Source organism: Ixodes scapularis, unplaced genomic scaffold (genome assembly GCF_016920785.2).
Source record: "Ixodes scapularis isolate PalLabHiFi unplaced genomic scaffold, ASM1692078v2 PGA_scaffold2__306_contigs__length_199485367, whole genome shotgun sequence".
Taxonomy (NCBI): domain Eukaryota; kingdom Metazoa; phylum Arthropoda; class Arachnida; order Ixodida; family Ixodidae; genus Ixodes; species Ixodes scapularis.
Window position 1 is genome coordinate 25,333,978 of NW_024609857.1, and position 144,179 is coordinate 25,478,156.

At 45.2% G+C, this 144,179-nt stretch overlaps 5 protein-coding genes across 7 annotated transcripts; 3 read left to right on the top strand and 2 right to left on the bottom strand.

The window, feature by feature from the left end:
- Nucleotides 1-3,738: 3,738 nt before the first annotated feature.
- Nucleotides 3,739-15,759, top strand: LOC120839071 (putative uncharacterized protein DDB_G0271606). Its single transcript, XM_042291328.1, has 7 exons — nt 3,739-3,796; nt 3,877-3,902; nt 10,768-11,579; nt 12,140-12,155; nt 12,211-12,708; nt 12,922-13,774; nt 13,994-15,759. The coding sequence occupies exons 1-7, from the start codon at nt 3,739-3,741 to the stop codon at nt 15,757-15,759; spliced, it is 4,029 nt and encodes a 1,342-aa protein (XP_042147262.1).
- Nucleotides 15,760-16,226: 467 nt separating this feature from the next.
- LOC8026310 (palmitoyltransferase ZDHHC14) lies at nt 16,227-43,496 on the bottom strand. Of its 2 annotated transcripts, none has more exons than XM_029985916.3 (10): nt 42,814-43,496; nt 41,630-41,790; nt 39,557-39,715; nt 37,827-37,964; nt 36,423-36,474; nt 36,137-36,239; nt 35,333-35,442; nt 29,854-29,944; nt 29,029-29,191; nt 16,227-18,714 (listed from the first exon to the last, which is right to left on the bottom strand). In XM_029985916.3, the coding sequence occupies exons 1-10, from the start codon at nt 43,059-43,061 to the stop codon at nt 18,554-18,556; spliced, it is 1,386 nt and encodes a 461-aa protein (XP_029841776.1). In that variant the 5' UTR covers nt 43,062-43,496; the 3' UTR covers nt 16,227-18,553. The 2 variants fall into 2 exon arrangements, with proteins under 2 accessions (XP_029841776.1, XP_042147714.1); XM_042291780.1 differs by lacking the exon at nt 16,227-18,714 and adding an exon at nt 23,913-23,990 and having other exon boundaries at nt 42,814-43,468.
- A 321-nt stretch (nt 43,497-43,817) lies between these two features.
- On the top strand, nt 43,818-49,299 carry LOC8026309 (transmembrane protein 242). Its single transcript, XM_029985915.2, has 4 exons — nt 43,818-44,002; nt 44,106-44,206; nt 48,210-48,347; nt 49,154-49,299. Exons 1-4 carry the CDS (start codon nt 43,924-43,926, stop codon nt 49,286-49,288), a joined length of 453 nt encoding a protein of 150 aa, XP_029841775.2. The 5' UTR covers nt 43,818-43,923; the 3' UTR covers nt 49,289-49,299.
- Nucleotides 49,300-50,373: 1,074 nt separating this feature from the next.
- Nucleotides 50,374-102,829, bottom strand: LOC115325231 (X-linked retinitis pigmentosa GTPase regulator). Of its 2 annotated transcripts, XM_029985914.3 has the most exons (18): nt 102,584-102,829; nt 99,623-99,748; nt 98,772-98,864; nt 93,980-94,042; nt 91,057-91,215; nt 85,243-85,392; nt 79,861-80,022; nt 79,076-79,234; nt 77,635-77,762; nt 75,756-75,884; nt 71,459-71,513; nt 68,794-68,945; nt 68,624-68,704; nt 66,972-67,052; nt 65,733-65,925; nt 61,395-61,460; nt 56,308-56,354; nt 50,374-53,650 (listed from the first exon to the last, which is right to left on the bottom strand). In XM_029985914.3, exons 1-18 carry the CDS (start codon nt 102,612-102,614, stop codon nt 53,627-53,629), a joined length of 1,899 nt encoding a protein of 632 aa, XP_029841774.2. In that variant the 5' UTR covers nt 102,615-102,829; the 3' UTR covers nt 50,374-53,626. The 2 variants fall into 2 exon arrangements, with proteins under 2 accessions (XP_029841774.2, XP_040065202.1); XM_040209268.3 differs by lacking the exon at nt 50,374-53,650 and having other exon boundaries at nt 56,281-56,354.
- A 146-nt stretch (nt 102,830-102,975) lies between these two features.
- Nucleotides 102,976-106,449, top strand: LOC115326052 (protein jagunal). The gene is made up of 2 exons (XM_029986778.3): nt 102,976-103,158; nt 104,506-106,449. The coding sequence occupies exons 1-2, from the start codon at nt 103,070-103,072 to the stop codon at nt 104,996-104,998; spliced, it is 582 nt and encodes a 193-aa protein (XP_029842638.2). The 5' UTR covers nt 102,976-103,069; the 3' UTR covers nt 104,999-106,449.
- The last annotated feature ends 37,730 nt before the right edge of the window (nt 106,450-144,179 follow it).

Here is a 144,179-nt window from a genome sequence, read left to right on the forward strand (position 1 = left end):
TGATTTTTGAAAGTGATAAAAACGTTAAATGCTTTCGCATACGTGGCGGAATCCCTTTCATGGGGCCCATTTCATTTGGATCGCGTCAGGCATGTGTACCGAATCACAATTGAACGCGTGCAAAAGCAGCTGTGGTGCACCCGCAGCCTCGCGCTTGTTGTTCTGACATTTCTGACTCGCTCACTGCGGACATCCAGGCATCTGACAGCCTGACACCTGCCGCTTTTTCTGTCTTTCACGATGCGTTCCAAGCGGCACACAACGGAAAATGCACATCAAGGTGTTCTTGAACACGTGTCGCCGTCTGTATATTATATTAAGCAACTGCAATTTGCCGTAACTGAATGGGAAAGTTTGACGTCTTATAACATTCTTAACGTGTAATATATCAATATGGAAGTTCTGGACAATTTAGTATCGAATGATGCTTTATAATCTAATGTCTCGTTATTTTGATTAGTTGACGTGACTTCGTTTTTATAGCGCCAAGAAATAATGCCATTTTAAACTTTATTTTTTATATTAAAATTTACATTATCGGTACAGTTCGTTGTTTGCTTCTTATTTTTATTACATCCAACCGAACGCTCACGTCAAATATCGTGGCCGATGAGACGTTATAACTCGAGAAATAATTTGTTCAATATTAGAGAGTGTGGTCTATTAAAAGCTAAATAATTAATTAACAACTAAAAACAAATTGTAATATCGAGACATTAAAGTATTGTAGAAAAAGAGCTCTTTAATTTGACATTAACTTTTTAATGCTAAGATACATAGAAAGAAAGTTATAAGCTGCAAAAAAGCACCAAAACGTCATGCACGGTGGAGTTGCACCTAGTGTTTTGTCCGCGTATATGCAGCCTCAATGACGTCACCGTGTCCCGTGACGTCATCGCAGAGGCGCCTTTAATGCACCGTATCGATACGTATCTCGTGATGTCACTTGACACCATGACGCTACGTGACACGACCTGACGTCACGTGGTCACATGACACCAAGTTTCACCATAAAGTGACGTCGTTACATGACGTTACAGTGTCGCGCGACATTGTGAAAGCTTTATATACACAAAAATCTCGCAATGTGCCCTTCAGCGACTTCCTTCCTGTACCTGCGAAAGGAGCAGGGCAAAGAGGCTCGATAAATGCCATGCATTTACAACGCCTTTGGGAAACGCCGAAGAGCTAGCCAATTTATATAGCTGCTTTGCGCATCAACTTAGAATGATTTCGATAATCGTGATTCTGAAGGCAAAATGAAGACGGCTGAATTTCAAGGTGCGAAAGTATGCAGGCGACTTGGTTAAGGAACATCGTAAAGTCTAAACCTCGAGACAAGATTTTATCTCCACTCGTCTCGGGGCTTAGATCATGACGGCTGAATTTGTTTTGTTCAAACACAGATCCAATGGCTGCCTATATCAAAATGGCTCGCTATTCTTAGGGGATCTTTCTTTAACGGCCTCTTTTGTGGCCAGGACACAGTAAGTCTAAGATCAGACATATACACCAATGGGCTATTTACAAACAGGCGGACTCTTTCCCGTGTGGACACTGTACGTTAGCAGGAACTAAATACTCTGTTTAACCATAAGTGCCGGTGAATCCGAAGGTACAAGCACGATCATGTCGTCTTAAGCGCCGTTCACACACTTGCAACAAGAGTACGACCGAGAGAGACCAGGGGGGCTGTCGCACGTTTTGGACTCCCAGGAGACTAGGGAAAAGGAAGCAACGTAGTTGCGAATGAACGTATCTTAGCAGCACCACGCAACGCGTCATCAGCGACTCCACCAATAAACATCCAAAGAACGTTGTTGACGTCACTTCCTTCTTCCTCGTCTCCTGGTAGTCCAAAACGTGCGACATAGCCCCCCCCCCCCCCCCCCCCCCCCCTCCCGACCGGTTTTTAAGCCTCTTGCGACGTCTTATAGGACTAGCTGCGCTGCAACGCATAGGGTTTTAAGACGTCGCAAGAGGCTTAAAAACTGGTCTGGTCTCTCTCGGTCGTACTCGGTTGCAAGACTGTGAACGGGCACGAGCGGGAGCTAGCCCGAGCTCCTGGCTTCGAGACACGCATTTTTAGTACGAGCACTCGTCCTGCGGAGGAACGCTTCAAAGCAACAAGCTCGAGCTCGAGCGCGTGCCTATAGCGTACCTTTTTGAAGCGCTGCACCCGCCCTTGTAGCCTCTTGGCTCGGCTCTACCGCATGGGATGTTTCTTCACACGCTTGTGTCACTCCAGGCCAGCCACAACAACAATGCGACGCGCGGGCTGACGCCCATATCTCGCCGGGACAGATATCCGGAGTGTCAAATGACTCGAGAGAGGGCCTGGACTGAGGACCCCAGCTCATATTCTTTGGGCCTAATACACTTTGATCTCTCTCTCTCTCTCGTCACTCGCGCCAACGCGAGGCGACGCGGGCGTAGCGCGCGAATAACGTCCCGTCTGGCCGGGCCTTTATAGTGAAAAAAGTGCTGTATACGGTGACAAACTGCGGGAGACGAGGAGACGAGAGCACGGTGGTGACGTCAGACTGCCGATCTCTGATTGGAAGTACAGTGTGTGTAGGCGCAAAGGCTACCTGCCTTTGTCCTCTACCCATCTCCCCTCCAATCAGAGCCAACAAGAGCGTCGTCTCCTTCTCGCACAGTCTCCGGCGTACGAATGCCGGACTGCGCAAGGAGTAGGCGCTCTGATTGGAGGGGAGATAGTGGGTATAGACAATGTCCTTCCGATCAGAGCTCGACGCTCTGACGTCATCACTCACTCTCCTCCAGTGTCTCCAACGTCTCGACCACGATCACGTGGTTTATGGGCCGCGCTTGCATAGCGAGCTGCAAAGAGGTTACGAACGCGGCGATCGTCTGCAAGCAGTCTCCACCCGCGTTGTTCTTCGCTACGCAACGACGCGGCGCATGCGCAATTGAGACCAATGTGCGCAAGAGGCGTCCGCCATTAAAGGGATACTGGAACGAAATCCTAGCTCCTGTTTTATTGCCTAAATGTTGACCACGTTCAGGCCACACCACGGAGACAGCAATTTTTTTTGTTTTTTGCTCGAAAAGACATGAAAACATTATTTAAAGAGGAATAAACCGAATCCCGTTACGTAAATCTGAACTTAAAAGTAGTGCCGCTCTGCGGAAATACGGCGGCAAGCTTTGACCGCGCGAGCTCTCTCGAACCGCATTTCCCTTCTCTCCCGGCGTACTAAACTCCTGCGGAGGGTGGGGAGGGGCAACTAAAACTGCAAGATTGTAGTAACGCGTCGACGACTCCAAGTGGAGGAGCTCATAACCACGCCAGCCCCCAAAACAGCTTTGCCCGTGCTGGGCCAATTGACGTCACGTCTTTTCCATAATGCATCGCCCTCTCCGATGGCTGATCTTCGAGCACTCGCTGGAATCGGTCTTTTGTAACGAAAAATACAGCTACCCGTTCAAAATGCAAGCGTGCGATTTTCATTGGCAGAAAGAGTTGATCACGTTTAACTTTTTTCTGAACGTGATAGGTATACCTTAAATTTCGATTCAGTATCCCTTTAAATTGCAAGCGCTCTCAATGAGATTTAAATCTAAGCTCTCTAGAGCGCAGTGCCGCCAGCAGCGCCGCCGTCGCGGCATGACGTCACCGACAGCCTTTGATTACGCACGTTTAGTTATGCAAATACAGAACTCCTTAGCTTGCTTTAAAAATTATAAATAAAATATGTTTTTTTCTTTCAGATAATGAGACATGTAACCATCACCATATCACTTGGCATACTATTGCTGGTCTGCTGCCAAGGTAAGCGCTTTTCCACGAATATTAACGAAGTGAGAGAGTACTGTACGTAATGTAAACTCTAACTTTGTACTTGATTACAGGAACATCGGCACAGAACGCCTTTCAGGTACGTTTATCTTGTTGAATATTCCTCAAAAAAGCCTACCCAGAAAAAACACAGCGAACAAGTTTGCGCAATTTCAATGAAGTAACCGAAATTCTAAACGCGCGTGCACGTGCACGAGACACCACGAGCCTTCTCATGTGCTACCGCGAGCTTCCTGTGAACAAAAGACGGCTACATATAAGAGGTATTCACTGGACGCCATATTTGAGGGCGATGTTTAGAGCGCATGCTCAGAACGAGCTCACATCAATAGCCTGCTAAGACCGGCAATCTTGATGGTGCTAAATGCACGCTCCAAAAGGACTGCGGAAGCTCGCCGTCAGCACGCGCTCAGCAGCAGCGCACACGGATATGGCCGCCAGTGAATACTCCCTATAGGAAGTATTCACTGGCGGCCATAGCTGTGTGCGCGAGTGCTGAGCGCGTGCTGATGAATAGCTTCCAGTAGAGTGCCTCTATGTTCTTCTGTTTAGGGTGATGCCATCGTTTGTAGTACCCGATGCCGACAGCACGCGCTCACAGCGAAAATACAAAGAAATCGCAGGAAACAAAATGTCGCCATAGCAAAGTCAGCGCCACGAGCGCGTGCAGGGACACGCTCTTTCACGCGCTTGAGAACAAAAAATAAAAATAAGCGTTAGAAACAAAATGGCCAGATGTTATCACCCCAAGCAAAGCGTACATGAAGGCACCCTAGCTTCCAGGGTTCTATTGCAACGTGCATTCCACACCGTCAAAATGGCCGGTCTTAGCAGCCTATTAATGGGGGCTCGTTCTGAGCATGCGCTCTAAAGAGCACCCACAAATATGGCGTCCAGTGAATACTCCTTATGGATGCGCTGAACTACGAAAGCTTGGTGAGATCGTACATAGCTCTCAATCACATGAAATTTTCGGCACTGCTTCTGCGTCTACGTGCATTACAAACGAAAAAAAAAAAAAAAAATCCGCGGGTAGGATGCGATGTTTTACGGATTCCGCGACATCTCCCAAAATATGCTGCACAAACGGTCGAGGAACGCCAATTTCCATAGGCAATTTGTATGGTTTTGCTGTATGGTAAAAGGGGGTTTTAGTACATCATTCAGATACGTCATCCGATAACAACAGCGTTTTAGTATATCCTTCCGATACCTCCGATACCAGCGATAACAATAGAGAGTTTTAGTAGATCGTTCCGATACCTCCGATAGCCCCGATAACGATACTATGCATGCGCAAGGGAGGCGGTGGCGGAGTATCGGGATATCGTTATGGGAGTCATGGGAACGATCTACTAAAACTCTCTATTACCCGATAACGATATAGGATAAAATATCGTAAACGTGCAGGCGAGCTCGTGAGTATTAACCATCTTGGATTAACCTGAGACTGGAATAGAGAAGAAACATCAAAACGTAAAGTCTAATTTTGATGTTTCTTTTCTACCCAAATCTCAGGTTAATCCAACATGGTTAAACGATAGGATGCACTCGCAAAGGCTGCGACAGGATATCGGGTATCGCTATCGGAGTCATCGGAACGATCTACAAAAAAGCCCGATATTAGGGCGTTTTCGTAGACCACGTTTCCCCCTCCGCTAAGCCCTCCGCAACGAAGCATCCGCTACTGCGCCGGCGCGCCGATGGCCTTGAGTGTAGAGTTCCGGCTAGCGCAGCTGGTTGCAGAGAGCGTTGCGGGGCAGCGGAAACGATCTACGAAAACTCCCTAACGATACGACGCATGCGCAAAGGCGTCGGCAGAGTATCGGGTATCGCCATCGGAGTTCTAGGAACGACCTACTGTAACTCCCCACTCCCCACTGAGGCGGAAACTCACAAACGGTCTTACAGACGGTATTCACAATGACATAATATGGCCCCTTTGCTCCATTCCCCACTAAACTGACATTGCGGTGGAAGCTGCATACTTGTTCGACCGGGCATACGTCTGTCTTTCTCGCCACGTGGTCACGCCCTCGAGCGGGGTCAGGTGATGAAGGGAAGGCGGTTCATTGGTCCGGCGAGTGCGTGGCTTCCACTTCACTATCAGCTTGGGTGTGAAGAGATTATTCTGCACGCTGTGAGTGAAGTAATTCATCGCCTGTTAAGAGCCAAGGTAATCGAATGGTACCAGGAACGTGTTGAAAACTTCTCCAGCCAAACACGAGCACAATTACAACATTCACAGCGGCCAGTGAATCTAAAATGGATTTTTTTTTTTTAATTCTGAGGCTGACACAAAGCGCTTTTTTTTATTGACTTATTTTTGTTTTCCCTCATCCTTCAAGACCCCCCTAGGGAGGGCATAAAAGAAGGTAAAAACAGTCGTGTTATTTAAAAAAATGACAAAAAAAAAAGTATAATGGGCAGATAGAATGGAAAAACGAATAAGATTACTGTTAAAACACTTGTTGACTATGAAGCAGCGGTGAGACGGTTTGGCTCAGCTTCTCTCTGAAGTGATTTGGGTTAGATTATGAAACAATGCTGTGGGGGAAGGTTATTCCAATCTTAGCTGCGCGCGGAAAAAATGAAGCGGACGATGTCACTGTTTTAGTTTTTGGGCGCACTACATTAAATTTGTGACTTGTACGATGACGTTATATACGGTGAATTTGGTCGGAGATGATAATAAAATTTGTGAAGCAGTGACTGTCTAAAAGCACTTTCGTCGTGGTGATAGATCATTTATCACTTTGGCAAATACCCATGTCACACGTGCTCCTGGGTCATGACCCTTGTGCGCGCAGGAACACGAATATACAGTGCCAAATGTGCTACTGGGTTATGAGTTATGACTTTCATGCGCACAAGAACATGATCGAGTTGATAAGCCGATTGAAAAGTAGGCCGGACAGGTAGAATCTCGCTTTGTTTTGCTTTGTGCGTACGTATCAGTGGTCGTTTTGGAGCATTCTTGAAGCAACCAAAATTCAATTTTTGAGCTGAAAAAACAAACTTTTAGAGCCCAAGCATAAACTTCATGATCATGTCTTGGCCCACAATGGCTTATTCAAGTAAAAGACCATGCTTTCTTCGCTTCCCCACTCCTGTGCGACTGTAAAGTCATGGCGTGCCTGCCACGGCCCACGAGCCATGGAGGGCAGCGTGCTCTCGAATGGTGCACTTCGAGCAACGGCAGCAAGAAACGGAGCGGGCAAAAACATAAGTCTAGATTAGCAGCCCCGCTAAATGCGTTTCACTTTGTAAATATGTAAATAGTTTGATACGGGTACGTGGACGTCTCTACATCTCGTAATCTGGTGACCCGGATGAACGGATTAGCATCTATTTAGCATGCGTAGCAGACAATTTGATTCCCTAAAACGCTAACCTAGCTGCTTAATTGTGATTGAAAGCACCGCACACAGCAAGGAGACTGTTGTGACAAGTCATTAGTTTTGCATAAGAATACTCACTGCGGTATTCACTTGAGGCAAACCGTATTCTGATTGATAAGGGACACTGCATGAACATATGTGAATAGTTAGTTTACACATAAAATAAAACATGAACCATGTATAATTCTAATGCGAGTCACTAAAATAATTTTCTTACACGATGTTCTCATTTAATTGCACCCATTGATATTTTTTACATGGTTAATGATGATGCGCAATTAGCATGTGGGCGATAAACGTGCCACTTAAAATAAACCTGTCATGTCGTATTACACCTGAGACTGCGGTGGAAGAAATCGGAAGAACTTTCAGTAGAAGGAACAGACACAGAGAACGTCTCAAGAGACGTTCTCTGTGTCTGTTCCTTCTACTGAAAGTTCTTCCGATTTCTTCCACCGCAGTCTCAGGTGTAATACGACATGATTAGCTACCACCAGCTCGCCTGCACTCTCACCGTCTTTTCACTTAAAATAAATCTGGCTGAACATGTTGGGGCTATTCCCAAGATTCCGTTCACTCACCGGCACCGCGCTATAGGTAATTTGGCTTTAATTTAATATTTTTTATTGTGCAATAAGTAAGTTAACAACCTACGTGGAAAAAAAAAAAAAAAGAAAGGTTGTCGATGCACGGAATTAGTCAGAATATCGCAGGTTAAAAGCAAAGTGGAAGCTCTTCCCACTTCTTTCCACTTTAGCAGAGAGAACGCTGGAGGGAAGGTCGCCTCCTCTCCAGCGTTCAGTGTTTCGCTGACATGTTTTGGGGATATAGACCCTTTTAGGAAATTCGCGTGCTGATTGGTAGGTCTGAATAAAATACAGCGCAGTAGCAGAACGAACGACAGCGCGGAACATCCAACTGAGGATGATGACGCTTATTCATACGCTCTAAAAAAAGCCCGTGCATCCGCTTTCCCGCACAACACTCGGAGAGCCATCACGGCAACTTACGAAGGCAGCTCGGCGAATGACGATGGCGAAACATATGTTTAGACCAAAAAAAGCACTCTTGAGTTGTGACCAGTGGCGTACCAACTTGTTTTTGAGTGGGGGGGCAAACCAGGCACCCTGCTACCCCCCCCCCCCCCCCCCCCCCCCGCCCCTCGGGGCCGGCGGACACTGAACTTTGTTTCTATTAGGCAGGTAGTTTCTATCTACCAACGTTTTTCTAAGCACTGAGGTGAAGACAAGCTTTTACACACTACATAGTAATGGTGCATCAGGCACGTGGCCAGGATTTTGTTCCGGGGGGGGGGGGGCGGCGGCCATGGCAAAATGCTGTATGATGGGGAGGGAGAGAGGAGGCCCCATCAAAATGGAAAATTTCGGCGGGGGGGGGGGGGGGGGGGGGGGCGAAGGGCAGGCCCCATGCCCCCCCCCCCCCCCCCCCCCTTCCCCCCGCCACCCCCTGGATACGTGCTTGGCGCCGATCATATCCCGTTTACCCGTACAGCGCAGCGGGGGCAAAAAGCGTGAACTGGGCGTACACGTCTCGAAGCTGCGATCTCGTGCTTAATAGTGAATGGAGTACAGGAGCGATCAAACATATGTGTGTGCTCTGTTTGGTTCTTTTAATATGGCAAGAAATGTGTCCCTGAGTACGGGACCGACGAAAAAAAACAGCCTTACCACTTTTCCTAGTTACTGTTACATTTTTCTCAGAAAGGACCTCCGCTATTTCAGGGGGGGCAAAACACATACCTTGCCCCCCCCCCCCCCCCCCCCCCCCCCACTCTGAGAAGTGGGGGGGCAAGCGCCCCCCTTGCCCCCCCGGTTGATACGCCCATGGTTGTGACATTAAGCAATGCAAGCGTGACGTTTTGCATTGCTTAATGTCACAACTCAGACTGCGTTGTTTGGTCTAAACATATGTTTCGGCATCGTCATTCGCTGAGCTGCCTTTGCCGTGATTGGCTCTCAGAGTGTTGTGCCGGAAAGCGGACGCACGAACTTTTTTTAGAGTGTGGCACGTCACAACTTCGATGATATGTGTGAAGCTGAACAGCAACACCGCCGAATTTCTGACTTTACAGTTATTTTAGTTCATGAAAGCAGACTAATTCCTACTGGAACTGACAGAGTGAGCTCTTGGCCAATCGTTGATACTCTTCGGCGGCACACTTCGTCGTTAAAAATCATGCCCTTTTCCCACACGCACACACACAAAAAAAAGCACTTTTCTGCACACTGGCACACAAAAAAAAGCGATAAAAAAAACATTGCACTAGCAAGTTTTAGAGCGCAGCTCTGGTGCCTGTTTCCGGGTTGAGCGGCGTCGGCGTCAGCGTAACCGCGCGCGTTGCACTGTGGGAAGTCACAGTTTCCCCGCTAAATTTAGCGGGGAAACTGTTGTGGCCACGCGACGTCAATTTCTCCGCTAAATTTAGCGGGGAAACTGAACCCGCGAAATTTAAAGTGTGAACTTAATTTAGCGGAAAAATTTTCCTTCTAAATTTAGCGGGAAAATTTTTCCCTAAATTTAGCGGGGACATTTTTGCTAAATTTAGAGAAAATTTCCCGCTAAATGGGAGGCCAGGAGGAGAGGGGAGGAGGGGGGGGTATGGAGGGAGAGGAGAGGCATACTCTCCCCTCCTCCTTCTCAAGAGCTGCGTTCTAATTTCGCATTACAGATAATCGTAAACGTCCTACATTTTTAATTTAATTTTTATTAACTTATCTACTGACACCGAAGAAAGGAGGTGGGGAAATGCTTTTGGCTGCCGCGACAAGGTCGAGCAGCCAGTTTAAAGGGATCTCTAGAGAGGCGTACTACCACCACTGATTCAGAAGCTTCTTGGTCGCGAGGATAACAGGCGAATATTTCTTTCAGTCGCGCATTCGGAAAGCTTGACGACGTAATTGTCAAACTCCAAACCACCCGCCTGACGACAGTCGAGAGAGGCTACGTGGGCGCTTGTTCCAGCTCAGAGTTGAGGGGATGAACGATGCCCATATTTCTCGAGTTTATTTGCTAACTGCCTTTGCTTAGAAAGAGAATTACTAATGCAAGTTTATTCGGTTATTAACGCTAGGAAGTGATTTTGAGTGGTACTTAGCGAACATAGAAAAATCGTTTCATGGGCTGCTATGCGATGCTGCGGCACGCAACGTTCGCACTGTTGGATGTTCTGCCCTATTTCAGTGTTTTCAGGACTAAGAGAAGCAATGACATAAATCTCCCCTTCTCTCCACAACCTTCATTTATTTTGTCTCCTGTCCTAAAACCTTTTACAGGCGGAATAGTAATTTTAGAATTTGGTGTGCATATCGCGTGCTTTCTCGTCAGCTTATGGCATTCTCGCTCTCAACGTAAACCATAGCAAATGCTGTATGAGCGAGCTTCTAACTTTAGGGTGTGCCACGGCTGTACGCAAAAACGTGCAGCAGGAACACCTACAAAGCTATCCGCTCGTGTTTGTAGTTTCTTACATTTGCATTTGGCAGTAGTCTGCATGTGAATCATAATACCATCGTGTCAATCCAGGTGCATGGCGAGGAAGTTCCTCTGGGTCTGGCAGTGAGCAATGAGCACCGCCAGAGAGGCCAGGCCATCAGTGCTCACCAGCAAAGCCTCTGGAATCCTTGGGATCATCAGCCCAATGCCAGACCAACCTTTAGCTTTCCTGTCTACCATGGAAATGGATATGCCCAGGGAAATACCTTTGTAGCTTCTGTAAAACCTCAGGTACCACCACATGGAGCTACTAGGGTTCACCAGGCTGGACAGCAACCTCAGCAACTTCGGAGTGAACTCCAGCCACCACAACAATCAATACATGACCAGCAATCACAGCAGCAAGAGCAACTGCAGCAGCCACATGTGCAGACTCCATTGCAAACAAAGCAGCTACAGGAACTGCAGCAGCCACAGCAGGTGCCACAGTCAGAAAGAGCACAGCAACCCCAGCAAAAGCCGCAGCCACAGCAAGTGCAGCAGCTACATAGAGCAGGGCCACCCCAGAAAAAGCAGCGGCCAGAAGTGCACCAACTGTTGCAACTTCAGAATCTTCAACAGAACCAAATAAACCATACTAGGCAGGAACAGAAACTGGAGAACAAGACTGCACAATCTCAACTCCAACAGCATGCACAATTGAATACAAACACAGTGCCATTTACTTGGATGCGGAGTACTTATCCTGGAGGATCTGTTCAGTTTCCAGTGCATAATCAGCAGATCCTACACATGAACATTGCTCAGCAGCATATTAATCAAGGTCAGGCTTGGAGAACAGGAGCACTGAACCTCCAGCCATACCAAACAAGTCACACTCAACAAAGGCAACAAGAGAATGAGTTACAAACAGCCCGGATGCACCAACAAAACACAAACCAGGTTCGCGAGCAGAATCAGAAGAAAAACCAAATAGAGCAGCCACAGCAGGTTCAACAACAGGCACAACTCAACACAAATACACCTCCATTTACTTTCATGCAGAAAACATATCCTGGAGGGTCTGTTCAGTTCCCAGTTCACAATCGGCAAGTTTTGCACATGAATGTTGCTCAGCAACATATCAATCAAGGTCAAACCTGGAAGACAGAAGCCCTGAAGATGCAACCACATGTGCAACTGCAGCAGCCACAACCACCCCATGTATTGAAGCAGCAGCAGCAACAGCACAAGGAGCTGGATATGCTGCATCGAGAGCAACGGCCACAGCAAATACAGCAAGACCAACCAATCAAGACAGATAAAGTGCAACAAACAAAGTTAAACACAAACACAGGTCCATTCTCTGTAATAGAGAAAACATATCCTGGAGGATCTGTTCAGTTCCCAGTTCACAATCAGCAACTCTTGCACATGAACATTGCTCAGCAACATATCAATCAAGGACAGGGATGGAGGACAGAAGCCTTGAAGTTTCAGTCACATGTGCAATTGCAGCAGCAGCATGGGGAGCTGAATCTTCTGCACCGACAGAAACAGCAGCAGCAGCAAAGAGAGCAGCAGCAGCAGCAAAGACAGCAGCAGCAGCAAAGACAACAGCAGCAGCAAAGACAGCAGCAACAGCAAGAGCAGAACAAAACAAACAATGCACAGCAAAAACAGCAATCCCAACAAAACAAGACAGATAAAGTGCAGCAACTTGAGTTAAACACAAACACAGGTCAATTCTCAGTGGCAGAGAAAACCTATCCTGGAGGAACTGTGCAGTTCCCAGTTCACAATCAGCAAGTTCTGCACATAAACGCCGCCCAGCAGCATATCAACCGAGGTCAGGCCTGGAGAGCAGGGGCATTGAATTTTCAGCTACACTTGCAACCACTGCAGCAACAGCAGCAGCAACTGCAGCAGCAGCAACAGCAGCAGAAACAGCAGCAGCATCAGCAACAACAGCAGCAGCGACAGCAAAAGCAGAATCAAACAAACAATTACACACATCAAAAACAGCAACACCAGCAAAACAAGACAGATAAAGTGCAGCAACTAGAGTTAAACACAAATCCATTCTTTGTAGTGGAGAAAACATACCCTGGAGGAACTGTGCAGTTTCCAGTTCACAATCAGCAAGTTCTGCACATAAATGCCGCCCAGCAGCATATCAACCGAGGTCAGGCCTGGAGAGCAGGGGCATTGAATTTACAGCCACACTTGCAACCACTACAGCAACCACTGCAGCAACCACTGCAGCAACAGCAGCAGCAACAGCAGCAGAAACAGCAGCAGCAACAGCAGCAACAGCAAGAGCAGAATCAAACAAACAATTACACACATCAAAAACGGCAATACCAGCAAAACAAGACAGATAAAGTGCAGCAACTAGAGTTAAACACAAATTCATTCTCTGTGGTGGAGAAAACCTACCCTGGAGGAACTGTGCAGTTCCCAGTTCACAATCAGCAAGTTATGCGCATAAATGCCGCCCAGCAGCATATCAACCGAGGTCAGACCTGGAGAGCAGGGGCATTGAACTTTCAGCCACATTTGCAACCACTGCAGCAACAGCAGCAGAAACAGCAGCAGCAACAGCAACAGCAGAACCAAACAAACAATCATACAAATCAAAAACAGCAATACCAGCAAAACGAGACGGATAAAGCGCAACAACTAGAGTTAAACACAAATCCATTCTCTGTAGTGGAGAAAACCTACCCTGGAGGAACTGTGCAGTTCCCAGTTCACAATCAGCAAGTTCTGCACATAAATGCCGCCCAGCAGCATATCAACCGAGGTCAGGCCTGGAGAGCAGGGGCATTGAATTTCCAGCCACACTTGCAACCACTGCAGCAACAGCAGCAGCAACAGCAGCAGAAACAGCAGCAGCAACAGCAACAGCAGCAGCGACAGCAGAATCAAACAAACAATCATACACATCAAAAACAGCAATACCAGCAAAACAAGACGGATAAAGTGCAGCAACTAGAGGTAAACACAAATCCATTCTCTGTAGTGGAGAAAACATACCCTGGAGGAACTGTGCAGTTCCCAGTTCACAACCAGCAAGTTCAACACATAAACGCTGCCCAGCAGCATATCAACCAAGGTCAGGCCTGGAGAGCAAGGGCATTGAACTTTCAGCCACATTTGCAACCCCTGCAGCACCCGCTGTTGCACCAGAGACAACAGCAGCAACAGCAGCAGCAACAACAGCAGCAGCAACAACAGCAGCAGCAGCAACAGCAGCATCAACAAAAAGCAGCCTATCTTCCATGGATGCGAGGACAGTATGTAGGAGGTAGCTCACCCTTTCCCTTCTGGCAAGGTCAGCAAGTTCACGCACCACAGGTCATTCATGTGGCTGGACTCCAGAGAGTGCAACTCAATCAGAATCCAGTACCAGCAACTTTTGAAGAACGCTTAAACCAGACGCGACAGACACAAGCACGGCTCCAGGCTCTGCAACGGCAACACGAGCAACAGGAACACAAACGTCTCCTTCAACATATAGAACAGCAACGACAAGCAGCGCAGCTTGAGCGTGAACAGCAACAACAGCAGCAGCAGCAACAACTGAAAAAAGTCATGCAACAACGTGAACTAGAGTTGCAACTAGCACGTGAAGAGCAACAACGGGAGCTAAAACGGCAACAGGAGCAGCTACGTCAGCGTCAGCGTGAACTGCAGGAACAACTGCATCGGCAACAGGAACGTCAGCGGAAACTTCAAGAGCAGGAACGTGCCAGGCAGCAAGAACTTCTACAGAAACAACACGAAAAGCAGCAGCAACTTTTACAACAGCAACGTGAAAAACAGCAGCAACTTCTACAGCAACAACGCAACTACCAACGGCAGCTGCAGGAACAGCGACGACAACAGCTACGTCAACGCCAAGAGCAGCAAAGACAACAACTGGAACAGCAGCGCCGGCAGCAACAAAGAATTAATGCACCTTGGATGAGGAATGCCCAGCCCGGGGCTCTAGTATTTGTGCCAACGAACTTCCAGCACCACATTCCTCAAATAGCTATCCTACACAATCTGGCTCCATGGAACATCCAGCAACAGCAACAACAGGCACAACAGTATCACGCCGGTGCCACCGAGAGGAACGTAGTCAGTAGTGCGTCTGCAAATAAGACAGTTCCAAGAAGTAATGCAACTGTTTCGGTCAATGTGACTCAACTGACAGACGGCCAGGTTCATGGCAACATACCGAAAAGGCAAGGAACCACGATAAAAAAAGGTCTTTTTGAAACTGTGCAGGAGACACTGTCCCACATTCGTGGGGTTGCAAGCGACCTCCAGAACAAAAACAAACCCAATAATGTCAGTGTGCTACAGGACAATTCCAAAGGTAGTGCAGCCGTTCACCACATGATCACTGTTCAAGAAAACAAGACAAATTTTGCCAAAACCTCAGTGGCCCAGCAGCCAGCTTTTCCTCTGGCTCAGCCTCAGTCAATCTTCCGTCCCTCACTCCAGCAACCTCAGCGAATCCAGATCCACGTGCCTCCCCATGCACAGGGGTACATACCTTTGATAGTGGGTAACCCATATGCAAACAGGGTGCCTTACTTCGGTGGCTTCCCGTTTGGAAGGACCAACACCGTTCCTACAATTGTTCCCGACATAGCCATTGGAACAGGCAACAGCGGCCACGTCTCTTCACGGACCCAGATCTTCCAGAACGGTATGCCAGCCAGCAGAGTGAATGCCAACCAGGACTTCACCCTTATCACCAGGGTGCAGAAGTTTGATGGTGACCTCTTGAGTATCAACTACACCCTAAATCGTGATGCCACTCAGATCGAGAACCCCAAGTCCAGTGGCGGCCCTGGAGTGTCTCTGTCAGACAAGGCTGCAGATGCTATCAAGAAAGCTGTTCGAAGGTTCCGACCCAAGATTGAAGTCAATTCCGGCAAAAGCAAGGACATTGTGGTAAACACCCAGATATACCAGTACGGAAGACCGGTATCTAGTGCAGGCGTAGACAGTACCAGGGAGTTTGTCGTCATAACCAGAGTCCACAACCTGCAGGGAAGACCTTTGAACATCAGGTACACATTCCTGCCCCTCACAAGCAACTGATCCCCAAGAGCAGCACAAAGCAAAAGTGTGCTACTATATGTATATTATATTAACATGCAATAATGCTTCATTTCCTTGTCACATTTCCAGAAAAATAAACTGTTTCACAATAGTTCTGTGCAACTGGACCTTTCGGAGGCAAACACCACAGTTGAAAGCGCACAAACTGAGTAATATGAAATGACCGCAAAGTGTCAAAAACTAGCAGCTATCGTGCTCAGCAGGTTGTAAGCTCTAGTTTTAGTATCTTCTTGGAGAAAACAACAAACAACACTGAAGAGGGCTCAGGCATGCTAGATGTAAATAAAATCAAGATATTCCCTGCAACCTGCAAATTATTTCACCTAGCATATCATATATACTATGGAAATAACTTTTTTTACACTTTGCAGAAAACATTAGCTTACAGAATCTATAGTAGCTGATTGTCAGAAGGGAAATATTCAGATTGAAAATGACAACAAAGATATAATAAAATTATTTATTGTGATATTCATATGCAAAAAGCATAATGTTTTAAAATCCAATGTACACATTCCACAAAAATATCTACACAGCATGTTTATGTACAGTCTTAGGTATATATATGTACACAAAATACAGACACAGCAAAGCATTTGTTTCCTTTCTTCTGAAACTGTAGAATTCACCTAAGCATGACACACTTGTACTTTGATGCAGCTATACAAAACTTGCCTATTCTATTGAAAAGACAGGAGACATGCAACAGAAGACATAGAACTATTGCCTTGTACAAGTGTGACAATGTAACATAAGATATACATCACTATTGCCTCACACCGGACTGCCGAGTTGATACCCAAAACATGAACTTTGGAGCTTGATTTTGAGGCAATTTTCTTTCCACTGGAAGAAAAACAATTGTGGCAGACCCAGTTCAATAAATGCAATCACAATGTTCGTTGTTATTATGTACAATTAATAACACTGCATGAACTTGCATTTCGGCAGACAGTTAAAACCATGTTTCAAACCAAGTACAGTAAACTAAATATCACAAATTTATGTTGTTGTACTATGCCTTTCCTGAATCATAGCTAAAGTCTTAGGTAAACATCAATACAAATTTTGACTGAAAATGAATGGTAATGTCGAAAATAAGAATTTGGCAGTCAAACACACACACAAAAAAAGTTCATCAGGACTCTTCCAGTAGTATAAATAATACAAAAGCACCACTGGTTACGATAAAGAAAAGAAATGAAGTGACGGCAGAACACACTTGTCACATCACAACAGAAACAAGTTGAAGCACCAGAACAGCATTCAAGGAACAATAGTATCAGGCAATCTAAAGCATCACTAGCCATTCAAAAATTTAACCAATATGTTACTTTTGATCAATAGCAAGCTTGTTAGGAACTGAGACGACCTATAAGCAAGTTAAACACTGCGAGTTACTCCTGAGAACGCCAAATGAATAACTCTGCATAAAACTGTGCAGGTGGGTGCTCTTGATTAATGGAAGAGCAAGAACCCCCAACAAATTTTAAATAAAATCGAAAAAAAAGAAGATGTCCACTTAGTTGAAGGAGAGCTTGCAGCAGCCTGCAATGCTTAGCAGATCTCACAAGAGTTATTTACTGCCTCACCCGTTTCCATGTTCAACTGCCACAACCTTCATGCTTTCAAAAAACAAACACGCAATACCAAAAGAACAAACACAGATGGGCCTAAAGTAGAGTGTTTACACCAAAATTACCCACTAAGCCACCAGGCTTGGGTTAGGATACCTGCACGACCAAACAAAGCTGGACTGAGCTTCAAAATATGCTAAGCCATGCTTTAGCGCCTTTACAACCAAAGTAGCAGCTTACATCAAGAAATGGTCCAAGTTTTTTTTTTTTTTTTTGTCTTAAAACCTATTGTACACTGTTCCAACGAGTGGACAAGGAACAGCCTGACTAGGACATACAGCCATTCCCTCCTCTACCAAAAGAGTTTGAAGAAAAGTAAAATTCATTTCTAAACACACAATTACTCCCTTACAAAAAAAAGAAAAAAAAAAAGGTCAATCACTTCCTTCAGTTTTGAATCAGATCCCTCAGTACAACGACTGGAAGTAGCATAACAAAAACCAAAGACACGCATTCCTCTATAAGAAGTGCCCAAGGCTAGATCAACGCCATGCCCAATTTCTCTCCAACACCTATACAATGTCGACGCAGGACCCCCAAAAAAAGAGGTCCTCGTCACTCAAATCACACCCTGCATCAACGAGCCGCCCGTGCAACAATTCAAAACGGCCAGGATTGCGTCAAAAACATGCTGTGCATTCAAATGTGCGCTTCCATTACGCAAGTGGCCGAGCCTTGAACAACCGACGCGGTGCAACAACAACTGCAACCCTAGCGACAAAAAATGAAAACACGGGCAGCTTCAGTTGCCTACAAGCATTGCTAGATGCCGTTTAACCCTACAATACCGCAGCGGATGTCACGAGGCACCGGAGAAGTATGCAGAGACATTGGAGAAGTATGCGGCAACGCGCGCTGCACGTAGTCACACGACACATTCACGGCTGATGACGTCAACTCGCTCGCAGCATCCTCTGCGGTCCATCGTAAGGTGAAACGGAGTACAGAGGTCCGGATTTGCACGCCAGCCACGTAACAGATACCCAACCTCCCCGGCTTTGAGCGGTGACGCGACGACGCGCTGCAAGAGTAGTGCCACAACGAATCGCATGGGCACTGAATGTTGCACCAAGCGTGGGGCAGAGTGATGCCACGAGGAGAACCTCTTCCGGGACGACGGGGGATGGCCTCCGCTGTCACACCGAACTCTGCTTGAGGAGGGAGAGCTGACTACCAGCGTCTACGCCGAACTCGTGGTCGATGCCGTCCGGGAGTAGACCCTTGGTGATCGAGCTCGGCTCGGAAGGATGGCGAGACTGCGGCGGAACCACCGCCACCGGGATGTTGTTGCCTCGGCCTGCATTGTGCGCGAGACCCGGTTAGATCAAGACCGCTCCCCCCTCACGCGCTTCTCGACGACTCTCCCCTTGCGTAAACTGTGAAACTGAGTGTACGACCAGGATATGCCCAAGTCTTTTACGTTTGTGATTGAAATACACACTGACAGAACTTTGGTCTAATAGGCCGATCTCACCAGCTAGTTTGACTACGCAACCGCTGCCGACATGCATCGTGGGAGCTGTAGTCTTTCTGCACGCGCGACAACCCTGCTGGAGGTCTGCGCGAGCAGAGCACGAGGCGACATGAGCTGTCTCATGAACCGGCGTCTGCCTCCTACGAACTACAGTTATGGCGGCGTCACGCATGCGTGGAACGCTTGGTGAGATCGGGCTATTGTACGTGTGGTGCCCAATAGGGGTGATGAATATGTCGCCTCTCTCTTTTGGATTATGAACGTTAAGCATGGTTTACACTAGTTTTACTGTGCTGCATTTTGTGACCAAACAATTTCTATAAGGTCCCGGAAAAAAAAGGCAGCACATACAGCTCCCCAGAAAAACAAACAAACCATAAAAAAAAGTAAAATTTGAAGATAGAAGAGACTTTTCTTGACTTTTTCAGAATGTGCTCTTCAAATGTGAAAGGTGCAGACAAATCCCTATATGTTTCGTGAACAGTTTACGCAGTGACCCTTTGGTGAAAGAAAGCTGTAAAAGAATGGGCAGAGGGGCAACTTGCTCAAAACTTGTAAAGTTTTTCAATTCTTGACTAATGGATCAAAAGAAAAAGGATTCAAGGTACACCTAAGCACTTCTTATGAGTTGTGAATGCAAAAGCATGAATTTCATCCTTGCGCGCGTCCACGTGAAGTTGCCAAAGCCTCGCTGACATCGGCCGTGCCGCCGCTCTGTCAGTGGCACGGAATCGGCTGCAGGAATCGGCTGGCATGCTCGGGTGGCTGTGCCGCTGCCCGAGCTTGCTAGCCGATTCTTTTTGTTGGTGCGTGGGCACGCACCGCCATGGGGTGGCGCCGATTGAAAGTGACGTGCAGCGACCTCCTTCGGCTTCATTTAGTTACCGTTTTGCGTGGCTTTTTGGGCGGCTTCAAAGCTGGGATGCCTCAGATCGCAACTTCACGAATTTATCTGCCGTTTGGCGCGGCTGATGACGTCAACTCGCTCCATAGGACCAGTTAATGCTTTCGCATTAAAAGCAACATTTCTAGTGGCATTGACACAGTGGTAAATCCTACACTAGTAGTGCGGTCTGTGCAGGCAAGATATACGCCAGGGGGACATAACATAGGGGGCTAATAGTTGCAATAGGTCGGTTAATTAAGTAAAACTTATCTTTTTAATTAGTAAAAATAAACATGTTTACAATTAGCAACTTTGCGAACGTGATCGAAAACCACTTTTTCAGTAAACTTTAGAAAGACTGAGCGTGTCGAAAGCGCTGTAGCACACTGAAGTTATGAATTTTGCAACAGACACAAGGCTCGCAGTGCAAAGATGCGGATCATGAGAGACGTAAAAACTGCACGGGAGTGTTTTCACTCCACTAGCCTCGCGCTGGTTGCATGAATGGAAACTTTAGTGCACCACTGTACTTCCTATACGCTCCAGGTTCTTCTAAATTTTACTGATTCATTTGTTTTCGATGACACTCAGCAAGCTTCTGATTGCAACTATATCTTTATCTTCACTAATTCAATAAGAAATTAACAAATATTATATACCAAATTCATTGTCATAATTAACCCCCATGTCATGTTACCCAGGTCATATATAACTCACCTACTCAGACCGCATTAGTGTAGAAACTAATTTCTGAAAGACTGAAGATATGAAAAAAACAACTTTGCCTCACTGTAGAGTGGCAAGCACCTTGATTAACCATCTGAATATTGCTCCTCAGAAAGACAATAGGCAGATTAGCACTTGCATTCACTTTGTACTAAGAGGTTCTTTAATGCCATCCTAGGCTTACTTTTCACGAAAACAATTAATGACTTGTGCAAGTGTAGCAGCAAGTAGGGATTCTGCAAAGTCTTCACTTCGAACCAGTGGCACAGATTACGGCTGACAGGCATTCCTTTATGTTGCAAATGAAAGTGTGATTGTAGCAGTTTTTGTTGACATGCAGAAGCGTCAAGACGCTTCTGCATGTCTCAGGGGAGGCGTGGCATAAAGTTACTCAGGTAAGCGTATGTTCCAGCTTAGGCTTATTTTACCGCAGATATATTTTGATAATACTTTCACATAATCACATGCAATCCCACAATTGTGTTTTTGTAGATTTATACTAATGCTGAAAGGAGCAGATAATCTCATTGTTGTCTCAAAAATGTTGATAGTCTGCCCATTTTTTCATGGAATCCATTTTTCTCAGTGTTAGTGACTCGAGAAATTCTTTCAAATCAGATCCTCACAAAAATTAAGTGGTTTACAGTATGTCATTTTTATGGTACAGAAATCAACATTTACGCTCCAATATTGCATTTAATTCCACATAGAAGGAATGGATAGTGGCTTTCTACATGATACCAACAAAATACATAACTTACGTAATTGATTTAAAGCAGTTGTGCTGAAACTCTTATTGCGACATAGCACCAAGGGTTTGGTAATATCAATACTACAGTGACACACTGATGACAAGGCACAGCAAACAAGCAACAGCCATCGGATGAGCACCAGAAAAGTGAAACGTTCACAGATAGCATACACATAATATTTTTTTAATTAAAAATATATATTATGAAGCAATAGAAACATTAGTATATTATTCACTTGCAATGCAGTTTTGTTGTAGTTAGAGACATGATAAGCATGGTAGTACTGCAAATGCAAACCGAAATTTAAAAACCTCTGGATTTTCACCTACTGACTCTACATGTTACACTAGCTCTAGTAAACAGGGCATTCAATTGATGGCTGTTTTTGTAGCCTCAGATATAATTGGATTCTTGGTTTGATGTATGTAACACTCTCAAAAAAAAAAAATAACAGCCACATCAGATCCGAAGTCGAAGGCAGAGTAGAAAATATAGCACTGGGAATAGAACCCTTTCACAAACTCCATCAAATTTTCATAAACTCTTGCAAAATTGTTCTAAATGGACATTTCTTCTAGGCCCCCTGAAATTTCCAAACTGTTCCAATTTCAATGGTCACTCCGAGAAAAATGCAGGTTTGAGGGAAAAAAAAAAGACAAACAAATGTTGGAAGTCCTGACTGCACAATTTGAAAACACATTTAAGGGATTTTAAGGGGGGACATAGGCCTAAATTTTAAATTTTTTTAAAAAAAATTAATTTTTCAATTTTAAGGTTTTCAGTTTTATAAACTTATTATACACCCTTACACCAAATTTGATAACCATACGCCAAATAGTTACGTTGATATAAAATATTTTAAACACATTGTGAGGCAGTAACAAAGTAAAGGAGTTCAATGTTCGAATGCATTTTTCTCAGTTCCACTTTTTGCTGCAAACTTCATACGAAGGAATCTTTTGTTTGAAGGTAAAAGTATTTGGATACCACAATCAAGATGTTTCTGAACTGAAATTTACTCAGGAATCGGGCTATCTACTTTATTTTGTTTTAAGTTGAAGTCCTCAGCGATAAAAAACTAAGTTTTCAAAAATTGACATGGGGCAGATATGCATCTCATATTTTGAGGTAATAACTCTTCCTGAAATATTTACATTTAAGCTATTAAAACTAGATAGCCCGAGGTCCCATATCCCCCACTTTATATTCAAGCAGTCAAAGTGATGCTTATTAGCTTTATTTGAATATCATAGATTTCTTAATGAAAAGTGACACATCATCTTATGCAGGTATGTAAATTTGTCCTAGGGAGCCGAAAGTTTGCACAGTACACCTACATCTGAAGCTAAATCTCTCCTGAAAATTTCATTTTGATCACTTGAGTAGTTCAAAAGTTTGACCTCTAGCCAGTGTCCCTCCTTAAATTCTAGCTTGGCTAAACCCTACTGCTCTTTGTTATTGGCCCATTTGATTGGGTTTCCTTGTGTACACCCTATGCCCAAACATTTTTGCAGGACATACAGCACTGGTAAAACTGTGTTTCATAAGATATGCAGTCTTACTCGTAAAAACAAAGTGGGTTGTTCTTAAAAGAAAAAAAAATGTTCACTTTCGAAATGTGGAATGGTTACTAAGCTTTTCCATGCGTGGTATTCAGTATAATGTCACTCATTTTGCTAGTAGACAGAGAGCCAATACAAAAGTCAAACTAATAACAAACTTAATTTTTTTACAAGAGTGCAAGTTCTGCTTTTAAGACATAAGGTTCTTCCCTTAGAAGGCCTTACTGTATGAAAGACAAAATTTTGAAATAGGAAAGAAGGAAATTTACTTTTTTGTCAAGATTACTGCATACATCAGCATTCCATGAGGCATACATAATGTTAGAGTCTGTTGCCAACTTTTTTTCTCACAGTTTAGTCACACATTCTAAAGCATTAGCAAAAGCACACACACACACACACATTTAGAAATCCATACATGTGTGGCAATAACTGACATTATGTTATATCTTGAACCTCCATAGCAACCAAATTTCACATACAGAAAAAAAGCAAAAGCAGTTGTGAATGTTGAATGCACATTACTTAAAACCGAGAAAGTGAAAAAAAAAAAAAACAGCAAACGAAACCTTCTCTTTTCATCCCCAACCATTTTTTTTCCTTTCCTTGAAAGGGGGAGGGGGAAGGGTGGGGGGAGGAGTCTTTACATCTTCGAGCCAAATCACCAAAGTTGTGTTTAACGATTCTTTACCATTGATTTTTGGTATGTATCAGTTTGCCCCAATCACTGTGGTTCTGATTTTGTGAAAGTGCCATTCATACCCATTATATGCTTTTACCTGTCAATACATTGCCTAAAAATACCCAATACAAAATACACACAGGACTAAAAATACATAAAAGCATCATGGCCTACTAACACTCTGCAGACTCAAGATATAGCTGCACTACAACTCTACAAAGCAGCAGCCAACTTCAAAAACAAACCGGACAATCAGGTGCAACACAGAGCAACGAGCGTCTGAAGATCTTGACGCAGGGATTGGCCACTAAAACAGCTCAAGCAAACAGAAACAAGAAAAGAAGACAAGCAAGAGGAAAAAGAGGGGTTAGCAGAGCAGGCAACGGCAAACTTGAGTCAGATGACTATACTCACGTGTTTTGGCCGGCCTGGAGGAAAAGTTAGGTAAATCGCAAAAAGGAGAAGGAGGAGGAGAAGGAGGAAACATCAACCTGAAAACCACGATTCCGTCACCACCAAACACTTCATAATGGCAGAAGAAAAAAAAAAATTAACATCAGTTTTTCTAAGGAAGGGACAGGCTGAGGGAATAGACAGGAATGTCTAAAAAAAAAGTATGGCAACAACCCACAACAAAGATCACCAATGCAAAAACTCGAAACAAAAATAAACATATTTGATCGTTGCGAAAGACGGGAACCTTTCTTTACAGGCTCGATGCAAACAGTCTAGAGGTGCACATGCACAAAGATGACATGGGAAGTTACTGGAAAAGAGCATGCTGGTCGTAACAACACAGACAGACAAAACATCCATACTATTTTGCCGTTCTTTTCGTGTAGCATGTGAATGCTTGGATAATTCCACCTCTGAAAGCTCTCCCGCATTGTTTCATTACCAACGGCCTCCGTTGAAACTATCTATGACCAGTAATGGACGGTGGCACACAAACGTAAACCTGTTGAAGCGTTGAGTACAGATTTCGCACAAAATGAAACACAATGGGAAGTTCCTTTTAGGGTGGTTGTAGGTTTCCTACTGTAATACTAAAACCAAAGCAGGCATTGCATGAAAAGCAACCTCTGCAATATCCTCTTTTAACCTACTTCCAAATTACAGAATTGCAAAGAAACTGGACAGGCATCCTCTAGTTTTTATTTGTTAAAATGAGATAATTCTGTCTAAATGAGATGAACTGTGATTAACCCTTTGAAATTCTATGTACACAAATGCGCAGATCTAGAACCCTCACTCTTTTGCGGAAATATATTGCACTGAGTCATTTTAACAATTTCTGCAGAATTCTATAATCCATATCTGGCAACCAAACTTTGTGAAGAAAATTAAATTCCACCATAAATGGTGAGCGGCACTTGAAAGGGTTAAATGTGATCCTCAGTGCTCTTGGAATGCATAATGTCCAAGTCATTCTTATCAATTAATTTTTTTATCAAGAGTCATTTTTCTCCCCATTGAAGGTTAATGGCAGCAATGCGACCAAAAGGCCTGCTCAATATTGTTCCAGACATCTTTTTGCAAGTGCACCTCGATTGCCTGGAACTCATCTATAGAAAGTGTCAATGAAAGAGCTTAGCATAAAGCATATTTCATAAATCGAAATTGGCGGAGGGTCATTTCACTCTCGCACAAAGGCGCGTCCCCCAATTATATTCATAATGCTAAAAAAATACAGGAAATATTACTGCTGAACTTCAGCGTAAAATGAAATACCAAAGAGCGTCGAACGGGGAAGGCTAGACCTACATTTTCGACAGTTGTTCGTACTCTCACAAAAATTTTTAAGACGTATGTTGCTAGATTAGAAAAAACGAAACGAAAGTGTTCTGTATGCAATAAATTTGTTCAAGAAAGCAAACTTTGTTTTCCATAAAACTCATAAGATCTTAGCACAAGAAATCTTCACCCAAAAATATGTGCATTTGTGTGAAACTGCACATGGTCCTATGCCCAGCAGCTTATCTATGAGACCTATGTGTGCACCAGAACTGAGTAGTTAAGGTTTCCATTTTCTTTTCTTGTCTGTGTTCCATTCCACTTCTACAATGACCTCAAATGAACCCATAGCATTTTTAGACAAATTAATAAAATAAAGCAGCATTACCACTTTGTGGCATGTAAAACAGCACTGAGACAGAAATGTTCAAACAAACTGGTTTTTACCATAGTGAAAAGAACCTTGAAATAAGAAACGAAAAAAGGGGACAACCCCTTTTTTCGTTCCTTGTTTCGAGGTTTTTTTTCACCATGATCATTCACCAGATCACCCGTGCAGTAACGCTCATTTCAGTATGCTTTTTATTTCACTAACCCATAAGACCTCAACCGATTGGTCAAACAACAAAAACAAGAAACAAATACCTAGCCATAAAAAAAATTTAAAAATTGTGTTGTTTTATTGCAGCTGCGAGACTAAAACGCAGTATAAAATTGGACGTAGACAGTAAATGCAAACTCCAGAGGTGGCGGTCTCATTACATTTTCGCACTAACAGTGATGTGATTGGCCTAAGGCGTTTTGGAGCACCATTAGGAGCAGCCAAAACTATGTTTTGGAGCAGCGAAAGCGGCCTTTGGAGCAGTTAAAACAGTGTTTTGGAGCAGTAAAATGTTGCTTTTGGAGCAGCCAGAACAGTGTTTCGGAGCAGCAAAAGTAGCTTTGGAGCCAATATTCTTAGAAAAATAGAAATATTTGTTTTAAATGCTGGACAAATAAAGGGCTCTTTGCTCGCCGCGTTAAATAATTTATGGTAAAGTTAGACCACCTGGGAGTCTTTCAACATGTAACTAAAATGCCAATGACATGACATTTTGGTATGCTTCAGTTACCCTAAATCTTACATATATGTGTAACTGCTATAGATAAATACGAACAAAACTGCACATATTAAATTTATTTTAAAATGACCAGCATAGTAGTAAATACCAAAGCATAAAGTTGACTAGTTGTATAATGTAATAAATTGAAGCAGTCTCCCGACTGATAAAACACGTAACTACTGCAGTACAATGTGAAACTGTACACAAGAAAAAGGTGCAGTACGACTAGAGGGTGCTTTTTCTCTTGCGTTTCAAAACTTTCTCCAAGGCTGCTGAAGCCTCGCTTTGCCTTCGGCAAGTAATGAATGTCCACTTTCAATGTCTCCAAAGAGACATTGAGACATCCTACAAGTGTACAATGCTGTAGGCGTTGCCGAGCAATTCCGAAAAACCGCTTGCCACCGTTTTACTGGTTCCCGACGTGCCAGAGTTTCGTCAGAAGCAAGTAAACATAAGGCAATAATGTTCACATGCACATGAGGGAAACTTCGGTAGCTTGCAGTTGCACGTGTTTTGTCTTGCGAGCGGAGACGGCTGTTCTATCGAAACCGAATCCGTGCCACCCCACTCCGTGGCCCCCAAAATTGGTTCCCGAAATTGTATGCAAAATGTAATTGTCCAGCATACGACAAAAAACTGTCCAACGGCACGTGCCTGCCAGGCCAGCAGGCGAGGTATAAGCTAAACACACAAAAAAAAGAACCTGAGCGCATCGATGCAAGACATTACGAGTCAGGGTCAAAAAGTTCCTGGACCGCTTTGTGCAACGACTGAACTCGAGACAAACAAGTGTGCTGTGCGGGTTCAGCGTGCAGACATTGCTTTCTTTGCTTCAGCTCACTTCTCTTCCCAACCTTTCTTTCACGGCAAACTTTTCACATACCGGGGTCCCTCTCAAAAGAAAGCTCACCGAGAGAAACTTAGGTAATCAATACTTCGACACAGCAGTCTGAGTTAAAGAGGGATTTTTGTAGTATCTTATGATTTAAACAAGAACAGGAATGCTGATGACCTTGCGGCGGTCCTTACATTTCAGTTTAGAAAGTGACATATCTGCAGCGATGCGGGGCCGGCAACACCTAACGTCATGCAACCATGGTGACTGGTAGGACCAAATATAGTTTTCCCATGGCCGTTGCTTTCAAGAGCAAGTGCTGCAACTGCCGCCATGCAAAACCGTGGTTTCGTTTCACAACATGACGGCATGGCTAATACCTGGCTCTCGCCGCGCAAAAACGTGGTTTCGTTTCACAACATGACGGCATGGCCGGTACCTGGCCATGGGCGTACGTATCAACCAAGGGGGGCAAGGGGGGCGCTTGCCCCCCCAGCTCTCAAAAGAGAACTGGCGGGGGCAAGCCCCCCCCCCCCCCCCCCCTTGTTTGCGGAGGACGCAGAGAGAGTGCGCTTTGAAAATAGCACATTTTCGTGATCAGATGCATCATCGGCGCACACGTGTGGCCGCCAGCACGTCAAAAATAATTTATTTCGGAGTAAATACTTTACTTACAGGAATAAAACTTTTGGTCAGCATTCTTTATCAGTTCTAAAAGCTGGTCAACCTATTTCCCAAAAACGTGACTTAAAAAAAAAAAAAAAAAATTGCGATTTTTAGGCTGTGCCTTTCCTTAAAGCTTTTTATAAGTCCGCTTAGACGTAATAAAGGCAAGTTCTTTAACCTGCTGATTTTTCGGACTGTTCTATTATTCGGACGTTTATTCGGTCCCTGAAAAGTCCGAAAAATAGCTCGGTGACTGGACTTTATAAAGTAAAATCATTTGAGACATGCGGTGACCTTTAATTCGCATTACATGTCATGTTTTAATCACTTTCATTCCAAGCGTGACGTCACGTTTCATGACAGCACTTTAGGGTTGCTTGAAATTCCCGCGCAAGGTCATGTGGATGTGACGTCATGACCCTATTGACCAATCAGGATTTTCCCGTCATGCCACCGACACCGGCTTTTCTGCGACACAAGCTCCTCAATGCTATCGCATTAAAATATGTTGTTCAAGAGGTACCATAGCACACAGCAAAGATCTTATAGCCAACATTTGAAGCATCAAACAAAATCCTTCCAACCAACGAAAGCCTGAATAGAAGTAACTCCTATTTTGATGCCAATGTGCCGTTGACCTTGACAGTGAAAGCACATTTGAGCTAGCACGTGCGGACAAAGGAAATCGCTGTAAACTAAATATTTCCGGAAGTAAATAACGCATCAAAAGTTTGGTTTTTGGAAAATTGGATCTCCTGACATACACTATCCAGGTAGCTAAAAAAAAACATGTATTTTTAGTTTGCAATGTCCCATTAGGGTTTTTCAAACTCCTCTATCTCGAAAACCTATAGCCACCTAAAAAATAGCAAAAATGACCAAACAATCCTCGTGGATTGTGTAACAAGAGCTATAAAACTTGACAAATATGTTTTCCCAGATTCAAAATATCAGAATACACATGTCAGCACAAAAGCTGGCACTGCCTAGTGCAGGGCCATGGAGCAATGTACAGCTTCAACTAAGCTTCCACAGTCGCTAAACAAAAGGACTTCTCACAGATAGAGAAGGTCAAGAAGAGTAAAGTGCTCCACGAACTGCTGCTAGTACTGTGGGGTAGCCCCGCCCTAAGGTAACGGTCACACACACGCACCAAAAACGAGTGATGAAAGCAAGGTGAAAAGCACCCACCGTGAGACCCTGAATTTTGGTAGAGGGGGTCCCGTGGGTAGGAACCGTTGGCAGCTTGCGGCAATGTTGCCCGCCCCATGTGAATTGGGGCACTGTAACCCCCGTGGGCCACCTTGAGGTCTAGGGGCGGGACCCCACTGGTGTTGTTCACCTGGATCCCATTCTGGAAGCGTACCGGCGAGAAATCGTCACAAGCCCAGACTTCGTTTATGTGGCATCTCCACCCATGCACACTGCGCTACGCTGACAGCATGAGCTATTGGTGCTTTTTCATTTCATTGGTGCTTTTTCACAACTGGTTTCGAAGGGGTATTGGTGGGCACTAAATTTTCATGACTCAGGATAGTATGACCCCTTTCTGCCATACTAGTAGTTTTAATGATAGCCCTCTTTGCGCGCACAGTGTCGCGCTATGTACACATTGCCTTCATTTTTTCGACAGCATTCAAAGTGAGCCATAAGGCCAGTGTGTCGGTAAATTAAGTAAAACACAACAATAAAAGGCATGAGAATAAACATATGCCAAAGCCATACTGTAAGGAGTTTTAGCTGCCTCAGAAACAGTAAGGCATTTGAACAAGTGTAAAGACTCATCCAAAAAACTTTGTTCTAAAAGAATTGAATCCATAATATGTACTACTGGAAAGCAACATGGTGAACTGTGGAATAAGAATGCAAAACAAAGCTAACAGCACAATGACGGACATCAAAATTTGTTTTATGAAAACCCAAAACCGACGTGCCTATATTTCAGCCGAGTTTTGGGTCTTAACAGAATTAATGTCATAGAAAGAAAATTTTAATGCACTCCTAGGTTTCACATACCCTTGAGAGGTGAAATGCTTTGACTGTTCCATAGCTTTCCCTAAGTGCGGCGCCACTGTCGGGAATTACTACGCCCCTCCTGTCGATCAGGCTGCACAAAAAGAGAAGAGGCATCTTCACTACACGTTTTCAAAACATAGCCCTTAGCAGTCCTATACACACTGTCAAGAAGTAGCTACACTTTCTCTGGGACAAAAAGTATTTTGTTAGATTATTTGATTACTTGATACCGAAGAGAAATGACCGATTACTATGAAAGTGATCATTAATCATATTACCTTAGCGAGTTACCCGACTCGTCACGACAGCTTATAGATGTGCGAATGTACTGCATGAAATTCAACAGCAACAACTGGAAGAAACTGTTATTAAATTATTTTTATTATCATGAAACTTGATGCCTTAAAACTTATACAAAAAAAAAGAAGAAAAAAAAATTTGTTGAAGAGTATAGATCTTTCCAGAAAGAGCGCTATGGCCGCCGACATTTTGCAATTCTCGCGACACCTGCCAGCCAGAAATTTTTTGCCAGCCTCTTGGGCTATGGAAACCCGCTTAGTGCAACCCTCCACCTGCGTCGTGCATTCCCGAGTCTGCCGGCCTTTCTTGAAAGCTTTTGCTTTAATCGGGCTGCTTTCTTTGTGTAATCCTCCACTGCGAGAACCAGGGCTCGTAGCCCGACTGCCTCCTAATCAAGCGTTTCTGCTCGGCCTTTGTGCGGAACAAATAAAGAGAGGAACGTCAAACGCCCCACGACGCAGGTCATTCTACGTTCTTCGGGGATTACCTCCGCTGACATAATCCTCGGGGAGCCTTCTAGGCCTTCGCCAAAAATAGCTGATCGGGCTGGGGTGGGGGACAGAACAGACGCATCCATTCCTTTGCTCAGGTGCTGAGCGAATCTCGACCTCTCCTCAGAATGTGATCCGAAACAAGTTCAGATTTCGTCCGATCATCGTGAAGTGACTGCCGTCAACCCTGAAGATCGGATATGCTGCATTATTTGAGGTCTGTCTCAAATAAACCCCGTTTAGACGACGTGGCACCACATCATATGTGTGATACGTTGTTTGAATGCTGGCACTTGTTGAATCTCGTGTGAAACTACCAAAAGTGTGCAGAGTTCAGCGATTCCGCCTTTGCAAGATGTGATTTAGACCCAAGAGAGTGCGTGTAGCACCTCTTGCGACAGAGTGGAAGGTGGAACAGTGATTGCTCACTTGCAAACGAGCTACATGGAGCAAGATGAGGCGCGGGCAATTGCAGACCGAGTTGAGGAAGGCAGCGAAACGCTGACGACAACGGCGGCCACCGAGCACAAGTTTTCACTAACTTCCAAGCATGACGACGTGTCCGTCACTCCAGAGAATGCCTCTCAGTATGTAGTCACAGATGTGGACACAATTAGCAGCATGCTTGCGACTGCGTCCATCTGTAGCAAATGCAGGGAAGCCGGCCTAACTACAAAAAAGGCCAACTGAACACGGCCTGGCTGTGAAGTTTATTGTTAGCTGCACTGCATGTGGAGAAAGCAATGCTTTCTGGTCCTCACTCTGGCTGGAAAGTTCAAAAGCGTTTGATGCCAACATTCGAGCCATGCAAGCAATCAAGGGAATTGGCAAAGGCCAAACTGTACCAAATGACTTCTTCGCCACACTGAACGTTTCACACAGGGGGCTGCATCAAAAAACCCATCAAGAGCACCTCAAGAAGTATTTTCTGCAGGCAGCAAAGGCCATGTTGGCAACCATCTGTGCAGAAGCTGCTGTCATCATGAAGGATGTGTACAAGGAGCTTGATCCTACCTTCACCAGGAACATTACTGTTGTTTATGATGGGTTGTGGAAGAAGCGAGGGCACTCTTCTTGTATTGGTGTGGGAACTGTTATAGAGTACTACACAGGTCTCATACTTGACTCTGCCATGCTTTCAAACTTCTGTCTTGGGTGCGATACTGGCCCCGAGCCTGGTGACCCTACGTACCAAGATTGGAAGGAGGAACACAAGTGTCAACAGAACACCACCGTGAAGTTCGGAAGAATGGAGGTAGAAGCCTCCATTCTACCAGAATGGAGGCTTCCCTTCCGGAGGTGTCTCAGTCTCTACGAGCTGAGATACATGACGATTGTCTCGGATGGAGATTGCAGAATGCACCAGGCTCTCTGCCAGGTCAACATGTATGGGTTGTTTCCAATCACCAAAGAGGAATGTGTGAACCATGTTGCTAAGCGCATGGGTTCAGCACTTCGGGGGCTTGTTGAAAAGAACAAAACTCAACAACCGGTGGGTGGAAAAGGACATCTCACACAAGACCTGATCAAGTTCCTGACTAACTATTATTCTTGGGCCTTGAAAAGCAATGCAAGCAGAGTGGAAGACATGCAGCAAGCAATAATGGCGACCTTCCACCATATCACATCAACCGACGAGGACCCTCAGCATTACCTTTGCCCTTCTGGCAAAGACTCTTGGTGTACACACCGCAAGGCTGAAGCTGAAGGAAAAGCACCTTCACCGCACAAGTGCAAGCTCCCTCCACATGTGACCACAGCTATGTTCCCTGTTTACAGCAGACTGTTTTATCCTGAACTGCTGCAAAGGTGCACTGGAGCCAAGACCCAAATCTCGGCAGAATCTCTCCATTCAGTAATCTGGTCACTCCTCAAAAAAGAAGAGCATGCATCGCTGTTCACAGTGGAAACTGGAGTTGCAGACGCTCTTTGCCACTTCAACACTGGTTGTGCAAGAAGTGCACAGGAACTGTCTGAAGAGCTGGACCTCAGGCGAGGTAAATAGACTATGCAAAGGGCCCAAGAGAAAGACACACACAGGCTGAAGGATGCACAAAAAAGAAAGATAGCTGCATACAGGTACCAGGAAGAATGCAGCCAGAGCAGACGCTCGAGACTATTGCCCAGGGGGCTTCTGAAGTGGAAGTGAGAAATGAGGGGCTTGATCTTCAAATTTTGTTTTCTCAAAATGCACTTTTCCACAATTTGGTGTTTGTCATCTTGAACACTGCACGTCCAATTTTATTGTTTTCCGGAAATAATTTCTAGGTCCTTTCTTTTGATGCAAAGCTATCATGATTTTATGGTGAATTCTCATTTCTTTTTTTTGACAGAAAATTATATGATTTTCATTTTCAACGGCAAAATTTAAGCAGAAACTAACTTTTTTAAATATGTTTTATTGTGCCTAAATAACTTCTACTAGTGTCTCCTTCTGCAAATATGACTCCTGAACAATCGCAATAAATTTTAGAGCAATATTACACTATTTGATTCTAAACTGTAGACATTCGTCTTCTTTGTCACTTTTCTCAAAACGCGTTTTTTCGCTACCTGGTTCGCCTGTGCATGGGATATCTCGTAAAGTATTAATTTGATTTTAGTTCTGTTTACTGTGACTTGTTCCCAAATAAAATGTGCAGGGGTGAAACTATTAGATCATTAGTTTACGACCTCTAGCTTTTACCATAGTTGTACAAACTTTTGCTGAAATTCGAGAGCACAGTGCTAACATTTTTTCATGACAAAAAGTTTTTTCTATGCACCTGAAAAATGTGCCAATAGTTTCACCCCCTGGAGTCATGTCTTGGGTAGGTAGACACCAATTCTCATAATGACGCAGAATGTTATTAGATTTGTGGAACCTGCACAAACCACCAATATGCATATTAACATATTTGACAAACTAATCATCACAAAAGCTCCAAACTTTCTATAGTTTACCTTCTTAACAAAGCAGAGAAGTGCTTTAAATTTCATTAGCCTAGCTTTAGTACTTTTGAAGTTAGCCTAGAAACCCAAGTGCCCCCTTAAGCCATCCTGTGGTGTCAAATGTTTTGGACAGGTGCTTTCAACAGTTAAGCGCTTCGTCGACTGACACGACCGAGTGTTCGGCGCTTATATAATCTGCATAAAATGAAACAAACATTCCAATTGCATTTGTTCTGTGTGCGGGCTCACAGAAAGTAGCTTATATTTGCCTTGGTGTTATTCCCAGACGAGATAATGCTTTCTCATTGCACACAACACAACACACACAAAAAAAAACTCGGCAATTTAGCTGCCAGCAGTGTCTGGAATTGCAGCAGCGCAGGCTGTCACAGCCCATTCATGAGAAAACCCATGGCCCAGCAAAACTCAGCTACACCGACATACACTCTCAAAACCAGAGATACGTGCTGTAAATCGCCTCATTTGACACTGCTGCCGGAGAGGTGCAGATCTCACCTTGGAAAAGAAAAGGGCTATGTGCATGGCCTCAAAGAAACTGCAGGGACCCATTTGCACGGTGCGCATAGAAGACAAGAAGGACAAGCGTGTGCGGCGGAGACCAGCCAAGGAGCTCGAGACAGATGGAACGATCGACGGGACATAATAAGCTCTCTGTGGTCGCAGCTACCGTTCATGGATTCCGCTCATCTAATGTAAATATTGTAGATAGAGTATTAAAGAGTTAAGTACTCCGTACCTACAAAACCAATAACTAATGTTCGTTTTATTGCAAAAAGTTATCAAATCTCAAATTACTGCATGGGCGTTAGGCGAAAAAATTTGGGGCAATAAGATAATCGTAAAATCCCGTAAGGGCGCCCTCTCCCTCAAGAAATCACCCATCTCATTTTTCGGCCTAAATATTCAGAACATAAATATTTCTGCACATTGCTCAACCCCATCCTGTCAGACACCCATGTGATGTCTGAATCGCGTCAACTGCAGTATTTACAGTATTGGTACGTGTGACGAGCGAGTTCACAGCGGGCTCCCACATTTTTGTCTGTGATCTGAGAGCGCAATATTGGTTTCCGCGACATGCAACTCTGTAGAGAGTTCCAGCGTTTCCTTTGTCTGCGATCTGCGCGCGTGACGTCGGTTCCCGTGGCATAAAAGTTTGTAGCCGGTTTCTGCGTGTTTATCGCACCGTGGAACACGAATCTGCTGCATCTGCATTCTGCGGTGTCCTTTCCTGAGACACAGGAGTTTGTAGAAATTCCCGCGTGTTTATCGTGTTGTGAACTCTGAATTTGCCATGTCTGCAATTTGCGGTATCAGTTCCCGTATCGCGTGATTTGTAGCGGGTGCCCGTGTTTATCGATAATTTTTTATGAAGTTTTGCTGTCTCATCCCTAAAGATAGCCCACCTCGTGCTTTTCACCGTTTATCTCCTCATTTTAAGTGAAAACCCTTACGGGATTTTACGGCACTCAAATATGTAATTGATTTCCTAGAAGTCCAATTACTTATAACGCGCCGCAAAAGTTTGACCCTCAGATACTATTCTCACCCTCGTAACGTACCTGCAAGGCTAACTCTAGCTACAAATCAATTGGTAAGTTTGTAGCGATGTGAAAAAACTGCCTCAACTTCGTTTGTATTGCACAAACTAAAAAAAATGCTACTCCCCCCTCACCCCCCCCCCCCCCCCCCCACAAAAAAAAAAAAGGCAAGTCGGGAGGCATTAAACAACTCACCTTGGCGGTGTGGGACTGCAAAGAACAGAAGCACAGTTGCTCAGAAAAGAACCTTTGCTATACGGGTTGTAGATGTCCTGACCCCTCCGTGAGGAAAAGGAGCCCTTGATCTGGAAGGAAGGTGAGCACACACAAGCTCCTTAATACAAAAGGCCAGTTATACGAAAAACATTACAAGGATTTCTGATAGAAGAAACAAATGCGCTGTGCATAACAACTCTCTTCCACTGAAACAAAGTCAACTTTTCGTAGCAAATAAATAATTACCCTGTTTTGCTCTAATTAATTGTGGTAGCTATCATCTTCATTTGGTTTTTATAATTTCAATATGACTACATTGTCAACCCAAATAGAATAACATTTACATAAGCACTAAAACAAATATTTACAGAAGATAATTTCCCACTTTTTCCTAGCCCCATCAACACACAATTCCCATAAGACACTCATTGACTGGAACAACCCGTCATCCACCACTACACTCAACGTCCCATCGCCACACCATTCCCATGAGATACCCATTGACTGGAACAACCCGCCATCCATTACTATACTCAATGAGGACTCGAATAGAATTAAAATTCAACTCCGAGACGTTTTCTGCTATCGGTATTCATCCCAGTATTCCTGTCCAAGTTTTTTAGTTGTCCCGAGAGTTACCATTTCAAAGTCGACCTCCATTGCCCTCACACATTTTGTTTTTGGTTAGGAATGTTATTTTGTAAGGTTGATTATATGAAAGCAACTCGAACGGGTGGATAACACTTGGCAACAAACACGTGGCTCCCAAGAATTCACACTCACATCTTCGTTGGTCGTTTGGTTTGAGGTGGTGAGGTATGTGTGGAAGCCAGCCAGGCCCATGATGGACCAGACCGAAAAGAAACACACCACCAGCTCCACAACAGTGAGGAAGAAACACGAGTCAAGGTCAGGCACCGCAAGCAGAAATGAAAATAAACGCAGCTCGGTGGCTCATTAGCTCCCTTCGGGTGGGTGCAGGCATTCGTGGCAGGATGTTATGAGAAAGTCTAGTGGGGGCGAGAGAAAGTGCTGTGTGCCAAGGAAAAACAAACAGCGAAAAGGATATCTTGCGGGAGACTCCTTCACGGCTTCTAAGTATGAGTCGTGATCCCTGGCAACTGAAAAAAAATTAAAAAAACACAAAATCTATAAAAGCTTCACCCTGCAAAGTTTGAATTAACAACTGTTTAAAGAGAAGTTTGCAAGTTGAAGACTGCCCCTGAAAATTGCATAACAAGTTCAAATACAGTGACACCCCCTACAACTCGGAGATCTTCTTCAAGTTAAAAATATTTAAGCGTGTACTGCAAGTCGGGAAGGTTTCACTATAATCCCCAAGGATGTCTACAGACAGACATGAATTCACCGAAGTCAAGGTGACAGGACAAGCACTGAAATGCCCACAGGCAGAACTTCTGGTTCACCATGCAGATTTTGGTCAAGGAGAGAATGAGAGCGTTCTTGGCTGCTGATTGGATGTGGTACCACAGTCTGCATATAATCAACCAATGAAAATGTTTTGACCCATTCACGAGTTCAGCAAAGAGCATCGGCTGTTTCGTCGCACAACACTTTTACAATATTTAAAGGGGCACTAAAGACGTTTCTGAGATTGTCCGTTCTTGGTGATAACTCATTCTATGTGATCTTAGCATCCCAGAAATCAAAACATTATACTCGTGCGACGTACATTTCCCTACTAAAATGTGATAAAAGTCTGTGCCACGGCCGTTTCCGAGTGGAAAAATCTGGAGCACAAAGTTCAACGGAGCCGCCGGCGGCATGACGACGGGCACGCGTCAGCCAATCGCAAACAGAGGCGCCGGCAGCGGAGGCACCGCCAGCGCCTCGGCTGGATTCTGTGCTCCAGATTTTCGCACTCAGAAAGGGGTGTGGCACAAACTTTTATCACGTTTTTAGTAGGGAAATAGACACCCCACAAGCATAACTTTTAGGTTTCTAGGATGCTTGGAGCCCGTAAGATAAGTTATCACCAAGAACAGACAATCTCAGAAATGTCTTTAGTGCACCTTTACGATAATAACATAATTTTAATTCTTGGGCCGGCCTGATTGAAACAACGAACACAGAATGAACATCCCCTCCGTGGCTATCTGTCTCAATGTGTTTGCATTTTGCATACCTTCAGGAACAGCAAAGGACAGTTAGTGTACACATGATTGTGTGAAAATACGAGTTGACCAACATCTGCAAGCTTTTTTGGCCACAGATCAATAACTAACTGACCCCACCCCCCCCTCCTTTCATTTTTTCCCCAGACTTGTCACAAGGTAAAGACAGGGTATCTTTTGGGGCATTATAGTATAGAAAGAAGAAAGCCAATTTTTCTGGTATCCTGTATTCGAGTTTCGCAGAAGACTAGAACTAACATTTTTGTCACTTTCCTTTGAATGCTAGGGCTTGAAACAGCTGAAGGAAAGCCGGTAGCTAGATTCCTGCGAGCACTTACCAAACACGATGTGGGTGATGACGCACGCAAACACAAAGACGCACAGGAAGGCAAGCGAGATGATGAAGATGTAAAAGTACCGGTAGTTTCTCTTCCCTACACAATTCCCCACCCAAGGGCAATGGTGGTCAAACCTCTCTGTAAAACAAAACGAAAATTCAGGTGTGATGATAGCTTTGACCATTGCGTGATGTCTTCCTAGCCCTAAACATCATCCCACATATATTTCTTTAGAATTTACATAAAAATTAATGCACACTGATGCTGGCAGCCTCAGGACCATACTCGTTATAGACAGGTGTAACGTTCAGAGAGAATAGACCGCCACTAGCTAATATAAAAAATACAACAGTAGAAGAAACATTAATTGCACTGTATGAGGAGTAATAGTCACTTTATTAAACTCTGTGTTCAAAGCATCCAGAATGGCACTACTATGAATGGTTCAGGCTAGCGGTTGACAGATAGGAACATTGTATCTCACGATAAGGGTGGGAAAAAAAAACAAGACAAATGCAACACTGTCCCCGTACTATGCTGCTACATTCTCAGGTTGTTGCCACAACCTGAACATGCTAAAATTTGCTCCTAAGGTTTGGAAGCCAGACACAAGCTCTCAGAATCTTCAGATAAGCGACCCCAGGGGTCCGATTTTGGTCAAGGTGAGAACGAGAGCGTTTTTGGCTGCTGATTGGACGTGGCACCGCAGTTATCAGCCAATGAAAATGTCTTGACCCACTCTAAGTTTAAAATCAGGCAATATTTTGGCAAGACCATCTCACCAAACTTCAAATAGTGAGAGAGGTCTCGTGGCCACTGAAGTGCTTGTCCTTAGTATTCCTTAATACACCAGTCAATGTCAGCTTGTGTAAAGCAGTGGAACAACTTTAGATTTGTGATTAAAGTGTGAGTTGTCAATTACTTCTCACGCGAAATAGCATACAATCACAATTTCAGCCTACGACCGATTTCAATTCGCTGCGGCACCCGGTTCATAGCAAACAGTCAACTTTTTTCCGGTCTGTTAGCAGACGGCATAAGGTGTTTCTTTTTCTATCGTCTCCGAATAAAACTTTGTAGCAGATGAACTGCGCTTTTCGCTCTGAGGCATGCAGTTCAGAGAAGCTAGTTTTAGCGAACGCCGTTTTACCGACCCCCGTTTATCGAATGCCTTTATAGAGAACCCAGTTTAGAGAAAATGGCGATGAGCCTCCTTTTAGCGAATTCGGCCGCCGCGAAGCGGCGTGTACGGGTAAATCAGGTGAGTTAACATGTTTGTAATCAACCGCCGCAGACTGCCGCCACGAAGCGGCGGGAGCGCAGCGGGAGGCATGGCTTAACACACGCACCAGTGATACACGCGAGAAGTAGGAAAGCCTTTTTTTAGAAGGCGTCCCCTTTTTGATAAACGGTGTTCTCTGAACTGAGGCTCTGCTTTCTCTAAACCGTGCTTCGATGAAATGTCATTCGATGAACCGTAGAAAACCCCTTTTCGCTCGCGTTAGCAGACGAGCCGTCTACGAACGCTTGCTTTGCTCACCCCACAAGAGGCAAAATAGATCTCGCCCTTGCATTGACCAAAATTGTACACCTTAAGTGTAAATAAAGACTCTAATACCAACAAGTTTCAGGAGAGTGGATGCACGCACAATGCACAACTCAACTGGTGAGACGACTGTCTCAGCCCATAGCCACTGTGCAAATAAGTGCCACAGAGGAGGACCACTCACCAACACAATTGTCACACAAGCTACAATGGGAGGCCCTTGGGGGCCGAAATATCTTGCAGGTGAAGCAGTACTTCAACTTTATAGTCTGCCCGCTCACCACCACCTCTTTGGTGCGCGGTGGCGGCCGAAACGTCGGGGAACTTGACCCGTTTGGCACCTCTGAAAGAAAGAAAAGAAAGTATTTGGCAGTCCTGAATAGTGCAGAAAACTGTTAATTGGTTATCCCAGGTTTAAGTGGTATGCATTATAAGCAACCGATTCCAAACCCCTTTTGAATAATTCCTTTTATCATGCGTAACATAAAAAAGCAAGGCAGTGGCATCACTAGGGTCAACGAAACCCGGGGCAATAGCCCGCTGTAAACCCCCCCTCCCTTTTCGGTGCCCATGCAAACCCTGAGCGCTGCACCCAAGGTGGTCCGTCCCACCCTGCCCCCCCTTTAGTGATGCCACTGGGGCAAGGGAAGTTCTGCACAAGCTAGAAAACTCAGCAAAGTTCATAGCCAGGAGCATCATATTTATTAAAAATGTGCATAAAAAATGAGGCAATGAGCCATATTAGTCACGCAACCTTGAAAATGAGAAAAGAAAGAGTACTTAAGAAAAAAAGTAATTAAAGCATTTTTGGCATTACCCAATCTAGTCAACTACATTTAATAGAACACTATCTTAAGCGACAAGATTCTTCTTTTCTTTTGGGGGGGGAGCAGATGACACTCGGTTATTTACAAACAAGTTGTTAAAGTTTATGCATTTAAAAGTTTAATAAAAACTTACTTGAAACCTCCCCCTCCCCTTTTTTTATAGAAATTTGAAATTACGTTGAGCAATGAAAGCTCGCTTAAAATAAAATATCTGTCGCGTACAGACATCTGGCCTAGTTTGAACAAGGTGTGTAGACTAGCCGTCTACATACCTTGTTTTGGGTAAACACTGATACAGACATGTGGCCTAGTTTGAACAAGGTGTGTAGACGAGCTGTCTACACACCTTGTTTTGGGTAAACACTGAGCTTTGTGAGACAAGTTCGACAAGGCCATAACTCAGTCCCCTCACCAATAAAAGTGTCAGTTGCTAATAGAAAGCATGCATTAAAGTGATATAACTGCCTCATATTCATTAAATTGTTAGAAAAGTCAATAAGAAATCTGCCAGAATTGAGTGCCCTACACAAACTAACTTACCAATGCATATATGCTTCCTTTTGACCACCCTTGTCTATCTCACTATACAAATGTACCAATATGCCTACTTTGTTTCTGACATTTCAATGAAAGTTTGGGGGTTATGTGTCAAAGCAACCGAGGTTCACTGGCCTGGTAGGGTTCAAACTCACAATCATTTCATACCAAAACAAAGAGCATCACGTGTCTTACATCAGACTTTGTTCTTTCTACTATGCACTGATATCTACACTCTACAGCAATGATTTTCTCATGTTCTCAGTGACATAACTTTTACAGAAGCATAAACTTCAAATTTTTATTGAAAGTAACTCTCACCCTCTGTCTTGTATGCTCAAATTCTGCAAGATATGAAATAATCTGTTCCCACTTTCACGATTTTAAAACAAGCTTCTGGAAAGCCACCGAATTGGCCGAAGCTTAAACTGTAGTTCATGCATTCTCCGAAGTTGCCCATTGGTTGCTATTACTCCGAATAATTATCCTGTACCAGATGTTCGGAAACTGCTGGTGGTACAAGCACCATAATGAAAATACCACAATCAAAAACATCAATTAGTGCAGTACCTAGAAATATATACTTAATGCCCCAGAGGGTTGCAGTGAAAGATATGCGGAGCGCAAGTTCGTCTGCTTCTTGCACAGGGGTTACGATGATGTCAGAATGCCGAGCTCTCATTGGCTGATTGAAAAAAATACTGGGCAGACATCAAGGCACCTAGTGTTGAGGTCAACCCACTATCTTTTCAATCAAAGCCAATGAGAGCTCGGTGTCGTTCTGACGTCACCACAACTCCTGCGCAAGAAGCAGACGACTTGCTCTCTGCATAAAACCATCTCAACTTTTATTTCTGGCAGCGGGAAAATCATCAAGCGTTCTCGAGCCTTACCTATTTGCTTTTCAATGTCTGCTGCTTCTTCCAAGCTGGCCCTAGGAATGACTCCAGGATCACTGAAGCTAGTCCTAAACAGTGCCGACATCACAAACAAGAAGAGAAATGCTGCGACGGCTGGGATGGCAGGGCTGATCTCTCGGGATAAGTACGGACAACTGAAAACCACAGGAGGGAGACAATATACTCAATGCAGCATCTCGGTGTATTTGGATCCCTGTGTACTGCATTAAACACGACACCACTAATGACACTAAAAGCAGACCTCACTGTACTGAGATCTCTGTCAATGATATTACTATACTGTACTTAGCCTTTGATACGAGTATGCGTCTAACTAAAATATATAAAAAAAAAACAAAAAACATTGCTAAAAAGTTTTACGTAATTCTGCTATGCCGACAAGATTGTTGGAGGGAACGACATCGTTTGAACTCAGACGGGGCAATGAAAAGACCGGGCAACACCGAGCTTAGGTTACAACTTTGTCAGCATCCTCTGAAATCTGGCTGCGACGCGTTAGAATTACAAAATTCTAGCATTTAGGTCGATTTATGCGCCATTTTAGGACAAGATGAAAGCAAAAAACCCAACGCGATCTCCAGGAAACTCAAAAACAGGTCAGTATCGGTCACGTTTTCTCTAGGCCCGTTTTGTATTTGTGCCGTCGATTTTCAGCTTTCGCCAAGACAGCCATAGCGACAAACAACTAACCAAGAACGTAAAGAGGTAAAAAGACACAAGCAGGCGGTTTAATAAGGGCAACATTCTTCACAGATCACAGGACAGTGTCAAAGGGCTGTGTGCGAAACGCTAGTTTAATTCAATTTCAACTTGGATCCTCACTAGACGGAGACCTCGGCGACTAAGCGATAGGCGCAGCGCTCTGCGTCGATTAGCCGACGAAAAAAGCATCATTCATGAGATCACAAGGGGAGCCTTAATAGCAATGACCTCGACACAATCGGGCCGGCTCAACCCACTCGCAAGAGAACAGCAGGCTCGAAAGGGGGCAGATCATATGACAGCCTGTGACGTTTAGCCGGAGGGTCCATCGGTTTAGAACAGACGGACGGCATCGCTTTCATCTTTTGAATTCCACGCAAGGTCGCGTCAATTAAGCGGCGCGAGAAAAAGAAAAGCTGCGACCGATCTAAGAAAAGAACGAAGTAGGTACTCACTCGCAAACGAAAAATAGCGTGCATGTCCCCACGATGAGAACCACGGTGACGAAAAACACCCCAGTCTGTCGAGCCATCATAAGCCTGCCGTCGCAGTAGAACTTGTTTCTTCCTGGGAAGACCTGCCACTTTTTGACCACTTGCGGCATGTTGTCGCCGTAGTCCTCCGACTCCACCAAGCACACTGGCGTCGTCGCGTTGGACGGCAAATTCGTGCAGACCTTGGAGTAGGCAGCTTCGCCTAGCATGGGTCGGAACGGGCTGGAACGCGTGCCCCAGGACTGCCGCCGCCCGAGCCCCGGTCGTGTAGAACTACGGAGTACGTCGGGAACGCCAGACGCCGTTCATGACGTCGGTGTAGCGGCAACGGGCAGGGGCAAGGCTTAGGCGGATCCGCAATCTCGACGTCGAAAGCACCGGCGATTTGCTCATCATACGCGATACGCCAAACGCAGAGAACGCCGCAGATAGCGGTGGATCATCTAATGGTCGGAGCAATAGGGCCACTACCCGTTCGCGCGGAAGAAAACGGCGAGAGGGGGGTTCATGTCGGGAGGGTGCGACGAACTGATAAATACCCCGACGACGACTTCACGACTTCACGGTGTTTTCGCTGGACCTCCGTCCCGTGTTTGTTTTACTGCACTTTTCCTTTTTTCTCTTGCCGCCGTGCACTATACTGCACGGTTAGGCCGGTGCAAACAGAAGGGTAAAAATAGGTCGAAAGACTTGAGTGAGGGCGCTTCAAAGTTAACGTGTTTAAAACGTATTTGCGTGCTAACGTTTTTTTATTAAGATAATAAACAAACTTTATTAAAGCAATACACAGTTAAAATTAACCTACAAGGTTTTTTGTGGGTAAGCTTAACCGTTTTTGTCTAGTTCATTGCATGGTTTATTGAGAATATTTAACACAACGGGGAACGGGCAGACCTACAGTAGCGCCAAAACGTTTCATAGTGAGCGTTTTAGGAATATCAAGAAACAAACAGTCCTTAGGAAATCATAACAAATGCGTGACCTTCGCTTCGCGCGTGGACTCGTGCGGTACTTCGATGAAAAACAGGCGGTCCTTCTAATGAGCGCTTATTCGCGCGCGTTAATTCAGCAATGACCGAAGATCAAGTGTCGCTGGCTCCTGACAGCCAGCATGACTCCAAAAGCACGACCGACGGCAGGAAATATGCAGGTTAGGCTGTGATATCTGTCGGTGATCTCGTGTAGAAGTAAGGGAAGAAAACCGCATGAGATAGACGCCATCGTCTTAATTGTTGCGATTCAACTCTTTTCAGAGGGAGCATTCTTAGCGGGCGTTGCTGGATCCGCGGCCCTCTTTGGTTTCGGCATGACGATTGCCATGGCCAAAAAACGGGACCCGGAAATGTTTACGCAGGTAGGAGTCAAAATATACGTCTGTAACTGGGTCTGGACTTTCATCAAACGCCGTTTCATCGAACGCCATTTCATCGAACACCGCCTACTTGGGCAGTAGAAATTCTGCGTCATGGAAATATTTTTCTTTTTAGTACCAGGAGGATAGCAGTGTTTTAATATTTATTATAATTTGTAAACCTATAGGTGACATTCACTTGACGTCACTCGCTAGGTTCGCTGCCATCGCCCACCACGGTCGCCATCTTCGAGGTCTCTTGCTATCGCGAATGCCATCTGGCCGGACCTTTTGAGCGTGGTTTAGCAGTATTTTACAACTTTAGAGGGTCTTTTTGATCGAAACTAGGGGTTATTTTTATACTTTGGTGCTTTTGAAGCGCCGTGGGAGTATTTTTTGTGTGTTTTAGTTCGTTTTTGTCGCTATCGGGCTCGTTCACCGCGGCCGCGTTGCTCCCTCGGCTCCATGAAGCGCTCCGTGTCGCCCGCCGTGCCGACGGCGGTAGCTCTTGCAAGAACTAATTTTTCTACTTTGGTGCTTTTGTAGCACGGTATGATTACTCTTTGTTTTGTTATGCTGGTTTCTTTATTGTTTTTCTCTAGCGGATTTTTTGTACTACGGCCGTGTAACCGTGTTGCTCCATCGCCGCTGTGTCGTACATACGTCGTGCCTTCGGTGTTCATTCTTGTGCAGAAACATACCGTGCGGCTCACAGAGTGCGCAGCTTATGAAAAATGCGGCGCATTTTTCATTAGCCCAAGCGATTTAAAAACCACGTGTAAGAGATTTGGCGAGCGGGAAGACAAGCGACGGCGACCCGCTTCGCTGCCGCTCGGTCACTCGCGCGACGAGGCAAACCGCATGAAAGCGACGGGAGCACACGACCAAGGCGATGAGCGCTAAGTTTTCTAGAAATCCCAAAACCGAGCTACGCGACGAGTGACAATGAAGGGTGAACCGCATGTAAGCGATTTAGCGAGCGATGGCGACAGTGACGGGAGTCGGCGACGAGCGACGGAGATTTCTCGCGGTCGGTCGCCCGGTTTTTGGATTTCTAGAAAGGGTCGCTTATCGCCTTGGTCGCTTGCTCCCGTCGCTTTCATGCGGTTTGCCACGTCGCGCGAGTGACCGAGCGACAGCGAAGCGAGTCGTCGTCGCTTGTCTCGTCGCTGTCGCTCGTCTCGTCCCGTCGCGCCAAATTGCTTACATGCGGTTCAGCCTTTACACATAGTACTAGGCGGCAACAAGGAAAACGGCCCGCCCCCGAGACAAACTTTTATTCTCTCTTCTGTTCAACGAAGTTTCAACGATATGAAATTAGCACACACTAGCATCGGACGACCGCGTAGCGTAGCCAAGCCAGTCAAACCGAGACCTCGAAGATGGCGGATCGACGGTGGCGCTCCCTGGCAAAATCGAACCTGCAGGCTCAGTGAATACCACCTATACATATATAAAAGGAAGAAACCTTTTTTTGTCACCGTCTATTCTTTCTTTTACTAAATGATGACTAGCGGTGGTTAATGTGGCCAATCTCTCAGAAATAAAGGATATATACATACATACATACAATAAGAAACGGGAACACTGACAACACTTTTTAAAGCAATGCTGAGCGCACGTCCGTTCAATGGCGTATATATCTTCGCCCTTGAATAGACCTGCTTCAGGACGAAGCCGTCCTTGAAGCAATGATCTGTCTCCATGTGCCATGATACATGAAAGGGGGGGGGGGGGGGGACATGTCTCCCCTCTTTGTTACTTTATTGCAACCGACAGAACCATGAACCTACCGGATATTTGACAAGCAGTATATATACTAAATGTCTAAGATCCGATAGGTCCACGGTTCTGTCGGTTACAATAAATTAACGAAGAGGGGAGACGAGTCGTTTTTAAGAACATATATGTGCTTAAAAAGAAAGCTATTCTCCTAGGATAAAATGAAAACGAAAGTAAATTGTCATATACAAAATAAAAAAAGGTGCTGCGAAGAATAGCTGTTTCCTCTGAAGAAAGTGCCTTTCACGCGTCAATAAATAAAGGGATGAAGTGGGAAAAAGTGTGACCGAGAACAGCCGCCAACCTCGCTAGAAGAGAGTAGGTTGCGTACCCACTCAAGTTTTGATATGATGATTCAGCAGCCAACGTTTAGGTGGACAAAAAATTGACCGGGGTGGTAATTCTATTTCTGGTAAATTTGGAGCGGCGTCTGAACTATTTCGAAAGCGGTAGTAAATTACTCCAAAAATTAGTAAAGCTAAATTCAATGAAATGGTGTCAAGTGATTCGGTGAAACGGCGTTCAATGAATCGGCGTTCAATGAAATGTCCACTTATTCGATGAAACGTCCGGTACCTGTCTATAACAAAAAAAACTGCGACTATTTTTTGTTAATCAAATAGTTCCTAAGTCACAATAAAACCTTAGTAACTGTAGATCAAGTGGATTTTGGAGTGGCTTGACTTAGTTGAATCATACCGTGGTCCGACGCGATAGTTTAGTGCACTTCAACGGAGTTTACGTTGCCTTTAGTGTCATCTGTGTGGTGTGCCACACGGCTTCGGGAAGAAGCCGTGTGGCACACCCTGCTTTAGGCGAGTTTTACGAACTCGCCTCACTCAATTGAGTGCATGTCCTCAGTAGCAATATTTCAACAGCGAAACATGCCAACACCGAAACTAAAAACATGGCGTAGATATTATTCTACAAATGATTAGAAATTCGTGACAGAACAAAAAGGAATGTCATTGCAAAAAAAAGAAAAATATAGTTTACTGACCTGTACCAAGATCCGCAATGAATCGATAAAAGACTTCGACAAAGTCAGTCATTCCAATGCTATCTTGGTTAGCAAAGGAGGGTAGAGCCTGTATTTGTTTCAGCAGGTAGCTGTGGGAGACAACATGATAATCATGATCTAAAAAAGAAGTGTCAAGGCCTCCTCATAGACATCGGTGACAGGAAGCCACAACCGTCAAGGTTAGATCTTCTTGATCTTGGCTTGAGATGATTGATGAGAATCATCCAATTGGCATAAAGATTGTTCATTAATGTAACATTGTTTTGTAACTTGCAAACACAATAAATTAGAGGCACGAAAACTAGAAGACGGTGTTGTGTACGTCCTTTTTTGTTTCCGTGTGTCTTGTTTCTCATGTTGCCTAGTACCCACCAGCTCACGTGCACCCTCAATCTTCTTTTGCAATTCATATTCATTGAATAGACAAAATATTGCCGAGAATTTATTCCTTTACTTTAATATTTTACATGTTAATCATACCTTACCCATCATTTTTGTCATCATTGGTGAGTGACAGAAATGTTTCTTGTGTGGCACCGAAACACTTGAAGCGACATTCGGCAAGCTGAAGTGCGCTATATTAGCCCGTTTGACAGGGGTATCATTTATTGGTCAAAATATGTTTTGGATTCGGCCTGTCACCGACTGTAGTGGCACTTATGGGCAGCGAAGTTGCGTTCAAATTAGTACTTTTCAGATATCCCATGTGTCTAAAAACATACTTTTATCAATTTTGAAAAATATTACTATTTTTAACTTGATCATATTTCAGTTCAAGTAAGCACAGCTGTAAGCAGTGGTGTTGGAACAGGGGCAGGGGGCAGGGGGGAGATTGCCCCCCCAGGCAGTTCAGAAGTTGAATGGAAACAATACGGGAAAGGGGGTGCAAAATCGCGGTTGCCCCCCAATCTCCTAAATAGTTCCGATGCCCCTGGCTGTAAGGTTAACTTTTACAACATTTGACCATACTCATTTCATCCTTCTTCTTTGTAAGCCAAGATCATTTCATATCATTTCATCCTTCGTCAGCCAAGATCATAAGCCAAGAGTGCAAGCTTGCACCATTTGTTCCAAACCGTCGTAGCAGGGCAGGCTGCAAAGTTAGCCTGTGCCTGTAGCTTCCCTTTCAGTTGAGGAACATGGTATGTGGTGTATAGAAATGTGTGTGCAGTGTGCAAACCATTCCTTCGACTACTTTTTCAGGGCTTGTTAAGCTCCAAGCAGATACCGGAGAGCGGATCAAGCCTAGCACTACGAGCGTTGGGCCGGGGCACGCTATATTCCGTTGCGGGATTCTCACTGTTCTGCCTGGTCGTGTGGAAAGCCATGGGCGTAAAAAATGTAACTTGGCCATTTCTTCTCTCTTGCTAAAAACAATCTTCCTCTTTTGAAAGAACTGGTGCCCCCCATCAGACAGAGACTTGATTCAAAGATTTCTTGGAAGACTCGACGAAAGAGTGTGCCCATAGAAAGGGGAGGGGAGGAGCTTCTTTGTATTAACTTGGGGACAAAAGATAAACTAAAATGAGCGCAAAAGGGACCTTTCAGGAGCTCAATCTAAGTCACCGTGGCCCAGTTGTGCCAACACTACCGAAGGTCAGCGACAGTTTAAGAGCAGGCGAAGCTCCTCGCACTTCTTTCCACTTCAGCAGAGCGGATGCTGAGACGGAGGCGACCTCCTTTCCAGCATTCGCTTTGCTAAAGTGGGAAGAGGTGACAGGGAGTTTCCCTGAACTCTTAACCTGTCGTTGACTATAGAATAATCACGGGCCGTGGTCTAGCATTTCGACATTATCACTGCCGGATTGAACGCAGACACGGATGGGACTCATGTCCAGTCATTGCAAGAAAGAATGCTCGGTGTCAGGCCCAGTCGTCAAGTTGGTGCCATTAGAGTGTGCCAGCGTTACGAGGAGGTAAAGGAGGCTGTTTGCAGGCCTAGTTTATTCTAGGTGGTGTTGGTTGAGCCGTCGTCACTTGGAGGAACATTCGCGCTTGCTTGTGCCGTGCCTATGCAGCTTCATACCAAAGAACTCACGAACCAGGAATTTGGGAAAGGGCGGATTCCCGCCCCATTTTGTAGTATGCTTGCAGTGAGACTTTTACTCAATACCAAGTAATACCCCGAAACTTACTTTTGTTTTCAGCTTGAAGAGTTTCGGTACAAGGTCGGTTCGGCATTACCTCGGATACCCAAAAACGAACCACAGGGACGAACAGAGTTTGCTTCTCTTAGAGAATTGCTGAATTATCTTATAGACGAAAGCAATAAAAAGAAATGAGCTCACAGGCATCTCCAGACCTCTGTCTTCCGTAATCCTAGGCCTGGGACTGTTCTGGTAATACAGTTGTGTTGTTAATATGAACACCTCCGTTCTCCCCAAAAATCTTTCATAATGCGAGTTGTCCATATTGAGACAGAAACGCATATTCCGACCCAGTTCGTCCCCGAAAATATTGTCTACATAGCGGAGCGTCCATACTGATCAGATATGACTGTAATGGTAAGAGACAAAATAGTAAATACTGACTCACCTTTTCAAATCCTTCTTTCTAAGCTTAAAACCACAACCGACACGTTACAGAAAATGTAGGACATGGCCAGCTTTTGCCTCATTCTATTGACTCTTTGTAGATGTCATTGATTGCTTAGTCGTTTGGTGCATGCATTGTTTCAGTGTTGTACGATTGTTACCATGCTCATTGGGAAAATATACAGGACGTTTCAACAACGGCTTAATACTTAACAGAAGACAAAAAACGGCACTTGAGCTAGAGAAATGTCTTTAATAAGTTATCCTTTTTGTAGAGATTAAAGCAACAATCCCATTGGGGTAACATTATTCACCATGGTGAATGCTGGGTAGAGTGTAAAGAGATAATTAGTGAAATAATGACCTAAACTCAGCTGATCATCCTTTGAAATATTTGCCTCGGCTGGCACATTTGTTGCCTTCCATAAAAATGTGCCATGGATGTAAGAACTCTAATGACTAAATTATGCTCTGCGCAGTTCTCTGGCAAAGTTAGGCTGTCCACGATACCGAAACAAAGAGGGAAAAAGTGCTGCGAGCTCGAGGCAACATCGGAGTGTGGTGCCTTTTCGACGACCATATGACCGATCGGCTCGTGATCTGGTCATGTGGTCGTAGATGTGACAACTGTTCTTGGTCATCGGTGAAAAACCCCGCAATTAGGGAGGATCCAACCATTTTTGCAGTCACAATATTCATATTGGATTTGCATTGTCCTTGTAAACTAGGAAAGCACTCATAGTTGTATTGGGTCTACATAAATGGTCTAAACCTCCCTTTTCAATCACTACTATCTAGATATTCCTTGCTCGAGACACATACTTCAGAGAGCATACCTTTGTAAAATATTTATTCCATACATAACTCGCAACATTAAATGGTGTATACCATAGGCAGCCAGTATAGCATTTTAAAATTTCCAACCAAATTTGTGCATACAACAGACACACCACTTTGGCTCTTCCGCACGGAAAGGCCGGTCGTTGAACATTCAGATCTCGCAAGCTCGACACCGAGAGTGCAAAAGGTCCTAGAACTTGAAGACGCCGAAAAAAGCGCACCGCACAAACATACGGCAAAAAGTTTGAGCCACGCTTGCTTCTTTACAAGTGAGTGCGGTCGACACACTTCCACTGACGCTTTAGAGAAGAGGCACCAATGATAGGCACGGCATTCTAAGGCAGCAGGCGCATGTTTACCATACAGATCCGGCGATAGCTCTAGTGGCAATAAAAAAACCTGTCTTTGTGGCTTTTAGCTTTTTTTTTTTTTCTTTGCATTGCTTTTAAATATGTACTAGGTGGCAAAATCGCAGCACCAAAGGCCACTGTTACGAAAAAGTTGAAACCTTCAACAACAACCAAAAAGAAAAACAATGTGAACACCAACAGTGTTGTCTTGGAAACAATGAAGCACGTCACTTTGTGAAAGAACACTTGTAAAATACTCCATGTCACAGAATGTGCAGACACACACACACACACTGCAATTGAACGACATTTTTTTTTTGTGTTGAAGTCGGCTACACAATGGTTCTATGCACCCAGAGTGAAACCGATGATGCGCAATTCTACGCAGACATAGAACTAGATGTTTTAGCTGACTATTAGAAACTGTGAACATGCAGCAGAGAGGCAGTGCTAAAGCTTTGCATCAATGCATGCCCTAAACATCCAGCAGCTGCTGTCGAAGCAAGTGTGCCAAACAATAATATTGGCTGGGCTTTCAAATTGGAGCGGCTCACTCTGAGTGAAACAAAGACCTGAAAATAAAATTAGGGCTCAACTTTGATAGTCAGCTGCAACAGAAAATGTATCCGGATGCTTCTTGAGCCCTTATGTCAATAATTGTAAAATACCAAAATAAGAAACAAACAAAAAATGTCAAGTTTGATTTTAGGCATGTGTCAAAGTCTCAGCGACATCATTTGAAGCTTTAAGTGGCGGTCTTGTGGCTGTCCATTTAATAGGACAAGGAAGGTATTGCTTATCTTGTCATATCTGCCACTTAATTCTTATAAACTTCTTCACATTATTTTTGTCTTGCCAGGGCATCATTTGGCAATTTGATCTTTTTTTAGCTTCTGTTTCAGCCAACAAGCTTACAGTTGCTGCATCAAAAATCACACACAGCCTTCTTGGCATGCTTTTCCCAATAAAAACATAACAAGCAAAGTAATAATTAGTTGCAGCTGCCCCTTAAGTATGAGATTTGTTCAGATCTAAAGAAACCACTACCGCATTTGGGCTCCTGCAGGCAGCAAATAGAGAAAATCTGGGGCAGCGGAAGTCTTCGGCTGTTTGGTCCTTCACCAGTTGACATGAGATGAGGTCTTCAAATTATGTCCGTGTACAAAAATAGTACTGATGGTACAAATATAGGTGAAAGCAGTCCACAAGAGAAGCTTGCGCATTAGCAATCTACGGTAGCTCGGAAAACTCGTCCTACAAAGTGCAACGTCGAACTTGGCTGCTACTAATGTCTTGCTGGCAGTTTTCACCGCTGCAACCCGTCGAACCTAAAGACTGTCAATTGTCAAAGCATGTATGTAGGTCAGCATGAAGAAGACTTGGCGTCGGAGTGTACGGCTGGCTTGCAAATGCAGAGACTAGGCAATGCTCACTTGTCAAAGAGGAAGAAACGACGTACAAACTGGGCCTGTCGTTTACGTCACCCGCGCTTCCTTTCTCCTAGAAGTTACACAAGCGAAATCGAGTGCGTTTCACAACTGCATTGGCTCGCTTTGCAAACAAAGGCTCGGCTCGCAAAGTAGTCCAACGTGCAATCACGCTTTGCACGAAGGTAAGATTATTCATCAGAACGTCGTAACCAATGTTTGTTAAAAAAAAAATAACAAAGGTAGCTACTTGCAAACTATGCTCACATTCATCTCAAGAACCGTAGTAAAAAAAAAAAGTCTGGCTCTTTGCGAATTGTCGCGAATTACCCCTCGCTTGTTGAATTAAGATATATGGTGTAGCTACAGTCGCAGTTCAAAGCATTCCGTCAGGGCCCTTGTGATGACACAACCAAGCACATTCATAGCAGACTGCGCAGGGTGCACGTCGGTTAAGACCGGGGTTTACGAACCGGGATGCAGGCAGCAATGGAAATAACCAAAATTACTGACTCGTCAAAGGCAATCTCGAAAAATCCTGCGAAACTTGGCCTTTTGCTGCTTCAACAAAGAAACAATCTACTCTAAGAGTTGTCTGTCGCACGCCTGGGGTCGGTTGTACTGTCGTGTTCGTCTCCATATGCCTAGCAAAACATTTTTTGAAAACTTGGTCAGTGAAGAACATTCGCCAGAGATTCGACGACGTCAAACGGAAGTTTTGGATGTTCCAGCTAGATTTAGGAACAGGGTTACAAGCAACTAAAAACAAGAACAAGCTATTAAAAAAAAAATATTGGTATAGAGGTTATCTGTGCCAACAATAGCAACACATTACTTATGTACAACTAAAACCTTTTTGGGAGGGGGGGGGGGGAGGGAGAAAAAGTGTGCATTAGCCAGTATACCAATACCTGCAAAAATAACCGGTATCATATAAAAAAAAGCAAAAAACATGAAAGGTAGAAGTACGATTTTTGAGTATCATAAATAAATGCTAGGGTGCTAAGGCTCGTTAACACATTCATATCTAGCTGCAATAATAATAATGAAACAGACTAAAAACAACAAAAAAAGCATTTTGAGGTAAACTTGGACCTTATACATATATGTATATATATATATACTTTAGAGGCAGATAAAATAGACATTTAACAAACAGTCAACAAATCTCTCAACAGAACTGCCTAAACTGAAGTGAGGGGACGGGACTGTGTCGAAGCTGCCAATAACGAAGCGCAAACGCGCGCAGAGACACTCGAAACGATGTGACGGAACATCAAGCACTAGGTGATGAAATCGACGTTCCGTGCCATGGCCCGTAGCTGCCAAGAACAAAAGCCGGGTTTCCAGGAACAGGCGTCGGGCTGACAAGGCCGAAAAGCAATTTGCAGCAAAAACTCTTGGGAAGCCGACGAAAAAAACAAACCGCAGAAGTGCCTAGGTCTTGGAGGCGTTTCCATCGAACATGGTCACATGATTACGCAGGTCGACGACTGAAATGGGAATAGAGCAAATCCGCCATTACTTAAGGGTAGGCTCGAAAGGCAAGTCGACAAAGTTCGCCCAAAATGATGTATCGATCACTCTACCCCTACGTCTTCTTTCCCGCAAACTTCACTTATAGCAAGTAGGCAGAACTTCGTTAATGAACGTTTCCTCGGCTGCCACGTTTGTGAACGCTGGTCCCGTTGAACTCTTGTACTGATGTGTCGATCAAACTCCTGTTCGTTTTGTTTGATTTCCCAGTTCTGAAGTTCCAAAAATTGCCTCCTGCTCGGGTAAGCATGACTGGCTTGAAAGGGATCTTTCTACCTCTTTTTTTCAACAGGCGTAAGCGTACGCATCTGTTTTGCTTGGTCCCCCTGAATCTGCTTAGTTCCGTTTCAGCTTAGTTGAAAGTTTGTAATCATGGACGGCAAGCATCCGTCAAGCTTCACTGCGCTGCACCGATGGGTGTGTTGAGCTTTAACGCTTTGTACCGGCCTGCTAGGAGCAGCGCCTAATGGTGGGGGGGGGGGGAGCGACTGGGCGAGCTTGATGGGCTTGGAAACGTAGCTCACTCTTAAAGGTCAACATTCTTTTGTTAAAATGATAACCCCCTAATTTCAGAGTCCATGTGAAATAAATTGCTGCATGTGTGTTGCTTTCTGTAGCATCTATTGGCTCCTAAAAATCCTTGCAGAATATACTATACCATCATACCACAGTTTCTTGAAAATATCAAAGAGGCTCTGCTATACAGTGCAATCCACTTACAGTTGAATCTCGTCAATTTAAACTCTCTTAATTCAAACTTGCGGATAATTTAAACTACCGTATTTACTTAAGTAATAGCCGCACTATTTATGAATAAGGCCCTTGTGTCTATTTTCTCACAGAACATATACAGCCAATCATTGCGTTGCGCATAAATAACATAGCAACCAGATCGAGAACCCGATTCTCCATACAAATGCAATCTTCACAGATGGTATCTTCGCACGAAGACATTATGTGTCCTATAAACAGCCAAAATCATGCTGTCGATTGTGGTGATTGGCAATCTGCGAGCTCCGCGGAAAAGCAAACCCTCAGGTTTTCTTCATAAACAGTGCAGCTATTACTCGAGTAAATACGGTAAGATGCAGGTCCCATTCTATGGGACGAAACTCCCGGTAATTCAAACTTTGCTTTATTCAAACAAATTTTCGATCTCCCTCAAGTTCGAATTAACGAGATTCGACTGTATAACAACAATGAGAAAATCTGAAAATGTCATCATCACCCAGTTATCGTTGTATCTGGACTGGAAACTGATTGTTTCTAGTCTCGAATCTCTATAAACTGATCACTACAAGCGGTATATTGTTATATGTGGTATCGTTATAAGGAGATTGCACTGTAATAAGCCAATCATCACGGCCAACGGAATAAGCCTGGCAGATCATGAGTCTAAGTAAATATTTGTTCCCGAAAATGCGACCTGCAACAGCTTCCAAGGAAGTGAAAGGCCAGGCTGTGAATAATTGGGGGTTGTGTGGATATTTATACAGCGTGTAGTTAGTCAGCCATTTCAAAGTTGTGACGAGTCGCTCGCTGTAGATGAGCAATTTAGCCAGTGCAGTACAACCGCTAGCCTGGAGTCTCTTAATGTGCACCACATAGTAGTGATACACGACCGCACGCCGGTACGATGCTCATCCAGATCGAAACAGGCAGGGGTGGGGATTGAACCCAGGATCCCCGGGGTGTGCAGCGCGAGCTTTCACTCCACATAGTCGGAGCTGGTGTGTGCTAGCCCACTTGGCCACTGATACCCCACCAGGCTGTGACAAGATGGCATGTTCATGTGAGAATGTTGTTGAGGCCAGGCACGTATCCCGAGGGGAGGTGAGGGGGAGTGCCACGGGGCCCAGGCGCCTCCCGTAATCTTCCATTTTGCTGGGGCCTCCTCTCCCCGCTCCCCCTCCTACAGCATTGTCACGGGCGGGCCCCTCCCTGAATCAAAATCCTGGCTACGTGCCTGATTGAGGCACTGTATTTTGCTTGACTGTTGTTCCATAAACTGCGACGAGTGGCTGTGCCCATGAACTATGAAAACACAGATTCAGAGGCCTTGTTTTTTAAATGGTTCAGAAACTGATTGAGCCGATACAATAATACAATAGACATCAATGAAAAATGTTATGCCCAACTCTTTTCCCGCTTGATCGAGTTTAATGGAAGGTACTACTACCATAGCCTCCCTTACACTCACAAAGCCTGGCAGTTCAACGACGGAGCCATAGAGTGCCCGGTCACAGATTTGGAACGCGAGGATCTGCTAGCAAAGAGCATTTCTTGGGGAACCTGGAGGTCAGCGCACAGCTTTTGCAGCGGCGAGGATCCGGAACATGGTTTTTAAACGCGACAAAAAAAGGAGTGGTAGCGCCAGGAATGCGAGGAGCACGAGCAGACATTTTATCGCTCGTGAGAAGTGTGTATAGGCGTCTCACCGCAGCGGGGCGCCTGTTACATGCCTCTTCTCTCGTCCGTTGTTTGCCGCTCTACCTTTTCATTTTCGGCTGCCGCGTCTCATGGCTATCTGCCAGGCCTTGTTAGTATAGAGGAGGCTATGGTACTACACATACTGTCCGTCCCCTCTTTACACAAAGTGGAAGCGAGCAAATACCTTGGAGTCTTTCTTGGCATCATCTGTTTCGTCTTCTTTTGCGTCACCTATGAGAGCAGAAAACCGAAACTGTTACAGCACATACTACCAAGATGCATCTGCCAGAGAGCTCACATTACTTTAAGCATGCTGATATACACTTGAAAGTAAACATTTGAAAGAAATCTCTCTGGTTGGGAAAACAGTAAATAAAGAAGACTGAAAAATGCTGCTCCTCGATAGCCATCACCACAGTCACCCCTGAAAAAGAGCTGAGCAAGCCTCAAAACAAAGGGGAGTGATTCCACGTCAGTTCATGCAATGATGGTCCGGGTCATAACTTAGATCTTTTTGTTAAAAATATATTTGAAAGCCATGCTCTTGGGAGGAACATTGAGCCACATATGAACGCCGTAACCTATTTTTTTCTCTAAGATATAAAAGCTTTCACGTCATCATAACTTTTTTAATACATTTTACAAAATATATACAACACATACGCAAAAACTTAGAAATATTATTAAAATATTTCTATGCAAACAAAAAAAAAATCAAACATGGCATAAAAACGTGTTTTAGAGACATTCACAATTTTTTTATTTTTGCAAATAAACAATTTTTCAAAATACTTCACAAAACATATAAAAATGTGTATCCTTAAATATTCTTTACGACTAGGTATATAAAAATCATATGCCCACCCTTAATTGTCTTTTTGTTATTAATGTGGAAATGCTGCTGATTTTTCCAAATGTGTCAAGATTGGGCGTCAATGTTTAAAAAACTCTATCTTTTATTTTTTTTAAAACTCCCCTTAGCACTTTGCTGTGACTTGAACTAGCTTGTGATGGCAAAACATTGAGTAACATATGGCCTCCGAACGAGAAAAGCTACGACAAACCTTCACTCGGAGCGGACCAACGTCTTCGTCATAGCGGCTTTGCCGCACAGCACCAAACATTTCGAGCGTTAGTTATGGCGTGTATTTTATATTTTTCAAAATATATTTTTCAAAAGGGGTGAGTGAGTATAACTGATGCGAAAAGGGACTTTGAGCTGGAATACCATTAAATAGCTTACAATTCACAAAAACAAAACATCCCCACTATGCAAATTCGCTAACTATGCATACATAAGCTTAAAACTCACAGTTGCGCAATCGGCCATGAATATATCCGGCTTTTCCAACCGCACTCAACAAAGTGCGGTAGGAAAAGCTACTGGCTCCACGAACAGTGAACGAACCTGACCTTTTATGCCAGCATTGCTAGAAATACGTCAAGAATGAGACTGCTCCTGCTCACAACGTGAGTACATCAAACTCTTCTTTCCAGGACTCTGATGAAATTCTGGCTGAAGTGAGTCAAGACTTGTGTGCTGCTAGTCCGCAGGTAACCCCATTGAAACCACGTAAAACCATTAAAAAAAAAAAAAGCCGCGAAGCATATTTGAAGAAAAAACAAGCTCAAGTGAGTTCTTCGATTAGAAGAAAGCTGTCAAGCGTTTATGACATGAAAACCGGCGAAGACAGTTGTGAGCACTGCACGGAGTGGTTTGACGTGTTCCACGAACGCCGAAGGCATGCACTTCCCACTAGGAATGCAAGCGATTGTACACGCTTCTGCCACCAAGCATATCGAAGAAAGAAATATTGTGTCTGGTGCCGGAAGGGACTGCCTTCATGACTGCCCAAACAATAAAACTGAAGCGTAAATGTGGTGTATCGGCAACCCCTGATCCCTACATGGGAGAAAAAGGCGAATGCCGAAGACATGAGGGTTGCACTTGAGTACTACACACGCGACAATCTCGCATGCACTGTTCAAAGCCCCAACAAAAAGGACGTCACCAAAGCCATGATCAACGACAACAAGACCAAAATTTTTGGTGCTGTGCGGCAAAGCCGCTATGACGAAGACGTCTTGGCTCGCTCCGAGTGAAGGTTTGTCGTAGTTTTTTCCGTTTGGAGGTCACATGTTACTCAATGTTCTGCCATCACAAGTTAGTTCAAGTCACTGCAAAGTGCCAAGGGGAGTTTAAAAAAAAATAAAAGATTGAGTTTTTTAGATACTGACGCCCAATCTTGCCATATTTTGAGAAATTAGCTGCATTTCTGTGTTAATAACAAGATTTATATATTCGTAATTAATATTTAAAGAAGCATATTTTGATATGTTTTGTGAAGTATTATGAAAGATGGTTTATTTGCAAAAAAAAATTGTGAATATGTCTCTAGAATGCGTTTTTATGTCATGTTTGATAATTTTGTTTGCATAAAAATATTTTATTGATATTTCTAATTTTTTGTGTATGTGTTGTATATCTTCCGCAAAATGTATTAAAAAAAATATGGTGCTGTGAAAGCTTCGATGAGAAAATGATGACTGTGCAAAGTAGCATCGTGAAAACTTCTCAATTTCCACGCCTCGAGCTTCTCTATTTTATATCTCAGCGAAAAAAAATGTTACGGCGTTCATATATGGCTCAATGTTCCTCCCACAAACATGGCTTTCATACATAATTTTAACAAAAATATCAAAAATATGACCCGGACCACCATTGCACAAGCTGATGTGGAATCACCCATGGTCCTTATATTTATAGGATTTGGCCAGTTGTCCTTTTTTTGTTAATATACACCCTATAAACAGTACAGTGATGTCTCATTGATATGGGCCCTGCTAACATGGATACCCTGCTATACATATTAGTGCTGTGCAAATATTCAAAATTTCAAACAGTAGTTTAGATTAATGCACTATTCTATATTTGCTTCGAGAAGATCTGAAATATTCATATTTTTCCAAGTGTTGATTGTGGAGGGCTAGCCCATTGAGCGCACTTCTTACCGAGCACCGGTGCACTGCAGACAAGCAACACCCACAGAAGCAAGCTCTGCAGGTGTTGCTTCTCCGCAATGCACTGGTGCTCGGTATGAAGCCCACTCAACGGGGACCCTGCAATCAACACTATGAAAACTATGAATACTGCAATAGACCCTTTTGCTAGATTACCCAAGCATCAAAAAGAAGGCTGGTAACGATGGTACACATGCTGCATGCATTCGCCTTATCTGTATAATAATGTGAAGTAAACAACCAAATTAAGATGATGAATGTGCGTGCAAAGTGCCGTTTGTTTCGGAGTTTTACTCTAAAACAGTTACTGCTGCAGAAGGCAGTACGTGCAATGCGTGTAACTACACTTGCACACTCACCTTGAGCTCGCTAATTTAGCAAAAAAATCTATAGCATGCTTGAGAGAAAAGCACGCTTTAAAAGCGGGATGGTGCACGTGCGCGCCTGGTGTATTTGAAAAGAAACAGAAACTGTATATTAATATCCCCATAGCAGTAAAATTTTTAGAATTAAACTCTGGCTGTTATTTGTTAGGCAGAAATGCCTAACAATCTGCATTCATCATTTGTGATTTTTTTTTTTTTTTTTTCAATTTTGAAATGAAAGGAATGTTTGCACATAGCAAGATTTGCAAATTTACTAAATTGGGTATACCTGGGTATCTCTATAGAATCAATTTTATGTCAAATCTGTCGTTTACTCGCCATCAGCCAAGGCATCACTTTCTAAGGTCACAGTCCATTAGTATACAGTATTTACTCGCATAATGAACGCACCCCCCACAACGAGTACCAATATTTAGACCTTTCTTTTTCCCTCGCCTTATGAATGCACCTCAATTTTTCGACTCCGCGAGTCTCAAATTGCATCCAACTTAGCTAGCCACCAGGCCCACCAAGCAAATTTTCTTTTGCTGGCAAGCGGTCAGGCCAAGTCAAGCCAAGCCGCTCTCGTATAGGCTGCAAGTGCGTACAGTAAAACCTCGTTATAACAAAATGGGATATAACAAACTAATGGATATAATAAAGTAATCATAATTCCCCTTGCTTGCTAATAGTGGGAAGAAATTGACATTGGCTATAACAAACTAATGGTTATAACGAAATAATTACGACCGCTCCTTCAACTTTGTTTTAACAAGGTTTTACTGTAGTTGCAGAAGTGATCAACCATGAAACCGAGCGGCGCGCACACTTGACGAAGCTTAGGTCGAAGAATTGCTCAGCCCCGGACATTCTTTGCCTAACTGATGCTTTCATGGCAACAAACACGCCATCGTCTGTGGTCCGCTTTCCGACAGTGAAATTGTGAAAGTGGTTAGACCAAAGAATGGTCGCGTTGCTCTCCGTGCTGAGTGAGCTTCGTAGGGAGTTTTTCCTACGGCAAAGGGCACGCAAAAAGCTCCCTAAAAAGGTTCGCAATTTATAAAGTATAGTTATTGTGGCGTGCCCCCGACCAACCGTGGGTGCGCCTCCATCAGTGGAGACGTGCCACAGTAACTTGCCGTGTCATATTGGCACCTAATATGACATTTGTATAAAGAGTGTAAATGCAAAATTTTACCCTGGATAATGAATGCATCCCCAAAAAGATGTGTCAATTTAAAAAAAAAAAAGTGTGTAGTATGCAAGTAAATATGGTAGTTCGATTAAAATTAGCTTTTAAATGAACAAGTGGAAGATTGGGAGCCTTCACGAGGTTCACTGGGTTTACGTTTAAGGAGGGTGCAACAGCAGTGAAAGGCTTGGAGAAACTATTCAATATTCAATTTGAATATATTCGGCCAAAACCACTATTTGCTTTAAATTCGCTTCAAACTCAAAATCCACTATTTGCACATGACTAAACATATAGTCAACATTTTTTGGGGATGAACTGCCTCATTTTGCCTCATTATCCTGGACAACTCGCATAATGGACAATGTTTTTGGAGAACGCATATGTCCATACTAATGAGACATCACTGTGCTATTCAGAGCAAGTCAAACAAATATATCAAAACCATGCTTTTAACGAAAAATAACTTCAAAACAAGCTTATTTGGTATGTCATGGGCCGACACTTCTGCTTTTGAGTGAAGTTTTCTGTTTCACGACTCTCCAAGTCTCACTTGATTGCCTTGCCAACCCCCCCAAAGATCTTGCAGCAGACACACATTTTCTTGCCCCTCGGCCAGAGTGGGGAAAAGGATAGGCAAAAGGTTTTAATGCTAAAAATAATTTTACAGCTTGGTACTGGTTGAAGGCTTACCTTTTGCACCGTCTTTCTCTTGTTCACCATCTTTTTTCTTCTTTCCAAATCGCTTGGTGGGGGTGCCTAGGGAAGGAACAAAGTAAAGTGAATGACAAGCCACAAAATGAACCTATAGCTGGTGACAGGTCAAGAACGAAGTGGAAGCTCCTTCCATCTCTTACCACTTCAGCAGAGTGAACACGTTCATTCTGCTAAAGTGGAAAGAGGAAGGGAAGAGCTTTCACTTCGTTCTTCGCCTGTCACTGACTGTAAGATTAGACATTGCCAGCGACAGAAAGAAAGCAAAATTTGGGGAATTTCCACAAGAATAGATTATTTCAAAACTTTGTCCACCAAAAGTTTGGAACATGCTCAGACTGGAGGAGCCGAGCAGTTAATGCTGGCATTTGGTAAACTGAGTGGAACATGTTGGTTCCTTGATAACTGTTGTTGTATAATTCTAGAAAGAAAGATATTATCTTGCAGTAGAATCTCTTAGGACAAGAATACTCAAATGTTTCGATCTGGAGGAGCTTCTTATTCACAATGGGGGACCCTTTTCAGGCTTGGCATAGATGCAACAAAGCAGTGCAGAAGTCTACACAGCTTGTAAACAACACTGATACTCGTACTAGGAAATGTTTGGCTTGTAGACACCAACAGCCACGACGACAACGAAAACAAAGTGCATGCCAGAGAGAGAGGGAGAAAGAGAGAGAGGGAGACAGAGTTGTCTCGTTAGCGTTCACGTCTTGTGCCGTGTTGCTGTTTGTGTTCTGCCCAATCTCGTTTGGTTCAAGTTCTGCAAATGTTGCCTCAATTGTGCGTCTCCTAAATTCCCTTGCCTCCTCACCCTCTACGCTTCTCTCTATGTGGTCAATGATTGATGGAACCCTTCTGTTTTTCTCCCTTGTAAACTGATGTGCTCCCAGAACCTTTTTACTGCATTCCTTTTTGATTTACCTTCATCATCCACTGCACTCCATCTCTACCAATCTTGGCCTAGAGTAGAGCAAATGCCTCTTTTTCTTTCCTAGAATGTACAGTAGACTCTCATTAATTCAAACTCCAGGAAGTCACAGATTTTAGTTTGAATTACCAGAAGTTTGAATTATCAGAAATTCATATAAATATGATACTAGACAACATTATGATTTGTTACATGGATAGCTATGCATACAAAGCAGATTTTTGCCAGTTTCCTCTACATAGGCCTAATTATAAGCAAGAACAGGCATAACACATTGGTGAAAGAACTGTGATGTTAAGTTTATTCATCCAACAAAAAAGTTGTCGATTGCGGACTGTTTAGTCAGTACACGAGATCTCAAAACAAATTTTCAATACCAGCCAACGCAAGTAGCTCTTTACGGGACTCTTCCTTTGCAGACAGAAACTTCCGGAGCTGAGCGATGTGCTCAAAGACCTTTGCGGCTGTGACAGTTGGTAGTGGGTCATCCCTTTCTTCATCATCATCTTCACTCTTACTGCTGCACTGTGCTGGCATTACTTCCTTATGCCCACTAATGAGTCATCACGACAAACACACACATCGTCGTCAAGACTAGCATATTCCGCCAGCTCGGTGTTCACATTATGTGTTTCAAGGCCAGAAAGCATGATGCCAGTGAGCTGTTCCTCATCCTCGATGTCGTCTTGGTCATCATTGCTAGTCTTGAAGCACATAATGTTAATGCCGTTTTCCGCTAATGTGTGCCTGCTTGAGCCCCGTTGAGTGCGCTTCTTTCCGAGCACCGGTGCACTGCGGAGAAGCAACACTCGCGAAAACAAGCTCCGCGGGTATTGCTTCTCTGCGGTGCACCGGTGCTCGGAAAGAAGCGCACTCAACGGGGCCGCGAGAACAAAAAAGTATGAATTAAGCGAAAACGCCGTTCGAATTAAGCGGCTTATAAATAAATACATTAAAAACATAGCGGGACAACCAAAATTTTCAGATCTGTCTGAATTAACTGGAAGTACGAAATATCCGAGTTTGAATTATCGCGAGCCTACTGTATTCCATTTCGATGCCACCTCAACGGTGTTCCCTTGAGGCCTCTTTGTTGCCTTGCTATGGCCACCATAACTTCACTGTCTGACCAGCTTTATGGTGTGTGTTTTCTTCTTCTTCCTCTTTGAGTTTGAACTTCTCTAACTTTGTTTTAAAAGTGTTTTCTAAATCGTCATATGTCCATTCTCTCTCCAGTTGTCTGGATGCTATAGTCTCAATTCATTCTGATACTTCCTGTAGTTGGGCCTCATGTAGGGTCAATATACTTACTCGGTTAAGAATTTGTGTGTCTGGTTCTGCTGTACCAAACTTTATTTTAAGTCGCTTATGATCCCTTCCTAAGCTCTTCGTGCCTTCCTCATCTATTCCCATGCGTCCTACTCTGTTACAGTTGTACCTTGATATAATGGAACTGTTTTTTGAGCAAAAAATTTTGTTAAATCGCAAATTTCGTTGGCCCGAGGTTTTTGTTTTTTAGCATTGCAATTGGCCTTCCAGGCTCCTCCCAAAACCCTCCAATTGCCTCACATCTTGCATCTACAAATCAGATTCCATTACAAAATGTGGCGGTAATAGAAGAATTCTGTTCATCGAACCTCATTTTGCACGGTTATGGGAGCAGTGACTAGCACCGCAGGAGATCGTGCAGTCGGGAAAGCAACCACTAGCACTTATGGTGGCCATAATGCTGTCTTTCAACTTCATAATCGTCAAAAGCAAATTCTGCAAAATTTCATACTTCTCGGTAATAGTCTTTCTTTTCGCCGCGACAGAACTTTCCTTTTCCGGGGCGTACCACTCACTGTTCCAAGAAGAACACAACTACTTCCAGCACAACACTCGAGGCACAAAACAATTTTTGTTGCAGATGTGCAAGAGCTCTAGTTCATTCCGCGTAGGTGCATGTAATGGCGGACTTCTTTTTTCCATGAGAGGCAGAGGCTACGAGGCTACTCATCATCAACACCACCACCATTGGTCTGTACTTTTATTTTGTGAAAAACATAATGAGTGCTCATTTTTATGCTTAGTTTTCGACAATAAAATTTGTTTCTGTTAAATTTTTTTTCTTTATTTTTCGCGTAGGCCGTTGATGTGTATGTGCGATTTTCAAAGACTTCGTTAAATCTAAACTGCGGCATAAAAGTACTTCGCTACATTGAGAAATAAGCACTTCATCAAGATTGCAGAATTCTTGTAGCATCCTCCCTGTAAAATCTGAATATCCATCGAAGTCTACTGAGTGTGCATTCATGCCTCCCAAGATAATTATTTCCCGATGAGGGTCAATTTCCCCAATATCTTTTGAAATGCACGTCAAGTGCTGTGCATTTTCCTTTCTTGAATCAGTTCCTGTTTTCAGATATACAAATCCTATGAGCGTGTCTAAACCTCCGACATTACCTTTTAACCCCATCTGTGCTTTGCAGCCTTCCCTCACCCTTTTCCAGCCCTGCCCTTTCACTACACCCCCAATCCGCCTCCTTTCCATTTCCCTTCACATCGATTGCATCCCACCCAAAAATAACCTGCCAAGTAGGGTGGTTCCTCAATATTTGCATTTGAAACCTCAGCTACTGGCAGGCTCTGCCGGCTCCTAAAAAAAGCCATTGTATGCCCCACCCGCATTCCTGTCACTTCCCCATAGCGGATGCCATCTCAGTTGAACGGGGAGATCGGACACTTGTGGTAGTATACCTCCCTGTTCACATTCATGACCTCAAATCCGTTCTTAGAGCTCAGTCTGTTCATGGTTCTGTCAGCCTCCTGAACTGTTAGGCTTTGCGGACAGCGTGGATGAACCTCGATATCTCGACTTGGGCTCGTGATAATTGCTAGCTCGAGAAGCATTCGGGTAGTGACCCGTGTCCAATCGCTGCAATGACGACAACAGCCGAGCCATAACAATGTCTGGAACTCAGCGTGTGTCCTGCGCTTTGCCCACCCCAGCGCATGGCTATGATCAACACTGGTGGCATATAATCGGCTCCAGATCACGTGGCCGCTTGTTCTGGCTGCTAGTTGAGGGGGTAAACGCTGCTCGTTTTTCTTTGATTTTTTTCTGGGACTTCTATTGCATGGGGTGAAAAACGAACGCGTGTTTCATAGGTCATTAACGTTAGGGATCCGTTTTAAGCGGTATTTGCGCAAGGTACAAATATTGTTGCATCGCTCCTTTAAATTAAGCAGCCTTTTAACAGCTTGACGAAAAAAAATCAACAATGCGAGATTTCATAAACAAATAAGAAAGAAATAAAAAATAAATGCGTCAATCAAATAAACAATGTGCAATTAGGATGCAACATCCTCTAAGTCATTGCTGACTTGCGGCAGAGAGGTCCCACCTTTCTCCTTTTCCTTCTTGGCGGCCTTCTCGAGCTCCTTGCGGTGCTTGGGCGAGTCCTTGTATGCCGGCAGCCACCTGACCTTTTCGTGCCTCTCGTCCGCCTCGCTGTCTGTCTTGTGGTCGGACGTCGTGACGGTGGCCACGGCGGCGGTTACTATTTTCTTCGGTGTCTCCGAAACGGAGGCCTTCAGCTAAGGAAAGGGAGAACCCCCGAAAGCCTGCATTACTTCTGCCAAACTCAGGAAAACATTTTCACTACATCAGTATGCAACGTCATTAGTAATATACAGTACCTAAAATGCCAGTGTACTTCAACTTCGCTTCATTATTATATCCATATCTGTAATGTATCTGTCTTTGCTATACAGCTTCCACTCTACTGAGGCAACGTCCACTTACAGAGCCAGAGAGTTGACAACTTAAGACATTAGCTCGACAGAGATAAACAAAAGACGGCAGGAAACAATGCAAGGTCGGCTCTGATGTAGTGACACTTGTTACGTCGGTCGTAATTTGTAGCGAATGGATCTATATTTTAAAACAGTAAGCCTCGTAAAGATATGAAAACTTCGACGTGAATGCGTTGTAGAAGTGGACGGTCGGATAACGCTGTATTCTGAGAAAACTACCTTTGATGGTACTCAGCGAGGGATGCTTTCTGCACACATTCCTCAGTACAATAGTCCGAAACAAGGTACCATACTGAAATTAGCTCGATAAATTTATAACTCATTTGCAGGCATCCTTTCATTATTATAAATTGTCATAAATCTTATCATAAATATCTTATCGTAAATTGTGCATGGCGATGCAAAGGTTGCTTATTAAGAAATGATGGACTACAAGAATGCGAGTGCCGCTTTGAACATTCATGGAGTGAATGTTCAATTTCTATATCAAGCTCATTGCAAATCATCTTGTCCCCCAACATTCATATAAAGGCTTTGTCCACCCCCCATTTAACACAAAGACAGAAGGTGAAGGATTTTCAGCAACACTGAAGAGCATTGCAGGTTGGTATTTACACATACCTTGCCTTGACTGAGTGACGCATAAACAGGGCATGCTAACCATGTTTAGATTCTGCATCGGGTCAGAAAATTCTTGTATTCTAAAAAGGCACATAACAGCTGCGAAGCAAATTTTAAATTTCCATACAGCTACTGATTTCTGCATGTCATTACAGTCACAGGTGGCTACATAATTGATTTGACAATACATTTAAAAATATTCTTACTACAGCAGGCTCTTCTTTAGGTCCATTGAGCTTTCCCTTGTCGCCATTTTGAAGCGCCTTATGAGCCGGCTTGGGGGCCTCCTAAAATGTGACAAATTATTTGGAAAAAAAAAAAAATTGAAATGTACTTGTTCACAGAATTGAAAAAAAAAAAGCACATTTTAGAAAAAGCATGTTGGTAATAGCTAATTTGAAAGCAGATATACACAGGGAGGGACAGGACGACACATGCCGATTGGCATATTCCTGTGAACAGCTCCCTGTACCTCAATTCGCCTCCACACACAAAAAATAAAAATAAAAAAGGTTTTTAAGAATAAACTTTTGTTATAACATTTGTCTTCTTAAAATGTCACCCAGAACATCACATTTTTGCATTAGAGTAGAACCTCGATAATTCAATCTTGGTTTATTCGGAACCTCGGATAATTCGCAGAATTTCCACGGTCCCGTGGCTTCTCATAAAAATATGACCGGATAATCTGAGTGCTCCGAGTGTGCCTCCCCGGTTAATTCGCCAATTTGGTCTTCCAAGTTCCATTTTTAGTTGCTAGGTGGCGCCAGTTGGCATCCAGATTCGGCAGCAAAAACAAAGGCGGTGCGCGTCCTCGCTGATCCGTTTCCTGATCCATGCACTTAGTAGTAGTCCCTTTGTTTTCTTGAGCTTTTCGCCAGCTATGGTGTCAGTGATCGGTATTCTTGGCGCTGCGCCGCTGTGGAGCTGTGGTTACTAAACAGCGTGTAAGCGATTTTGCGAGCGACGAGACGAGCAATGGCGACATCGGCGAGAGTCAGCGACAAGCGACGGAGATTTCTCACTGTCGCCCGTCGCGTTGCTCGTCGCCTTGGTCGCTTGCTCCCGTCGCTTTCATGCAGTTTGCCTCGTAGCGCGATTGACCGAGCAACAGCGAAGCGAGTCGTCGTCATTTGTCTCGTTGCTCGTGAAATCGCTTACATGCGACCGGCCGTGGAGTAGGAGGATACCGCCAATGCTAGTGCCGGTATTTTCCCCGAGATTGACGATGAGTGAGAGGAGCTTTGCTCCCGCATTAAGGGCAGTGACGGTGAGTCGGTTGGCGTAAGTTTCACCGACTACTTAAACAGGAAAGAGAATGAGTAAACCTGCTACGCAGACCTTGAGAGCGAAATCACTGAGTGTGATGGCAGAGATTGATGACAATGATGAGTCGCCTCGGGCCCCCGCTCTAGGTGAAGTTATACAGTCGCTCAATGTCGTCCGCAGTTTTGTGGAATGTAACGCCGGTGATTCTGAGATGTCGCGCCTAGTTAGCCTTCTTGAAAATGCGACGGGCGGTGCCGCTTATTACAGAATGCGGCAGTCCCATATCGCCGACTACTTCAGGGGATGTTCTCTCATTTCGATTACTCGTTCTGAATAACATGTTTCCTTCAAGATTCAAGGGTTCGCACACAATTTTTAGTCTTTTTTTTTTCATTTTTGGATAATTCGCAAATCCGCTTAATTGGCAAATTTTACGCAGTCCGACCGACTTCGAATTACCGAGGTTCTACTGTTTTTCTCAGGTATTTACTCTTCCTCATTTCAGAAGTATTAAAGAGGCACCACAAAATGTTAAAAGCTTCAACACGCGCTACCACTTGCGGGAACAGCTACCTTACGACCAACTTACCCCTTTTAAAGCCAGGGGCCTCTCTTCGTGTTCCAACGCCGACAGTATTTCCTTCGATCCAATGTGGTTTATGATCTGGGTCTGCAAACACGAATCCAAGGCACACGCTGCACGTAAACCGCCAGAAATCTTGAGCAAAATCACGGTCGTAAAGTGAAGCCACCGCAAACCTTGTTCAGCACAGACATCTCGGAAGTGTCGTCGTCGCTGACGTCGCTGTCGACGTGGCGGATGGTGGTGTCGGCCTCGACCTCCAGGAGCAGAGGCCTTCTCTTAGGCTGCCTGCCGGTTTCTCCGAGCACCCTCGCAGTCACTCGTGCGTCTGAAAATGTTGTGGGGGATCAGACGGCGTGTGCGGTTAACATCTCAATACCCAACTTCATGCGCTTCCTCGGCGTTATCACGCTTCGCTGCCAGGAAAGGGTGAGGAGGCTTTAACTAAATCCACTAATCTTCAGAGTTCCTTTGCTTTCTCTATTCCAGTTCTGCTCTTCTTTTTTCAGCACTGGGAAAACTATGGCGGCTTTTTCAATCCTTGCAAAAAAAAACGTTTTGATAATTGGAGTAAAGAATTCTCTTAAAATTATGGGGAGTGAGGTTTTTCACACTTTGTGCCACAAGGGGATGGAGTATGAGACGTGGGTGTCGACCTCGTAGTTTGGTCGGATCCTTCAAGAACTCATTGCTTTCGGTCTTCCCAGCAAAAACAAATGTATGATGGCAAAATGTCACTCATACAGTACTCCCTCGTCATAACGGAGCCAACGGGATGGCAAAAAAATTTGATAGAATCGGTAATTCGATAAAAGCAAGAGAGCCAAGAAAAACAACGACGGCAGTCTTGAAGCTGGACGGGAACACTGCAGAACACTTTAATCGTATATTTAATCAAATGAACTTTGGTTACAAACAACTCTCGGCAGCTTTACTCAGGGGTAAAAAAATAAATAAGGAGAGTTTGCCAATAATTATCCAGGTGTCAATTCTTTTTGAGCTGATTTAGGCATTGCGAGAGCACTGTCAACGTTGCTGCACCCCACTTTGTTTCGAAGCAGGCGAAGGATGTTTCACGCCTCTGCATTTGTCGGTGTTTCCCGAGGTGCCTCCTCGACGTCGCTTCGTGTTTACCTTGGCTCCACACAAGGTCTACGATTGTGGTATCCATGGCAGGACCAACAATGGGAATGCCCGCGTTGACAAGCACGAACGAATCGAAGTTGTCCTCAGTTGCTTTGCCAAAGTGTTTGCACACGCTCCCATAGAGATTGTAGTCTCCTAAAATCGTGTGCTAACTCGGCAAGCATGCGCGTGCGCGCGAGAAAGTTCGATGTGCGCAAAGCGGTCGGCAATCTTTTGTCTTCGGATCAAGGGAATGCTTTCATATGCACGAGAAACTCTTCATGGACCCGTCCAGTATGTCTTGCGTGTTCTTGAAAATGGCGGACAGTGTCGAGCCGGCCACTTTTCTCAACCTCCTAGATCTAAGCGATTTTCGGTAAACGCTCCCATACGACACAAATGTGTGCCGCAGGCATGCCCGCGTGCCCACGTGGGTGTGCGCATGAGGGGCTTTTGAACGAACGATTTCTTCTGGGCTCCTTCGCTTCCTTGACCTGATACCGACACGAGTCGGGCCGCGTTGAAAGTCAAGCCGCGTCGGCAGCAAGCACTCCAAGTAGTGTCGGAACATGGATACTGCTCCCTGGTCGCGTCAGTGCCAAGACCTGTCAGTAGATCAGCATTGGAAGCGGTGTTCTGTGCACTGAAATTATAAAGTGCAAGGGACAGACAGGGACATGAACTAGACAGGACAGCGCTATACTCACAACTGGCATTTCAATAGAAAACTAAGGAAGAGAAGAAGTAATAGAGGTTATACGGAAGACAAAAAGGACGAAAATAAAAGAAAGAAATTCAAAAAACAGGAGAATCATATCAAATGTAGAGATAAATACAAATGTAGAGATCGATTAAAAAAAAAACCTGTTATCATTTTTAGGATTTTTCTGTTTAATTTCTTTTATTTTCGTCCCTTTTTGTTTTCCATATAACCTCAATTACTTCTTTCTTCTCTTCCTTAGTTTTCTATAAAAAAACAACACCAGTTGTGGGTATAACACTGCCCTGTTTACTTCATGTCCGTGTCTGTCCCTTGCGCTTTATAACTTCAGTGTGTTGAACCAACTAGCCCACCTTAATACTTTAAGGCTCTGAGCACTCTCGCCTCTATCATCCATTTGCCATTTTCCCAGTTTGCCTAGGTGGAGGAGGCGGAGGGAACTCAAGGGTCTCTGTGCACCTCCATGCAGGCTTGCACGCTTTTGTCACATCGACCTTCGTAATAAGCGTGGTCGGCCGCCGATGCACTCGGAATAATCCAGTTCAAAATGCAGGCATTTTGGTCGGGACCATGTTGAAGTTTGATAAAAGGGATAATTCGAAAAAAGCAATTTCGTTATAATGAGGGACTACTGTGTATTCAAAGAAAATCCTGCATGTCGTGTATTTAAACATTTTTGTCTTTCAATGTAAAATATCTTCTTGGGCTCATGTCTTGCATTTCCAGTGACACATGAAAGGAGAACTACACAACGCACATTCACCCTTTGACCCCAAGTACTAACCGTGACCTTTGACCCTAAGATAGGTAATTGACAAATCCTAACGAAACTATGATCCGTGTCCACATGGCAGGAGCAGAACAAAACAGATTTTATGTACTATGGAAGTCTGTTGGTACGACCAAACTGCATTTCTTTTTAAGACTTGACATCGAAAAGCTGCGAAATACATTCTCCCAAATTAATTTAAGGGACAGTTGTGTATTGACGTTACCTTCTTCACAGCCATCGACGTCGTCGTGGTCATCGTTTTCTATCATCGTGGTTTGCTGGAAGCAAGAAGAGAGACAGAGGTTACTATCACACGCGACAGAAGTCACAAATAAGCGAGGCAGAGCAAAAAAATAACTGCTTCAGGTTGAGTGCCACAGTGGGAATAGACACGCACATGGAGCCAGCCCTCTGGTTGCATTAGCAGACTCCCAAAAACACAAAGCTCGGACTACACGCAGATTTCAGCTATAAACGTTCTCGCAGCCATCAATTGAGAGACCAATATCACATTGACAACATTTTATCTCTCCAAGCAAAGACAAAAGAAATATGCATACAACATTCTGGTATCATTGTCATGTACCGTTTACCCAAACAAGCTCTCCTTCTGCCCAAAGTATCCGGGGCATAAACATTTTGTTTGGCTTGGTCAAACTGAATGCAGTGATAGAAGCAGCATTGAACCTTTTGTGGCAAGTGTTGTAGCAGGCAAATGATTGGTTTGGAGCAGCCATTGATGTTTTTGAAGCAGACACCAACATCTTATCAAATTACTTGAAAATGAAAATGTGATTGCATCTCTAAATGAGTTCATATCTGACAATGATCGAGGGTTCCCCTTTGATACTGAAGCATATGATTTATTATCTTTTGTAGTAAGATTAGATTCGACAGAAAAAATAACACAGAACCATCTTTATAGAAATAAGGCTCAGGTCAAAGTAAGTTCCATTTACAGTGGTTTAAAATAAAGAAAGGTCGAAAGAGGAACCATAGCACAACACTTCAGTTGAAATAAAGCCTCCCTCCCCCACCCTCTTTTACACTCAATAGTTAATTTAGCTTGTAAATATAATTTCTGTAAGAAGCCAGCGAAAATAAACATATCTGCTTAAACCTGTATCATTAAACATACATCGCTCAAGGTTTATAAACACCTAGCCCAAGATTCTAATTTTATAAACTGCAAAACCAACCACCCCCAAGTAATATGAACACCTACATTTGTGCTTTAAAAGTGAACTGCGCTTTAGCGGCGTTCGAACCAGAGTTGAGTCAAAGTTCATGGTCTTTCCGATTGACTGCTGCATGGGAACTATTTTGACTAACATACTTATTCAAATATAAACCTGGATTTCTTTACAGTGGAGTTGCTAAGGGGGGACACTACCCAGAAAAGAAAAAAAAACAATTCTGCAAAAAAGTTGGTTTTGAAAAATGCCCTATTTACATCCACCAACATCTAGAGAGTATTCCCAGAAAGTTTTATTTGGATACAGTGCATAGTTATTTTTTTTTTATAAACTACTTTCAGTTCACCAATGTTACAGAAAAAGTAAAGGTTTGAGCACTTTTAATGAGTTTTTCTCCAATACACTTTTTGGCATAAATCCCAGCTTAATAAAATTATTGTTTCAGTATGAAACTATCGAGACTTAATATTTGCGGTTTATATACTGAAATTTCATGGAACCGGTTACTATGAACTTATATTTTGCATTTTCATGTTCCTTTATGAAAAATTGTAATTTGCAATACTCGGTAAATGTTTAAAAAAAAATTTTTTTTCATGCTTTTTTAACCTGACACTGCATATTTCCTGAAATTTCTTGTCATAGTAACCAGCAACAGGCATTCCAGTATGCATTCCACCAGAAATATATATGGTTATCAACACCATTTCTTAACACCAGATTTATTGAGCAGCTTCCATTCAAAGCTATGCTTTACTTCGTTCTGAAGGTATGAAATTGGTTCACAGTGCTGAAGCTTTACATGCCCTTCTTCTATATGGCTACAAACACCACCTGAAAATACCAGACCGATTGAGTGAGCAATTCAAAAGCTGATGTTCCCAGGTAGTGTCCCCCCTTAAGGGCTAGTTTCCCCAGGATCGTGTCCACCAGCAAATAAATGTAGACAAAACACTCTGGACAGCTACCGCCATCTATAAGCGATGGCGGCAACCAGACAACCGGCATGCCGGTTGTCTGTTTGCCGCTGTTGCTCATAGGTGGCGGCACTTTTTCCAGCCTTTCAACTCAGCAACCGGCCATTACTTCATTCCCACCATAGTACCTGGTCTTCCTTCTTCACCACAATAAAAAAAGCTAAAAGTCTTTTTGTTTTTTAGGGGCGAAGCTCCTGAGGGTCTAGCCTTGTCCATCTGTCCGGCGTCCGTGCTCACATCGATTGCACGGCCTCCTGGATCGGCCCATTTAAAAAAAAAAACAAGAATGTATGCCCGCACGGGGGTTCGAACTCAGGACTGCTTGCTTACGAGGTAGACGTCTTAACCACTACGCTACACTCCAATGTTGCATGTAGCCGCTCAACGTTTATACAGGAGAGGGCGCTGCGGTCAAATGCGTATATAATCGTGTGAAACTTTGCATGCATTGGCTCAACGTTTATAGATGAGAGGGTGCAGCGGTCAAATGCTCAACTGCATATATGACCACGATCCATACCACACATTCTCGTTCTGACATGGATCGTTGACTAAAGCGGTGGAGATGCATTCCCACGGCTTCTAATGGATCCAAGCTGATGCGCTAGAAGAACCACTGGCTCTGCATTTCACCGACCATAAAGCAGTAGTAATGTGGTCGAAACGCAACCTGGAACTCAGCACTGCCTATGAGCAATAAAAAAAAAATCAGCACCATCAGCACTATGAACAATAAAATCAGTATCATCAGCAACACCAGAGCTTCGCCCCAATCAACATCATTCACCACGTAGAGATGCGGCCTCTTTTTTTCTTTTTATGGCACAGTTTTTAAGGATTAGTGGTCAATCTACAGTCAAGACCGCAGAAGGTCGACATGCATTAATACTGAGCACAATCTGAGCCAATCACGCTAACCCATGCGTCCTCTCATGTCAGCCGCTGCTCCTAGCACTCCGGTGCAAAGCGGTGAAGCTTGACATACAAGCGCTGGTGTGATGCCGTGAAGGTTGATGTGAGCGGCGCAAGTACCACGGTACACTGTAACCACAGCATGGAGTCATGTGGCAGACATTATAATGAAGTGATATTATCAGGAGTAAAAGACTATGGTCCTGTCTTATCACAGTAGCCGTCATTCCACTAATTTTGCACAGTTTCCTCGAGATTCTTAGCTCCTGGCACCACCAACATCGTCTGAAAATTTGGACAACCAATCAAACCGAGTCAAAGCGTGACATTATGGCATCTGTTATCTAGGTATCTGTACGTGCTCTTTCATCGGTTAAACGAACAAACAGCAGCGTATACACCTAGACTTGTGCTTTCAGTATGTGCGTTTGTGGTATAGTAGGTGTTTGAGCCTTTTTCAGTGCTCCGACCTAAGATGAAACAAACTATGTGGTAGGTAGAAATGCTGTCAAATACACATTTGTACCATTTTCGTTTCCTCCTATTTCTGTGCACATTAGGACTGACCAATAATAAAATATTGTTTATGCTTTTTTTAGGCCCACCTTGACGCAGGTATGGCACAATTCTTGGCAAGAATGGCGCTTGGGCGCAAGTGGTGCAGCACTTCCATTCCTATCGTGCCACATTTGGTGCTTCGTATGCATGTGCAAATAGTGGATTTCGAGTTCAAAGCGAATAGTGGTTTTGGTCGAATATTTTTAAATTAAATATATATTGTCTAAGCCATTCACTACTGCACTGTGCTTACACGAAAACCCAGCTGAACTCGTGAAGGTCGTTCCCAAGCTTACGCTCGTCCATCTCTAAGCTAAGCTATTCCAATATATTTATTGACTGTGGCCTTATAAATTCTAATGTCTACATTAACATAGCAAGTAAACAACGTATTTGACATAATATTAAAGCCTCGAAAGATGTCCGGCTTTACCTAGTCGAGGAGATATGTAACTACTCTCGCTATATAAGCAAACATCGCTTCTTCGGTCACGAATGATTAATGCCGGTTGTCGGGGCACCCCTGCCTAAAATATACTCATACATAATAACCATCTGACTTTGCAAGCATGCTCTTCTGCGACATTTGTACTTTTCGAAGCGTTAATTGTGGCTAGTTAGCTTCGTTTGGTGTGCTTCTCACCGAGCACCAATACACTACGGACAAGCAACACCTGCGAAGTGAGCTCCGCGGTTGTCGCTTCTTAGCAGTGCACGGGTGCTCGGCAAGAAGCACGCTCGACGGGGCTGACCTGCCGTGATCGACACTGCGAAAAGCCATGAATATTGCAATTCGTCTCAAAGCGAATATTGAATAGCGTATTATTTGAAACTACTTAGTTATTTGTAAAATAAAGAAGAGAAGAAAATAGTGCACCTTTCGTTGACGAGGCTTGAGACGGGCGGGTGCTCCGTCGCCAGCTGCACCCGTGCCGTGTGGCACGCCAGCATCGTGACCAGCGCCCGGGACGACCAGCACCAGTGTGTGGCAGCCTCCACACGCAACCTAGAGAGAAGCATGGGACGAATCCGGGGCAAAAACCGTCAGAATCCAGACTCGTGCATTCAGAATCCCATGACAATGCTCCATATCCCCCTCATGAAAACGAGGAACAATGAAAGAGAGGATGATAATTAGAAAGAAGCAGTGACGGTCCATTACCGTAAGCACCATAAAAAAAAAAAGAAACATCTCCACGTGGTGAATGATGTTGATTGGGGCAAAGCTCTGGCGGTGCTTGTCTGCGTAGACGCTGAGCCGCAGCATGCCGAGCCTTTCGTTCGTTTCCATCCATGTCATGCTGCGGTCAAATGCTCAAATACGTATATAACCACGTTCCATACCACACATTCTCTTTCTGACATGGATGAAAACAAACGAAAGGCTCGGCATGCTGCGGCTCAGCGTCTACGCAGACAAGCACCACCAGAGCTTCGAACCAATCAACATCCTTCACCACGTGGAGATGCGGTTGTTTTTTTTTCCCTACATGAGCACGGGAGCACGTGCTCGTGAGCACGAGCACCCGACGCTGGACATCGGACGGACATACGGACATGGCTAGCCCCTAAGGAGCTTCGCCCCTAAAACGCTTGGGACTTTAATATCCCATTTATCATGAATACCGGTCTACATAACTTCGAAAACATATGTAAAAAAGTTGCGTGAAGCGAGTGTGAAACGGCAAATGAAGAAAAAAAAAAAAAAACCCCAAAAACATATTTGACCATATTCTCTTCAAAATGGGAAGAAACAGAGTGGAAAATAATGAAGAAATTGATCCAAAAGATTCTTTTCCTGCGTTTCAATTCCTTGCGCTATGCACCAGGGTGGAGAATAAAAATAAGAAAGATTTAAATCGTGATTTAAACTATGACTTAATTAGTGATTTAAATTACACCAGCAATGATTTAAACAAACCTTTCCTCAAAAATATCTTCTAAAACATTTTTCTACTTACAGTTTGTCTCACATTTCGTGCTCTCTATGTGCATTTGGTTTGTATCAATCAAATAATTACGAAGCCACAAAAACTGCAGCAGGCTCAACATGAGCACAGAAGCAATGCTCTTCTGACCAAAACAGAATGTTGAGCTTTCTCTGTACCTTCCACTATGTTCGTCAGTTGCGTGGAATTTTATTACGAGCAAATTATAATGCAAAAGAAAGGAACATAAATGAGTAATTCCATGATGCAAGCAAATGAAAACACAAAGAATGCTATTAAAGCTTTTTTTACTACCTAAAATAAATCGAGCTGCCTTTGTTCTGGTATGGCTGGATTTTCAGTAAAAAATATGAATTAAAGTGTAGTCTACATGTACTTTCTTTCTTTCATCACCATTGTTTTTAGTAATCTGATAGATTGGTCAATCGATCTGATATGCTTAAACATACATCTAGTTATAAATAATCATTTCTTAGCGACAGCAATTTAGATCAAATTAACCCGATTTAAATAAAATAAGTCAAATTTATCTAATAAAAAAAAAACTCAGGATCTTTATTTTACCCAGTTATGCACTACTTTTTTTTTGTTTCCAAGATGCATTATCTAACTAGTACAAGCTCGAAACTTATTATCTGAACATCCTGCATTACCTCAGTTTGCTTGTCCATTCTTCTGGCAGTACCAAAAATCAACAACGGGACACAGAAATGTTGTGACACAATACTTTGTAGATGTATTCTAACAACATTTACATGGAAAGATGGCAACTTCAGGGAAACCACAAAGCAGAGTTTTTTATGGTACCTGCTGGACTTGGTAAGGGAGGAGGTCCTCAACCAAGGTGGGCTTGAACTTGTTCGTAGGGGAGTCCTCCGTGGGATGGGCCAATTTGCCGTGGCGGGAATCGCCGCAAGTCAGGAGCTGCCTCTTCTCTACGGGAAAGGTATAAGATTAATCTCAGAGGTCGTTTGGGGTCAGTACCTTTCCCATCTGCAGAACGCTATCACGACTCCGCTTCTTCGTCAAATCTGTTGCTCTTGCAGCGCCATAACAACCCCACATCGTCAGATACACGCCTAATCTCTTGAATGCTCCTTTGAATGAAGGGGGGACATTACCCAAAAAAATTAATTTCAGCAAAACAAGTCGATTTTAAAAATGCCATATTTACATCTACCAACATCTATACACTAGTCCCAGAAATTTTCATTTACTTACACCACATAGTTATTTTTTTAAAAATTATTTTTGATCCACCGATGTTAAAGAAAGGTAGAGGTTCTAGCATTCTGAATGCATTTTTCTCTGTTCCCCCTTCTGTCATAAATTTTTCTTTACGAAAACTATCGTTCGGTAATCAGAAAAAAGGAAACGCTCACACATTGTTTTTCCTAACTGGAATTTAATGGGTAATTCAACTGCGGCATTGCATTTTTTTTTATTTTGTTGATATCTTTTATAAAAGATGTTAGGATTTTGTTGACGAAATAGAAGGCAAAAAATGTATTTGATTTTCAGCTCAATGTTAGCATAAAATAAATTACTTTTTGGAAATTTTGTTTTCACAACTGCACTTTCCGGGCATCCTGCCGCATATCTAGTGAAGAAAAATGTTTGGTGTTAAATTAGTTTTGTAATGACAGTTTTCGTAAACAATGCCAGTGTGTTCTTGATAAAAACCACTATATCTTTCTTTCACAATTGATGTACACAGTTGAAACTTTGCTCTGCATACTGCCTCACAACTGCCAGTATATACTGTAAATATCATTTATAAAGTTCAAAGGTTGACCCAACCCGTGGCTGCCAGAGCTTACATCGACTGGCTGGCTGCACAGCGCGCGACATCAAAACATTCGTCAGCTGTGTCCACCTCCGCTGGTGTGCCACCACTGGGATTGCCGCGTACCAAAGCATTACAAACACCCTTGTGCTGCATGGGCCTGTGCAATATAATGCATGTTTTGTTGTACAATATTATTATTACCACTATTATTATTATTATTACGCACTAAAGCCATGGTACACACACCAGTCGGCGATGTGTTCCAGGGACCCCTGCTCCACCAGCACTTTTTTTTCCTTGCACCCGACGATTCCCCTTTTCCTGATGGCGAGACATTCATAAAAGAGCGACAGTCTCACCGTGCGTTGTAAGACACAATAAAACAGTGTGGGTAGTCAGTGCACGGAGAGATGACACCGACAACTATGGATCTGAATCCGTCGATGACCAGCAACTTGCCGGAGAGGAAGGCAGTGTGGCTCTCCCCGCAGACCACCCTGGCAATCTTGATCCCTTCGGGAAACGGGATGGGCTGTGGCTTGCTGCTCTGCGTCGTCTTGTTACCCAGGCCGAGCTGCCCGTTGCGGCCATCACCAAAGGCGTACACCTTGCCTTCGGCTGAAAAATGGACCACGGCGAAGAGACGCAGCTGCTTCAAACCGCGAGAGGAAAAGCAAAGCAAAAACAAATTACACAAGCTTGATCATGCTGACAAAGACTGGGGAGCACAGAATGTGTTGGGCACAAACCACACACTTCCGAGGGATGTGACGTGGTAAACTTTGCGCTCCCAGAAAGCTGCACTCTGCACAGCTGTTCCCCACACACTTGCTCTTTCTGCAGTTGCTCTCCGAGCAGCCGTGCCGCTTAACTCGGTTGGTACGCTATCCAGCTAAGAATCACTTAGTCAGAAGTTCAATCCCTGTTGGGGTGTCCTTATGTTTGTTTTAAACAAGCCCTATGGGCATATTTAAAACTTAACTGTTCTGAGACAAAAACAAGAAGACTAAGACAAAGTAAAAAGAAGACGATAAAGAAGGCGATAGAAAACTGCTGTCAGTCTCGTTAATTATTTGAAACCTCAATATTTTATATAAGAGTTTAAACTTTGTGCAACACCTGAACAGAATGGATGACCGTCGCAGATGAACGTAACGATTATGTTATGAAATTTGGCTGATAAAATACATTGCCCATTAAAAGGAAATTTAAGAAGCAGACTGGAAAACTTTCCAATCGCTCACCAGTCAGGGCCATAGTGTGCGTTCCCCCACACGAGACGGACACAATTTTCCCCGGGATGGTGGAGACTTCGGTGGGCTTGTTGTAGCGCTTGCAGCACAGGGTTTTGGGCAGGCCTAACTTTCCTCCATCCCTCTCTCCAAACGTGTACAGGATGCCGTCCACTGCGGGGGAAAGGGGCAAAATCGAGCACACAAAAGGCTGAAAGGAGTTGACATTGGTACCTGTCGGTTTGTGTGGAAGAGTCAAATCCATAGGTGCAAAGTAGTTAATTTTATCGGACCGTCTATCTAGCAAACCGTGTATATCGGTCTCAAAACACTACGAGTTGCAATTTTCCACGAAGACATACAACCATATATTTCAAACAACAGTAGACTCTCATTAATTCAAACTCCAGGAAGTCACAGATTTTAGTTCGAATTACCAGAAGTTTGAATTATTAGAAATTCATCTAAATATGATACTAGACAACATTATGATTTGTTACACAGATAGCTACACATACAAAGCATATTTTTGCCAGTTTCCTCTACAAAGGCCTAATTATAAGCAAGTACAGGCATAACACATTGGTGAAAGAACTGTGACGTTAAGTTTATTCATCCGGCAAAAAATGTTGTCGATTCTGGACTGTTTAGTCAGTACACGAGATCTCAAGACACAATTTTCAATACCAGCCAACGCAAGTAGCTCTTTGCGGGACTCTTCCTTTGCAGACAGAAACTTCCGGAGCTGAGCGATGTGCTCAAAGACCTTTGCGGCTGTGACAGTTGGTAGTGGGTCATCCCTTTCTTCATCATCATCTTCACTCTCACTGCTGCACTGTGCTGGCACTACTTCCTTATGCCCTCTAATGAGTCATCACGACAAACACACACATCGCCGTCAAGACTAGCATATTCCGCCAGCTCGGCGTTCACATTATGTGCTTCAAGGCCAGAAAGCATGATGCCAGTGAGCTGTTCCTCATCCTCGATGTCGTCTTGGTCATCATTGCTAGTCTTGAAGCACATAATGTTAATGCCGTTTTCCGCTAATGTGTGCCTGCTTGAGCCGCGTTGAGTGCGCTTCTTTCCAAGCACCGGTGCACTGCGGAGAAGCAACACTTGCGAAAACAAGCTCCATGGGTATTGCTTCTCTGCGGTGCACCGGTGCTCGGAAAGAAGCGCACTCAACGGGGCCGCAAGAACAAAAAATGTATGAATTGAACGAAAACGCCGTTCGAATTAAGCGGCTTATACATACATTAAACATAGTGGGACAACCAAAATTTTCAGATCTGTTTAAATTAAACGGAAGTACGAAATATCCGAGTTTGAATTATCGCGAGCCTACTGTATAGTCCACGCTCGGTGTATAGCAGGGGCAAATTTGGGGTCAAAAATAAAACTTTTGCTTAGATAGTCCTCTTCTGGAGCATAGTCTGCATGCCCTGCATAGTCCACACGTGGTGCTCAGCAAGGTGGTTATTTGGGCCACGGTTCATGGTCTCAACAGGTACAGAAGCGCCGAAAAACAACAAGGACGAAGACGAGGTAAGACAAACACAGGGGGGCTGAGGGCCATTCAAGCTGCTTGGACAGCTTTTTTCCTCAGCCCTCACCATGCTCACACACGGTAAATAAAGCTATTATGATTATTATTATTAAGGTGCTTAGTCAACACGAAAATAGTCTCATACACGGCACAGCTTGACAAATGTCCGCTTTCTTAGTTTATAAGGAAGCTAGTATTCACAACTTTCACGACCTATGGGGGCCCGCTGATGCCTATCAAAATGGCTGTCATCTGGATGATCGTTGTAAAAGACAGTACGAGGAGGGGTCTGCGACGCATAAGTAATTCTAGTTTTGCTTTATACGAGCAGTAGTAGAACCTTACTTAAATTTTCTATGTCAGGAAGGTCTAGGCAAGCACCTTTAATGTGAAGCCAATCATTCAGGAGATAAAAAGCGCGACTCTCACACCGCGGTACCACCATCACTGAAAGTTGCGAAATATACATACATCATCATTAACATACCCTTTCATTTATTTATTTATACATACCCTCAATGCCTCGGGGGCGTTATAGAGGGGAGTGGGTCAGTACAAGTGGTTTTGAAGGGCTAGTCGGAATTGCTTGGAGTCGGGTATGGTGACTATGGCGTCCGGGAGGTCATTCCAGTCCACAACTGCTTCAGGGATGAGGGAATGCTGGTGTGCTTCACTTGATGACTTGGGACGGGCGATCTTGCATGAATGGTCTAATCTTGATGGACCATTCAAGGGCGGGTTCAGGTGGGCGGGTTCAGAAGAGACATTTTCAAGAAAGGTGTGTAGAAGACTTTATGAAGAAGAGAAAGGCGGGAAATTCGACGGCGGGAGGAAAGTAGAGGAAGGTTAAGACGAGACTTCATTGATGACACACTTGAGGTACGAGAATAGTCATTAAAAATAAAGCGAGCAGCACGGTTCTGAACGGATTCAATGGAGTCTGTTAAATTTTTCTGATGAGGATGCCAGATGGAGGACGCATATTCTAATTTAGGCCTAACAATAGTGGTGTACAAAATACGTTTTAGGTTTTCAGGTGAGGATCTAAAGTTTCGGCGAATGTAGCCTAGAGAGCGGTTTGCTGAGGATATAATTGTTTTAATATGAGTATGCCATGATAGATTAGGTGTGAGATTCAAGCCTAAGTATTTGTATTGGTTAGTATAATCAATGGGGACAGAGTTCAAAAGAAGTACAGGATAGGTGATTGACAATGAACGAGAAAAGCACATGCATTGACATTTGTTAGGATTTAAGGACATGCGCCATGTGTTACACCATTCAGAAATTTTATAAATGTCGCCTTGAAGCGTTACAGTATCATCTGTAGAGGTTATCTTACGATAGATTACACAATCATCGGCAAAAAGCCGCACAGTGGAAGAGATGTTGAGAGGAAGATCATTAATATATATTAGGAAGAGTAATGGGCCGAGTACTGTCCCCTGGGAGATACCAGAAGAAACAGAGCACAGGGAGGATTTGGTGTGGTTAGCATAAACAAACTGACGACGTTGAAGAAGGAATGATTCGATCCATTTTAGTATGTTAGGGTCAATTTTTAGCATAGAAAGTTTCAGCAGAAGGAGGTTATGTGGCACTTTGTCAAAGGCTTTGGCGAAATCCAGAAATACAGCACTAGTGGGGTGGCCGGAGTCAAGGTTTAGGTGAAGGTCATTAGTAAGAAATAGGAGCTGCGTTTCACAAGAAAAGTTGCGGCGGAAACCGTGCTGCGCGTTGCTAAAAAAGGAGTTGTTTTCGAGGAAATCAAACAGATGCGTGAAAATGATATGCTCCATGATCTTAGATGGGATGCAAGTAAGAGATATAGGCCTGTAGTTGAGGGGAGAAGACTTACTGCCGCTTTTGTGGACCGGAATGACCTTGCCGATTTTCCAGTCCCCAGGCACCACCCCCGACTCCAAAGACTGCTGAAATATCTTGGTTAGAAATAAACTACAAGACAGGCTAGTGTTACGTAATATTTTAGTGTTTATATTGTCAACCCCAGAGGACGACGAGACCTTTAATGAGTTAATAATTTGAGATACACCATTAAATTCTACAAAAACAGGGTCCATTGGAAAATAATCAGCAGGAACGTGACCAGGTAAAAAGTCGGTAGAAATAGGTGTAAACACATTGCAAAAAACATCATTAAACATAGCTGCACACTGATCATCTGGCACAACTTCACCCGAGCCGTTAAAAATCTTTGGTAAAGTGTGGCCTTTTGAGTTAACAATACTCCAGAAACGACGAGGGTTGTTAAGTAATATTGAAGGGAGCGTCTGCTGAGAGTACACGCTTTTGCACTCTTGCAGTTTCATTTTGTAGTTATGTTCACAATTTTTATATTTGGACCATGACTCAGGAGTATCATCACGCTTAGCAGCACGGAAAAGCCTTTTCTTTTTGTTACAGAGAGACCTAAGCTGTCGATTGAACCATGGTTTCGCCGAGGAAGGCCTGAGGTATTTGAATGGGATATGAATGTTAACAAGTTCATCTAACTTGTTTTTAAATAAGTTCCAATTCTCGTTAACATCTCGAGAATCAAAATTATTTAAGAAAAAAGAGAAATAGTCACACAACGCTCGGTTTATTTCTTCGTAATTCCCTTTGTCGTATAGCAATATTTTCTTTCCTGAACGAACAATTTTTGCAGTTTCAACTTTTATGTAAGAATGAATTGATTTGTGGTCACTGATGCCGTCCAAGAATACCAAAGGCGTTGGAAATAATTCAGGGTGAGAAGTAAGAACAAGATCTAAAATGTTTGAACAGGAATGAGAGACTCGCGTAGGAAGGGAAACTGAGAAAGATTGAAATCTAAAACGACTTCAATAAAATGTTGACAAACACTGGAGTTTTTAGAGCAGACAGGAGTTGGGTCGTTCCAATTAATGCACGGAAAGTTAAAATTGCCAAATAAAAGTATGGGATAGGTTGGATATTCTTTTGAAAGTAATGACAATTCATCGTGAAGAAGGCTTGAGAACGAGTGTGACGCGTCAGGAGGACGGTAAAAAACACCAACCAAGACAGACCTAAAACTGCATTGTAAGCAGACCCAAACTATTTCAAGCTGTGAATGATTAGAAACAACTCTGCTAGGTATCTTTTTATCTACGGCTATAAGAACGCCACCACCGCGTCGTTGCTGTCGATCGAGACGATAGATAATGAAATTAGGGTGATCAGGCAGTACTTCACTATCAGTGAAGTACTGCCTCATTGGCAAAATGCGTCACGTCTCATCATAATGACAATCTCGAAAAACAAAATTCCTGTATAGTCCCCACTGCCTAAAATTTCAGCTTTCAAACATGGCTAGTCTGCAAACTATAGTTCGGAAAATACGGTAACTATACTCGGCGTCAACTATTTGGAGCCACATTGTCAAGGCTAGTGTGGTTTCAAAAGCATTGGACTGCTACGAGAGCATGTCTTTGTCTCTCGTGTCCTTCGCAGGCGCTCTCGCACTAAGGAGAACCCAAATAACACCAGGTGCTCGTGTAAGTAGCTTGGACAGCGATGCAGCACTGCAAAAGTCATGCTAGTCTCGACAAAATATAGTACAAAATAGTCGGCGTCTTTGAACTCCCAAACTTTACATCAAGTACTCAAATGATGGATTTGATGGGAAGTGTAAAGAAGTCACACGCTGACCTAACATTTAAGAACTCGTTACATTCATTCTGCACAAACTTAAAAACCGTGAGCTCACAGAGGATGCTAAAATTTGCGCAGCAAGCAGGACTGTTCTCAACCACTGATGCATACCACGATTGACAATCAGTGGTGGTGTGCTAAAGAGACACCCGTCAATGTGAGAGACCCACCAGAGACTATTGCGGTGTGGTAGTACCCGGCCGAAACACTCATGATCCTGATGTCGACCTTGAGCTCCAGCGGCTCGGGGACGCTCGGCCTTGTTCCGAGGCCCAGCTGACCCTCCTTGCCACAGCCCCAGACGAAGGCGACTCCCTTGTCTGGAATGCACAGGCCATGGACACAAGCACACACTTACTAGACAGGAAACAAAGAGACAAGTTTTTTTTCATCTCTTTATCTCACTCTGTACGGTATAGGGGGTATTCACTGGATGTCATATTTCAGGGAGATGTTTAAAACGCACGCTCAGAACGAGCTCGCACTGCTAGGCTGCTAAGACCGGTAATCTTGATGGTGCGGAATGCACGTTGCAAAAGAACTGTGGAAGCTCGCCGTCAGTATGTGCTCAGCGGTCGCACACACAGCTATGGCTACCAGTGAATACTCCCTATACATGAAAAAAGGATGGCGCAGCTTGGTTCGACTGCCACAAGACCCTGTGAAAGAATCGTCTCAAAAGAGTGGCAGCCAATGTTTTGCTACAGAACTTAGCTTTATATCACAGTTAAGCCTCAGCCCTGAAGAAGCAGTGTCTTAGGCCATGCTCCAAAATTTACCCGATCTAATTCTAGAGTAAAAGTTCTGTACCTTGGTGTTCAAAAACCTACCTGCGTCCAGCGTTGCTCTATTGTCTTGTCACGTGACATGATTTGCTGGAGTAACTCAAATTAAGGCTTTAAGATCTTTTCTTTTTTTTAAGGTTTGTTTACTCGTGCTTTACAGCACAAAATCCAGCCTTTTCGTGTGGAACGCTTGGCAATCAAAGTTTTTTTATGGGGTCATTTTTTAGAGAAAATGAAGCAAGTTTTGGGGTGCATTAATTTCTTATGACTGGATTAGACTGTCTGAGCTTCAACAGATTCCTGTCAAACCACCTGAAAATTTAAAAAAATAAAATAGTTTTGCCCACAAAAATGCAGCTACCTTAATCATGTAAAGAAATGTCCTAATCTGGATGTCTAATCGCAAAACTATTGCACTACAACAAAAAACTTGAACAGAATGTTTGATACCTAAAACACAAAAGCACCACAAAGAATAACCCCTAGGTCATAAATCGTGCCAAAGCATTTAAAAAAAGGAACACCAGAAGAGAAAAGCCTTCAGAAGGAAAAAGCCGTAGTTATAAGTAGGGTTCCACTCAGTCATTGGCACGTTACCAGTAAAAAGTAACAGTGTTACAGTTACAGCAGTGGTGACCAAGCTGCGGCTCTTCGCGTGTTATAGTGCGGCTCGCGGCTCTTTCCCCCTAACCCCCCCCCCCACACACACACATACTTTCCCGCCTCCCCCACGGTCACACGAGCACTTCCCCAAGAGGGGAAATGGAACGCGTTTTAAATCGAAAGACAGGTTGCGGTTTGTTAGTTTTGTGCTACAGCTATCTTACGTGCAGTTTGACTGCTTTTGACTCGGATAGATTGGAAGTAGCTCGAGTTCTGGACAAAAGTTTGACCCCCCCCCCCCCCCCCCCCCCCTTGCGGCTCTTGGAAGTTTCGAGGTTTTGTTTGCGGCTCTCAGGCCGGGTGAACCAGGCTACCCCTGAGTTACAGTTACCTAGGGGGAAAAAGTAACTCTGATACAGTTACAGTTACAAAAAGTAATGTGTAACAGTTACAGTTACTGCAAAAACAGTAACGCCGTTACTTTCTCACAAACAGTACAAAAAATTAGACTCAAGGAATCACAAACCAAAACAATATTATTTTATTTGTTACACTAAAGTGAGAAGGAAGCTAAACTGAGAAATTACAAAAATTTAAATCCGGACTGGTGAAGGCGAGCGGGTTGAACATGAATACATAAAATTGAAAGAAAATATACGGAGGACAAGCACAGGACAACCACCACTTTCAAAGAAAGTGGTTGTGCTGTGCTTGTCCTCCGTGTTTTTTCTTTCAATTTTATGTAAACCCGGAGGGTGTTTCTTTTTTGCGTCAATCGCCGTTTCAGCATTTGGATGTGCATAATTTATTTGCAATAATTGTTATAACTTAGAATCAACCGTTTTTCAAAATTGTTATCGGCCCGCGTCAGTGTACGTTTTGGTTTAGTTTTCACTCCGAAAGGAGTGAGGACACGGATGGTCACAAAATTACCTTATACTCGGAAGCAGGCCTAAACATAGCAGGTCAAACAGCTTCAGAATAAAGGGGGAAAGGAGACAATTAGCTTCTGGTGCTTTATGAGTGTATGATGACCACTGCGGTGTCTATGTTCCAGACACAGCCCAGATGGAACACTCGGAGACATCGCACGACCATTGACACCCGCAGATGGTCTTCACGAGAGAAGAGTAAGCCAAAGTTGGTGAAAGAGACATTGTTTGCCGCCCCTACCACCGCGGGTGCCGCTTCCTTTATCTACCGGTTTCGTGCTGACTCGTCCGTCGTCCATTCTCTGTCGTGGGCTAAACCAGGCAATTTTTAGTTTGCTTAATGCGTGGCCACACTTCTTAATATTTTCTTTGTCAGCGAGGAGTTTGGAGAAAAATATTTCAAGATGGCAATTTCTCCACGTTATATTCTTGCGCGGCAGTGGGTTCAAATTTATATAGTAAAAAAAAAAGTAACTGTAACGGCGTGAAGAGCTACAGTTACCTAATAAAAAAGTAACAGCGCTACAGTTACAAGTTACCAGTATTAAAGAGTAACGCGTTATAGGTAAAAGTTACCGGAAAAAGTAACTAGTAACCGGTAACACGTTACTAGTAACTAGTTACTGCCCAAGACTGGTCCCACTTTATTATATCAGTGATCTGATAAGCGGACAAGCGCTGGTCCTCGCATCACGTGACATCATAATGAGGGGGCTGTATAAAAGACACGCCCGCTTTGGTTGTACATTGCATCAGTGACCATGTGCACTCATGCTCTGGCATTGCAACAATAAAGATGGCACAGCACCGTAACTGTGGCTTCCCTGGAAGCAGATGTTTTTGGGTTAAATTTTTCTGTGAATTTGGGGGTACCTTTGCGAGTATAGATTTACCATGGATTCAGTATTTTGCGGTGTCAATTTCCAATGCTGGACAAAACATTGACATTTATTGGAGCTAAGGTTTATGAAAACTTGACACGGGTGTAGGATTCCCCAACTTCAAAGGAACATGTGCACGACCTGAATTCTTACAAATTTCCCTGGTTCCGACAAGAAAAGGGAACAAGTTAAAGGGGTTAGGACACAAAAATAAGACAGGTAGGCTATTGAAATGGAATGCTCATAGGCTTGAAATGGAATGCTCATAGTACACACACCAAGTTCCACGATTGTTAGAGCTTTAGTAACCGCAATAATCAATACACTAATGTCTATAATTTTCGTCTGGCGACCAGGCAATGCATAAACCACGTGATAATGATTCGTAGCCGAATGCCCTCTCATTCCAGGCACCCCCATGGTCGCCCAAGCTCGCCTCGCCACGGTACGATTGCACCCTCTCGCACAACTTGGCTACTCCAACGCTGCTCTCTCTCTCACCCCCCTGCCCTTTGACCTTCCAGCCGGCAAGCACATGCAAGATCGACGCAGACGATGGCAAGTTTGTCTGCCCAACATTTCTCGATTATAATCGCTCTGATCACTGTTGAGATCGAAGCGAGCGATGCTGTGGACGTCGTCGTCTCGAACCGTGTACTCGGAACGCGGAAGGTAAACGAGGAAGTTAATGTGCGAGATGCCGAGAGAGTCAAGTCTGCGAGCGCGTGCAAGAGTACGCTGAGCAGCGGGCGAAATACGTCGGTGAACCACCAATCACGGTGGCCTTCCCGAAAGGGTCTGGATCCGAGCGTCCCGCATAGAAATCAATTCATCCACGAAGCTACCTTTATGAAACAAATTCGGCAAAAGCATAGGACTGTACAATGGGTCCTTGTAGTATAGGGTGTTTCCGGTCAGGTCGTGAAATGATGGTCCGGGTCATATTTTTGTTATTTTAGAATGCAGCTCTTAGGCATTGGTTTCCGCATTTCACGGCGTCGATGTCACCGTCGGTGTAACCGCCTCGCTAAATTTAGCGGGAAATTGAATTGCTGTTGAGGTCACGTGACGTCAATTTTGCCGCTAAATCTAGTGGAGAAACTGAAATTTGTTAATGCGTGACTTGACACAAAGTCATGCGACGTCATTTTCTCCGCTAAATTTTGCAGGGAAACTGAATTGGTGCTGAGGTCAGGCTATCATTGTATGAACCGACATGAAAAGGCACCACAACAAAACCCTTGTAGTTATCAACTTCTATCTGTATTCCATTGTACAATAGACATCTATACTTAGAAATGGTAAGCTAGTTTGCGTACCGTCACACAATGTTGAAGGGCAAGTTACCGACTTTCCAGATACTACTTCCCTAGCCTTGTTTTCGCGGTGACAGACCTTCCTTGTGTTCTGCATATCATGGTGATGGGCTGTGCACACACTTCTCAACTGTTGGGAGCAGTGGTGTCCGACGAGAGCGCTTCGTAAGCAAAAGGCGCAGGGATGGGGGGGGGGGGGTCTCAGGTGGCAATTAGGGACTCAAACCGTAACCGAAACCCATTTAGGAACCAAATTTTTTCAAACGAAACGAAACCGTTATTTGAACTTCATGAAAACCGTGACCGTAAATTATTTACCGGTAACCGACATTAACCAAAAAATAAAAAGATTAGTTTTTTTCAGGAATGACCTCGGGGAGGGATCTTGAAATGCTGTGGCTAGTCACTGTATGGGTTCCCAGAGTAACGCGTTCCTTTTCTTTTTGCGTTTTGCCGACAACATACTCACTCCAGCCGATCATATTTTGGCTTGGAGAGCATCATTGGATGGTAGCGATCACGTGACACAACCACAGCTAGACTCACCTCCATCAGCTCTTCAAGCAGCTCTAATCACCGCCATCTTGGGTCCAGCAAACAACTGCTCATCGAACGCGCGTTTAAGCGCTGTCTTTTCTACGCGGTTACCGACGTCAAAAACAGGGAGGTTGTGTACTTAGTGGCACAGTGCCTGCTTGTGTGCGTTTGGGTGCGGCAGCAGGTCGGAGGATGGAAAAGAGACTCTTCGGGATCCCGTTTGGAAAGAACGCAACCGCAAAATGGAGGAAGGCTTGGCTGGCCATAGTAAAATGGAAAGATTTCGAGCCCACTGCAACAAGCAAGCTTCGTGATTTGAGTGCCGATTACAGCTGGTTCATTCCGCGTATCGCAGAATGAGCCAGCTCTTTCAACACGCTCCAATGAATGTCACTATTGCCTTCATACCCTCCGTCGACACGTGGACCCAAGATGGCGGCGCCATGGTTTCGGTTTCAGCGCCGCGCCGCGGTTCTAGAACGAACCTTCGAAGTTTCATTACTCTGGGAACCCATACAGTGACTCTAGCTGTGGCCATTCGACAGAATTACTGTCACTGAGTGATGAATTTGGTAATACATTTCTGTTCAATCTAAATTTAGGATTAACAATACTTAGTTGGTATCAGTGGTCAAGTTACAAGAAATATGACCCAGACCCATAGTTTTATTTCTGGAGTGTCCTCACTAGGAGCAGCCTTGCAGACAGTTCAGTGCGTACTGTGTTCCGGAGAGGTGCAAAACAAAACTGTAATTAAAGACATCTTCCACTGAAGCTTGGGTTGTTTTATTCGAAAAAAAAGCTCAAACTCGAGGTGTTTCGGTTTTCCCCGATTTTCGTTTAAGCGACTCGGGGATTAATTTTCGAGGCTTATCAGTAGAAGCACAGAGCCCTAGTTACAAGGGAGCATGGGGGAACTGTGGTACCTACCCGTGAGAGCAACAGAATGCTCGGCTCCAGCAGCCAGCTGCTTGATTTGCAGGCCAGTGAGGGAACGGATAAGGGCAGGCTCGGTGTGCTGGAACTCCTGAGAGTCCAGGCCAAGCTGATGCTCCGTGTTCATGCCGAAGCCATAAACCTTGAGGTCATCTGGCAGAAAAGAAGGGCAAAGCCAGTGCAACTCTAGAGCAGTGGACCTTGAACTGTGGCTCACGGCAACGTTGGGGGGTCTGCACTCATTCAGGAATCATTCCACCGAGAACGCACAAAGCAATAAAGAGGGTTGAAATCGTCAGACCGAACATCTTTGCAGCTATAACGGAGTGCCCACGAGTCACAGTGTGCTCTTGCTGGTTTCTAGCCCCAAGTGCATTTTAGATGGGCAGCTTTTTTGGAAAAAGTGCCCACATACACACATTGCCACTTCCGCTTTCCAGTGCTAGACCCTCTTGGATTGTTTACACGATACCAAAGAAAAGAGACATAATCTATATTCAGCCAGATTGACGACTACAGTATAGACCACTTACAACGTAACCGCTTATAGTGCAGGACCGGGTATAACGCGGCTTTTTTAAACCACCGGTTCGCCTCCCATAGAACTCCATGTAATTACATACCACTTAAGATGCAGGCGCGCAAAGGGAAATACCGGTTATAGTGCGGTTTTCGGAACAACCCGGCGACCGCGCCGACTGACCGACGCAGAGAGCACGCTTCCCTGTGTGACACTAGATAACGGCGCGAGCCGCAAGCGGCACTCGCGGGGCAAGGAGGTTGCTTGAAGAAGCGGAGAGAGGCTTCAGTTGCCATAGCGACGGAGGGATGCACGCACGTGTCGTTCACGTGCGTGCGTCCCTTCGCTGCGTTGGAAACAACCGCAACGACAGACCAATCGCAAATCGAGGAGAAGTGTTCGCGCGCGTTGCATGCCGGTCGCGGGCCGGTTGGCCGGCCGGCTGCTTCTATCCGCAAACATGGCGTCGGTTTTGATAGTCGATGTAGACGGCGTGGTAGAAGCTCATCGTTCCACGTAAAAGCGCTATCCTTGACTGTGAATTTTCGTTGTGTGTACTAGAAGGGAAGATCCACCTACTTGTGCGGCGATGTTGTGGCGGCACTGTCAAGACTGCAGAAACGCCCGTGTCGTCGTGTTTGTTTACTTCGACTGCAGTGGTGCTTTCTAAGCATTTGTGTTTTCGAACATCGCTTGGATTTCTTATTTGGAACATTTCACGCCTGTGCTAAAGTTGAAGGTATTACTGGCGCATACCGTATAAAGGATGTGAATTTTCACACGTTTTCATCGCCGGAGAAAAGTGATTAGGGTTAGCAATCCTCAACGCTCGCAACGTCCGTCCGCAACCCGCGACGCTGTTAAAAGGCTGCGCCAGGCAAAAGTCGCTAATTTCTTTCAAAATGTGTGACACACTTGAGAGAGAAGTGTACTAGTCTGGTGAAATAAAGACTTTCCTCAAACTAAGCTTTATTTTTCATCTAACATAAAATAAATTCTTTTCCAAATGTAAGTTGTCTGATGGCATGCATTTTGGCCTGAAAAATTGATGTTTTGGTTATAGCGCGGTACCGCTTACAGTGCGGATTTTCGCGACTCCCGCGACAAACGTTGTATGCGGTCTACACTGTAACTACTTTAAGCGACTTAATTTTTGCGAGGACCCAATTTTTGTGAATTTCGCAACTTAAATAATATTACGAAACATAGAACCCGAAAATATATTTTTCTCTGGTAACAAATACATAGCATACCACCCCCATTCACAAAGTTTTGTGCCCGCCAGTGGACCGACGTAGACAAGAACAGTTTTTAAGCCTTCGTGACAGCTTACAACTGGTTGCATTGCTGTGCAGCCGGTCATAAGCTGTTGCAAGAGGCTTAAAAACCGGTCTTGTAGTCATTCAAAGTCAAATGCAAGTTGTGTGAATGGGCCTCAAGACAGTCGAGCAGTCTGTAGAGAGCAAATTTTCAAGAGCGCTCCCCTAGAGGCAGTGGCGTCACTAGGGTCAGTGACATTCGGGGCGGTAACCCTCCGTGACCTCTTCCGTTTTCTTCTTCCCCTGCTCTCGCTGCCTGCCACGAAACCCCGCTGAGCGCTGCAGCCGGGGTGGCCCGCCCCTCCCCCCCCACCCCCCCTTGTGACGCCACTGCCTAGAGGATCTGATACAGCCAGGTGCATGTAGCAAGGCCTCTGCGACAAATTAATGCTGCCTCCCATCTCAAGACTCGTATGCGCAGCTGTGGAAAGTGTGAAGGCTGGAGCACGTGACGCAAAAAACGACCAAACATACTGCAGAAACCGGAAACGCAATTCAGACGGCAGCAAGGCTCCTCCCCTTTTGCGAACATCGAAAACGGTTCGAGAGATCTGGAGCTCCAGATATTTTTCGGACAGAGCCTCCGACTTTCGGATGGCTCAGAGCAAGAAAACCCGGCAAAGCACGCAGGAATCGTAAAGCGTCGCTAGTTCCGTGCGGGGGAAAAAGATGCTTCACGTGGCTTGTCTTCCGAAAATCGTGTAGGACGGATTTTGGAGGGTTCAATTTCTGTCCGATTTTCGTTCAGTCTTTTCGCATTGCGGGTTCCAGCCTCGAGCATGTGGTCTTGATGTGAATCAAGACCACATGCTCGAGGCTAGAACTTGCGATGCAAAAAAAAGGACCACGAGGTCGAGTGGTAAGGTTTGGCTGGTGATCCCCTTACACGCACGTCGGCGCAGTCTAGGTTCATACTCAAGAGCGAGGAGCTCATGTTTGTAGTCTTGGAAGGGGTACAGGAAAATGTTTTTCTTGTTTGTGCGAAAATTCCAACAATGCACTTTTAAGAGCTACGTTTCTGCACCTGTATTTTTACAGCGCAGCGGTTACAAGATGTAGCACGAGGGGGATTCCTCACCTGTCGCGACCAGAGTGTGAGCCCTTCCGCACGCCACCAAGACGACACGATGGTCCTTCAGGCCTGCAACGAGACATTCCTTGGTTCATGCATGCCTAGTTAGGGATGACCATTTCACGTCGACTCTCTAACCATAAAAGTCGGTAGCGGAAGAAACAAAAAAAAAACTAGATGCTTAATAAGCATAGCTGCAGTAATGACAAACTTTTCTTGTCTTTAAGCTACACATTACAGCGACCTGCTGACCTTGAGGAGTTTCTAAAGCTATAATTCTGTGAATGATAATAGCTTCTTTGTGTCTTCCTGCACCGAAGCATATGCAAACCTACAAAATTAGCGCTAAAAACTTTTTAAAGTAACACTAAACCTATGAAAAAGTTTTTTTTTTTATATATACTACCTGGTTATGACAGGCATGTCTCAAAATAAATTTTTGTCTAGAAAAAAAGCTTTTTGCCCAGTATTTATATTACAATATTAATTTTTCGATTTGCAGGCGAAACCAAAATTGCACCTTTGTGTGATGCTGACGATAGCATTTGTACCCAACTAGTGTGCGCTCTGAGTTCACTGGACCTCAGAGGGAACACTATACTATGTTTCGCAATAACTTGACGAACTCGGAGAGAGGCACGTAACCTGAAGTCATGGGAGCATTTGTGTCACTTGGCCAAATTCGAGGCGCGAGGCCCAGGGGAACCGGCTGTCGTCTGCTAGCCGAGAATTGTCTGCTCCGAAATTAACCAACTTTGGATGCACGTCCATCGCAGCAACATTTCCGTCGGCTAGAATAGGGAGCATTTCGGGAACAGTTCACGAGACAACCATACTCTAAATTTAGCCGCAAATCTGTGACGGGTGCGACTGCCAGGGCACAGTGCAATGTCTTGAGCGGAAACGGCCGATTGCACGGCTGCGATGACCGGCAATCACCAACGGCCACGGTGGTACAAGCAAAGAAAATATCGGGAGCAGATACGGATGTGACATCACTTTTTGGTTTAAATACAATTCAAACATAAATTTGTGAATATTTATTCTTTACTCTTCGTATCTTCTCACTAGATATTGAAGCGCGTGAGTTTGATTGCCGTTAAAGGGGCGGTGCAACAATTTGCGGACTTTGGCTAATTAATTGCGGGAATTGATCCCGGCCACATATAAAACGAAGGACCGAAAACTATTCTCTCCTGCTTGCCCTAATTTTCATTAAAAAAAATAAAAGAAATTGGTATCTCTGGCACCCCTCAACTCAACATTGAAGCGGCACCAGCTTCGCCTGTGACGTCATTCGGAGTGGCGTTGGTTTCCGGTTGGGTGCTTCTGGCTTCCGTTTCCCCAGCGCTCGCCGGCTCGCCAGGCTCGCCGCTACGGTGGGCTAGCCACCGTATCGCCGCGCTCCCGTCGATTCCCGACCAAGATGGCGGCATGGGCGGACGGCCTGAGCGACGTCGAGCGCAAGATTCTTGCGTATAGTAAGTCAGTTGGACTTGTGCGGCGGGCAGTCGAATTCGAGGTCGAGACACCAGGAACAATAACGATACCACGACCAACGCACTCCGTCGAGCGAGGGAAAGACAAAACGTCCGGGATGCTCGTGTAGCCGCCGTAGGCGCCTCGGGCGTCGACGGATGACGGCGACGGCAGGTTTGGTTGACTTGCGGTAGATGGCGCCACAAATCTTTTAGTGGCAATATTTGGCTTTTGAAGCGTCTCTGCATGCCTAAACAACAAGATTTTTTAAACTTAACCTTAAATCAAGCTTACAATTGCCTAACACTGTCACTTACGAAAACCACTCCGAATGACGTCACACCACAAGTTCCATTTGCGGCCACCATGTGGCCGCAGGTTGGGAAAAAAAGCGTTCTTTATTTTGCGATTACGCAGCGAAATAAAGGTATTTTGGGGTATGATGGCACTTTTTCTCTTACTTATGCCGAAGTAAACAATATAAAAAAGCCAAGCTGCACATTCGTTCAGTGTTAAAATCATTGCACCGCCCCTTTAAAAGAAAAAAAAGCCTAGAACTACTTGCAGGGTGTCTAGCAATTTATTATTTTGAAATTCCCTGACTTTTCTAGGTTTTCCCTGACAATTTGAGGTGAAATTCCTTGACCACTGTAGAGGTGGTTTATTATATAAGACCATTACAACACAAGGTATTGAGCATTGAGCACTGTGAGGATCATTTTGCACGTGCTTAATCCAACTTGCATATTCCAAAATATTCGGGTTCGTCTAGTTTGGATTAAAGGAGCACTCTCTTGCCGCCGACATCCTCAGTGAAGAGGTCGCTTACGAAAACACAATGTAAACACGACGCTCAACCACACACGTCCGAATAGCAACACGGCCGCCAGATGCACACTTTCGGATACTTTCGGCTTAAGGCTTGGATTGGGGTCTGCGGCTTTCCCACTTGGTACTAAATCTGGTAGCTCTAACTGGGTCTAGCCTAGTGTCGCGCTCTCAATCCGATCCAAACCAATGCTTGGACTGGATTTGTCGGCTGTTCTCTTTGCACCGGGTAGCACACTCTACATCGCGTAAGCAGAGCATGCACTCTGCTCTAAGCAGAATTTATTAACTTAACTATTTTTCTGCCCTCAAGTCCTCAAGACTGCTCAGGGCACTCAATGGCATTTCCAGCTCATTTTCCCTCACGGGCTCGCTTTTTGACAATATCCCTGACAATTTGTTGTCACGGACGGCACTGTTACTGTGGCGGTAACATGGCCTCGATTTGGAAAGTTATCACGTGCCTCGCTCCGGCGCTCTTATTCGGTCGTGGGTGCCGCAGCCTCCACAGTTCGCCAAGTTATCGCGAAACAGAGTATAGTAGGGTACAAACACTATCGTCATTATCTCATAGGGGTATAATTTTAGAAACGCCTGCAAATCGAAAAATTTGTATTCTAACATAAATTTTGGGCAATTTTTTTTTTTTTTTTTACAAATATTTTTGTAGGTAGGAAAAAAAAAATATTTTTTTTTTTCCCTAGGTTTACTGTTTCTTAAAAAGAAATTCCTTTGGTGAGTGCCATACCCTCTTTAGAAAAATATGGACTACCATATTTTCCGGTGTAAACGTTGCGGCTTTTTCAAACATTTTTCTTAGTACGTCTTATACAACGATGCGACTTATGTGCAGGTTTTTCTTGTTTTTTTTCTGTGCGACGCCATTCTTTTTTTTAATGCGCTGTGCACCTACTTTCTTAGAGCACCTTACCTACGTAGCCATAGGTGGTGTTGCCCCTTTAAGGAGGCACTGCTGTTGCCATGCTCTTCTACTGCTTTCATAACTGACTCAGAAAGCGAGAAATTTTACGGTTTCCTCAAAGCAGCTCAATGTGGATGGGCAAGACAGTAAGAATAAAGCTTCTACAGCACGTGACCGACGTTTCGCCATGGTTTCGTATTCTTTTGCTTCAGTCCACTAACACTGAAAGGTAAGTGGGCTGGTACACACGCATTGCCAAAAATTTTCTTGTGTTGTTTTCAGTTTTTGTTTGATGAGCAATTTTTATCTGCCGTGCTCCAACCGTGTTGTTACATGTAAAAGGAAGGATTGCGGCTACCTGATCTTTTAGCAATACTGAACGAGTGTTAAAGGGATACTACAACGAAATTTCGGCGCTCATTTTTTGGTCTATAAGTGTTCAAAGGAGCAGCATCAAATCGAACATACCAATATCTTGTTAAAAAAGTCACGAAAAGGAATTTTAAAACGAATTAAACGATTAGCAAAGAGCACCTGGTGGATGTCGCTAACGCCTCGCTTGTAATGCCCGTCTAGGAACCTTAACAGCTAGTGACGGAGGTTGTCTCGCCTCCGGCCACGACGAGAGAAGAGGGGCAGGAGGAACTCCCCTCTTCCCGAGAATGCCTTTTGTGTGTCGCAGAAGTCGCTATTGTCCTCCTACAAGATTACAGAAGATTATCCCGTCACTCAAAATTTGTACAAAAGCAGCCGCTTCGGTGGCTGGAACGACTAGGCCATCCTCTCGACGTCAGCCTCGCCGTAGCTTTGCTCGTCCTGAGACGACCTATGTCACGATTGCGTGGGATGTCAGGTGGTCTCCGCTGGGCCTTCTCCGGGCGCTTGCCAGAGTGGGCCGTTTATAACGAAAAATACAGCCACCAGGCTCAAAATACAAACGGTCGGTTGTCATTTATGGATATTGTCGATCGTATTCAACCTATTTTTGAACACAACGGGAATATTTCAAATTTCGTTGAAGTATCCCTTTAAGATTTATCTATCTGCCTGCATGTTGGTGCTCAAGTCATCTCCGTGACTTGGCTTAGGGCCTAGTGGTTCAAAGCTTGGGTCACGAGTGTCTGGTACGATTAACTTTCGTTCGCTCAGCATGTGCACACTCGAATAAAACTGACAACCTTCTCATTTTGCATGTTTCACATGCGGAGAAAATCTCAATTGCCCCCTTCTGCCAAACAGCGCCGTGCTATGGGCATTTCGCGCGAGTCGAATCATCAAAGTTGCTGCGCGTCAAACGGTATGTGTGAACTAGCCGATTGTGCAGAACTCCTATTTTGCGATACCGGTGTGTAAAACGAAAAAAACTTATCGCGTGAATTGTGCAAAGATGCGTGACTTATACAAAGGTGCGACTTATATACCAACTTTTTCGCGAAAATGGCTCAATTTACGGAAGCGTGACTTGTACAAGGGTGCGACTTATAGTTCGGAAAATACGGTACTTACAATGGGGCAAATAAAGCTTCTCTGAATGACAAAACAGAATTATTTTCTTAGCGAGGAAATTACCTTTAATACACTTGGGACGTGTCACCGGGTTCTTGTGGCCAAGGCCCAACTGGCCGTACCCGTTGCTTCCAAAACTGAAAGCACGTCCTTCGGCTGAAAACAAAAGCAAAAAAAAAAGATTGCTTCAAAACCCCACCCAAACTCTTGCACTTGGGTTTATATAAATGTCAACAATGGCATTGATTTGATTAAATGTACATGTCCACACAAATAAGACATCCATAAGAAACAAAGTACAATGACTCCCTTGCTCATTCGAGCTGTGGCCTCCTGTTTACTGCAATAAGTAGATACTGTGTCCCGGCTTAATTTGAATGAATACAAGTAACCCATATAGCCCAACCTAAAAAAAAGCGAGGAAATCGCTGAACAGGCTTCAATAAAAAGTAGACAAAAATAAATGCAATAAACTTTATGGCAGTCACTCGCCCAAACCAGTGGTTTACACAGATGAGAAATTATCCCTTCTAACTTTCTAAAGAGGCAACACAAAAATCGGGGGAATAGAACAGTTCCTCCTGAACAATATTTGTGTCACCCGAAGCTTCAGAAAGTTTGGTGCACAGAACAAATTATTTTATTCTAGCAGATCACCAGAGTAACCATACCCGAGCAAGAACCAGCCAGTTCGCTTCACGGAAGGAACCGTTCAAATTTCAGATAATCGCTGCAAATCACATAAAGCATGCTGTTTTGTGGAAAATACTTTTAGCGTAGATGTCGGGGCAAGAAGATAAGCAAGGGCACTCGAGTGAGAGACACCGGAAGGAGAACGTATAAAGAACACAAGAGAAGACTCCAGATGCTTCATTTCTCTCTTAATGTTTGCCAGGACAGAAGAAAACACATACCAGTGATAAAGACGGAGTGCTCATCTCCACATGCCACATGGATGACAGGATCATTTTTCACCCAGAACATCCCGGGCAGATTGCCGGCAAATCTCGACTTGCCAAACGTACATACCGCTCCGGTTCCTTGGAAAAAAGCCAGAGACATGCCAACCATCCGACATTACGAACCAAGTGACAAAAACAATGGCACATCATAAACAGATAAGGAACCGTGTTCTTCTAAACTGAAGTCATTAGCCGTGCCGAGACGGTTCGGGTCAGCGGGGCTCTCTCATATCCTAGGAGCGATCTTGTAACCTGCAGTTGTGGTGACCGTTTTGAAACGAGAATGAGTCTGCCATCATAACACACTCAATAAAACACCCAGTGAGACCTGCCTTCCTCAGTAGCCACCGATTCAACTGATGCCTGCAGGCCAAATTCTATTCCAGGTATCAGAGAGCACTGGTGCTCCGGGCCAACCGTCTCAGCGATACATGCAATAGTACTTAAAGCCAAGGGTTTGTAGCAGTGGCACAGCCAAAAGAAAAATCGACCCCTCCCCCCCACCCCCTTCACACATTAAGTTATGGACACGCAGTAGTAGTTATTGTAAGTAAGCTTTCTTTTCTAATTTTTTTTTTATTATGATTTTACTAGTGCATATTTTTTTATTATATTTTAAGTGAATTTTTTTCCTTTTAGCAAATACTTTGATGATGTTTAAAGCGGACGGTGCTTTTTTTTCTTCCCCACATTACGCTACATAATACATTTGCTCTGTTTTGTATTTTTATTGCTGTTGTAGTAGTACTGTATTATAGTTAGGGTTCGGAGTTTTCGGTTTAAACCGATAAAAGTATGCCGAATCCATTTTCGGAAATTTGGTTTTAACCGAAAAATATAAGTTTATAGTTCGACGTCTTCAGATAAAACCGATAAAGGTGTGTCTAATACATCTTCTAAAATTCAGCTTTAACCGAAAAAGGTCAGTTTTTTAGGGCTGTGCCGAGGTGGGTGGTGGAGGGGGGGGACACAGAGAGAGGGCTTTGCAAGGTTCGACATTGAGAGACGTCTTCGTGATTGCCCTCTTCGAAGGTTCAACATGCAACAAAAGAGGTCTTGGATTGGCGTTCACGGGACATCTGTGTTTTTTCTGTGATCAGGCTTAGTGTGTCAAGTTCCCGGTCCTAAAAAAAAGTTTGGATGTGGGCTAGTATAAGGTTTTTCACTTCATGCACTTCAGAGGACATCGAGGAAAGCCGCTAATACCTTTCTTAACACCGTCTCTCAAACTTCCCTATGGTTAACAACATAAGAACAATGGATTTTTTTTTTTCTTTTTTTGCTATTTAGCTGGTTTTTGCACGGTCATCACCTGAGACGGTCACGTCGTGAGAATGGGAAGGAAAAAGAAGCACGCTAAAGATTATGCCCACGAATTCTAAGATTTTGAGGTGTGTCCTGACGGAAGTTGTAGCGAAGACCACGTATGTGTATGTGTCGTTATTCTTTGAGTGATCACAAATATCACACCTACAAGGATCATTTGATCCGATGTCCGATGGTGTTTCTTTCATATTCACCACAAAAAACCGGTACACTTTTTGGGAATAAATATCCACCGAAAAAAAACAAAAAACGAAACTTGAATATTAAATTAAACACCAAAAAAAGTATGCCGAATTTCGAAAAAAAAAAAAATAATAAAAAACGAAAACGTGGAACCCTAAATATAGTTGATATTGTGTGCCCGCAGTTTTGTTTTGATTTTTACTTATTTGTATTATGTTCTGCTGGACCTTGCCGCTGATGCTGGCCATTTGTACACCATCGGACGACATTGTTTTGCCTATTGTACCTTTGGACCTTTAAAAAGAGTTGTGTCTAGCATTGACAGAAAAAGAAGAGGAAGAAATTATTGATTGATAAACGACGTAAATAAGATGGTCGGGAAGCGCACTGAAGCTGTTAGCATTTACACTGCAGCTCAGAGACGTTGTCGTTAATACGCCTGTAACTAGCAGCTCCCATGTGTCCTACCAGGTATATAGATCTAAAACACTGCACGGGCAGGTTCGGCCAGAATAATCATTGCGCCTTGCAGTCGATCTTTCGCGTAAATAGCCGGCGACGCGGAGATTTCTACGGCGTCGCCGGACCAGAGCCGAAGTGCTACCGCGCAAAAGGGTTGCATACGGAACGTGGCCACACCCCCACTGTGACACAATCAAACAACCTTGGGCCGACGCCAAATAAAAAAATAAATCAAAACTAAAGCGTGGCATATATGACAGCAACCAGTTAGCAACCGCTGCGGTCTTCCGCAAAACGAAGAAGCGCTGGACAAATCTTTGATTAAAGAGGAGGAGCAAGCAAGAGAAAATAAAATCCGCTGCCGCCATCTCTTCTCTTATTTTCATTCTTCCCTTTCCGTTCTCTTTCTCTCAGGAGTGAATATAGTACTATTGCGTAATTAATTGGGAAAGAAGCGAGCGGCGTCTGCGAAACATGTACGACGAATCTTCTTGTTGTTTTTCTTTTTAAATTCACAATCTTGGCAACGGTCCATCTAGGAAGCGGAGACACCATGCGCATCTTATTTAGCCAGGAAACCACCTGAAAACCCAGCAAACTTGTTCCTGTTTCCTCGAAAGTTCGCGCGTGTGCGAATCCCATACACACACAAGCCGTTCGCTCCGAGAACCCGTTTCTACGTAGGAGTGGTCCCCCCCTTGAAAAGGGCTCCTCCATCTGCATAGCGGTCCGACGACGGAGTACCGTAACACAGCGTAACTGCTTCCGCGTGATCATGACCTTCGCCCGCCAGCCGCGTCCGAACGTTATGCGCTTAACTAGACCAGAGAAACAAATAAAATTTAATAGAAGAAACCCGTTGTATTCGTGCGTCCGGATGGAACGCGTGAAACATGCGCCCAGTGATGCAAACACGCATCGCCCAGGGAGAGAGCGCCTTACCTGGGATGTCTTCTTCCTCATCAGCTGTCATCCTCGGTTTCGTTTCGGTCGTGGAAGACGCCCAGCAACGCCCGGAAATGGGTTAAGCGGTGGTCGATACAAATTACCGGGTGGAACGCGCGATCAGGGGACGGAACATGCAACGCGTAACGCAGAGAACGCGAACGGGATCAAGCAAGGTACACTCCCATGAATCTGTTTAGCATGTGCGGATTCGGCCGCGCTCGCGCAAACGCAGCCATGAGTAGTTTCGTAACTAAGGAGGTGACCCTAATTCAAAACAAAATACACGCTTTTAATTCCTAATTTAAACGCTCGTAAATTAAGTATCTTTAACTTTATAGAACATAAATTTTCAAGTTATTTACGCTGTGCGAAAAAGTTGCGAAACCGGAAAACAATTGACGTTTCCGGCGAAGGAATAATGTCGACTCTCCGACCTCCTTCAAGGATTCCGAACTTTTCGTAGTGAACGGCGAATTAGACATGGCGTCTCGCGGTGGTGTTCACGTTACGGGCACCGATGGAAGCGACTTCAACCATCGGCAAAAAGTGGCCGCCCACTACCAAGTGAGGTTAGTGGTTCCGGACGGCAATTGTCCCCAGGCTCTAATCGCCTTAGGAAGCGTTGCTAATATTAGGAACAGCCGGAATAACTTCGCGTACGACAAGGCATCGAGGCAAATAGGTTGATAGGAAGCATCTGCATTAGCTCCGATTTGCGGCGTGACCTTCGCCGTCCGGTGCACCTTGTGCTTTGCACACTTTGCACGACGGACATATGTCACGCCTGAGAGCAGAACGTATACTCTTCCAACGTGGCAGTGCGGTGTCTTGCTGCCTGCGGGTAATAAAGATCGTCTCGGGCGCGCCCTCATCAACGATATTCTAACCGCAACTTTCGCACACTAGGAATATAAGCAGTTAGCGGTTTTATCTTCCACCAAGGCACTGTTCACCGCTTATGCAACAGCGGCAGCCTGGTAAAGCGTATACGAGTAAACCTCGTATTAAGCTATTCTGTTTTTTTGCTAGCACTTACAATACCGCAGCACCGTACAGTGCTGTGTGCTTAAAAAAATGAGAGGTGTTAGGATCGGAACTAAAGCCATACAAGCCACAACAAACATTGCAAAACGTAGCAGCATATCGAAAGCTGGTCCAAGCAGCTAGTTACTTGGCTCTGTGCGCCATCTGTCAAGTTCAGTGTTCAACACTTTCGGTTCCTCCTCTCTGTCTTTTGGTGGTCTTTGCTCCTCCCTCTCTTTTTCCTCTCTCTATTTTGATACATGTTTGCCCTGCCTAAGCTTTGGCTGTTTTCACCGGGAGGTAGGAGTTACACCTCTCTTGAACCTTCTGAAAGATTTTTGTGAGGTGTTGCAAGGGATGAATGAAATTCTCCTCTGGTACTCTTTCTATACGAGTGGAGGGCATTAAGACTTTTATTATCAGGCACGAATGAAATACAAACTGAGCAATGCGTGGCCTTCAATCACGTTGCACCACCCGGAGGCCCCTAGGAACCGATAAGACAATGACGTGTTCGGCACAGTCCAAGGCGTCATGCTAGCGGCATGTTAGTAGTTCTGTTACATCTGTTGTTGCTTGCTTGGCTTGCTTCATGAGGAAGGCAAAAACTCAAAATGGGGTGTCTGCTGTCTTCTTGCTCGATTTTTGTCTTCCTCGCATGGCACGAGCTCAGCGAGCAAAAATGACCGATTGTTGGACTGCGCTGAGCGACGGTCAAACACACCAGAGTGAGACAGACACATTGATAGTTCTGTCAGTTCCCAGGAACCTCCAGGCGGCGCAGCATGTTATTGAAGGTCGCGCTGTCTGCTGCTCGCATTCCATTCGTCCCCAACTGTACAATCTTTGCCTGCACCTAACCTCACGACCGCTTCGTTGGTGTGTCCCAACAGCGCAGTTTACAAGTCGCGGCTAAAGACTTCCATGCTGCTCCACTTCCTGCTGTCATTGATGATGTGCGCCAAGCTGGTCGAAGACGTCCTCGACCGCCTCGACATCTTCATCCTCGAACTGGAGGAGCTGTACATCCCAAAGCCGCTCCTCTGGGAATGGATCTGGCTCTCCAGCATAGTCCTGGTCCTGCCGGGTCTGACGGCTGTCCGGCGCAACCGCCCCGGCTCCATGAAGTTCTACGCCGGGGGCACCTTCCTCCTGGGCCTCTGTCCCGTCTTGTTCGCTGCCGTCTACTTCTTCCGGGAGATGTATGCCTACGTCCAGCACGGCCACGCGGTCAAGGGCATCCAGTTGTGGCAGGGGTATCCCGTCGCGGTCCTCTGGTATGTCTTCCTGGTGGTCGCCTTCCAGGCCCACCTCTTCTCACTCTACTTCGCCGTCAGACTCATCCTGGCGTGGCAGCGAGGCGTTGTGGTGAAAAAGGCCAAGTAAGGGTGCCTCGGCAGGCTAACATCTTTTTATATGGCCTGTTCCTTCACCCAATGTTTCTGGAGAGAGGTCAGGAGTCTGTCTTGGTGCTGCGTGGGGGGTCTTCCTTACGGTTTCCAGGGAGTCGCCGAGACACGAGCTGCTGTAATCGTTGTTTGATTTGTGGTCTGTTTGACTCCCTTTTGGGAAAACATTTCCCCCCTCCGGCTCTCCCGTAACGGGCCCTCAGCCTCCTTTTCATTGCCCTCTTTTCTGGTGGACACGGTAACATGCTTGTTTTGTTTTTAAGAGTTTGGCAAAGGTCCGTCCAGTGTACGAAATACTCTTGATTGTGTTTCTCGTTTGACGAGGTTCCTTGACCACTTGTGCCTGGTTGAAAGATGGAGTGTGAATGGAAAACCATCTAAACAAATAAAACAAGTTTCTTTATTGCTGCGAGATCTTGACCGTGGTTGCCTATGTGGAGCGCAAGTTCATCGGCTTCTTGCACGGGTTGCATTGATGTCAGAACGCCGAGCTCTTATTGGCTGATTGAAAAAAATAGTGGGTAGACCTCAAGGCATCTAGCATTGAGGCCTACCCACTATCCTTTTAATCAAAGCCATTCGGAGCTTGGCGTCGTTTTGACATCAATGCAACTCTTGTGCAAGAAGCAGACAACTTACTCTCTGCATAGCTAGAGGAATCTCTCAGCTGGTGCCTTTTAGTTAGATCCATCTCTCAAGTATGGACATTTTGAAAGGCATGTTCTCAATGTGTAAATGTTGTGAATATTGAGAGCTGGCAAAGGGTGTTGTTGCTCAGATGTTTTCGCTTGTAATGTGTCTGAATGAATTTTAATCTCTCATGCATTGGATAGCGTATCAGTCGCGAGGTTGGCCAGTGTCGAAGAAAAATGTTTGTCCGAGCCAAGCTAAGTCAGGAGGGCATTATGTGCTAGGCAAGTACATTAAGGTCAGTGTCTTTGTAAAGTTGACATTTCTCTTGGTTTGTGCCTTGCTGCCTTTGTGACTTGTTTGTCACTGGTCCTCACCTTGAACATGTTTTATTACTTGTGAAGTCACTGAATGGTGCTTACATGGTTGTCGCTCAAAGTGCAATACTCATAGGCAATTTCCCATTGTGGGCATGTGCTTGTCGCAATCCATGCTGTCTTTTGAACCCTTTGAAGCTTCAGCCTTTGGAAAAGGCTGTAAGGTGTTTGGATTACTTCCTGAGTTTGGTGTGCTGTAAATGTTGGGGCTTTGGGGACTTTGCTTTTGTTTTTTTCTTGACAAGTGAGTGCCGTGCAATGAGGATGAGACTGTGAAGGGCAGTCTTAAAATCTGACGAGAGTTTGGGTAGTGGGGTGTTTTCACATGAAAACAACATTTCCACCAAACCACTGCCAACTATTGCAACTGTAACATGCAAATTATAGGGTATGAAAGAGATTAAATTATTCCAGTTGTTTTTTTTGTTGTTTCCTGTGTTCGTTTCTTAGTATATATTTTGAATTCACTACTACTTAACCCTAGGAAAGTTGCTCCATTGGCTTCCCTACCTGCTGATGCAACACAAGTAGATACAAACATAGAGATAGACAAGAGCTTGCAAATTGTTTTATCAAAATATTGGTTGCCATTGCAATTGTCATTTTTGGCCCCTTCGGAACTTTGAAGCCAGAGCTCTTCCATTCTAGATCAGCTGCTCCAAAGTCGTGGAAACGCATGATCACATTAACATTTATTTTTATTTTATTTTTATTTATTTTTATTTATTTATTCTCAGTCTTGGCATCTTGGGCACTGTGCCCAATCATGCAATCACCTTACCCTGGCTTGTCCCAATCTTCTACAATGATATCATCTTTTGTGCATTTTCCTTGCCTAGAAAAATTCTGCCAAGCACCAGAGCTGCGAGTGCCGGTAGCACAAAGCTGTGTGCTTCACTTTCTAAGGCAATGTTAAAAAACAAAACAAAAAAACAGGACACAGTGCACACACTTCTGGTTTGTGCCACAAATCAAGACACCAGAAGTATAGCAGTGCTATGCACTAGTTGGACTGCCGCCATGGAGCTGCTGCAGAACATTGAACCTTGGGACAAATTTGTGATGGGTCAAGCAGACCCATCATTAATTTGAATCTAAGGAGTTGGGGGAACAACAAAAAGATTTGTCCGTGCCCTTCTGCATTATCTTTGCAACACAGAACTCGCAGAGAGGCTGTAATTCATGCTCTACGGTGCACCAGCACCATTAATCCTGGACTCTAGGACCATCTTATCCTTAGGGTTCCATGTTTTCAGATAAATTCGATAAACCCCGAAAAACAATCGCCGGTAAACTGTTCGGCAATTCGGATTGATCCGAAAAGCTCTAAATTTCAAAATCCCAATGGCAAAAAAAAAGAAAAAGTAAATATTTTACAAATAAAGTTTGGCAGAGCACAGGGCTAGTTGTTCCAAGTAAAAACCAGTTCAGATTTTTTTTTTTTTTTTCAATTTTGAATTTTTGGCCACAGGAAGTTTTCCATATAACTCGAAGTTTTGTTCAGTACAATGGGCCACTGTACTTCTGAACCACGACAGAAGCTACTGTTCGGTTTCCAGTCAGGGTGTAAGATAGACAGGTGGGGAAACGAAAGCCAAATGAGCGACCGGATTGTGTCCCCCTTGGTTTTCTCTTTTTCTGTGGCGCCATCTATGTGGAGCACCGCAAACTCTCACTCCAGGTGGGCGACTGGTAGCGACCGGCTAAACTGACGGAGATGGTTTTTCGTGGATTTTTAATGGAGGACTGTCGTGCTCTCGGTTTATTTTGTGCACTCTCCCATACAGTTCCATGCAAATCCGATTCCAATTTTTTTTCCTCTCACCGCAGCGCCATCTGTCGCAAACCGGGCGTACCCGCAAGCAGACGAGTACACAATCCGGTCACGGCACTGCGGTAGGCTTCTATGGGTCGTTTCCCCACCTGTCTATTTTACACCCTGGTTTCCAGTTTGGATCATACTATTTGTGCTTCTTATGGGTGGAAGGGTTCGTGTTTTTGTAACAGTGAAACACGTAAACCTTTAGATTTCATAGGATGTGGAGGGCAGCTTATGGTATGCCTGTATGGCTATTTCAAAGTACCGACGTTTATTGAAGTAACACTTTAATTAAAGATTTGTTGTGTGAGAGTGAGTATTGCCAATCGCATGGGTGCTAATGCCAAATGCAGCAGCAGAGATATCTTTCAATGCTGGCGATTTTTAATAAATTTAGTGCACGTTTTTGTTTAAACACTGTCCATTTTTTATTTAAAAACAAAACAAAAAAAAACGTGAAAGTAAAGTTTGAATTTCAGACACTTGGGAATCTAGCAAATATGAACCCCGAACCCCGAATTTCCAGCGAAAAGTAATCTCCGAAAAACACCCTACGAATTTCACAAAAAAATAACCTCCGAAAACACAGAATCCTAGTTATCCTAAATTATAAAAAAATATTAACGTCCAAAATGTTTTTTGTCCGTCGTTCTGGTTTTTTGTTTGTGTTCACTACCATGTTCTAAAATATTTTAAGTAGGAAAAATATTTTCCCTCCCTTTTGCCATCCCGTCCCCAAGAAGAGTCAGGTAGCGACTTGTCCCAACAATGGAGGCCCACAGGTCTGGCCACAGGCGCTCTACCTTTGGACGGAGAATGAGCGTTCGGCGATGCGTAGCTTATTTTTGTGGTTAAAAAAAAAAAAAAAAATTTTGTGGCATTTTGTAGAATTGTTTTATCCATGAAGGTGCACTGGATCCCAACAAGCGTCCCAGATGCAAACGTAGCCAGCGCTTTCATTGCTTATGGTAAAATAAAGTGCCCTTCGCGACATATGACACTACTCCGGCTACGAAGAGGTAGAGACGGCCACAAGAGTAATATATCAATCGAATTAAACGAGGAACTGACTGCGGACAACTTGCCGCACCAGCTCAAAATTTTAGGCATCGCTGTCCTTGTCTCCGTGCCAGGTAGAGCACCACAGTGCTTGGGATGCAAACAAATAGGACACGTTCGAGGTCAATGCCGCGCTGCATGGTGCAGCGCATGCAAAAAATACAAGCACGAACCGACAAAAACAAAAATTGCATTCAGACCTACGCCAACCGTACAACTGCCTCTCTTGAGAATCCTACTGAGGACCTCATGGACTCAGAAGCAGCAGCACAATAGAGGTGCCTGCAGAGGAAAACAACAGTCTCATGGTATCCAACATCGAAAAAACCACACGTAATGAAAAGGACACAAATAATCCAACACCGTCAGGCTCTAAACAGAGAAGACAGTGAACATAGACGCCATCACCATCGCATCGAACACTCCTCTCCTAATCTACCAAGTTGAAGATCCAGCGAAGTCAGAGGAACAAGAATCCGAAATGGAGGAATCCAACGACAAGGGAATGCTCGGGAAAAGTAAGGGTGAGGAAGTGCAAAGCACATCAGATCCTGGCTCTGCACCTCAATCGGAGAACGTAGAAACAAAGAGAAGAAGAAAAAAGAGAGCAAAATCTTCATATGTCAAAGCTCATATCCACCGAACAAAACCCCATCCTGCCCGACCACGAGTATCTGTCATTTTTACTGTTTACCAAGCTGCCTCGCTGATGTAATCCTTGGGTGCGACTTTTAGACTTCACGCGAGACCTTCATTGACTGTGCGTGTTGCGAGCTCCGTCTATAGACCTTTTCAGAAAAGGGCTGCTGGCCGGTTTCATTTTCAGTGTTCGTGCGTATCGCGCGTGATTTGCTCGCTTTCCGAAGCGACGCACACGCGCGTGCTGAGCTGTGGAGATCGCACGCTGAGCTGTGGATTTGTAAACATTGGAAAGGTCTATATTACAACTGGTAGCAGTGCGCAAAAACACAAGGACAAAGGGAGGAATGCACGAGACGAGCGCTGACATGCTAGAAAACTCTCTTCGTCCTTGTGTTTTTGCACGCTGCTACCAGGTGTAACTTAGATGGAGCTCGCGACTCGCGCGATGATATCAGGCTGTCACTAAGTTTTTGCGCTGGTCACGTAAAGAGGGCCTAAATATAGTCATATGTGATACATGTATGATTAAAAGACGCCCCAATATTCGTTAAATCAATTATGAACACTAATACGAAACTTCACGCCAAGTTTCGCAAGTATGCATGACTGGTCGTGTGGTCTTGTGGCGTCACATCAGGCATTGTATACGTCAGAGTCGCGGGCTTTAACTTTTTCCCGGTCTCGATCACCGTGGTTGATGGTGCGTACAAAGGTCATCGTCGAAGGATTGAGCTTCCCCCAATACCGTAAAAGTCAAAAGCTGGGGTGGCTCTCTTTGCCTGATATTACGTCGGAGCAGAGCTGGCAGTAATGTAATTACTGTAACGAAATCACAGTAATTTAATTACTTGTTCCAGTAATTAGTAATGTAATTCATTACTTTTTGTAGCAGGTAATTTAGTAATGTAATGAATTACTCCAGCGACTGTAATTGTAATTAAATTACCTAATTACTTTTTCGCACCAGGCATATTTGTTGTGTCCACAATACACAAGAGCGCTTTTCTTTTTATTTTACTTTTTTCTTTTTCCTCTACACCTTTCCAAAAAACGCTCTTTGGCCGCCGCTATGTTGCTGATGCTAATGCGGCTGGTGCGACTCTCGCGCCCGCTATCAGCTAGACATTTATTGCCACTCTCTTGAGCTGTGAAAACCCGCTCAGCGCGATTCTCTACCTATGTTTTGCGGTTTTGCATTCGACGTTTTCTGGCCCCTCTTGAAAGTTTCCGCTTACTTTTTCTGATGCATACTGCGTACCCTCTCTGTGTTATCGTCCACTGTGAGAAATAGGGCTGGTAAGTGCCTTCCATTCGAGCTTTTCTGCTCGACATTCTCGGGAAACAAAGGAGGGGAAGTAGGTCGAACCAAGGCCCCTGGTGGAACGGCCCTCGACGCGATTTTGCGAAGAATGACACGTGTTCTCCCCCCTCCCAGAGATAATCCGCGTAAGGTCCTCAGTCATTTCCAAAAATAGTTGTCCGGGTTGGAGTGGGAAACGGATCAGTCGCGTGCGTTCCTCTGTCCATCGGTAAACATGCAACAGAGAGTTCTAGCTGTGTGCAATGAACTGTGTAAATAATGTAAATAAAAATATCTGTAAAAGGAAGTTATCAATAGCTCCTTTATATTTAAAAGTATACAAAAGTAATGCGAAAGTAATGTCATTACTTCTAAAAGTAATTTGTAATGGTAATTAATTACTTTCTGGCTGTGGTAATTTGTAATGTAATTTAATTACATTTCAGCAATTTTCAGCGAAGTAATTAGTAATGTACATTAATTACAAAATATGAGTAATTTGGCCAGCTCTGCGTCGGAGGTTCTGCTGTTGCCAACGAAAATGCTGTATGCTTTTCAGGTGCAATCTGATAAGTTGGGCTCTGTTTAAAATTGAATTACTCCTGCGGCAAAGGATTAAAAATTTGGATATTGTGCGGATGATATTCCTAAAAGCAATGACATTATAATTTAATTGTTTTCTGAAAAAGAATTTCACCGGACAATCCCATTAAATCCACTGCCTCGTGCTTACTGCTTTGCGGCCTATAGCAAGACCTCATCGGCCTTATCTTGCTTTGTGAGGTTCTCAGGGAGATACGTTTTACAGTGATTTCCGTTGAGATCAGTGATTTCCCTACACACCCCTTAAGTGTGTGTGTGTGAAGGGGGGGGGGGTGCGGGGGGGGGGGGGCGGTACACCCCCCTTGTTTTTCTGAAGGCACCCTCTTAATTCGCAACGACTCCTCTACTCTCAATGCCATGCCCCCCCCCCCCCCCCCCTAATTTCAATTCCTGGGGAAACCCCTGGTTCAGATTCTTTTGTTTCTCGAGACAGATCTCGTGTGCTCTGTCTTGCAAACCGTGCTAGAATGACTGGCACTTTCTCGGTTTTAGATGGGAGCCTGTGTAATGAAATGAGTTAGTTAGCATGAAGTTGTGGTACATGAAGGAATTGCACAACTTCGGTCAGTTTTGCCGTTAGTTCCTTGTGTACTGTTACGGGGACACAGCGAATTTTTAAATTCTGATTTCTACTGCGCCGCTCAAGTTCGTTCATGTTCTGTTTTGTTTTAGCTCCTCTATTCTCCTTTCATTTTAATTTTGGCCATTCTCAACCGCCTCAACTCGCCTCTTCACGATTTCGATGTCATTGTTTTGTTGGCCGACCTGTTCAAGGATCTCGTCATACTTATCGGAGAGTTTCTGAACCGGTAACTCGTTACCATTGATTGTCTGCTTGAGCGGCAAGAGAGTCTAGCTTTTGGGTAATAGTACAAAAGACCGGTCGAAAAGAAACGCATGTGACGAAAAAGAACGCAATGACCAAAAACAGCAGCAGTAGCAACAACAGCAATACTCGCACTAAAAACCGCTGATTGTTGTTTATGACGGAGAAAGCACGTATGACACGCCCCTAAGATTCCCTGGTGACGTCGAAGATATCGATGAAGCTTGGCTATTTTCACGATCCGTGACTTTCTGCTGCGTTGTCCCGAAGTAGCTCGTTAGCGTTTCCGAAGTGAGTCAGCTGATGTGCCAGTCCGTTTCTTCGGCGCACAGTCAACGCACTGAAGGACAAGTTGTAAGCAGTGTGATGAAGCCGCTGCCGCTACTGCCTATTTGATTGGATTGGAAAAATTGTACGAATGTCACTTAGCCGTGCGCGGCGACGACATAATTACCTGAATCTTAAGATTAGAAGATCATATAGGCAATCTAACTTCTACATTTCGTCTATTAAGTTACAACGACTGAAAACACTTATTATAAATATCAGCGACCCTTGCCACAATTGTTTAAATTGATCTCCTTTGTAAAACCAAAGCGCTGCTCTGCAATTAAAAATATTGAAACTTATTTTTGACGTCCGTGCTTACCAAACTTATTTTTGACATCCGTGCGGCCTATTTGATTGGTAACACAACTATTTGGTGTGGTAACACAACTAGAAGATATGTGAATTAATATTTTACGCCTAGCGCCTTCAGGTAGTTTCCTGAAAGATAAAATTAAGTAAGAGCACGCTCTCGACCTCCCACCACGAGTTGGATGACCACTTTTGTATTTAAAACGTACGAAAACAAGTGACGGCTTGCTAATTAGGGAGTCATTTGTCTCACTAAAAAAATATAGTTTTAATCATGGCCTCCGAGATCTGCACGCTTCAGGATCTTGGAGGCCATGGCTTGAATAAGTGCTAGAAGGCCATCATGTTATAAATGAACGTGAAAAAATGTATAGTTTGTCTCATAAGACATCTTCCTTCTTGCCTTTGTTTTGTGTTTTCGTATGTCGGTCTACAGAGATGTCGTGGTTCCTTCACACTTTGTTTTTTAAAACAACGCTATATTTTTGGGAAAACAGACAGTTGCTTTTTTGTGAGAGCAATCCTTGCATCCTGCCTAAGGCATCATTTTTCTGTTTGCGGACATTGCTGACAAGAATGTTTTTCGACTCCCTTGCACAAGTGCCCAACTCTTTGAACTCTGGCAGCATAGGTCGTGTCAGGTCCCTGACAAGGTTTCGTTGATCAAGTAGCCGCAGGAGCTGAGCGATATGCTGGGATTACATAAGCTTGTTCACGACAACTTCAGCATGCATTATTACACTGACGACCAGTTGTGTTGAAAGGTACAGTCCCCCTCAATCTAAAGCATCTGTCAGATGATAAACCTCTGCATGCCTCGTGAGGAAGTGTCTTCTCCAAACCCAAACGTTGTCTGCGGTATTCGGACTTGAAAGTTTTCACAGCCACAGAGGCGAAGCATCCAGCTACGTAGGTCAGAATAGGAATCTTGGACGACAGCGCTGCTAAATCATAGTCGGTGATGTCAAATGCAAAAGATAGAACACAGAGCAAAATACTCTGCGTAGGTGACTCGCGTGCTAAAACCAACAAAATATTTCAGAACACATTGGAAGCGATAACTTGTTTTAAAAATGACTATACCTCCTTGAGAATACAAAAAATAACGGAGTTATCTACTATACTATCGTCCGTCTGGACACCTAGACAGGTCTGAAGTACAACAGTGCAAGGACAAAAATCTGCCAAACCAACATACCTTCGAAGAGCTCGCAACTTGAACTACTTTCTCCAGAATGGCATTAATCCATTGAATACGCCGTTGCTCGTCGGGCGGAATATGTGAACCTTCGATTCCCCGGCATAAGTTTCCCTACACCACGACACACAACACATATAAAGCATTGATCCTCACATTCGGATACACGAAAGCACTGCAGAGATTCTGGACGCCAACGGACACAGTGAATACGGAGGCGTCTGGTCTCCGCATTTCCCATGACTTTCTGCGTTGCCCGATTGCACACCTAATGTCTGGCTTTTCTTCACTTGCGAACCGCCTGCCGTCTATAAAATTGCGTCGTCACGTCGCGTAATCTTTTTTTTAATAGTCATATCTTTGACGCTGAGACCAAACGCCACAAAAATAACAGAGCATAAAAAAAAAAGTGTTACCCCGGGTTATCCGGAGTGTTTCGGCAGCATCGTCGCAGATGCTCGGCAGTGAAAACCCTCTGCTGGCTTTCCTCGCTTGGCCTACAAACAGTAACGTGACTAACGTAAAAAAAAAAAGAAAAAAAAAAAAACGATGTGCGCAGGTTTTAGTTTTTAGGAGGTGTTGGATTTCCTCGGTCAGGACTTGAGCAGTGCCCTTGAGTTCTTTTGTCTGGCAGGTCCGAAGCGACGGTGCAGTGCAGATGTGATTCCAGGACTCTCCGAGTAATTCCTTGGGAATTAAAATAGCGCAAAAGACAAAAGACCAGATAAAAAAAATCTGTGTATTTCTTCATCTGGTCCTTCGTTCTTTGCGCTGTTTTAATTCTGAAATATGTCATACCAACTAACCCGAACCTCAACTTTAGCAAATCTCTTCGGCGACGCTACCTTCGGGAAGCGTTCTATGGTCGGCGCCCGATGGCATTGAGTGGTAGACGACGCTCCATAGGGCCTCGGCAAGCTATACCGATATTCAAATATCTTTCGTTCTTCACAGTGGACGGAAAGAAAATAAAGCGGACTGCACGAGGCTGAATATCCTCCAAGCCAATGCTTGTTCCATGGGACGGGGAAATTAGGAACATGACGAGCCATGTAGTGTGCACAAGAGAGCGCATGAAAGTTAAGGGAGGGCGGGGGTTGTGTGTAAAGGCTGGCATATTTGGAGTGGCAGGACCAATTTTAGGAGAAGCGCCCGCCACCCCTCACATTCCTTTGGCGCCGTTCGTGACTCCCCTCTAGAAAGCTCAAATTTTCACCGTGTATGTGCTTATACTCGTTTTCACCTCAAGAACCACAGTAAAACAAGTCCGGCTTTTCGCGGAGCGTTCCTAATATTTCCTAGATAAGAACTTCTTACAAGTAGCGACATACTTTGAAGCGCCGACTGCGTGACAGTGCAGGTTTTAGTAAGCGAATGGCTCGTAGGGTCCTGTGCGGTCCATCGCAAACTTGTTTGCCTCAGCCAAAAGCATTGCAGAGACTCGAAACTCGTCAAACAGAAAGTTGAGGCCGAAGTTGAGGGAGCGCACAGCACGGCGATGACTTGGCACTTTTGTCGCCGGCGTCCAATCGGCGCGCTCCGCGAACTGTAGTCTCCAGCTTTGTATTTGACGAGTTTAGGTCCCCAGCAGTGCAGTGTTGTTATCTACTCGAATGCTAAAAGCACAGATGGGTGAATTATCTTGGGCTCACATCTCGAACACTGACGTACAATTGCAATGAAAACAATATTGGGCGATAATATAAGAGGCACTAATTAAGTTGCGTTTGGAGCTTCAGATGTGGGTGGGTGGCATATTGCTAAAGCAGGGGGCTCTAAACTCCGTCTCAGAAACGTTGTTAGTGCAGATGGCTTAGGTGCCTGTTGCATAGCAAGTACTTTCCAGCGCGCTCGCGTGCGCGCTTGTCAGCACTGCGGATGTTCGTAATGTGAAGTATATCCTGTGTTGGTCACCACTATACTGTCTCTTTCCGACACCTTAATAAGAAAAATAAAATAAAAAAGGGCAGATTAAATTAAATTACCAATTGCAGCCCCGATACAAAGAAACACAGAGGGAGGAGGAGCAATAAATGACAGTATACATCTTGAAACTTAGTCACTTGCTGGCGCGAGAAAGACACAATCAAGTTTGCAAGGTTACAAATGCTGCACCATTTTTCTTTCCCCGTCACACGCTTTTATGCAAGGTTGCTGGGCTTCAACTTTTGGTGTTCTCAGTGGGTTAAGATCTTTGCCTTTCATGATACACAACACGTTAGCTTGAAGAAAACGTTATTAGGCAGGCGAGCTATTTGTTAATCCACGTACTAAGACGTTACCTTATTTGCACTCCTTCCCTTGTACCAGTTACATTTAGCAGGCGACTTTATATCTGTCGCATGCTAAGAAAAGCCAACAAAACAAAACAATGCAGTCAACATAAAAAAAAAGAACGAAGAAAGGGAGGGAAAATTTAGACGCAACAGCCTTTACGAGTTGATGGGATCAGTCAGGCAGCGTAAAAAGCGCACCACCATTATAGTGTGCGTCATTTATTGCGCGTGTTCTATCACCGGTGAACCATGCATTCACAAACGGAAAAGGCCTAGCGACGTGCTTGCGCCTTTGTCGCTGCTTGCTTACTCCCATTAGGTGGTAGGGAAACAAAGTATAAAATCCTTCCCCTGCTTGGGCATCGTTGGTATTAAAAGGAACATAATTTAACGAAATGTACTATCGGAAACAGTAGGAAGTATTCACTGGTGGCCATAGCTGTGCGCACGACTCCTGAGCGCGTGCTGATGGCGAGCTTCCACAGTTCTTTTGTAACGTACATTTCGCACCCTCAAGATTGCCGGTCTTAGCAGCCTATTAATGTGGGCTCGTTCAGAGCATGCGCTCTATACATCATCCACAAATATGGCGCCCAGTGAATACTCTTTATATGAGCGTGAACGCGCCTACGCGGCGACAAGCGGAGGCGCGTTCACACTCATATTGTTTCCGATAGTACTGTATTTTCGTAAAATGTTGTTTCCATGTAACGTTCTTTTCCAACGCTCGTAGATAATTTTCGTAAATGTTGCGAGCGCATGACTTTTATAGCCGACACAAAGCAATAAACGCGTTTACGACGACGTCACCCCGCCGTTATTTTTTAGTTGATGGCGCGGCACTCCAGCTTGCAAGTGTAGCGGCTTCCAGCGACCGAAATAGCGCGGAGGGACGAATCGCCGAAACCCCGAGCCTCGACAATAACGCTTGACTTATGCGTGGCCATTAATTTGCCCCACACCGCGCCAGTATAGTGCGTCTTTATCGAATAACAATGACTGCTGCGTCACGCGTCGCATAAAGACATGATTATGCGAAATGCGTTTCCGGCATGGACACAATGCATCCGAAGCAGCCGTACAGGTGTACGCCGGGCGGTTAAGTATATAATGAAGCAAAAGATGAATAAATTTCGCTCTTTCGTATACCACTACCTGCAGACATGACGCGAGCTCGTGTCGCTAAGTAGCAAGCCAACAAACACCTCGTGGCAAAGTCGTAGCGTTGCATTTTCGGAGGCAAAGAAGACCAACGCGTGGCAGGTATACAGCAGACTTGTGCCTATCTCAAATACTCTTCTCAAGATACTGTATTTCAAATACTTCTTGAAGTATCTTGGTATACTGTAAATACTTTTGATCAAAAGTTTTTGATACTGTATTTGAATTACATTTCTGAGTATCTTGTACTCATTATCTCAAATCCATTTTTGGCATTTCGCCGTTTACCGAGTTTTTCGGTATGAAGTGGCGTGAACGTGGCACAAGCAAACGTGAACATTCTTTCGAGCAACCAAATCCTGTTGCTAGCTCCGATACATGCTACGATGACTTAGATTGAGCTAGTGAAAACACCGCTTTTGTGCCGATTTTGACTCGTATTTCACCCCAAGGTTCGTACAAAGAAGGTTTTCCCCTCGCCTTCTCAAAGGCTCCATTTTCCTAGAGTTTCCTCCAAAAAAATCCTCAAGCAAAAGGGGGTGGTTTTACGGAAGTAAAGATTGCCACCCTGAGGCGGGACGCAGAACGGGAAACGACACGTACGACAACCCCCCATTCCAAACTGCAGTGTAAAAAAAAACAAAAGAAAAAAAGAAAATAAGAACTGGACACCAAATTTATACACTTTTTTTGCTTGTTGTATATTAACCCCACTACAAAAACGCCAAGTTTTTTTTTGTCAGTCCGGCATTTATTGTTTTCGCGCAGACTGTCTGTAAGCGAACATTGACAAGCAGAGTACAGGACAGGAAACAAACTACGAGCAGGATGACCTCTCAAAATGCCAACAAAGCGTCCCCCAACGTTGTGTGCCTTTCTGAACACAACCTACTTGAAGAGGATGCGACCAGTGCCGTAGCTATTATGTAGGCTCTCTTTGTTATCAATTCACTCATTTCCGTATTCTAAGTTCGTTTAGAGTGAACTCCCCATATAGGAAATATGGATTGTAGTTAAACGCTGCGTCTAAGGTGCGCCGCAGCGATATGTTAATATAACTGAAGCGACCTCTTTTTTTGTCTTATAAATGATTTGTCACGCGTATAAATGATAACCTGCTCCTTATAGTTGGTTTGCATAAAATAACCCTACGATGTTTTTCTTTTTTTTCCTGTTAAGTGCTGTTGCGTGCTAATAAACCATTCTGGTAAACCAGATTTGCGCAACTGTATAATTGTGTTTGTCACTGACGTCGGTACAAATAACGCAATACGGAAGAATCTTCAATAGAGGGTTTTCGTAGACCGCGTTGCCTCCTCCGCTAAGCGTTCCGCAACGAAGAAGTTGCTACTGCGCCTGCGCGCCGATAGCCTTGACTGTGGAGTTCCCGCTATCGTAGCGGGTTGCGGAGGGCCTTGCGGGATGGCGAAAACGATCTACGAAAACTCCCTAATAATAGACAGTTTTAGTGGACCGTACGCTATAGCTTTGCGTACGGAAGAAAATTGCGGGTCGTGAGTGCGCATGCGCAGAACGCAATAAAAGGGCTAGCGTATTGCGTACGCACGCAACGCTGGGAATTTTGCGTTGCTGGCTATCGGGCCTTGCGGGACGCTCTCTAGAGATCTCGGACCCAACGAGAGCGCCAGTTTCAAGATGGCGGTTGCCTCGACTGGCGCAGCAAGGGCGACGTGGCGTTTTCGAAGTTCTGTGTTACGTGAAATTGCGTGGTGTTCAGCTCGGCGATTCTTTCTGGGACCTACCGCGGTCGAATCAGATCGCCGTGCAGCTGAAGGAGTGCACAGTGAAAATGTTCGCCGCTCGGAATGTGCGTCGACGGTGCGATCTGCTCAACGCTAAGCCTATTCCCACAGTTCATCGCCGACGGATGAACGAAGAAATCGCCGAAGTTGTCGCTATGCACTGGACATCAGGTTCATGAGTTTCATTCCGCGATAGCATTGATAAAAGGTGCCGTTTCCACGGGACGAGTGACGGAGGCTCCGTGATCGAATTTGGCTACGCACTCGTACTCGTAGCCTCTGTACCCCGCAGAAAAGCGCGCTTGACGAGGCAGCTGTGGCTTGGTTTAATTTGAAATAAAATGATTGGACACGTTTTCATTTTCAATATTTCTTTCCAGGAGCATGGTTGCGCTATAAGCACGCGGAATTCTACGGCTCTAGCAAATTTAACCAAGATCATGCGCGGTGTTCACTCGAAAACGTAACGCACAACTAAACTCGGTCCGAGCAGGTCATTTTTAGCGTACGCTATACTATTGCGTATTGCGTACGTAAGGTCCATCAACGCTATACTAAAACTGGCTAATACTGCAAAAGGAAACGGTCAGCTAGAACAATAGGGACAAAACACAGACAGGGAGAAACAGAGACATACATACCACTGACTATCAACTGGGACTTTATACTTCTTCTTCACCACTTTAACTAAAAAATTCACACCTAAAGTAACGCCGATAAATCACCCTAAATACTTGCATTACACTACTAAATTAAATTAAAACAAATGAAATGAAATTATTAAATTTGGTCACTTACACTTCCCTGACCCAACCCACAAACTACCACCCGACACATATCCCTCTTATTCCCTTTCACGAGGCCGTGCCACATTGCAAAAACTGCCTTTCTTTCTTGTTGACCGTGACGGAGGGCATGCTCACGCAGTCATCGGCGCTTTCCTCAATCGCCAGGACCTCTAGAATCTCGCGCGCAAAGGCATTTCTGTGTCTTTTAAGAATGGAAACGCCGCTAAAACTTGGCCTGCACCGTACGTGCGGCAAAGGGCTGGAAGGTGCCCAGCCCCCGTGCCCTGCACCGACGCCTTAATGCAGCGTCCCGTCTGCCCGATGTAGCAGCCCCTGCATGACATTGGGATCTTGTGCACAACATTAGTCTGGCACGTGGCGTAGTTAGTCCTCTGCGCAGTGTTGCAGCTTGGCTGGTGGTTCTTGGCCTGATTTACCCTGCGGTATATAGAGTTTTCTCTATTCGGTGCCAAGCAAACGACCCGGCACTCTGTTGTACAGCGATCTTTTTGAGTTGGTGGGTGACACCGTGGATGTAGGGGACTACCGCGAAGTTCTTTCGTGGAGTCTGTCTTTGTCGCTTGGTACTTGGTGATTTTCGAGGAAAGTATCTGCATATCATCTCACATATGGCTCCAAGGAGGACATCTGGATACCCAGAGTCACGAAGCCGGGCAATCTGTTTCTGAAAGCTAGCGTCAGCTTGATGGTGGCATGACTTGCGCAGTGCTGATACGAGTGCCGTGTTGGCAACACTTCGTTTGACGATTTTTGAATGGCCAGATGCAATCGGAAGCAAACCTTTATTTGAACGAGGTTCATACCTTCAGCACACATGTCCATCGTTAAACTCAAGTGCGAGGTCCAGGAACTTAATGAACTTGACCACGGGCAGCTCGTGAGTGAAGACCAGATCGGGGCAACATTCTTGGAAGGTTCTCATGATCCCCGTGCTCCTGCATCTGTTTTCTTCTCTCTCGATGTCTGTACTGCACAGGATCAGAAAATCGTCCACGTACCTAAAGGTGGCTTCGATTCTGGCATCATTCAGGATAGATTGGATGTGCCTACCACACGGCCGTCAAGAACAGATCGCATAGATGTGGCGCCACCATAGAACCAATGCAGATCCCACTTTTTTAAGCGTAGTCTAGACCTTCATACGAGATCACGGTCGCCGTTAAATATACCCCGAGCAGTTCCAAGAAGCCGTCTATGCTAATCCCTGCTGCGGTTTGAAAAGGCGTTACGCCGTGTTCCTCGATGGTTTGTCGCATAATTTACATGGTACTGCTGTGGGGTATTGAGTTTAACATATCCTGGATGTCGATGGAAAATCCAGAAACTACCTCGGATCCATGTTCCTCAAGATAAGCAATAAGTTGTTCGGGGTTGTGAATTCTGTATGGATCATCGCAAGGCACCTGGGACAGGTGCTTTGCAAGATAGGTTGACACATGAGGTTGCCAGGTTTTCCACTCCGAGGCAATGGCAAAACACTTATGTGTTTTGGCCGAGAAGAAAACGTCAAGGCGTCTGCCCTTTGTTGCTTTCACTTTGGTGCCAGGCTGGTTAGGTTGTGTTCTTCAAGCAGCCGCTAAACGGCAATCTTAGCTTTTAGAGCTCAGCTCTTAAGGGATGTTTATACTCCGACGTTGAGCGCAGTGAACGCACCGTAGCGCAGAACGCGCGCCTTTCATTGGCCGGCGACCAGGAACTCGATATCTGGGACCAATCAGTATCAGTGTGCGCTGCGCTACGCTGCGCCCGTCAACGTTACGTTGGGGCGTACCAACCGGGGGGGCAAGCGGGGCACTTGCCCCCCCCCAGTTCTCAGAGTGGGGGGGCAAGGCATGCGTTTTGCCCCCCCCCCCTGAAACGGCCGCCACTGGGCAGAGCAGACACAGGCCGGCGGCGCCCAAGGAATACCAAGGGCACTGCCCCCCGACCCGCGCGGGCATATTTTTAACGCGCAGGCGATACAAACCCTAGCAACGGTGCTCACGCACGCGGGATTGGCTGGTTTGTGGAGCCTTGCCCCACGAACAAGGCTACACGGTAACCTAACGGAATCCATCCGCGAGACATGGGCCGGACGGGCCGTCCAGACCAGGACGTAGGCCCTTACACAAAATAAACTTTTGCTTGCTTGCTTGGAGATAGGCGCTGCCGCCGTCAACATAGGCAGCGGATGCAATGCGAGTTTCCGAAGAGGTAGCGTAACTTAGTGGTGAGATGTCTGCCTCATACGTGTCAGACCCGGGTTCTATTTATGGTGTGGGCCGGCTTACTTCTTTTTATTTTTTTTCTCGAACATTTTGTTTTGTCGAGGCATTTGGCGATATTTACATTTCTTTTTTACCATTAACACTAAAAAAACGAATGTTGTTGACGAAACATCGCTAAACTAAATCGTATCGACTCTATTTACGGAAGTGCATGGGGGGCAGCGGGGTTTGGGTTGCCGACCGGACGCCGCAAAGCGGCGTGTACGGGGGGTGGGGGGGCTAGGTGGGTTAATAGATTTGTAATTAGCAGCCGCACACCGTCACCGCGAAGCGGCGTGAACGCAGGCGCGGGGGTGGGTTAACGCGCTTCGAGTGATACACGAGCAGCCCATCCGGCGTGAGCGTCGTTGTTAGGGGTTCTATCGCCTGCACCGTAAAAGGAGCAGTGTGTGCACCTCCTGTAGTGGGCAAGAATTCCTACATTGGAGAGAAGCGGGGACAAGCCCTTTCTTCAAATGCGTCAAGTCTCCTTGAGCTTCGGAATACAAAGAAACGCCGCTATTCGGAGCTATAGTCCCACAGTTACTCGACCTCTCTTGCGTCGTGTCTGTTCGCTCCCCGCGCCTCGTAGCAGTGTTGTTGCAGTGGGGGGGGGCTCGTTAAAATTTTGGGTTTTTTTGGACTATCTAAATCACTTTCTTCCTTCCCATCCCCCCCCCCTTTTCTACTCCGCATGCTTCCCCCTCTGCAAATATCAGCTGACCTTCCGACATCTTTTCTGTGTTGATAGGCAAAACAAACACTAAAATTAGAAAGTAATTTGTAATTTGAGTGGAAGTCACTCGGAAAAGTAGTTAAAGTAAACTACGAATTACTAGAATATAAATGTAATTAAAAGTTACTAAACTACCCAGAAAAGTAGTTAAACTACAGTAACTTGAGTAAAGTAGTTGAACTACGTCCAAGTCTCGCCCGGCAGGCGCTCTGCGTAAGGGTTTTCACCTATCTGCCTAGCCCCGCACACCATCACATGGGCCGAGAAAGGTGTACTTTTACTGCAGATGAGAAATCAGCAGGGTCCAAGATGGTGACAATGGAGGATGGGGGACTGTTCCAGTGGCTGATGGCTTGAGAAAGGAATGACCAATTGAAAGCGTTAGTAGGGTCAGAAATGTGCTTGATGGTGCAGACGTTGTTGAGGCGAGAAGATGTTCGGTCGGGGGGTAATAACAAAGTGGTTTTGAGGTCGGGAATGTGGTAGTAGATTTTGTGAATAAAGCACAGCTGAGAGACTTTTCTGCGAAGCTGCAAAGAGGACATGGTTAGTTCAGTTTTTAGCGCTGAGACACTGAAAAAAAAAGTCATAAGTGGATGAAATGAAGCGAGCAGCTCTGTTCTGAACTGCCTCTACAGGGTATTGATGAGGTACAGTCGATGGGTATTCCAGATGGTTGAAGCATATTCTATTTTTGGTCTGACGTACGTGTCCAAGGTTAGCTTACGAACAAAGGGTGGAGCCCTTTTTAAGTTACGTCTGCTTAGTCCAAGAGTTCCAGATGAATCGGCAGTAATGACTTCAATGTGGTTATTTTAGGGAAGGTCAGATGTTAGTCTTACACCAAGGTATTTATACACAGTAGCGGTCTCAATCAGATCGGAGTACAAGAAGTAATTAAATGACAGTGTTTTTTTTTCTTGGTGAAGTGGATTAGTTTGCGTTTATACTTGTTTAATGACATAATCCACTCTTTGCACCAATTGTTAATTTTCTCTAGATCTTCCTGAAGCTGGTTATTATTTTGCACACAAGTTACTTTGTTATGGATGACGCAGTCGTCGGCGAAAAAGCGGTTTTTTGAAGAAATCCCAATGGGGATGTCATTAATAAATATTAAAAAGAGTAAGGGCCCAAGTACGAACCCCAGGGGAACACCAGGAGATACATTTATTAAGGAAGATTCATGATCATCATGGACGTGACCTGTACACGGGAAAAAAGAAAGTCACGAATCTATGCAAACGGTTATTTGGTCGAGGCAAAAAGATGATAGCTTAGAAAGAAGGCGTTGATAAAAAAACACAGCCGAACGCTTTGGAAAAAAAAACAAAAAAACTGCGCCAGTTTTTTCATTTTAAGGTTTAAGGTTCAAGGTTAGTGTGCAAGTCATGGATGAAGTCGCAGAGTTGTGTTTCGCAGGAAAGTACAGTCTCCGGCGATATGAAAGACCCACTGGGAGCGCGTGGCCGAGGCGGTGGCTGGTGGGGGCGCTGCGAGCGCTCTGGGCAGTTCCATTCTGCTTCGAGGGGAGGACGCTCATTCGGCACTCGGCACAAACTGATAAGCGCGTTTCGCTTTATCTGAGCCCGAGTGAGCGTCCTCCCCTCGAAACAGAATGGAATTGCCCGGAGGGCTCGCAGCGCCCCCGCCAGCCACCGCCTCGGCCACGCGCTCCCAGTGGGTCTTTCATATTGCCGGAGAGTGTACCTTTTTGAAAACCGTGCTGCTGTTTAAAGAAAAGAAATGGGATGATAGGTGCCTCATGATATTGGAGTAGAGGATATGCTCAAGTAGTTTGCAAGAAATTGAAGTCAATGAATTAGGGCGATAATTAGATGCGGAAGAGCGGCTGCCCTGTTTAAAGACTGGGAATTACCCTTCCCACCTTTTGGTCAGGTGGAAGGCACCTTTGAGATAAGGACTGAATAAAGATAAGTTTTAAATACTCACTCGAAATAACACTGGTGTTTCTTTTAAATTTTAGAGTTGATGTTATCGGTTTTAGCGGACGAAGTAAGTTTTAGTTTATCAATCAATGTTATAATACCGGCGGAGTTAACGTTAATAGGATGCATGCGCTCGTAAAGCTCTTCAGGGAGAGTGGGGACGGAGTCCAAGCACTCGTTAGTAAACACTGATGAAAAATATTCGTTAAACACAGAACTATCATGGTCGACGTTGCACATCCGACCATTCCTAACTCTCCCCATCTTCCTAAACGTCCGTGTGTGTCCGAACACCAGAAACCGGAATTTTAAAGGTTCAAAACGGCACGTTGCGAATATGGAACGCGCACTTTCATGCAAAGCTGACGTCAAGTGACTCAAATCGAAAAACATGCATATTTACAATATTGTTATCTCTTCTGGTGAAGGTTCAGCAACCGTTGCATCCGTTTTCGCACACGAAACGGCGACTTCCAGAGAAAGTAAGAACGCAGTGATTGCCTTTATTTTAACAATGTAAACACACTTGCAGGCGTGCGCTGATGAAGCCTCAAAATCAAAGCTCTCGTAGTGTGATTCGTGTCTGTGCCGGCTACTACCCAACCTCGTTGTCACGCCACTTTCTGGAAGCATACACCAAAATTACAAGTAAACACACAAAAGCGACATCGATACAATTATCTTCTAGAATATCACCTTATTTAGTCATAACTCTTTCAATAGGCACTACAAGTTGTATTTATTTTAAGAAGAAGAAGCAACATTTTTTTCGTGAGAAAAAACAAAATATCAATGTTAAGTCTGGTAACGTTGTAATTTTGCCGAATCATTGCCAAATCTTTAGAAAAGTTGGACAAAAGTTGCGCCGAATTTTCGATTGGGGGGGGGGGGGGGGAGGGTCTGGTTTGCCCCCCCACTCAAAAACAAGTTGGTACGCCACTGAGTATAAACGTACCTTTAGGCGCCCGTTTCCGGCTTGAGCGGCGTCAACGTAACTGTGCAGTGCATTACGGGAGATGTCCCATAATGCAACGCAGGGGGAGGAGGAGGGGGAGGGGAGGGGAGGGGAGGAGGAGGAGAGAAGAGGAGGGGAGGGAGGAGGGATGAAGAGGGGGAGAAGGGAAGAGGAGGAGGAGACTACTTCCATAAAGCCCTGCATGCAACACGGCGCGCGTTGCACTCTGGGAACTAGTTTGCCAGGGAGGAGGGTGGCATGGTTTCGGTTTCGATCGACACGTCGACAAGAGATTTTTTTCTGGTCCCGAGAGCGTCATTTGTGGTCTCTAAACTAACCTAAATGGTCATACCTCGAAGCTTTAGCACAATCCCGAGACGTATAGCTTGTCTTAACACATACTTGTTGTATTTTTGTGCTTGAACCTTCCTGTTAGCATTCCAATCGAGGTATGTGGACGAGCCAGTGCTGGGAGTCTCGACGCTGCGAAGCTCGGGTGCTCGGGAATCTTGCTTGTGTACGAATCAACAAGCTGTAGCAACCAATAAGTATGCATACATCGAGCTCGCGCCTTTGCATTAGTGTTTTTGATCAGGAAGTTTGCTTCGTGCGTCCATAGACGAAATATTACTTTTTGCAATTACTGTTTTTCTTAATGTGCCTGAGTATGCGAGGTAAAACTCGGAGGTGCCATTGAAAAGCTCAATTTTAACACACTTATCTCTTATCTGTACTGACCCGCAACACTGCACGAAGTGAAGTCCCCACCCGCTTGCATTCCACTAATATTCAACATCGCGTATGCGTATTAAGTTATACTGCAATCATATAGGCAAATTCGCGCATACAGGCCGTTTTAAGAATGCAAAAGTCGAGCACTTGTGTGAAGAATGTCGCACCGTTCGCCGGTAGTGCGTCAGACGGGCATGCCCGTCCGGCGTACGGTGCGACATTCTTCAGACAAGTGCTCGAACGAATTCAGAGCGCATTTGACGGCTGCTAATGGCCATAATATTTGTTATGTGTTTGCTTTCTTCCTGCCTGAGTGTGCCGAGATAATTTCAGACACACCGTTCCTGACACAGATCTCGGGCGTCACTAAAAGCTCGTACAAAAAGGCTTAGCGAGGAGTAGGATACGCTTGTTAGGGCCTCCGTCGTAGCTAGCCGATCTCAGCGTTTGCGAAAAGTTAATCTTCTATCAGCATAAAATTCTAGTGGGAGATATATGATGACACGAGGAAGACATCAGAGTAACTTTTGTGCAGTAGTGAGGTCGAATTTATTGCGTTTCCTTAAAAGTTCATGCATAAACGCTGGCCTCAACTTTGATACCCTGTGAGGATGCGGCTTGCTTTTCGTCCAATGAAGTAACGAGAAGCGGACGTTTGGCAAACAAAATGCGTGTAAGGCTCCAGACGAACAAATTTCAGTTGTAGTTCACTGGTACTAGACGGGATTACTGACACTGAGCTCAAAGATGCACTCGTGGGGTGAGGTGACTAAGCCACGGCTTACTATGTTCGCATACGCACGCACAATATCCGGTGTTTCGGGAACCAAGGAAAGTGCCCCGGTCTTCGTTTTGTATCGCTCGAGAATGAGTATATTGTACGTTCGTGAAAAGTCAGATAATCGAAAACGCAAGCAGCGCGTTCGGTCGCGGCGTGATAGCATGAGATGAAGCTGCTCAGTCGAAACCGAAACTGAGTGGCCAACTAGTTCCCAGAGTGCACTGCGTGGTATTTCGCCGCGATGGGGCGCGTCGGTTTTGGAAGAAGTCCATTGCCGAAGTGCCAAGTTAGATTGTATGATTTACCACGATTGGTTTATTGGTGGCCCTGAATAAAATAGCATTGAATTTTGTTGCGTTTACGTTGAGCCGATTTACCTCAGACCACATAGATAAGTTTTTTTAGAACAAAGTTTGCTTTACATATTACTACATTAGCATCATCACCAGAGAGAAACAGGCTTGTGTCGTCTGCATAAATAATAAATTGCGCTTCATTATCAATATTCACAATATCATTGAGGGAGACATTAAACAAAGGAGGTCCCAAATACTTCCTTGCGGTTCGCCTTGTACATTTCGAAAAGAAGAGCAATGACCATCAATAACAACACACTGTTTCCTATGTTGTAGATATAATTTCAGTGAAGGAAGTGGCACACCACGGACGCCATAACGACTTAATTTCGCAAGCATAATTTTGTGATATAATTAAGACATCAAACGTTTTGCTAAAATCGATGAATATACCTAATGTAATAAGTCTCTTGTTATGTTCTGTAATATAATTTACTTTTTAAATAACGTAGCTTCAGTGGATTTACCTTTTCGAAAACCAAATTGATTGTCTGTTAACAAACAATGTTTTGCAAAAAAAAGTTATCGAAGCGTCTACGAATAATTTTCTCGAGTGCTTTCGAGAAAACAGGTAGCATGGATATAGGTCTATAGCTTTTTTACCATGTCTTTATCACCACCTGATATGACAATCCAGTCAGGCTATTTCTTAACAGTTTTTTGTCTGGCGATCCCTCCAGTTTTCTGGAAAATAAAGATTTGATTTGATTTGATTTGATTTGATTTGGCTTAGCTGGGTTTGACTTCTCGGTTGAGCACCGACCAGGATGTCAGAACTATGTGGCTGGGATGCGTTCGCAATACTCATGCGCCACGGTGTCCCAGGTCGACACTTATCGCATTGCAAGCTGAAGACGAAACATGCAAGGCCGTCCGTGTAAAGATTCTGGCAGAACAGGACACCCAGATCTTTGTTGTGATCAATGAGAGCCTGTACAAAGTTGTGAGTACGGAACTGTGCGCAATAGTTGTGCCAGCCAAAACGCCACGTCAGCTCCTTCAACTTGCTCATGACACGAACGGGCACACGGATGTGTCACGCACCCTCACAAAGATCAAAGAATGCTATTGGTGACCGAAGAGGGCTGCTGCTACGAAGGTGCATGTTGAAGCCTGTCAAGTTTGTCAAGTACACAACCGGCCCACCACACGATCAGTTGGCACAATGTGTTACATACCCACTACAGAGATCCCCTTCACAAGAAGGCAGGGAACAGAAGAGTAGTACATTCTTAACGTCATTGACTTCGCAACAGATACATTCTCCCAGCAGTGGTGCCTACAACTTTAACAAAATATTTGCTGAAACACTTGCATTCGCTGTTCTACAAATTCGGAGCCCCTTATGAGTGTCTCTCCGACCATGCGAAGTCATTCGAGTCCCACCAGTTCAAGAGCTTCATCCATATGCGTGGGGTGAACGCACATTTTCCCGTAACATACCGTGCAGCTAGCAACGAACTTGTTGAGCGTGCCAATAAAACACTTGTGACATTGCTTCGAAAACTGTGCGACAGTGATACGATACGATACGATACGAACTTTATTTTTCATCACAAATACAAGTGGTGAATGGGAGGCCGGAGAAAAAGCTGAAGAAATGCAGATTGACGAGGCTTTGGGCCCCCCATTCAGCAGCTACCACGGAGTAGATATAATACAGTGGTCAAAAAAGAGAAATTTAAATGAATAAATTGAATATTTGGCTGTTTGACAATTGCACAATATTTATGGTTTTAACAAAATATTCGTTCAGAATAGACGGTAAAACATAACCTATGTTTTGTTTTCCATAGTTGGTTTGCACTTCGGAATTAATCAATTACTTTGGGTCATGAAACTGGAAGAAGCCGCCTTTGCTGTGAACACAACCCGCCACCGAAGCATTGGGTTTTTGCCCTTCGAAATTTTGTTTGGGTTCATACCAAAGCTGCCACTCCAGAAAGTCCGCCCACATCAAGCCTCTGACATCAGAGAAAGGCTTCTAACACTGCCAGACCTGCGAGGCGAAGCAGTCAGTAACTCTGAACAAGCTCAGGAAACACGAAAAAGAATAAATGACAGGACCCACCGTGATGCATCGTTTGACATCGGTGACTTTGTATGGGTAGGGGGACAAGAGCCTATCCTACAATAATCTGAGAAGCTTGCACCCAAATTTAAAGGCTTATACCAAGTAACGCGCAAAAGAACTCTACGACGTTCAACGTATAACAAACTCTACAGGGTCTACAGCAAACACCCGACTCGTTCATGTAAGCGAGATGAAGAGATATCACCCACGGTACTTTGATCCAATCCTGGCCGAGCCAGCAGTCGGAGATCAAGCCCCTGTACGCGACTCAGCTGAACTTCAAGATGAACCTAACTTCGTGCCTTCTTCCGAGAATGAAGCCTCAGCCCAGCCTCCAAACCTAAGACCCCAGAGTCATCGGACACGACCCAGGCGACTGCAATACCACGACCTTTCGCTGCCAGATTAGTTTTTTTTTTTCAAGATGACCTGTACTTGCAGATTGGGTGGGATGTGAGCTCCAAACCTAGCGTACAAAAAGACCAGGTCAAGCAACCCTGAAAGAGCGCCGTTTGGCGCGCGGCTGCCATCAGCCTCGTGTAATCATGTAACTGCCATTATCTGCTAAAGTGAAGTATTTTTATCATTTTCACCCGCTTCCACCGCTCACAATACAAAAGACATTCTGCATACAGATTCGAACACGAGTAACCGCGAGATCCTTATTTCGTATGCCGCATGGCAATGAGTTTAAGAAGAAAACTTGGCACGCGGCATTCAAACCGCGGATGTTGCAATGACTCGTGTTTGCAGACCGTCTTTCGTAGGGTGCATGAGCAGTATGGCCCCGGCATTAGTCTTTCAGTACCTGGGTTGAGTGGTGCTCTTAGTTCAGGTAGTGTCTAGGGCAGGTTTTTTTTATGGAAGCCAATTACGTCACGTCATTGTCTCTTTGTGGAGCAGTGCGCGCTTCCCTTCAACCCCGGAGAGAGTCTGCGCTGAATTTTCTAGGTCACCAAGAGAGAGGAAGCGCGCTTTCCTACTCTTTTCACTCCTCGTCCCGCGCGCTCTTTTTCCACGACCTGTTTCTGCTCCTCTCTTTCTTGCCTTTTCCACCCCTCTTCGCTCCGCACACCTCCTCACACCCCTTGCTTCTGCTCCTCCTGCTCCTGCGTGCTGGGTCCGTAGCTTATACGGCAGCGCACTGGGCTTTCACTGTGGTGACCGGGGTTCGATACATGGCACCGGCTGCCGGTTTTTGAGATAGTTTAGCGGGTACGGACTGGCCGATCTACAGATTTCGTGCTTTCGGCGGCTCTGGAGGTCGGTTGGCCTAAATGTGCTCAATGGTGCCGCCGGTCTACTCATTTTTATTTTTAAAGAGAAAAACGTAATTGAATTATTTATTGTATAAAAACTTGACATCTTTCGATCGTCTACGGTTTGACAAAGCTGGTTTTAGAGCTTTTTATGATACTGGAATACGGTAGTTTGTACAGTCGGCGGCCATATTATCACGAATGACAGACGACGAGGCAGGATAAAACGTAATCAACTAAAGATTTGATAGAAGCGAACTTTTGCCAGAAACGAAAAAGAGAAAGCAGCAGCGAGCGTCGGCGGCGGTGCGTCGGCGGAACATCTGGCTATCGCGAGAGAGAAGCAGCGAATGAATCGGCAATACGGCGCTCGGTTCCTCATCTACCATGCTCGTCATCTCGAATATTCGACCTACCTACAATGTTGGGGAAAGAGCTAGGGCAAGCTGACTAGACAAGGTCATCCTGGCCTCCTTCAATCGTTTACGCTCGGGGTGCGAGTGTACGCGAATCTTCTGGATGAACGGAGAAGCGTATCTTCTTGATAATGCACGCGGCAATATGAGCTGAGATAGCCGAGTGCTTGCCGAAGAGGGTAAAAGTGCCGTAGGGGGTGCTTCCAGTATGCTAGGCTGTAGGATCTGCTGGCACACTGCGAATAAAGGGCGTGTGGCAGTCCTCCGGCGTCCCCGTTTTACGTTTTCACTGTACCAGCTCATATCGTCACACCTTGTACAACAGTCAGCATCCTGGCTCCGTTATCAAAAGAACTCGACGTCCGGGTAGAGTACGCTTGCATGGCGCGATCAGGATCCAGTAGAAGTTCAAGCACATCAGCGTCTACCTCGCTTTTTTCAGAAGCATATTAAGACATCGCCCCTATACGGACAGAGAATGAGGGACAGAAGGAGGTGAGAGTGCGCGGGGACGTCAGGGGATAGGGTTCGTACGCATTCGAACGCGCGCCGGCGCCCGGCCATCGAATGCGAAACACTGCGCGAGGAGCTGAGGAGGCTCTTGCTCGCTCTGACTGGAGGGACACTGTGGGTGGGGAGACTAAGGCAGCTAGCCTTCATTGGATCCACCCAGTAATCCTTCCAATCAGAGCTCGGCGATCTGATGACCACTGGGCGCTTTCGCACAAAGACTATAGCTCTTTAACCGTGGCTACTTGTACGTGGACTTACAAGTAGCCACGGTTCAAGAGCTAGTCTGGCCACCGTGGAGGAAAACGTCTTGTTGGGGTACCAGTCTGGCAGCCGTGAGCACACATTAGCAAGGATAAACTACCAGACGATCTACGCGCACCTGCAGCTGCAAGATGGTGGTGAACAGAAGTCGGAACCAGCAATCAGTACCGTCAGCGCCGTGTTAGAAAACACTCTCGAGTGCGCGCTTATTTTTAGGCGCTCTTCCGAAGCCGGACCAGCTGGAAGGGGCTCTTAGATGATCAATACTAAAGTTGCCCTTGGCTGCGTCGGTCCGCAGTTCCTGGTCTGCGATACACGGCGCAGAGTAGCATCTCGAAATAGCCACAGACGCCCTTCCCAAGTGTGTGCACTCCATGTTGACGCTGTCTTGTTACGAATTTGAAAGGATAGTTTTATGTGAGTGTTTCATAGACGTTGACATTCAAGGCCCGTTCACACACTCACGTTTGACTACGACCGACTGAGACAAGACCGGTTTTTAAGCCCCTTTTGATAAATTACATCCGGCTACGCTTCAATGTAGCCGGTCGTGAGCCGTCACACTCCGTTAACCGGTCTTGTCCCAGTCGGTCGTAGTCAAACGAGAGTGTGTGAACGGACCTTTTGAGCTCGTACCGAAACATGACGGCATTAGTCGGGGTACGGGGCTGGCTCCTAATTGTTACATTCAGGATGATAATTCAGAAACTGTTCAGAGAGTGATAATGAGGTAGCCGCGACCGGCCACACAATACCTCGGATTCACAGGCAATTCAAAGGCCTCCCGACCGAATGCAGGGGTCTTCAAACTTTTTAGCTATGGGTCGGATTGGAGACGTGTCACAGTAGGGCCACTCTTGCCCTCTCCCATTTTCAGCGCTTATTACATCTGTGCGTGCGCTTTTCTTAACTCCTTAAAAAAGTCAAGAAAAAAGAAAGCACGCAGGGCGTTGTTGTTGTCGAGAATCTCATTATCGCATCCAATGAGGTTTCGGTATTAGCTGATAAAAATGTCGAAGAACGAAGCACGAAGCAGGAAGACTTTCCTAAGCTGTTGGTGGCTTTAACAATCTCAGTGCACAATAATAAAATGCCTAAAATTACCCGTACAATACTTATTCGCAATAACTTAACATAAGCAGGAGAGGCTCAGTCAACAAAAGGCAACAGAGGTGAGCGCCGTGTGGCCAGAAACTGAGAAAGAGGAGGACAGGAGAGTGCGCGGGAGTGTCAGAACGCCGAGCTCTGTATGCAATGCAAATAGTTTTGTACTTTGCGCAAATACCGCTTAGAACAAATCCCTGACGTTAATGGCCACGTGCAACACGCGTTCGTTTTTCACCGTGCGCAATATTCCTATTGCTAAATTTCCCAAGCATCAAGTATACATGCAGCGAATACCGTAGTTACACGCGCTGCGCTCGCTCGCCTTACCTGTATGAAAGATTTTAAAGAAATCGTAACAAAAAGGCGTTTGCGGACACACGTGCGCACTGCCACTTGTTTTAGATTTTTACTTAAAAAAATGCTACTGCTGCCACCGTTAGCACGCGCAACGCGGGTAACTACGCAATATATATACAGAAGTCGCAGAAAACATTAAAGGAAAACGAGCAGCGTTTACCTAGAGCCACTAAATGAGCTGCGCTTAGAGTATCGGCACTCCGTTCCCCGACATTGTTGTGTGTGCCGCCATTTTGGTGCTTGTGCAGAGCAGATGTAACTGCCGATCGTGGTGGTTCAAAAGTGCGACTTCCTCAGCATTAGATTCGGTGTTAGGAAGCTCATGTAGTATTGCTTTGCTTTGTCGCGAACTGTTTAAACATTGATGGAGGACGGAAAAGTGTTTCCTGTGATTTCAGATGATGCTTCCGATTACTGGTAACCATGATTTTAAGCCTTAATATGGTCAACTGTCGTTACCCTGAAGCGTAGCTTATTTAGTGGCACTACATTCACCCTAACACGCGGCCACGTTGGAGCCCATTATATGCCGCCAATGTTCATAGCCATGCGCCGGAGTTGGCAAAGTACAGGACACGCGTTGAGTTCCAGACATTGAAATATCGTTCGGCTCGTCATTGCAGCGATTGGACACGGGCCACTACCCGAGTGCTTGTCGAGCTATTCATTATCATGAGCCCAAATTGAGTGCTCACGCAATGCTCGGGTTCAATCTGTGAGCCGCATTCAAATATCGCCACTGGAGGATACTGCGACTCCCCACTCTACGTCATCAAAGTTTCCGAAGAAGAGACTGAAAAAAAAAAAAAAAGCTCGCTTTTGGCCTTCAAATTACACAGCCACAAAGGAGTTTCTTGGTCAGTGGTGTTTAGTGGATCCCAGTAGTGGCGGTAAGCTAAAGCGAAAAACATTCCAAGCGAATATCGTTGCGCGGCTCCTTTAAGCTGAGACAAGAAGCTCCGCCTTCAGCGCGAGCTCATTGGCTTCCGCAGTGCTTTGGTTGCGCGTGCCTGCGCATTCACATTCGTATTAGCAAGGGCAGAAAGCTCGCAATGAAGGCGGAGCTTCTAGTCTCAGCTTAAGGGTGAACGAAGTATAGTGTGTGATGCCGTAGAGATGCCTTTGTCTGCATTGCAGTCGTCGAACGCACTCGAATGCGAAAGCCAAACGCCATTTCTCCCGAGTGAACAAGTGTGTTTAAAGCCCTCGCCGCTGCAAAAGCTGTGCGCTGACGTCCAGGTTTCCCTAGAGTTCCTGTATAGTCCCCCTACGGGAGCCAGAGTTGCGCGTTCATTCCCGTAGCGCCGTCTTTCCTGCACAGCATATTGATCCTGCTCCTCACGTGACTGAACTTGGCGAATAGCGGCGCCGCGCGTTCGAGGCGCGCGGCGCTCTCAAAAGCAGGGGAACGTACGGCGGGGCGCGTGCAACGTCTACTTTCCTGCACGGCACTTGATCCGGCTCCTCACGTGATAAGATCTCGGCGAATAGCAGCGCGGCGGCACGTGGATAGAGTTCCTGTATAGGCTCCCCTAGGGAGCCTATACAGGAACTCTATAGTCGGTTACAAGTCAAGAAGGTAGGAGAAACTCCTCCCACAAGCGTGATGCGCCCGTTTCAAATCTCTCCGCAGTCGAAAGAAGAGTTCACTGGAAACGCTCCTTGTTCCGCTTCAATGGATTCAGACTTGTCTCCGATCCCACTTTTTAAGAAAGCGACCGTTATATTCATTGGAGGGGGAATCGAGCCCCTGAAAGCAGCCTTTGTATGCATCGGAGAGGGAAGCTAATCCCCGATGGTCATATTTGTTTCCATCAGAGGGGGAAAACTCTAATCTCCCTCTCGTGGCTTCTACAATGCTAAGTCAAAGTCGAAAGATAAAGCAAATATGTACAGAAAGGCAAGACCCTCCTTGCGCGTTAACCGCGACGTCACGGAAACAATGGGACGCTATTGGATGCGGAGGTGGTGGAGGGATGTACCATTCCCTTTGAGGGGAATTTGCCGCTACCTTCTTAACCTGTAACCGACTATAGGTTCCCCCGTTACCCTAGACTTCCGTATAGGCTGCCCCTACGAGAACCAGAGTTGCGCGTCTGTTTTCCACGTGCTACCGCGCCGCTATTCGCCAAGATCCGATCACGTGAGATCACGATCACGTATGTTCCCCTGCTTTTGTCTGTAGGCGTTGTGTGTGTGTGTAAGCGTTGTGAATAAGATAGGGGGGGGGGGGGGGGGGGGAGAGAGAGCCAATAGTGGATGCGCACCCGGCGCGTTTGTCACTGGCTCTCGGGGGGTGAGGGGTTTGGTGGAGAAAAGTTGGGGGTGAGAAGGGGGGGGGGGGGGGGCAGGGCGCTTTGAACGCGCGGCGCCGCTATTCGCCGGATTCAGTCACGTGAGGAGCTGGATCAACATGCCGTGCAGGAAAGACGGCGCTACGGGGATGAACGCGCAACTCCGGCTCCCGTAGGGGTCCTATACAGGGAATCTAGGTTCCCCTAGAAATGGCTCTTTGATGTTCTCTGCTACCAAATCCTCGTGCTCCAAATCTGCGACCGGGCACTCTATGGCTCCGTCGTCGAGCTGCCATGCTTTGTGAGTATAGAGGAGGCTATGCCACTGTGCTCGTCGAACTGTTGAGCGAATTCACGCGGTAGCGCACGTTTCGCGGTGTCCCCGTTCTGCGTCGCCGCTGGAAAGCTTGAATGAAGTGAGTTCTGGCCTTTTCTGCTGGAATTTCGCAGTGAGGCGCCTCCTCCGGATCTTGCTTTGCAGCAAACTGTATCGACACGAGCCACTACACGACAGTTTTAATTGTTCTCTCAAAATGCAAATAAATTGTGCCCGACTGAAAACCCTCGCTACGAGACACTATAGACCAACGTGCCGTTGGCAAACGGGCCCGCGTTCGCCCACACCAGGTGTTGGCGGGCACTGTGCTTGCGTACAAACCAGATTCGCGTGAGGCGAAGAGTCTGCGCCATGCCGACAGCAGCGCCACCATAGTGGCGTGACGTCGTGGACGCTACGACCCGATGGACGGAGTCAATCGAGTGGCGGCAAAAGTGCGCTGTCACGGCGCTCATCTGTCTTGTGCGTTTGCTACACCACTGGCTAAACTGATCACGCGCAGAAAAAGGCGCAGCATCACGGTGCACTCACTGTGTGGGGTTGGTTTAGCCGCTGATAGCGAAACACAAAGATAGTCAGCGCCATGACAACGCCCTTTTAGCAGTGCGTGACTGGCTCTATTGGATCGTAAGATCGGCTGCGGTCGGACTTAAAAGTGAAACGGAGCGTAGCTAAAGGTCTTTCCCACAAGGGCGCCGCCATCTTGAATGTCGTCACTTCCGGTATCGGCGAAAACATTGTACTGCCGTACGCCAATAGAATGCATTTAGGACATAAGTGTAACCGTCACCCATTCTCATTTTGCCTCCCCTCTATTATTTATTTTTTATTTTCTGTAGGTTGAAATGTTTCATTACTTTTTGTCGCCCATACTGGATATGCCTACTAGGTGGCTTAGGACTAGAGTAAACGAACAAGGTTTACATCAAGAAGGTTATAAGTACTAGGAAGGGGCACGTTGCAGTATTAGTGAAGCCTAGTCATAAAAGGTTTAAAGGATGTTAGTTGTGGCCAACGCGACCGCAGATCTCTCTGGCAATTGGTGCGCGTGACATGTCATGTGTGAGATGCATGGATGGTTGATTGTAGAAAGATTCCTTGCAGGCCTGCGCGCGCTCCGTCCGGTAGGTTTGATTAGATCGAAGGCTAGACGTAGGCTAGCTACGATCACGTGATGTGGTCACGTTGGCCTGATAAGTGAGGAGGGTAAGGAGGAAAACGAGAAAGAGGCGACGCGTCAAGGCAGCATGGCTTGCGGAGGCTACGCGGCTGACGACATGCCATCTCTTATCGTTCTATCGTCCTTGGTTTACATACATTGACTCTTACAGCATTACCGCACAATTCCAGCAAAAACACTGTTGAAAACCGACGAGCGGAACTCCAATTGCAAGGTAAGTACATGTAGCGACGGCTGCTAACATGCAAACGTCGACCGTTGAAGAAACGCAGGTTTCCGCTGTAGGGGTACGTTGTAGGCCCATGAGGGTTTTGCGAGGTCATAAACAAGCTGATATGATGCGAGGCCCGCGGCAGCAGATGACGGCTCACCTGAAAACACATCTGCTTCGGTTGCCCTTATCGTCGACGCAGGACATTTGGGGTTTGATATAGGCAACAAAGCGGTGGGTATATATTTTTTTCTTCTTCCGCAAATATAGCACTCGTGTCACTTGAAATGAGCAACAAACCGCGTAGTATTGGAATAGAAGCGCTTGTGGGTACGGATGTTGTGCCGTAGTATAACTCGTTGAACTGATTACTATGATGGCTATGACTAACGAGGCAGCTGTTTAAAGGGATACTGAGCCAAAATTTGGATTTCGCAGAATAAGGTCGCAGAAGCGTTGAACGGGACGCTATGAGCTCCAAAACATCACTCATATATCGATACCTCAAACGGATGGCCGTACTTTTGGGAAAGGAGGGCGCGATCAAGCGAGGTCTTTGACGCCATTTTCCTCCGGAAGAATTTGAGAATGAGGGGAAATGGCCTCGGTTTTCGCGGTGTCCTGGAGGTCGCTGTCGTTTTGGACAGTGTGGGTGCGGCCAACGCAGATGTGTAAACCAGCCATCAAGCTTAGACCTTACCCCTTTTTTCGTCTCTTTCTTTAGGCGCCCGTTTCCGGCTTGAGCGGCGTTGCCGTCGCCGTTGCCGTCGGCGTAACCGTGAGGTCACATGACCCCCATGAGGTCACATGACCACGGTGATGTCACGTGGCCCCCGGTGACGTCATGACCCCGGTGACATCACGTGACCCCAGTGACATCTCGTGACCCCCAAGAGGTCACGTGACCCTTGTGACGTCACCCGTCCATTACGTCCGTTACGTTTGTGTCCGTTACGACGACGGCGACGCCAACGCCGCTCGTCGAGAGGACGAGCAGGCAAGATGAGGAGGTGGGGAGGAGGGGTATACGCTCCCCTCAGTACCCTTCCCTCCTCCTCCTCAAGAGCTGCGCTCTAATTCGGTGTTACAGGGAGTTGTAAACGGCTTTCATTTTTTTATCGTTGATTCTCTCTCTCTTTCTCTCTCCCACCCCTTCTTTTACTGACAATTTTCTGTCTTTTTATTCGTCTGTCTTTCTCTTTTTAATGTCAGTACGTCTTCTCTGTCTTTCTCTCACTTAGCAATAAACGCCAGTTGTAAGTAGCGTTCTATCCTGTCACTATGTTCTTCCTTTCTTGTCTTCGCGCTAATTTTATTAAAATGTATAGCCAACTAGCCCGCCAGATGATTTTTATACTCAGTATTGCCGCGCGCGCAGCTGGCCAAGTAGGCAGCGCGCGCGTGGCCTAATGGTTATCGCGCTTGCCTCCCACGTAGAAGGCCACGGTTCGATCCCTGGCCGCGACTACACATTTTTGTTGACAGTGTAATTTGATGTTCCAGTAAATTCGAGAACCGTCTTGCTGATTCGAGGTTAGAATGTTCTACACACCGAACCTTCTACGCCGAACGATCCACAACATATTGTCACCACCCGTGACAATATGTTGTGTAAAGCGCTGAGAATTAGGCACAGGAACGAGCGCGTTGATCTTGGCAGTGCCTTCTTGCGCTCGGTAAGATTTAAGATAGGTCTGGAGTACCCTTCAAGGACCTCTAAACCTAAACAAGGTTTAGAGGACCCAAAAAGGTCCTCTAACAAGGCCTCCTAAAGCTTATTTAGATTTAGAGGGTCTTTCAAGGACCTCTAAACACAAACAAGGTTTAGAGGACTCTTTTAGGTCCTCTAACAAGGTCTTCTAAAGCTTATTTTAGATTTAGAGAGCCTTTAAAGGACCTCTAAACCTAAAATAGGTTTAGAGGGTATTTCATGGACCACTCGCTCACGCCCTTGGCTTTCCGTGTGCTAGAGTACACAACTTTTGGGGACCCGTTCATACACTTGCGCTTGACTACGAGCGACTGAGACAAGACCGGTTTTTAAGCTTCTTGAGACGGCTGAACTGCTGTGCAGCCCGTCGTAAGCCGTCGCAAGAGGCTTAAAAAGCAGTCTTGTCTGTAAAACGCAAGTATGTGAACGGGACCGACTTCTAACAAAAAACCTGGCTCATCATCGTCATGTGATGACGTGCCATCGTCTTTCGATACGGCTTCGGGTCATTTCTGAGTAAAGTAATGGCGACTATAAGACTCATACAAATAAGTGCCTTGTAACTTATAATCTGACTGTGTCAAATAGCTCGTCAGCGAGACTAAAACGAGACTGTTTGGCCACTTGACTTTATCCAGTATTCGCCGTCATTTCGAAAAATAACTGGAGCAGCCCCCGATTACCCCTGGGGCAATGCATACCAGTTTAAACATGTTTAGGGGAATGAGAGGGCATCATGAAAGATTGTGTTAGAAAGTTAAAGACGTTTACAATTCTCTGTAATGCCGTATTAGAGCGCTGACCTTGAGGAGGAGGAGGGGAGGGTACGGAGGGGAGGGTATCCACCTCCTCCCCCTTCCTTACCCTCCCCTCCTCAATGCCTGCTGTCCGCCCATTTAGCGGAAAATTTTCCCTAAATTTCCCGCTATATTTAACGGGGAAATTTAGCAAAACGTTTTCCTCAATATTTAGCGAGGAAATTGAATTGGTGTTGAGGTCACGTGACGTCGATTTCCTGCTAAATTTAGCAGGAAATTTTCTCGCTAAATTTAGCGGGAAGATTCCCCCGCTAAATTTAGCGGGAAATTTTCTCGCTAAATTGAGCAGAAAAATTTCTCGCCAAATTTAACGAAAAATGTTTTCGCCAATTTTCGCGGGAAAGTTCTACCCTCGGGACGTCACACGTGACGTAACGTGTGACGTTATTATGAAAAACGTCCTGCCAGATTTATTCAAAACATTTGCCGCCAAATTTATTGAAAAAAAATTACCCTCGTGACGTCACACTTGACGTCATGTGTTATGTCATTATAGGAAGCGTCCCATAATACAACGCCGACGCCGCTCAACCCGGAAACGGGCGCCTAAGAGCTGTGCTCTAAAAGTGCTTGTACCTTGCTTTGCAAGTACATTGCACTTATAGTACTTGTGGGAGCCACGTGTTCCCCGTCTCCCTATCTAGGCCTAGCACAAGCAGGCCGTGGGAGCGTTATGGCGACGTCATCCCGGATACGGGGGTAAGGCCGCATTCCTCGAAGAGGGCGTGTCTTCCCTCGCCCTTTTGGGTGAAAGTGCCTCCGGCGCACCCTTCGGAAATGATTGTGGACGTGGCCCATCTGCGGGATAAGCCACACTACCTACCCCGGGCGCGTCCACTTTCCGCTGGCTAGATAAGCGGCCGCGAACGGCGGCCCGGACTCTCGTCCGGGGAAGGCTCTGGGCCACGGAGCCTCGTTCTTTTTGGAGCTTTCCCCATTCCACAAATCTGCCTAATGCGGCAGCGTGGGCCCCCTCCAGGTGAATCTGTCTAATGCGACAGCGCCGACCCTTTTCCGTTCTTTTCTTTTATTAGTTTGGCCGACGGGCACAGCGTGGTGGCACAGCAGCCAAATAAACCCGCTTCTTCAGTATCTTTGTGTTTTGGAGTGAATCCTCTCCTCGGAGTCCACGGCAGCCTCCGGACGGACCCGGCCGTAGCAGTCCTCAACATCGAGCTACGGAGTGGGATCGACCTCGTGGTGCAGTAAGGCAAGTCGAATCCCACATTTGGCCCCCAACGTGCGGCCTGTCCGGCGACTGCAAACAAAGCAGCACTTTCGCAATGACAGCGAACCACGCCAATTTCCGCTCAAGGATCAAACAGGTGGACAAAGGGAGAGGCGAACGCCCAACACCCGATGCCACTCAATGGCTTAGTGGCCGCGTCAGCCACGCAAAGAGACAATGAATAAGTGTCTCGGCCGAACGCCCTCCCACACGGAGGTGACTCAACGCCCGGAATGCGTCCGAGGCATTCCCTTTCGGGACGACGCCAGCCTACCTCGCTGGGGAGAGCGCACCTGCGTTTTTCGGGGTCAACCGCGTTCCCGAACAAAGTACGGTGACGCAACAAGAAGCAAGTGCAGCTTTTTGCCTTTGAGACGGGTCGCGGGGCCCACCCAGAGTGGACACCCCGTCAGCGCACAAACTAAAAGCGTATCTCGGAGCGAGAAAATGCGCTGCGCCTGCATTCTCCCTCTGCTGGAATACGCAGCGCGCGTACGGAGACCGCCGATGGTGCCCCTCTACGCTGCGACAACGGACCAGCAGTCAACACGTCGACGGCGGGACCTTCCCGGATCCAGAAGCGAGATCGACCAGCCACGGAGAACTACTGAGTGAGTCCTTTCATTTTTCTCCCAAGCCTTTCCGTCCCCATCGAGGGAACAGGATTGGCGTCAGAACGGTTTTCGGTAAACTAACTTTAAAGATTTCCCGATCACCCGCGATTGATTCCGGCAAGAGTCAATGAGCGTCGCACGTACCGACATCGTTAAAAACCTGTGACTCCGAAAAAAAAAAAAAAAAAAAAAAAGCGACGTCGAAAACGTTGCGGAGTTTGGGAGACGTTTAACCAGCGCTACCGGACAAGCGCAGGAGGTTGAACAGCATTCCGAAAACGTGGTAGGAACCGCGACGTAATTGCGTGTCATAAGGTGACCGCCATGCGGTCACTGGACGATATCGTGAACCACGGCACTCGGGGTGTTCGTTGGGAATCGACCGTAGCACCGATGAGTTTTTGATGCTCAGCAGAACGATCCGGGGTGTAAATATGTGAATAGTTGTAAATACTTTCGCGGACTCTGCGGAGTCGGGCGGTGCGTCCGCCGGGCGGTACGCTCGCCACTAACGTCGCTAAGCAACTCGTATTGTTGCAGACGGGCTTTGGCAGCCGGGCAGCGTACTCGCCGGGTCGAGCAACTCGTGTTGTTGCCGATCGGTGCCGTAAATAGTCTGGTATTGCTATTGGCACGGGGTTTGTTTTTATTTGGGATCGGTTTCTGTTCTTGCTGATGCGGATAAACTCGTGCTACGGCGCTTGGCCTCTACGAACATTGCAGTTCAAGGTGGTTGTCCTGTGCGGCTGGGAGTTGCATTCGGTGCTCTCCTAGTTCGCGTTGGCCAGGGCAGCACGTGGCTCCAAGACTTTTCGAAGTTAGGTCGCTGTGCTATACCTGGCCACAGGAATTTGTATTTTAGCCTAAGGTAAAAGCTAACATGTTTGGAAAGTAACAATGTTGGCGAGCCTGCCCGATTGCAGCCCTGCATCGTTTCAATATCGAGAAAGGACAGGGTGGCGCATTTGACATTTCATTGTGCCCGCAAATTGAAGCGATTAGGCATCGTTAGCAAAAGCAGCTACAAAGAACTTTGCCTCTTCGAATTGTCACCAACAAATCCATTGTCCGGGGTGACGCGAGTCAGCTTGGTATGTGGACATCCGTGTTCACATTAAGCGGAGTCGTGGAACTATTTTCACAATAACTTCGCAAGCCGAGCCAGTGCGATGCACGTGACTCACGGCAGAAAAGACACCTTTGTCTCTGCCTTTTTCTTTTTTTTTTATCTCTGGGTCCTTGAGCACCCAGGGATTGGTCGAGTGTCCTTAGTTGGACGGCTCGACCTTGCTCGGAATTTCCGAGGTTTCTTGGGGAAAGAAACGGGAGAGGGGGCAGAGCGCAGGTTGCATTCCAGTACCAGGCGGGTGTGAGTCATGGCGCGGCCCACGAGGAGGACAACAATGCCGGGGCAGCGTCATCATTCGCCGGGCCAACGTCATCATCGCCGGGGCTGCCTGTCCCCCTGCCGGCCCGAAGGACTTTTTCACTTCCGCTGTGACCAAGATGGCGTCAGGTGTCCTCCCGCTGCCTGGTTCCGTCTCCAACCCTGGGAACCTGGAGCTGGGGACTTGCTGCCATTCAAGGACTGCAAGTGTCATTCCCCGACACACTTTGCCGTCACGGCGACCCTGCGCTGCCCCAACCTGCGGATTCCCGTCCCGATGCCTGGACCCCGCCTGCAAGCGACCTGCACTGCGGGTGGGCGCGCGTGCCGACGCCAACACGGGACGCGTCGTCGGGAGACGCCCCGGAGTCGTCATTGCTGGACTTCGGCCAAAACATCGTCAAGTCCCTGCGCCATGGTGAGCCACGGACTTCAACGCCGGGAGCGTCCCCGAAGATTTTTTCATTTGTCAACCCCAGCATGTGGGGTCGGTACCGGACGCGGTAGTTTTTTTTTTTTTTTTGTTTCGTTTCT

Coding starts and splice junctions, on each gene's coding strand:
- LOC120839071 (XM_042291328.1), top strand. CDS start 3,739: ATGAGACATGTAACCATCACCATATCACTTGGCATACTATTGCTGGTC. Junction 3,903..10,767: donor CGGCACAGAACGCCTTTCAG/GTACGTTTATCT, acceptor GTGTCAATCCAG/GTGCATGGCGAGGAAGTTCC. Junction 12,709..12,921: donor AGCAAAACAAGACAGATAAA/GTGCAGCAACTA, acceptor CAACCACTGCAG/CAACAGCAGCAGCAACAGCA.
- LOC8026309 (XM_029985915.2), top strand. CDS start 43,924: ATGACCGAAGATCAAGTGTCGCTGGCTCCTGACAGCCAGCATGACTCC. Junction 44,207..48,209: donor ACCCGGAAATGTTTACGCAG/GTAGGAGTCAAA, acceptor CTACTTTTTCAG/GGCTTGTTAAGCTCCAAGCA. Junction 48,348..49,153: donor AAGCCATGGGCGTAAAAAAT/GTAACTTGGCCA, acceptor TTTTGTTTTCAG/CTTGAAGAGTTTCGGTACAA.
- LOC8026310 (XM_029985916.3), bottom strand. CDS start 43,061: ATGCTAGGCGAAGCTGCCTACTCCAAGGTCTGCACGAATTTGCCGTCC. Junction 37,965..39,556: donor CTTGTGTGACAATTGTGTTG/GTGAGTGGTCCT, acceptor TTTGTTTTACAG/AGAGGTTTGACCACCATTGC. Junction 35,443..36,136: donor ACCAAACGACCAACGAAGAT/GTGAGTGTGAAT, acceptor CCTTCCTTCCAG/ATCAAGGGCTCCTTTTCCTC.
- LOC115325231 (XM_040209268.3), bottom strand. CDS start 102,614: ATGACAGCTGATGAGGAAGAAGACATCCCAG. Junction 85,393..91,056: donor GCATTCTGTTGCTCTCACGG/GTAGGTACCACA, acceptor TGTGCATTCCAG/ACAAGGGAGTCGCCTTCGTC. Junction 56,355..61,394: donor AGAGAAAGACGGTGCAAAAG/GTAAGCCTTCAA, acceptor CTGCTCTCATAG/GTGACGCAAAAGAAGACGAA.
- LOC115326052 (XM_029986778.3), top strand. CDS start 103,070: ATGGCGTCTCGCGGTGGTGTTCACGTTACGGGCACCGATGGAAGCGAC. Junction 103,159..104,505: donor GCCGCCCACTACCAAGTGAG/GTTAGTGGTTCC, acceptor GTGTCCCAACAG/CGCAGTTTACAAGTCGCGGC.